The sequence below is a fragment of the Carcharodon carcharias genome, chromosome 6, assembly GCF_017639515.1.
Source record: "Carcharodon carcharias isolate sCarCar2 chromosome 6, sCarCar2.pri, whole genome shotgun sequence".
Classification (NCBI taxonomy): domain Eukaryota; kingdom Metazoa; phylum Chordata; class Chondrichthyes; order Lamniformes; family Lamnidae; genus Carcharodon; species Carcharodon carcharias.
Window position 1 is genome coordinate 140348207 of NC_054472.1, and position 144179 is coordinate 140492385.

The 144179-nt window shown below is 43.9% G+C and overlaps 1 protein-coding gene across 4 annotated transcripts; it reads right to left on the minus strand.

Annotated features, from left to right (window-relative positions):
• Positions 1-23650: 23650 nt before the first annotated feature.
• On the minus strand, positions 23651-57464 carry c6h8orf37 (chromosome 6 C8orf37 homolog). Of its 4 annotated transcripts, none has more exons than XM_041189142.1 (7): positions 57322-57457; positions 53322-53424; positions 49877-49941; positions 41569-41634; positions 40081-40176; positions 24784-24978; positions 23651-24542 (listed from the first exon to the last, which is right to left on the minus strand). In XM_041189142.1, the coding sequence occupies exons 1-6, from the start codon at positions 57441-57443 to the stop codon at positions 24825-24827; spliced, it is 606 nt and encodes a 201-aa protein (XP_041045076.1). In that variant the 5' UTR covers positions 57444-57457; the 3' UTR covers positions 23651-24542; positions 24784-24824. The 4 variants fall into 4 exon arrangements, with proteins under 4 accessions (XP_041045076.1, XP_041045077.1, XP_041045075.1 ...); XM_041189144.1 differs by lacking the exon at positions 23651-24542 and adding an exon at positions 28932-29001 and having other exon boundaries at positions 24818-24978; XM_041189143.1 differs by having other exon boundaries at positions 23651-24978; positions 57333-57464.
• Between the last annotated feature and the right edge of the window lie 86715 nt (positions 57465-144179).

The window sequence follows — 144179 nt, forward strand, 5'->3', positions numbered from 1 at the left end:
GGAGTAACTAAGCATTACTGGCCACCAAGCGGGATTGATTTTGGGCTTGCATGGGATGTGGGCATCACTAGCTAGGCTGGCATTTATTACCCTTTAGAAGGTGGTGGTGAACTGCCTTCTTGAACTGCTTCAGTTCATGTGGTGTAGGTACACCCTCTGCGGTTTTAGGGAGGGAATTTCAGGAATTTGATCCAGCGATAGTGAAGGAGTGGTTATATACTTCCAAATCAGGATGGTGTGTAGCTTGGAGGGTTTTATGTCATGGGTAAATGAGGTTGTTGGCTGGAGGCCTGGATGTATTTCTCACATTCACTTTGTGTGTTCTCACTGCAGTACCGTTGTTTTTCAATGGTCTGGAGCTAGAGAGCGTTTCCCGCCTTTCTGTGGAGTCCGAAGTTTTCCCGCCTTTTGTTGCCGGATTGCTCGACCAGATGGACGGCGCCATTTTGTGTATCCTGTATAACTTCGGAATTTCCAGCAGTACTCTCCATCGTGGTAGCTAATTCTAATGCCTTATTGAAGTCTAGACTAGTTTAAGCTAGCAAACACCTTTGGATGGTATCATCTCCAATCCTGCACATCAGCTGGTCTCTCAACACATCACTAATGGACGTTCCGAATTTGCAATGCTCAGTTATTACCTTTAAAACGGCCACATAGTCAGCTATTGTCTCCTCTGGAAGCCTGTTCCTTGAATTGAACTTGAAGCGCTGAATAGTAACTGAGGGCTTTGTTCTCAGGTGGCTGTGTACAATTTTTATTAACTCGTCGAAAGTCTTCGAGTCTGGGGCCTTTGGTGATGTAAGGCTGTGGATTAGCCCATATGTTTTGCTCCCGCATGAGGACAAAAGAATCGCCCTTTTCTTCTCCTCACCCGTGATGTTATTAATGGTAAAAAAGAACACTAGGCATTTGACATACTGAGACAATACCGAGATCATCTTAAATGGGGTCTAATGGATCAACACGTCCGAATTGCAGCATCGTGAATGACTGCATGAGGACTGCACTTCCAGTAGGCTTTCCAGGTAATGATGAATTTAGGTGTCTGGCTTACTTTGGAGTTGCACTGTTTCTGGGGTCTCTTATTATTTTCTGTCCATAGCCATTTTTCCTTTACATGTATTGCCACTTTAAGAGCAGTCACCTTTTCTTTTTAAACTCAGTCTCTGCAGCTGTTGACTTTTCTCTGCTGGGTTTCGCGCTCTTTTTGAGTTTTGGTGGGATCCCCTTGATCGCAATTCTACAAGGTTTTTAAAAAATTTTAAATTGCAACACTGCTTTCTGCTCCGATTGCCGGCTGTTGCCTATTTTACAAATTAAGTACAGATGCTCTTTCCAATGCTTTGCTCACTTGTCTTGAAATTTATTTTCTTTTGTCCTTTATCCTCATTGCCACTTTTATGCCTTGGGTAAATGAATTTGTTGGCCAACCGAATTCTAACTGCATGCCTTCTTGTGTTCTCTTCAATTGCTGTTTGCAATCAATAATAGGGAGAGACTGATGTAAGAATAAAAAATGTTGGTTTATTGAGACATAAGGTAGAGCACCACATCATATGTACTCACTCAGAAACCCCCGAAACTAGACTTACAGTTCACAGTTGTTCACGCTGTATAGTGATTTGTCAGTTCTGTCATATGATCAGTATACTTGCATTCTCTTAAAGGGACAGGGTACCTCAGTTTATCACAGAGGGGACTTGCAGGTGGTGGTGTTCCTATGCATCTGCTGCACTTGTCCTTCTAGGTGATAGAGGTCACAGGTTTGGGGGGTGCTGTTGAACCATTCTCATGAATCTTTTCTGCACTCTCTCCAAAGTCTTCACATCTTTCCTAAAGTGCAGCACTCAGAATTGGACTCAATACTCCAGTTGTGGCTGAACTCATGCCTTATACAAGTTCAACATAAGTTTGTTGCTCTTGTGCTCTACGCCCTATTAATAAATCCTAGGATGCTGTATGCTTTATTAACTGCTTTCTCAACCCGTCCTACCACATTCAATGACTTTTGCACATATACACGCAGGTCCATTTGCTCCTGCACCCCCTTTTAGAGTCAGTGCACTGCAATGCAGTCAGCTCCTTGGACATGTTTGGGAAGAGGGTCTTTGGCTCAGAATGGAGTTTCAATTCAATGTCAAAAAAGACTTCCAAAGCCATCTCCTCCCTAATATCAGAAAACATGCATATTTCTCCATAATGTAAGTTGCCAGTATATGTAGAACCTCATCAATAAGACCTTTCATTACTGCTGTTCAATAATAGTGCAGAAAGTTTCGTACCCTATAATTTTACAAATAAACTTTGTGGCATTTATACCAGTTAAGTGGCTTATTAGTTGATTGAGAAATTTTGATTATCTTTTATTACAGTTAAATCTTGATTTCTTGCTGGATTTTCATAACCTCAAAAGAAACCTCGTGCTCAGAAGGACACATTTCAAGGTTGCAATTTAGTTTGTGCTACACTACTTATGATGAGATATTGATTTTTCTCCCATTGTTTGATGAAGTAAGAATGTCAACTTTTGTGTCTCTCATGCTGGCAGTGGGTAACTGAGCCATGCAGACTAAAAAGTTACATGAGTGAGACATACCTAAGTTAGTTGACCTCACTCAGGAATCTAAAGTTTGCCTCAGTGTGGCTGGGCTATGATGAGGTTCCGGCTCTTGATTAATATCCAGTGCCTCTGCTGAAAGTTACATGTTCAATCTTTGGGTGAGGGACGGTAAAAGTTTGACCCTGGCTATGATTAATAGCCTATCTTTACACACCATCTAGTCTCATACATGGTGAGAGGTGAGGTACCAGCATGCCCATCAAACTTTACTTCACTAAAAGTCAACCACATTGTGTGAGGGTGGAAGTCAATTGAGAGAAGAGGAGAACATGAACCAAAAACAATGGGTGGAATCATCCCAGATTTGCACCAAGTGCGGTAATGGGCAGGAAAAAGGACATTTTACCCACTGGCCGCATTGGTGGCTTTTCAAGCCGTATCGCCCCATTCTTGCCTCATTCATTATGCATTCCTGGGAAACACACTGGGTCACTGGTGGAGCAGCTTCTGATTCACCTGCCCTGCTGTCACCTCAGGCCTTCAGTAAATTGGGTGCCATATTTATTGGCCACCCCTGCACAGAGCAAGCACTCTTTAAGAGATAGGAAGCTGTTAGGAACTGATGGCTGCCAAAGGGAGGAAACATGCTGCAACCTGATTTAATGACACCTCCCTCGAGTGCCTACTGGATGCAGTGGAGAGCTGCCGCAAAGTCCTCTACACTCACTCTGGGCACAGACCAGCAAGCATGGTCACCAAACCAGCAAGTGAGGCATTGGTCAGCGCTAACGCCCTTCAAGAAAGAACAGCCACACAGTGTATGAAGAGGATGAATGGTCTCATCTGTTCCACCAAGGTAAGTCACTCTTCTCATCACTCTCAACTCACTCACTCACAAACCCATCACACATCCACAGGGATCTCACACCTCAAGGGACAACACCATTAACTCCCACACACACCCTCACATCTCCATCAGACTCATATCCTCTGGAGCTCGCATCCTCACCCTGTCCATGTCTCCGCTCACCACGCAAACATTCCACGCAGTGCCATGTGTCCTGCTCACGCTCACTCCATGTTTTCATGCAGGGAGAAGCTGGCTCACAACAGCAGGGAGAGGTCCAAGACCGAGTGCAGAGTGGCCCACATTAGGCCCCTCACTCACTTTGAGGAGCATGCCATCGCGCTGACTGGTGAGGATGTGGACCGTGCCTGCGGCAATGATGAAGTCGGCAGTGAACACCCACGTGAGGATTCTACACCACATCATCACCCCCTCAATGCAACTGTGAGTGCTTTCTCTCCTGCTTTTGACTCTGCTGCCATGCACTAAATATCTCTACTTTGGTTCACAGGGAGCTCTGCCAAGCGACCAACACCCTCAGCCAGCCAGTCCCTCAGCTCCATCTATGTCCTCGCTTCCAGCCAAGAGGACACCTCCTTCATTGAAGAGCTGGAAAGAAGCACCTGGAAGACCCATCACAGCACTTACCCACACCGTCCACCAGTGCAGAGACACACACCTCGGTGGGACCTAGATCTAGAGCAGGCTCGGATTCACAATCTGGTGGTCACTGCATTGATATGCATCTGCAGCAGGAGGAGGCGCGTTCGTGCGAGCTCCCTGGCACTCAAAGGATTGCTGGGGAAGAGGAATCTGTGAGGTACCAGTCGGATGACAAGCTCCTGGATTTGGCCTCCCAACACATCATGGAGAGTCAGCAGAGCTGTCGGAAGCCCTCAACAGAGTGGCACACGAGTCAGAGGAGTGCATCCACCTGCTTTCTGGTGGCTACATGTGCATATATGGAGGTCTCCATGGGAAGAATGGCGGACCCTGGTCCAACAGAATATGCAGATGCGCGCAGACCTGCACTCCATCACGGCAGCCATGGGTGAGTTCCTGCAGTGGCAACGCGAGAGGGAAACAGGGCACCTCAACATCCCTCCAGGTGCTCCTTCCCCTCAAGGAGTCAGGCTGGCGCTTTCGGGCACCTGAAGGGAGGAGGAGAAGCAGCTGGACTCCCTTGGGTCATCCACTCAGGAATCTCAGGGGCTGTCTTCTCCCTCCGAGTCCCCTTTGCCTGTGACCCCCACAACCACGTCCTCTGTTACCGCAGAGGGAGCAACTAGCCCACATGGGGAAAGCCAAAGCAAGCCGGGGCCCTCAAGGCCTCAGCTCTCCAGAGGATGCACGCTGAAGTCATCGGAGGCAACAGGGTCAACCATTGCACAGGCTGTCTGCACCCCTGCTACAGATGTCAGAGCAGCAACTAAAAGAAGTGCTAGGCCTAGAAAAGTTAAGAATTTCTGATCACAAGTGGGTGCATGGGCGAACATATTTTGTCACTTTGCAATCTGAAAATACATTCAGTTTCACTGAATAATGTGTAATGTCATCTCTCAGCTTCATTTACAGGCTTCATGAGTTCTCCTCCTGCATCTTCCCCACCCCAAACTGAACTAGCAGTTCAGCTGCACGCAGCCAGCCCATGGGTGATTCTGGAGGGAGAAGCGTGTGTGCGTGTGTGTTTGTGTGGCAGGGCCTTTTGGAGCCTCATACAAATGCTCTCCCACACATGTGGAGTCTTCCTTCATCACACTTACCTCAATGTCCTGAGCATTTTCAATGCTGCCTGCTGGGGTCTCTTTCAGTTGTCCATCTGAGCCGACCTGTATCTCCGCCCACCCACAGGCCGCATTCCCATGCAGCACCTGTGCCCGTCCAACATGAGGCTCCTTTCACTTTCGAATTTAGAATCATGGTGGTTGTGAAGTGTGTTTTCAGTTCCGCTGTCCTTTCCCCTTCCCCAGTCACCCATGTCCTCATCCCCCATCACTGCTGAACCCTCTGGCATCACCTTCCACCTCCCCACCATCACCTACCAACCACAACCCTTTTCTTTTGGGGATGTTCAGATGAATGTGCATGTTCCTTATTTTCCTGAGAATCCCACCGCCATCTACGTTGATCTCCCCGACCTCCTCCTTCCCACCCCCAGGGTCCGTGTCTGCCTCTGAGTCCCCACCAACCACCCTCGCCATCCCTTCAACCGCTACTGTTGCACCCTTACCCTCCCACCCTAAGAGCTGACTCTGCGCTCTCTTCATACTCACCATTCTCTCCTACTATGCCGACCCTTAGCTCACTCCCCAGGACTCCACAGATCCCCTCTCGCGCAAGTTCACCTGGACATCCCCCCTTTACTCCTTCCTCCACCCTTATTCCTTCCCCGCTCTAAACTCCCTTCTCCGCTGGTACAGCTTCCTCTCCCACTCAAGCCTAGACTTTCCTCTCCCAGCCTCCGGTAAGCCTTCCTCTCCAAGTCAAACCCAAATTTTCCTCCCCACCACCTCCTTGATGATCATCCATAGCGGACAACGGCCAGGGTCCTGATGTCCTGAAGCAGATCCCAGACATCAATGGCGACCTTCCACATTCTGTGAGCTGCTTTGCTGAAGGAACCTGTTCATGAGGATCCACTCAGCACGTGATGCACCTTCCTCCAGGGTCCAGTAGCTGTAGGGTTCCAGCATCTTCTAATCCTTGGAATCTGCGATTGAGAAAGGCCCTAACGGTAAGGCCTGACTTCTGCATGTCACACATGTCAAGACGTGTTCTGGGCCTGTGTGTTTTCCTGCCGATGTGCCCAGATGATCTAGTGTGGGGGGGATGATTCCGGCGAGCGGGGCTTATAATTATATGCAGATGTATTAAAATGATGTTCCCAACATGTATGGCAGGATAGGCGGCCCACCATTGATGGGTGGAGTGGATGATCGCAAACTGGTTTCACGACATCATGAAACTGATTTTTGTCCGCTTACACTAGCCATGATGCCCGATGCAAAAGAGAATGGAAAATTCCAGCCACTGTCTTCAAAGCAACTTCCAACAATTCAATATGTTCTGCTTTTAACTCCACTCTTTTCGCAACAAATAATATACCTAAAATTTGAGGTTGGGCAGGAAACGGCCCTTAATTGGCCAATAATTGGCCACTTATGGGCCTCAACTGGGGCAAGAGCAGCCTTCCTGTCCGAGGCTTTGCCTGCCCCAGCGTAAAATGGCTGTGTGATCGGGGCGGACGCAAACCTGGAGTCCATCTACACCTCTTATGACACTCAATGTTGTGAGCTCTATGATGTTATCTCCACTCACCTGACTGCATAATTCATTGAGTCACTCCTGGCACGGCAACCATGTGTGCAGAATTAATCTTTGGCTGGTGACCTCCTCAGCGATCTCCAGTCTTGCCCTATTGGTCAGCCTTGCTGCCTATCTCCTACTGTTACTAGGGAAAATGACTTCCCTCCCTGCCACTGCAGCCTGGAGCACCATTTTCAGGGAGACATATCTAAACCTGGTTGCTACCTGTCCTTGGGATGCTGCCATCATATGAGCACAAACCTTGTCAGGCCTGCTCATCAGTATCTGCTGCCTTCCCAATGATCGCATTCTTTCCTTTAAATATGGCGCCTGCTTGTCGTGTCCTGGGTCCTATCTGCATGGCATTTTAGGCCAGCTTCCACGAGCTGCCTGCCGTTAATTGGACTCCCTCCTTGGCAGCAGAACCCTGGCTCTGGTCAGGTCATACCTGAAATACTGTGAGCAGTTCCGGGTAAATTCCCCACATTCATTGAATTATAGAATCACATTGCACAGAAGCAGGCCTTTCGGCCCATCCTAGCTGTGCTGCTTCTTTGAAAGAAATATCCAGTTAGTCCCACTCTCCTATTTTCTTGTGGCACTGCATATTTTTTCTTGTGTTACCCGCACGGAGATTCACCAATATGAACAAAAAAAGAATTGCATTTGTGTAACACTCTTTATGGTCACAGGACACCCCAAAGCCAATTAAGTACTTTTGAAGTGTAGCCACTGTTGTAATGTAGGAAACCCAGCAAACAATTTGTGCGTAGAAGCTCCCACAAACAGCAATGTGATAATGACTGGATAATCCGTTTTTGTGATGTTAATTGAGGGCTAAATATTGACCAGTTCACCGGGTAATACACCCCTGTTCTTTTTCAAAGTAGTGCCATGGGATCTTTTACATCCAATTGAAAGGGCAGGCAGGTTTAATGTCTCATCTAAACGATGGCACCTCCACCCTCAGTACTGCACTGAAACATCAGTCTTGATTTTTGTGCTCAAGTCCTGGAGCAGGACCTGAATTCGCAACCTTCTGACTCAGATTGAAGAGCACTACAACTCAGCTACAACAATGCAAATTGGAAAATTGTACTCATTTTAATTATTGATTCCCACCCTCTCTTCTGTCCTCGTGCCATCAGGCTTACTCTGTGTTTCAGTGCCTTCCTCCATGTTAAACTCCGGAGCTAGATTAGTTTATTTGTTTAAACCTCTTTTTACTTTTTTGAGTGAGCTGTTTTATTCCTCCAAGTTATTTTGTTTCTGACACACAGCGCCACCTTCTGCTGTGACTAATTTTAGCAGCTGATTAAAAAGTTGGTGAAGCAATTGCAGACACAAACATGACTGATTATACCAAAAACCTATTCAGATGGAACGATTTTATCCCTTCCCCCAATTATAAAGATATCCAACATTTATACAACATTGATGATATACCTAATAATGTTGAAGTGTCTCCGCAGTACATCCCATGAGATAAGCAGCTTGTTTTGATAATGCAGTACTTCTCAGCCGATGGATAACCTGTCAACGGAATTGTTTGTTACTTTAGAAAGTACATTTTCTGAGGTTTTGATCAATCTTGTACATCCTAATGGAATGTGGACATTGGTTAAAATAACAGTTTAGACTTGTATCTTATTGGCTCGGGCAAGAAAAAATTCCACAGAAGCGAGGTACTCATATAAAATCTAGTCAGTGTGTCATAACTATGTAAAGAGCAAATATATACCTGTAGTGTCAAATATGTTAGGAATTGTGATGATAAGCATGTAGACTCACACCCATTGGGAATAGGACTGAAACTGTAGGAGGCATTGACAACATTGTAAACTTGCTCTGAGTGAGACTGACTCTGGACTCTTTGGTCAATTGGGTTAGGAACCTGGCAGAATGTGCTTACATTGGAGTATTTTCTCTCAGGCTAGCAGCATATTTAAGGCCTCTCAAATGCCTGCATATGTGGTAGAAATAGTAGGGCTGGGGCAGGATACCAAGCAGCAGGTCTAACTCAGGATTTAGTTGCCATGAAACAGGGATTCACACACTAGTTTAGGAGATCATATTTACTAAGGAGAAGGATGCTGGAAAGGAACATTAGACACTCATAAAAAGTGTGGGTTTTCATTAAGATTATGGTTACACTAAAGTTACAGTGTGGGTAGTGATTGGTTTTGGCATGATTTGGAAATAGTGTTGACAAGTTGAAATGAATGGAGGCTCTTTGAACAATAGTCGCACGTGCGTGTTTGTTGTTGAAGGAATTTTGCGGTGGGAAGTGAGAATATGCAGGATTTTTCATACAATAGCTATATGTGGTAAACACATTAGCGATATTGGATGGGCTCAAAAGTGTATCTTGGCTATTTGTTTTATTTTATTCAGTCAGATGTCAATGAAATTTTGTACATCTAACTATTTTTCAAAGCACATTATATAGCCATCTGACATTTTCTATTTCTGTTAGTTTTTTTGAATCTTTAAGCAATTACATGCACACAACAACACTGATCCAGGCTTAACCCTGGAGGCCTGATGTAAGCATCAGCAGCTCTTCTGAAGCTGGTTATACTCATCTTGTCTTGAACCGTCAGCCCAGTCACATTCCAAAAGGCTACAGGAAGTGATCTCTGCAAGGGGTCAACTATGCTCATTGCATCGTTTAGATTGAATGGCTTTGGGCTGTACTGATTCCAAGAGCTTGATGTGGGGTCTGAAAACCCATCAGTTTGACATCTCAGCTGGGATATTTCCACCAAAGTTCGTGGGGGAAAGATCATCGCACTCAAAATGTCAATATTGGGCACTGACAGGGATCTGCCAGCTGAATGAGAATCCCAGGGGATTCTGGCCTCATTGGGGATCAGGGTGCTGGGATGTCATTGGAAATGTCTTCCCACTGATTCCCTTTATCAGAGGGCCAAGAAATCTTCAGCAATTTCCAGAATCTTCAGCAATCTTGGCTGTGTCGCATGTTTGGCCCCAATGCACTGCTGGATTGGTTGGAATGCAGAGGCTTAGTCAACATTCCAGCCTGCTACTCTTCTCCCATTTTTAGATGGATTTTTCAAGTCTTCAAAGGTCAATTTTTACACCAACATCTATGGTAAGTTGAATAAAATGTCAGCTTTTTACATTTGATGTGGTTTTCCACCACTCATTTATTATTTCTAAATTTCCTGCTGGGTCACAGTGGAAAAGCAGTACATTGAAATTCCGATTCCTATGATGAATCACTCTCCCTTGCAGAATTTGCAATGAGGATCATTATCTCCCTAGATCCTTGTTTTACCTGGTTGTATGTTGCCTGGTTTTTAATAGTGTACTTGGGATATTTCTCTTCCATGGATGCAGGGTAAAAACTAAGCTCTCATGAAGCATTTTTCTATCATGTTCTCTCTCCTCCTCACACAATATATCCATAACAGCTGTAACAACTGAGGCTAGGTGAAAATCTAGCTGAAAATACTGGCTTAGATCAAAGCAAAACTTCCAACAGGCCTTTCGAACATTAAATAAATAAATTTATGATTATTGTAATGATTTTATTCAGAATTCTTTCATTTTTTTTACTAAAAGCAGAGCATTATAATCTAAGTGGTATTATTTTTACGGGGATGTAAGGACAGAGGGACTGGGAGGTACATATTCACAAATCCTAGAAAGTGACAGAATAAGTTGATAAATACATGACAAAAGTGTATAGGATATATGGCTTTGTATATATGGGCATTGAATACAAAACAAAAAAGTCCTACTAAACTTTTACAAATCACTGATTAGGTTTCTGCTGGAGTATTGTGATCAGTTCTGTGCATCACGCTTTAAAGGAAGGCTGTCAAGTTCTTGGGCAGGATATAGTGGTTTACTAAGATGATATCATGGACGAGGGAGTTCAGTTATATACAGAGATTAGAGAAGCTGTGATTGTTTTCCTTGGAGTGGAGAAAGTTTAGGGGAGACCTTATAGAGGTATTTAAAATAATGAGGGAGTTTCGATATAGCAATCTCTGAGAGTTTTCTCTGGCAAGTGAGTCATTAACTAGAAGTTGTAAATTTAAAATAACTGGTAAAGAAGTAGAGGGGCAATTAGATCTTTTTTCCACACAGAGGGCTGTTAAGATCTGGAAGTGACTATCTGAAAGGATGATGGAATTAGATTCCACAAAATTTTTCCAAAACTTGTACTTGAGGACTAATTTTCTGGGTTATGGAAAAAAATATAGGGAATGGGGCAGCTCTTTCAAAGAGGTTGCACAGGTCTGATTGTAAATATGGCCTATTCCTGTCTGTGGATCTTGGGAGGGAGGTAGAAGTGGGCAGTTTGGAGTTGGAGGCCAAGAGTTTGGAAAACGTGGAGGGAAGATCTGCAGAGCAGGTGTTGTCAGTGTCAGTTCTTTAAACAATAGGAAACAATGTCTTGACGTTTGGTGGTGGGGTTATGGTCCTGGAAGAGATAGGAGGAAGTAGGGGAGAGTCGGTATTTGGCCTCTCCTAGGTAAAGGTTGGTGCACCAACCAACAACAGCCCTCATTAACAGCCCTCCTGAGGATGATGTGAGAGCTGGACCTGCGAGAATGGAGTTCAGCTAGAGCAAGGTTAGAGTGGAGTGAGGGGAGCAGAGAAATTGAGATGGCTGATGACACACCCGTAGTTCTCAATGAAAAGATCAAGAAAGGGTAAGAGGCTGGAGGAGGGGTCCAGGTGGTGGGAAAATACTGGAGACAGGTAAAAGGGTCTACTGTGCAGAGCAGGGCTCCTGGCTAAAGAAGAGGGCGCGGGGGCAAAGGTGATTGAAGAAGAACCCAATATTGTCTAAGCTCGAAATTCATTAAGGTTGCAGTATAAAGGGATAAAGCTGAGTCGTTTACTAAGGACAAGTCATTCAGGGTCAGAGGGGAAGTTGGTACATATCTTGAATACACAGCAACAAGTGACATTAGAAGAAGGGTTGGGATCAGAGGGAACTGAAGGGGCAGAAAGATCTGGAAGAATGTTGGCATCCATGTTTTTGGAACTTGCGATCCTTAACACTAGAAAGATAGAAAAAATGTTTGGTTAAGGCTTTGGATGAGACAAAGAATGAAACAGGACAGCTTTGAGATAGTTAGTTGGTGCTGCTGAAGAGAAGGTTTGAGAGTATACATGTGGCCATGCATAGCATTGAGTGTGAATCTCAAGATGATGATTCTGAGAGAAGGTCATCAACCTGAAATGTTAACTCTATCTCGCTCCACAAATGTTGCCTGATCTGCTGAGTATTTCCAGAATTATCTGTTTTTATTTCTAATTTCCAGCACCACCAGTAATTTGCTTTTGGCCTCTCCCTGTGCCACATTCTATGATTTATTATATAAAAGTTATTTCTAATTATACATGCTGACCTGAGTGAAGAAAATGAGCAGGCAAAAGCAATTTATACACCTTTAACACATGACCTCACTTCTAGAGAGATATCTCTGGCTGCTTTACAAAGTGGTGCATAATAACTGCACACCCAGTAGGAAGAGAAAGGGAAAAGAAGGGTTGGCGAGGTCAAGGTACATCAAAGGTAAGGATATGCAGGAAAATTTTGAAAGGAGCTGGGGAGGTGGCACAGTGAAGGTGCTGAGGAACTTTGCAGGTGCAAAGCAGCATTAGAATCAGCCACTGCTGGTGCAGAGGAGAGCAGGGAACTTTAATTAAGTTGGTGTCAGAGGGAAAAAGGGACATACAAATTTCTGACATCCATTGGTAGAGATGGCCCTTGCCCTTGAGGGAGTTGTGATGAAGAAGGATCTGGGATCTGTGATGTTTGGCAAGAGGTATGATTTTTAATCCAGGTGTGAACAAGGATTAAGTGGCACTAGGATGTGATGTAGATTTTGAAGAGTCGACGTAGATTGTCTGCAATGAAAATACTAGAAAAAACTAAACATCAAGGTGATAAAGGTATAGATGAGAATTTTAGCCGTAAAGGTAGGGGTGGAGGTGGGAAATGTTGCAGGGTGAAAGAAGGCATTCTTAGTAATGAATTAAATGAATGTGGCTTGGATTAAGCTGTAGCATGGAGCCAGTCATAGAGGAGACCCTTGAGATGGATGGAGAAACAGAATTAACGTTTCAAGTCCAGTATGATTCTTCTTCAGAACTCCAAAGTTTCTCTCTCCACAGCTGCTACCAGACTTGCTGAGTCTTTTTCTCAGCTCTTTCTGTTTTTATTTCAGATTTCCAACATCTGCAATATTTTGCTTTTGCTTGAGACAACTGCATTGGTTAACTGCCCTGTCACGAAGTTATAATAATTTTCACGCTATTACTGTGGTTTATTGTAAAGCAGGTTTATGGGTGTGAGTATGGATGATTCTGTCTGTGTGCAATTTAATTGAGTTGGAGTCAATGAGACGGCAAGTTTGAAATTATCAAAAGAAGTTAGGGTAAAAGGCATTTGAAATGTAAACATGGATGAGGTTTTAGCAGCTAAGGTGTGAAAAAAATTTACATTTTTAGATAAGTGAAAGAGTTGTTTGGGATGGTAGAATGTTTACAACTAACAACATCAACAGAGCAAGGCCAAGCAATGTGTTTATTTTCCACAAAGGAAAGAGGCCATATTGGCAACATGAAACTTTTTTATATTTTGGAGAAGGTAAATTTGCAAAGACATATGGAATAATGGAATTTACAGATTAAAGAGAGAGAAACATGTATAAAGGGGAATGAAAAATCATGTTGGGGGCCATGTAAGATCTAACAGTAGTGTGTGAAACAGCCTTGAAAAAGCCTTCAGCAATTTTTGTAAACGTCTGCTGTATCCAGTAACTAAAGTTGGAGAAAAGCCTTTGGAATTCCACTGTTGAGTGGGTGCTGTGGTAACTTGCTGGCTTGTTTTTTTAAAAAAATCTAAAATCTATTTTGGAATGTTTACTTAAAGTGGGTGTGTAGTTGGGATTCAGTTTAATTAGGAATTTTGGGTTTTGTTATAGTATTAAGGAACTCTAGTCTTATGTATATGCTTGAAATCTTTTCTTTTGTTAATAAATATTTAACTTAATTTTAAAAATGTCTAAAGGTATTAGTGGGCTAATTACTTCTGAATTCAGTGCCCAAATCTTTTCGTAATAAAAACAAATTGCAAAAGCATTGTGATAGCGTGGCCAAGTTCCCCTTGTGGATTTGGTTTACCTAGCACACATCCCCTGCCACATCATAACAAAACTGGGGGCTCTTTGCGAGATTTTTGAAATTCCCTGAAAGGTTTGGAGTTGGTGAATCATAAGGCTCTGAGTAAGAGAAGAACATTGAACTTAGGAGTTGGTGTGAGGAATTTTAGAGTGGTGAGACTGCAAAAATGGCTTTATCCATAGCTAAGACTTTTCTGGGAGTAGAAGATATAACTCTGATTGGTTTACAAAAAGTATTTAAGGGTAAATTAGCCAAATTGGGAGATAAGTTGCAGTTGAAGCTTAGTCACATCACTGTCATAACAGTGCAGAAATCAGCAGAAAGGTTGAGGAGGATAAGGAAGGGCAGAAAGCCACTGTGTGTTATACAGGATGCTATTGGTGATTTTGACCAGTGTGGTTTTGGTGTATTGATTGCTCAGGAGCCTAACCAGAGAACCTTATAGAGAAGTTTGATCAACAAAACTTGCACAGGGAGTATAATTGTAAAATGCTTCAGCAAGTTAGGAGGAAAGGGTAGTTTGGAGATAGATTATTAAATAATAAGGTTAGAACTATAAGCTTTTTAGGGAGCAGAGTTATGACAGAAATTTTGAAGCTCTTATGAACTATTCTGGAGGATAGATAAGTGGGGATATCTGCAAGCAGAAACATAAACAGAAAATGCTGGAAAAGCTCAGCAGGTCTAACAGCATCTGTGGAGAGAAAGACAGAGTTAATGTTTCGAGTCTGTATGACTCTTCTTCAGCTGTTGGGTATGGTCAGTACCTTGTTGCAAACAGCTGAAGGAACATGTTGTTTGATATAATCCACCAGTCTTTGGGATGTACAGCCTCCATACCTAGAAACACACTGGTACTGAAATTCATATATATTAATCATTTGTGTGGTAGGAAGAATGTCTTTTTGGCAGCATCTTGTTAATAGCGAACACCACTCGTGTTGCTACTGCATAGCAGCAGTGTGAAATAGCTAGCTTCGCCTGTTGCTCAAATTTTTGAGATACCTTGCCCTTCCAGGGTAACCTGAGGTAGACTGGGCACTTTTAGGGCTGAAAATGGCGGCCTTAGGCCCATTCATGAGTTTGCGCGATATATAGCGAGCAATGATCTGATCAGAGTAGCCATTATACCGGAGGATGGCTTTATGCGCCCTCATTGATGGTGATTTCAGATTTTCAACAGGCTCAATGCAATGTATTATACTTATTTATGAGAAAGGACTGCACTAAAATGGAGTTTCTCAGTACATTTAACTACTGAATGTAAAATAAAGCAGCTTATAAATTTGTGTGGCCTCATCCTACTGAAGTGTTAATGAGTCTGCTTTCCAGAAACTTCATGGGGGCCTTATAATACATTCCACAGGTTAGGCTATTGCAAGTCCAGATGCTTGGTAGTGAAACTGATAGTGAGAGATGCATGGGACTACCCAGTGATACTAAGGCAGAACTGAAATTTGTAATACCACCTTGATCAGGATACATTGAATGATGATCATTCTGACAGTGCAATGACAGAACAGTGGATTCTACTACTAGGCTGTTTGTTCACACACACATCCAGAAGCTCCACAACTCAATCCAAGCTGTTTACCATGGGAAAATGCTGACCATAGACTTAAAAGTATCCTCTCCCCTGAACAGGGAAACAGGAATAGAAAAGGCTGTTCAGCCATTGAGTCTATTTGAGCCTATTCCATCATTCTGTTAGGGGGAAATTAAAAATGCTAAAAGAGAATACAGTAAGAATTTACTGAAAAACCATTAAAATCTCCAGGCAGACATGGCTGCTAAACATATTAAGAGTTGAAGATTACCAGAGGTGTACTCCCCTCTCACATAGGGAAGGGGCAGATGGTTTTAGTTTAGATATGGGATACAATAGACAAAGAGGGGGCTTTGATGAAACACAAACAGACTTGAACTATGAGAACCAAGTTCTTTGCGTATGTGTTTTAATTTTGATTGGATAATATAATTAGGTGTACATCCTTTAGAATAATTGGTTAGCAAAATTACGTTTATGTACTCAATAGGATAGAATTAGCATGGGACCGGTGTGACGGTTACCGATTGGATGTATTGAAATGTACTCAAATATATTGTGATAAGAAAAAAGTACAAAAGTAATGAAATGTAATCAATCTGGGAGCTGGGTCTTCATTCTTAGGAATGATTGTGGCTCCCTTGCATATGCTTGAATAAAACCGGTTAAAAGGAAGCCTGAGTCTCTGTGGTTGTTGCAGGATTGGAGGGTGTAACTTCAATTCAATGAGATCATAACTGATTTGTACCCCATCACCACCCATCTGCATGGCACCATATCCCTCAATACTCTTGGCTAGCAAAAATCCAATGACCTCAGATTTAAAATTAATTGAGCTAGCATCTATTGCTGTTTGTTGAAGACAGTTCCACACTTTTACCATGCTGTGTGGTGAAGGGTTTCCTAAATTATCTCTTGAATGGCCTGGTTGTAATTTAAAGGTGTTCTAGACTGCCCTATCAATAGTAAAGATTTCTGTTTACTCTAACAATTCTTTTCAAATCCTAAAAAATTCAATCAATCACTCCTTATCATTCTGTATTGTAGGGAATTCAAGTCTACTTTATGCAATCTCTCGTAATTTAACCCTTGAAATACTGGTAATATTCCAGTTAATCTGTACTGTACTCCTTCCAAGGCTAATACGTCTTTTCTAAAATACTCCAGGTGTGGTCTGATCTGTGTCTTGTTATAAAGGCTAACATTCCATTAGCCTCGGATTATTTTTTGCACCTGACAATTATATTTTAGCAATTCGTACACATGGACCTCTAAATCTCTTGCTTTCTTGGAGTCTGATTTGAGATATTTCATGTGAAAAACCTAAATACATTATTCTACAATCCAAAATACATCATTTGTTGTGCTAGGCAAAGGACTATGGGGCCATTATGCCACATTTTCATGCAATGTTGCTAGTCCACTGCCTCACCACCACCTTAGGGAAGAGTTTGAAAGAGGTGGTGAAAAATAGTAAAGCAAATGTACAAATCTCTTGAGGTACGTAGGAGGAGAATGAATGAAGAACAACTGTTGTCTAACTAGATGCCAGTTGCTGTACATTCAAGCTGAATAATTATAACCTTTTCTCTAGCCAAACAGTTCTCTGAAGAATCCAGGTGAGGACCATCGTTAATTTTCTGACAAAATTCTCAATGCCGATGTTCACCTAAACATAAACAGTATCACAGGGAGAAAAGGGGAAGGGGAGGCAATGGGGAAAGGGAGGGTTGGGGTGATTGGGGTCAGTGTGAGATATGTGCTATTGTTTTGGCATGTGTTGAATAATTTTAAACTTTAGACAAATATATAAAGCCACAAGCAAAAACCAAACAATACATTGGGTAATTTAAAATGCTCACGTCAGGAACATCAATTTTTATATTATACACTCCAAAAAAAGACTCAGCTGATTAATGCATTGCTGGTTCACAAGATTCAACCTTGGTTTGCATTCAGTTAACTTAAACTATGGGTGACAGTAGTATAAATGGCACAAGCAAGTCTAGGGGGAAAGAGTAAATATACATCACCAGGGTTCCCAGCTCCTAATTGCTATCTAGTATCCAACCTCTTGTTAACGCAATATAGCCACCAATACCTGTCTGTGTATACACACTGGACTGTGCATGCACAGAAATCCAGTGACGTCACTGCTGGAGACTACAGCCTGGAACTCAGAGTGACAGAAGGGGAAAGAATGAGGAGAGACAATATAGTCTTAACACTCATAGCAACCTACAACCCACTTAGATTATTGAGATGGTGAGACAGAGGCCAAAATTTTCCACACCATTGGCGTCGGGTTTCATGGTGGGCATGAGCGAACAATATGGTGAGAAGGCCAAGGATTGGTATTACACTGTTGGGAAACCAGTTTGCAATCATCTGCTCTGTCCGTCAATAGCGGGTTGCCTTTCCTGTCGCCTAACATCGGGAACCTAATTTCAATGCATTTGCATCTCATCACCTTGCCTGATTGCCAGAATCATCCCCCTACAGTGAATTTACTGCCCTGGTCGGCAGGAAAACACATTGGCCCAGAACACGTCTTGATAAGTGCGACGTGCAGAAGTCAGGACTTACCATTAGGACCTTGCTCACATCACGGACATCTGAGGATCAGAAGATGCAGGAGCCTTAGAGCAATGGGACCGTGGAAGAACGGCCATTGCATGCTGGGTGGATTCTCATGGATATGGCTCTACCTTGAAGCAACTCACAGAAGTTGGGAGGTCTCTATTGATGGGGTCTACTTCAGGATGTCATGATCTTGGCCATGGGCTGCTATGGATAATCAGTGAGGCGGGGGAGAGGAAGGTCCAGTTCTGAATGGGAGAAGGTGTACCGGGATGGCAGTGGGGTGGGAGAAAGTTTAGGTTTTACTGGGGGGGTTGAGGTTGAGGGGAGTGGGGGGTGTAATGGGGAGGATGCAGCAACTGAGGAGGTAGGTGTAAGGGTGGAGGAAAGGTGTAAAGGCAAGAGTTCAGAGGGGAGATGTTCGGGGATAGGAAGGAGTTTGAAGCAGGGGAAAGGAGTCCAGGGAAAGGAAAGAGTTTAGAGGGGGGAAGGAGTCCAGAGGGAGTAAGGAGTCCAAAGGTAAGAAGGAGTCCGGGATGAGGAGGAAGAAAGGTTGGAGGACGGAGTAAGGGGAGGTGTCCAGGTGAACATGCAAAAGGAGGGGTCTGTGGAGCCAATGACTGGGGAGCAAACTGAGGGTGGGAACGGTAGAGGGAATGGTGAGTATGAGAGTGGCCAGAGTGAGCCAGAAGGGTGAGAGCATGAGGGTGCATGGTAGCGGTAGAAGGGACAGCAAGGGTGGTTGGTGGGGACTCGGAGACAGACATGAAACCTGGGGGTGGGAATGGGGAAGTTGAGTTGTTCAATGTGGATGGGGGTGGGATTCTCAGGAATATAGAGAACATTCATCTTCACCTGGACATCCTGGAAAGAAAAGGGTTGTGGTTGGTAGGTGATGGTGGAGAGATGGAAGGTGATGGTGGAGAGATGGAAGGTGATGGCAGAAGGGGTCAACAGTGATGGGGGAAAGGACATGGGTGACTGGAAGCTGAGAATAAACTTAACAACTACTATAGCAGTTGAAATGGAAAGTGGGCAGAGCCTCATGTTGGACGGGCACAGGTGCCACATGGGAGTGTGATCAGTGGATAGGTGGAGATGCAGGTCAGCTCAGATGGACAACAGGAATAGCAGGCAGCACTGAAAATGCTCAGGAGATTGAGATGAGTGTGATGGGGGAAGAGTCCGCATGTGTGGGATAATGCTTGCACAAAGCTCTGAAAGGCCCTGCCACGCACACCACACACACACTTCTCCCTCCAGAATCACTCATGGTCCAGCTGCATGCAACTGAACTGCAAGTGTGGGGTGAGGGGTTGGCAGTTGGGTTGGCGAGGATGCAGGGAGAGGACTCACGAAGCCTGTCAATGAAGCTGAAAGACACCATTACACATTATTCAGTGAAAGTGAATACATTTTCAGATTATAAAGTGACAAAATGTGTTCACGCACCCAACCACTGTGATCAGAAATTCTTAACTTTTCTAGGCCCACCACTTCTTCTAGGTGCTGCCCTGACATCCGCAGGAGGGGTGGAGACAGCTTGTGCAATGGTTGGCCCTGTTGTTTCTGATAACTTTGGCGTGCGTTCTCGAGAGAGCCGAGGTCTTGATTACTCTGGCTTGCTTTGGCTGTCCTCCTGTGGTCCTGCTGCTCCCTCTGCAATGGCAGAGAATCGGGTAGAGGAGGTCACAGGAAAAGGGAACTTGGAGTGAGAAGGCAGCCTCTGAGATTCCTGACTGGGTGACCCAGGGGTGTCCAGCTGCCGCTCCTCCTCCCTTCAGGTGCCCGAAGGCCCTGGCCTGATTCCTTAAGGGGACAGAGCACCTAGAGGGATGTCAAGGTGCCCCGTTTCCCCCTCGTATTGCCACTGCAGGAACTCACCCATGGCTACTACAACAGAGTGCAGGTCTGCGCATCTCAGTGTTCTGCTGGACCAGGATTTCCATGTGATCTGCCATCCTTCCCATGGAGACCTCCTTATGTGTGCATGTGGGCACCACTTCATTAGAGAGCAGGCAGATACGCTCTTCTAACCCTGTTGCAGGCTTCCAATAGCTCTGCGTGATGTTCCCATGCCTTCTGCTGACTCTCCACAATGAATTGGAAGGCCGAATCCAGAGACTTGTCGTTTGATTCAGATCTCAGATTTCTCTTCTCCAGCTGTCTACCGAGTGCAGGGGGACTCAGTTGAACCTGCCTCCTCCTACTGCGGACACATGCCCGTGCAGTGACCACCAGATTGTGAACCCGAGCCTGCTCTAGATCTAGGTCCCACTGAGGTGTGTGTCTCTGCAATGGTGGAAGTGTGGGTAAGCACTGTGATGGGTCTTCCTGGCTGCTTATTTCCACTTCTTCAATGGAGGAGTCCTCTTGGCTGGAGGTGAGAACCTGAATGGAACTGAGACTGGCTGGCTGAAGATGTTGGTTGCTTGGCAGAGCTCCCTGTTGGCACAGGCATGGTCCATGCCCTGACCAGTCAGTGCGATGGCACACTCCTCAAAGTGAGTGAGGGGTCTAATGTGGTCCACTCCACCCCTGGTCTGGGACATCTCCCTCCTGTTGTAAATCAGCTTCTCCCGCATAAAAACAGTAGGAGTGTGAACAGGATACATGGCACTGCATGGAATATTTGTGTGGTCACCGGAGCCATGGATAGGATGAGCTCCATAGGATATGAGCCTGATGGAGATGTGAGGGTTTATGTGTGTGTGTATTAGTGGTGTTCTCCCTTGAGGTGTGAGATCCTGTGGATGTGTGATGGGTTTGAGATGAAGTTGAGCGTGATGAGGTGCTTGACTTACCCTTGCTGAACAGATGAGAGCATTTATCCTCCGCCGGCACTGGATGGCTGACCTCCGCTGTTGCTGACCGCCGCTGTGATTGGTGACTCTGTCGCTTAAAGCAGTCCCGTTCTGAAGACATGAATTGGACATACGCTCTTTCTGCACTTTAAATATGGCACCCGGAGTGAGGAAGCACTGAGGTCAAGGCAAATCCGAGCCTGCCCGCCAACAAGTCAATGTTTCCTGTGAATACATGATTAGTGAGGTTAGATGCCCTGGGAATGGGCCAATAGGGCGCAAGAAGCCACTGTTGCTGCTAGCCAGTAAAATGTCCTTTTTCCCACCCTACTGCACTTTGTGCAAATCTGGGATGATTCCGCCCAGAGTTTAGAAACACTGTCCGTCATGACTGCAGTAAAATATCCCACAAAGAAATGATCTTACTTTCCCATCTGCAAATACTTCCTTTCTAACCCTGTAAAAGGAGTTTCTAAAATCTATCACCGTCAGTCCAGAATAGAAATTCACAACATTCTTTCCTCCTGCTGCCAGGAACAATGATGATCACAAATGAGCCCTGCACATTGTCCCCTATGAAGATGGTGGCCACTAACCTAGGTCTACCATCAGCATACAACTGTGCATGCACAATGTTGGCACCAAACAGAGCCTTGCAAGAAAGTGAAAACTGAGGATGAGCCGGTTTCGGCTAAGCTGATAAGCTAAACAAAGTCAAATAACATGATAACATTTACTGCCTGGGAACACATGGAGAATTTTGGAAATATTTAAACATCTATAACTTTGGAAAAATATTAATTGCTACCTGTGCCAATAAAATTGTAATTCAGCTTGAACTACTGACATCAGGAAAATGAGACCAAAGGGGAACTTAAAATGCTGGAAATCGACAATAAAATTGAACAATCAATTAGCATGTGAAAGATAGGTTAATGCTTGGTAGTATGCTTTATAGGAATAGAAAGAATCTCATATTTTGAAACCATTCCAAGCACACTGTAAAAATCTTAAGCAAAATGTTTGAGGCTCATTCACTGAGATCTATTGTACCACAATCTGTCCTTTCCACATTCTCCTGCTGTGAATTTTGCTCAAGTGAATAACAGATGGATTCCAAAGTTAAATTACCTACTTTTATACCAAATTCCCAGGAACATTAAGCAATACAGAAACTTAAGTTTGGTTCCCTTGTGAGAATGGATGTTTTAAAAAATATTTTGAGGTATATTGTGTTATCCTGTAAAGAAAGCTGGGTGTGTGTGTGTGTGAGATTCAATTAAGCTGGGCAAGAGTTTGATAGGAGTCAGGTGGTCTGGGGATTTGGAATCATGAAAAAGAGGTGTTAAGTTGAGGTACAAGTAAATAGGTTAGATCTAACATTTGCATTTTTAGATAAGTTGAGAGTTTATTTGAATATCAAAGGTGAGCCAGAAGTAACAAAGAAAATGTTTGCACCTTGCAGGAGTTCATAGGTAAACAAGCAGTGGGGATATATTTTATTGACCCAAAAGCAAAGACAAAATGGAAACAGGAAATATCATATATTTGGAAGGTTTTGGGTTTCAAAGTGGTCTGAGAACAATAGAAAGATGAAAGTGAAAGAAAGGTATATTAGAGTTACTGTGGATAGTTGTTGAGCTGGAGAGAGCCAGAGATGGCTTGACATAGCTGGAACTGTTGAGATAGCTGGAATGCTGGGCTCGAGGAGGATGCCATTTGAATCACCCAGCCAGTCTAGTCAGAAAAGTCTTGGGCTGTAGCAAGCAGGTTTATTCTTAAGTGAAATCCAGCGGAGTGGAAGAGGGTAAAGGTCATGTGGTACACCTTTATTGAAGCTACAGCAGTTTGCCTTGTGTAATATTACTGGAGTTTATATGTAAACATCTGTAAGAGAGTGTTGCCTGCAAGGTGTTTGCTTGTGGGTTTGACCAGGTGGAGTGTTTTGAGGGGAATGTTTTATAAGACTAACCTTAATTGTGTAATTGTAAACTTGTGTGCTTAAGTTTTATTTTATTTTATTTTTGTTAGTGAAACTTTTACTTTTTAAAATCCCAAAAGTGTTGCTGGGCCTCTTGCTGCTGAGATTGGTATGTTGTCTTCTCAGTTTCAGAATACAGAAAAAAGATTAGGGCCCATAAGCCATGTTTCCCTCTGGGGTTTGGTCTGAACAGCAATTAACACCAGCTGTGGTCATAACATCCTACATAAAATTTGTGAATCTTGAACATTGGAATAACTTCACATTTATGAACCAATTATAAAAAGTGTTAAAGAAGATCATAGGCAATTGATTCAGCAAACCATTTCATAATTTTATAGACAATGAAGTAACTTCTCTTAAAATGTGCCTTCAAAATTAATTTTACGGGGGTTTTATTTTTCCTAAAAGTATATCAAAACATTGGTATCACTCTTGACAAAAAAATTTCTCCCAGAAATCCACACTGTTGTGAATGTGGCAGAACAAGGTTCCAGAGTGGATTGCTCCGGAATTAAACCTGCTAGAAAATGCCCCTGAAAAATGACAATGCATTTCTGAAGCTTTTCCTTAGCCTAACTTGTTTTGGAATCGAGTGCAACAGACAGAAATATCAGAGAATTGGCCAGTAACATCTGATGGATTAAGATCAAATGTAATCTGGAGCACAAAAATAAAAGCATACTTTTTATTAGAATTTCAGCTAAGCTTGAAACTTTCATTATGGATAGATCTTTAAGAATGGAAGACAAAATTTGCAGTGCCTACCCAGTGAAGCTTGATGCACACAGTTACAAACTATTCAATTACACAGAAAAACATTCATATTAAATCACAACAATCACATAACAATATTCCAACATTTTATTTACATTTCTGACTTGTCACAGCAGTCAATGAATCTAAAAGTTTTAACATTTTATAAAGTCTTCTACAAAGCATAACAAACATGCATTGGAATGCCCAGGTGTAATTGGCCTTTATCTATCCAGTGTATAAGCCTCTTAATTTTAGAAATTCTAATGTAGATCATCTGATCAACTCAGTAGACTTCTTCCTGTCGGAAAGCATTGCGCGCACTAAGATTGCTTTAAAATTGTTTTTCCTTCTTCAATGGGGCACTTGCCATGTCAGAGGCCTGAGTATGCAAGTTTGAATCTCATTCCCAAAATTCACATGCATATTTAGGTTTTTGCTAGAATCTTCCATCATTCAGGACATTCAATGTATTTTCCAGCCGTGAGATATCCAAAGATTGAAGTCTTCAATCCATGAAAAAGGTGATCTTTGCATCAATCAAAACTTGTCAGAAAATAAGCTTTGCAGTAAACACAAGAGATTAACTCAAAAACCTGCTTCCCACGTAATTTTTTTTAACTCGAGTATTATTACCTTGTCATCTATGCAACACCATTTTCCACTTTATAGAAAATTACCTAATAGTTTCTTGAGCATGGTCAAAATCATCAGGAAGGACTAACACTGAAAATCCATGAAGAATGCAGTGACAAACTAAAGCGATGAAAGTAGAAAATAATGGATGCAACTTTAACAGAGGAAGGCAGGTTACAGAGTCCATTGGTAACTATCGAAAGAGATGAGCCATAGTGCCTAAAGCACTAACCCAATGGGAAAATCAGGCTGACACAGATCTTAAATATACTTTCTGAGTGGAATTTTATATCAAATTTGTTTGGTTCAGTTTTTTCTTGCCTAGTCAATATGCTTTTCAATCACAGAGCCTGCAAGGTAAAATCTATTGTTAGATTTATGTTCCACAATATCTGACCTTGAAAAAACTGAATTCTATTTAGTATTAATGACATACAACTATTAAACCACATTATTTAATTGGGACATTAAAAAGGAATGTTTTTCTCTGTAGAAAAATAATGAATTAAGTTACTACAGCTTGCCTTGTATTTAAAAAAAATTCTACAAGTCTGACATATCAGATAACACAGTGGACCAGCCCCACATTACCTCTCTAATGGTCACTGAGAGACACAAATATGCTTTCACCCTCAATGTTTCCCGCATACCCATCGAAGTGCCTGTTCTTCCCTGAGGTCAGTCAGGTTCTGGATAGACCTCCAGCTGCACTGGCAGGCATATGCTCGTGCACCTCTCCTACTTAACGTCTTCACTTTCAGTTTATTTAAGTCAGGCATGTTGTTTCTGTTGGTGAAAGCAAAAAAAAGTGAAGGTGTGCGCATATCTTAAACGTGGCACAACATTACATTCATTGATTGCAATTAAAGCTAACAGAATAATTTGGATTGGATTTACTTTAGAGGTGGTTCAGAGGAGGTTTACTAGATTGATACCTGGAGTGAGTGGGTTGTCTTATGAGGAAAGGTTGGTCAGATTGGGCTTGTTTCCACTAGAATTTAGAAGAGGGGTGATTTGATTGAAGTATACAAGATCCTGAACTGCCTTGACAAGGTGGACTTGGAAAGCATGTTTCCTCTTGTGGGTGTGTCCAGAACCAGGGGTCACTGTTTTAAAATTAGAGGTTGCCCTTTTAGTTCAGAGATTAGGAGAAATCTTTCCTTTCAAAGGGTTGTGTGACTTTGGTACTCTCTGCCTCAGAAAAATATTTTTAAGGCAGAGGTAGATTGATTCACTTGCCTAACAAGAATCTAAGGTTCTCGGGGGTAGATGGGAATGTGGAAATTGAAACACAAACAAATCAGCCATGTTCTTATTGAATGGGGGAGGAGGCTCAAGGGGCCGACTGGTCTACTTCTGTTCCTATTTCTTATGTCCTTTCATAGGTGCTTATGTTCCACTCGAGTCTCCTCCCATCTTACTTCTTCTAAATCTCCATCATAACCCTCTATCTCCTTCTCCCTCATAAGCTTGACAGCTTTCCCTTAAATAAATCTATATAAATGCTCAAACCACTCCGTGTTAGCGAATTCCACATTCTTACCAGTTTTTGCGTGAAGAAGGTTCTTCCGAATTCCCTATTGGATTTCTTGAAGATTATCTTATATTGATGGTGTTAGTTATGTTCTTCCCCACAAGAGGAAACATTCTGTCTGTCTCCAATCTATCAAAATCTTTCAGAACTTTAAGGACCTCCATTAGGTAAGTCCCTCAGCCACCTTTTTTTTGAGAGAAAAGAGATCTAGCCTGTCAATCCTCTCCTGATATGTATACAAACACATTTCTGGTATCATTCTTGTAAATCTTCTTTGGACCCTCTCCAGTGACTATGTTGTTTTTATAATATGGCCACCTGAATTGCATGCAATACTTGTGTGGTCTAACCAAGGCCGTGATTCCAGGTTTAGCATAACTTCCCTACTTTTCATATCTATTCCTCTAGAAATAAAACCTAGTACATGGTTTGTTTTCTTTAAATGGCATTGCTACCCTGTGGCACAGCTTTTAATGACTGATGTATTTGTGCTCTGGGACCTTTTTGTTCCTCATACTTGCACCTTCCAAGTAATAAGTGACCTCCCTAGTCTTCTTACCAAAATGTGTTGAACATTATTTTCCAATTATTTTCCCGTTCTGCAAGTTTATTAATGTCCTCCTGTAATTTGATGCAGTCCTCCTCAGTATTCACTAATCCCCCCACCAAATTTGGAGTCATCTACAAATTTATATATTTTTTAATTTATAAATTTGATTCCAAAGTCCAAGTCATTAATGTAAATTATGAACAGCAATGGTTTCAGCACTGATCACTGTGGAACACTATTTCCCACTTTCTGCCACTCTGCATAACAACCCGTTACTCCCACTCTCTGTTTTCTGTATTGAAGCCAGCTCACAATCCATTCTTCCATTTGTCATCTGCCTCCTGTCTGGATTTTATCTGGGGGTGCGGGGGGCAGGGGATAGATAAAACCTTTCTGCCATCTCTCTATTGTTACTTATGGTATTAACCTGTCTATCCCTTAATGATCCTATTCCCAACACAGCCTTCTTTTATTTTAATTTTTGTGCCTATAAAATATTTTACTATTTTATTTTATGTTCCTTTTTAATTTAATTTCATAGTTCCTCTTTGCCTTGCTAATTGTTTTTTGACTTCTCTCATAAACTCTTCACATTTTGTCTTACGCTGCCTCTCTGTCTATGTACTTAGTGTAGGTCTCTCTCCTAACCTTCAATTGTTTCCATATGTCTTTATTTATTCATGGTGTCCCCTTTATGTTTAGTTTGTTCTTTTCTTTTAGTGGAAAATATTTTTCCTGCAGTCTGTCGAACACCATTTTTAATGTTTCCCATTGTTCTACATCATTGTTTGCCAATGTTGTCACTCATTTTATTTTCCCAAGTTCTATTCTTAGCTTCTTAGAAATTCATTATTTTAATGCCAATTTTCTCCACTGCTTTCCTAAAAACTCTACCACCGATGATCAAACTTTGATAAATCATCAGATCAGCCTTAATTCATGTGTTAACTTTGTCTGTTACATCTTCCTGGTATGTTTTGGAAAACGATCTAGGAAAGGGCAATTGTGTTTGACAAATCTATTGGTAGTCATTTGGTAGTACGAAACTTGAGTATTGCTGAAAAAAAAACATCCGATGAGTGCAAGATGAAAAGCGTTTTTTTTCAGCAGTGCTCGAATCTATTGGTGCTTTTGAAGATGTAACTGTGTAGTTAATAAGCAACCAGTGATGTAGTATATTTGGATTTTCTGAGGGCATTCATTCAATAAGGTACCACACAAAAGGCTGATATACAAGATTGAGGCTCATTTGATTGGATGTAACTATTAGTATGGATTGAGGATTGGTTAACAAGAGAGAAGGAATAGACAGGTCTTTTTGGGGTGGCAGGGTGCAACTAGTATGCTGCAAGGCTTTAGCTATTTACAATATGTATCATTGACTTAGATGAGAGGACCAAGCACTAGTATATATTAGAATAAATGTTCAAAGACTTGGTCAAATATTTAGGTTTAAGGAGCATCTTAAAGGAGATAGGGGAGGAAGAGAGGTAGAAGGGTTCAGGGAGGGAATTCAAACTTATGACCTCGGCAGCTAATGGCACAGCCGCTGGTGTACCTATTAGAATCAGAGTTCTCAAGAAACCATAATTGGAGGAGTGCAGGTATTTTCTGTAGAGCTGGAGGAGATTACAGAGGTAGGGAGGGGTGAGGCCATGGAGAGATTTGGAAACAGGAATGAGAGTTTTAAAATAAAGATGTTGATTACCTAGGAACCAATGTGGGTCAACAAGTACAGGGGTGATGGGTGAACAGGCAGAAAGTGGAGGCCAACCAGGAGGAAAGCTAGGTGTGAAAGTAAGCTAAGGGGCAAACCAGAGGTTGCAAAAAGATGAGGTTAAGTGATTGGGCAAGAAGGTGGCAGATGTAATATAAAGTGGGGAAGTGTAAAATTATCCACTTTGGTAGAAAAATGGAAAAGCAGAATACTTTTTCCAAAACGGGAGACTAATAAGTGTTATGCAGAGAGATTTGGGGGTCCTTCTGCATAAATCAAAAAGTTAACAGCAAGTAATCAGGAAGACATATGATATGTTAGCCTTTATTGCAAGGGAGATGGAGTAAAAGAGTAAGACAGGTTGCAACTATGTAAGGTTTTAGTCAGGCCTGGAACATTGGTTCAGTTTTAGTCTCCTTTCCTAAGGGAGTATATATTGCCTTGGATGGGGTGCAAAGGAGATTCGCTAGCTTGATTTCTGAGATCAAAGGGCTGTCCTATGAGGAGGAATTGAGTGGAATGGGTCAAAATTTCCTAGCGAAAAATTGTCTATGAGGTGATTTTATTGAAATGCATAAAAGTTCCAGAAGGCTTTATAGGGTAGATTCTAAGAGGCTGTTTCCTTGGCTAGAGTCTACAACTAGGGATCATGGGCTCAGGTAAGAGGTTAGCCATTTAGAACTGGGATGAGGAGAAATTTCTTCACTCAGAAGGTCGCCAAACTTTGGATTTCTCTGCCCTAGAGCATGGATGCTTTGTCGGTATGTTCAGCATTGAGATCACATTTTTGGGCATTAAGGGATTCAAGGGATATGGGGGTAGAGTGGGAAGGTACAGTTTATGTAGAAATTCAGCCAAGATTTCTTGAATGGTGCAGAAGGCTCAAAGGGCTGTATAACCTATTCCTGCCGCTATTTCTTATGTTCTTACGTACTCACTGGAAAACTTGTAGTTTGCTGAGGGAGCTTTAGGCAATATTTTTTATAAGGAGGGTATTTCCCTGGAGATCTATGGAAAAAATACATTTTGCATTACACATCCTGTGTATTACTGACTCAGCAGATCTCAATTTTCTTTGGCTGAAACAATCACTGATCATAATGAAATTTGATTCATGAGTTAAGCCAATCTGCCTGACTATACTTTCCACAACTTGCCCCAACCAAACTGCCACAGGAGCGGTGATGCAGCCCTTATCACCAAGTTATACCCTGGCCTCTCCCACCAGTTTTTTTTCACCTTCTACCCCTTCACCCTGTTCCATTCTTCTCACTTGTCCTTTGAAATTCTTACTTTTGGCCTTCCTCAAAAGTTTCCACCAGAGTAATAATTCTTCCTTTCCTCCTCAGTCTCTGCACTGAGTGACTACTTATCTGAGGTGATTTCAGCTTCCCTTAGCTATATCTCAGAAAAACCTTCAAGAGCTCATCTTGATCAGTCCTGGCACAGCCCTTAACTTCACTCCAATCATCAGATCTGGCTGGTCAATATTAAGTGTTAATGCACCTTGTGCTTTTCCCCAAAAAGTCCAATACTGTAGAATTCTCCCTGCAAAGCAAGAAAAATGACAGGCTTTACTCCTCCATTACCACCTGCCTCCTTAAACCTCTCTCTCTTTTCACCTCCATCCTCACCACCACTAGAAGCTCAAGGATTTCTTCATTACCTAGAGACCATCTGTTCAGTTACCTCTGTTGCTTCCCCTCTTTTCCTTGCCTACAAGGTCAAGCTCCACTGTACTCCTAGGAGAAGGTGGTCTCCTTTACATTGGAAAGACCAAATGCAGACTGGGTGACTGCTTTACGAAACACTTCCATTCAGTCTGCAAGCATGACCCCGAACTTCCTGATGCTTGTCATTTCAACTCATGTTGCTCTCACTCTGGCCTTTCTGTCCTTGGCCTGCTAAAATGTTCCAATGAAGCTCAACACAAGCTCGAGGAACAGCACTCATCTTTCAACTCGACATTCTATAGCTTTGTGGACTCAACATTATTTTCAACTATTTTAGATCATAAGCTCTGTTTTCATCTTGTTTCATGATTTTTTTTTGATGGTTCATTTTTTTCCTGGTTTCTTCTTTATTCCTTTACTTTACACTTGGATGGCTGCTATCCAGCCATTCACTCTTCATCTAGACACATCTTTTGTTTTTTTCTTTACCTATTATCATTCGCTTTAGTTTTTGTACCATGAATTTTTTTTGTCATTTAATGTCTTCTGCCCTCCATCCCATCACAGAACTTCCCTTTTGTTCTTCCTTTTCCCCTCCCGCCTCTCACTTGCTCAAAACCTAATACATTTCTATCTTTCCTCAATTCTGATGAAGGGTCATCAACCCAAAACGTAACCCTGTTGCTCTCCACAGATGCTGCCTGACCTGCTGAGTATTTCCAGCACTTTGGTTTTATTTCAGATCTGCATCATCTGTAGAATGCTTTTTCATCTACTGTGCCCCTATCTTTTGCTCTCTCCTCTCCCCCCGCTGTTTCTTGCCCATCTCCCCCCATCCCTTTGTGAGTTCATCTTACCCATGAGTCCCAACTCTTGTTCTCTTTGCTTTATTTCATTAAACTGCTGACCAGCAAACTTCCCTTCCCAGCTTCTATTCTGAAATTATAAATGTTCTTTTTCTCAGGTGTTTTTTTCCCCTTTTCAAAATTGTTGTCACCCCTTTTGAAAAAAAATCCATCATTAACCTCTCCATCCTTGAACACTACCATCACAACTGCAATCACCATTTCCCTTTAAGCTCTTGAAATGTCGTCACCTCCTGGATCTGTGCCCATATTCACAGAATTCTCCACCTGAATTAATCTAATCCGGTTTCCATCCATCCTACAGCACCAAAATGACCCTGCCAAAAATGGCGAAAAATTCTCTATGACTATTGGGTACTATCTCTTTTTGAACTCTCTGCAGCTTTTGACATGGTCAAAAGCTTCATCTTCCTTGGCCTTCACCTCCGTAACCCTGCAAGTATCCAAACTTTGTCCCTTTTTCTCATGTGCATGTTGCCCCTTAGTAAAATAATAAGATATAGGACCTGCCTCTACATATATGCTGATAGCATCCAGCTCTACATTTCCCCAACTTCTGTGTTCTCATGCTGCTTATTGAATGTTGGATGATTTCCTTCCCCTCAACTCCATCCCTACCTGCAAATTGTTGAACAGCTTATCATTAAATTGTAGAACCAGAAATTATTGAAAAGGTCCAAAGCATAAATTGCATTTCAAAGAGCTGTTTACAATCTGCAAATTTAACGTTGCAGATAAATTAATATAGGTTCCAGCTTTTAATTTTTCATTGCCGAGGTACTGGCCATAATCTTCCAATCCTCCTGAGATACAGGGGTGGTGCCAGAGGACAGGAGATTTGCAAATGTTACATGCTTGTTCAAAAAAAAGATGCAAATCTAAACCCAGCAGCAGACCAGTAAGTTTAACTCCAGTGGAGGGAAAGCTTTTAGAAATGATAAACTGGGATGGTCACTAGGACAAGTGTGGATTAATTAAAGAAAGTCAGTGCAGATTTGTTAAAGGCAAATCGTGCTTAACTTGATGAGATAAGAGAGAGAGTTGATGAGGGTAATGCGATTGAGGTGGTGTTTATGGCTTCCAAAAGGTTTTTTATAATGTATTATAAAAAACAAAATACTGCAGATGCTGGAAATCTGAAATGAAAACAGGAATGTTAACAACCTGAAATGTTAACTTTGATTCTCTCTCTACCTGATCTATTGAGTACTTCATGCATTTTCTGTTTTTATGCCACATGATAAACTTGCCAGCAAAGTTGAAGCCCATGGAATAAAAGGGAAAGTGACAGCATGGATAAAAAGTTAGCGGAGTGCCAGGAAACAGAGAGTAGCAGCGAATGGTCGTTTTTTGGATTGGAGGAAGGAATGCAGTAGGGTTCACCAGGGCTTAGTACTATGATCACTGCTTTTCTTGATTAAAAATTAGACCCAAACTTGAGTGTGCAGAGTACAATTTTCAAATGACACAAACGACAAAATTTGGAAGTATTGTGAACTGTGAATAGGATATTAACCAAATTTTAAGAGGGCATAGATGGCTAGTGGAGTGAGCAGGTGAAATTTAGAGCAGAGAAGTGTGAAGTGATACATTTTGTTAGGAAGAGCAAAGAGAGACAACATAAAATAAATGGAATTATCTGGAAAAACTCAGCAGGTCTGGCAGCATCGGCGGAGAAGAAAAGAGTTGACATTTCGAGTCCTCATGACCCTTCGACAGAACTTCGAGTCCAAGAAAGAGTTGAAATATAAGCTGGTTTAAGGTGTGTGTGTGTGGGGGGCGGAGAGAGAGAGAAGTGGAGTGGGGGTGTGGTTGTAGGGACAAACAAGCAGTGATAGAAGCAGATCATCAAAAGATGTCAACAACAATAGAACAAAAGAACACATAGGTGTTAAAGTTAAAGTTGGTGATATTATCTAAACGAATGTGCTAATTAAGAATGGATGGTAGGGCACTCAAGGTATAGCTCTATTGGGGGTGGGGAGAGCATAAAAGATTTTAAAATTTTTTTTTTATAATGGAAATAGGTGGGAAAAGGAAAATCTATATAATTTATTGGAAAAAAAAGGAAGGGGGAAACAGAAAGGGGGTGGGGATGGGGGAGGGAGCTCACGACCTAAAGTTGTTGAATTCAATATTCAGTCCGGAAGGCTGTAAAGTGCCTAGTCGGAAGATGAGGTGTTGTCCCTCCAGTTTGCGTTGGGCTTCACTGGAACAATGCAGCAAGCCAAGGACAGACATGTGGGCAAGAGAGCAGGGTGGAGTGTTAAAAGCGACAGGGAGGTTTGGGTCATTCTTGCGGACAGACCGCAGGTGTTCTGCAAAGCGGTCGCCCACTTTACGTTTGGTCTCTCCAATGTAGAGGAGACCACATTGGGAGCAACGAATGCAGTAGACTAAGTTGGGGGAAATGCAAGTGAAATGCTGCTTCACTTGAAAGGAGTGTTTGGGTCCTTGGACGGTGAGGAGAGAGGAAGTGAAGGGGCAGGTGTTGCATCTTTTGCGTGGGCATGGGGTAGTGCCATAGGAGGGGGTTGAGGAGTAGGGGGTGATGGAGGAGTGGACCAGGGTGTCCCGGAGGGAGCGATCCCTACGGAATGCCGATGGGGGGGTGAAGGGAAGATGTGTTTGGTGGTGGCATCATGCTGGAGTTGGCGGAAATGGCGGAGGATGATCCTTTGAATGCGGAGGCTGGTGGGGTGATAAGTGAGGACAAGGGGGAGCCTATCATGTTTCTGGGAGGGAGGAGAAGGCGTGAGGGCGGATGCGCGGGAGATGGGCCGGACACGGTTGAGGGCCCTGTCAACAACCGTGGGTGGAAAACCTCGGTTAAGGAAGAAGGAGGACATGTCAGAGGAACTGATTTTGAAGGTAGATGCGACGGAGGCGAAGGAACTGAGAGAATGGGATGGAGTCCTTACAGGAAGCGGGGTGTGAGGAGCTGTAGTCGAGATAGCTGTGGAAGTCGGTGGGTTTGTATTGGATATTGGTGGACAGTCTATCACCAGAGATTGAGACAGAGAGGTCAAGGAAGGGAAGGGAAGTGTCAGAGATGGACCACGTGAAAATGATGGAGGGGTGGAGATTGGAAGCAAAATTAATAAATTTTTCCAAGTCCCGACGAGAGCATGAAGCGGCACCGAAGTGATCATCGATGTACCGGAGAAAGAGTTGTGGAAGGGGGCCGGAGTAGGACTGCAACAAGGAATGTTCCACATACCCCATAAAGAGACAGGCATAGCTGGGGCCCATGCGGGTACCCATAGCCATACCTTTTATTTGGAGGAAGTGAGAGGAGTTGAAGGAGAAATTATTCAGCGTGAGAACAAGTTCAGCCAGACGGAGGAGAGCAGTGGTGGATGGGGATTGTTCGGGCATCTGTTCGAGGAAGAAGCTAAGGGCCCTCAGACCATCCTGGTGGGGGATGGAGGTGTAGAGGGATTGGACGTCCATGGTGAAGAGGAAGCGGGTGGGGCCAGGGAACTGGAAATTGTTGATGTGACGTAAGATGTCAGAGGAATCACGGATGTAGGTGGGAAGGGACTGGACAAGAGGAGAGAGAAGGGAGTCAAGATAACGAGAAATGAGTTCTGTGGGGCAGGAGCAAGCTGAGACGATCGGTCTACCGGGGCAGTTCTGTTTGTGGATTTTGGGTAGGAGATAGAAGCGGGCCGTCCGAGGTTGGGTGACTATCAGGTTGGAAGCTGTGGGAGGGAGATCCCCAGAGGAGATGAGGTCAGTGACAGTCCTGGAAACAATGGCTTGATGTTCAGTGATGGGGTCATGGTCCAGGGAGAGGTAGGAGGAAGTGTCTGCGAGTTGACGCTCAGCCTCCGCGAGGTAGAGGTCAATGCGCCAGACAACAACAGCACCACCCTTGTCAGCGGGTTTGATGACAATGTCAGGGTTGGACCTGAGAGAATGGAGTGCAGTAAGTTCAGAGAGAGACAGGTTAGAATGGGTGAGAGGAGCAGAGAAATTGAGACGACTAATGTTGCGCCGACAGTTCTCAATGAAAAGATCAAGAAAAGGTAAGAATCCAGAGGGAGGGGTCCAGGTGGAGGGAGAATATTGGAGATGGGTAAAAGGATCCGTTGAACTGGGAGAGGACTCCTGCCCAAAGAAGTGAGCCCGGAGACGATTTCTCCTTCAACTCCTCTCACTTCCTCCAAATAAAAGGTGTGGCTATGGGTACCCGCATGGGCCCCAGCTATGCCTGTCTCTTTATGGGGTATGTGGAACATTCCTTGTTCCAGTCCTACTCCGGCCCCCTTCCACAACTCTTTCTCCGGTACATCGATGATTACTTCATGATGAGCTGCTTCATGCTCTCGTCGGGACTTGGAAAAATTTATTAATTTTGCTTCCAATCTCCACCCCTCCATCATTTTTACGTGGTCCATCTCTGACACTTCCCTTCCCTTCCTTGACCTCTCTGTCTCAATCTCTGGTGATAGACTGTCCACCAATATCCATTACAAACCCACCGACTCCCACAGCTATCTCGACTACAGCTCCTCACACCCCGCTTCCTGTAAGGACTCCATCCCATTCTCTCAGTTCCTTCGCCTCCGTCTCATCTGTTCCGATGATGCTACCTTCAAAAACAGTTCCTCTGACATGTCCTCCTTCTTCCTTAACCGAGGTTTTCCACCCACGGTTGTTGACAGGGCCCTCAACTGTGTCCGGCCCATCTCCCGCGCATCCGCCCTCACGCCTTCTCCTCCCTCCCAGAAACATGATAGGCTCCCCCTTGTCCTCACTTATCACCCCACCAGCCTCCGCATTCAAAGGATCATCCTCCGCCATTTCCGCCAACTCCAGCATGATGCCACCACCAAACACATCTTCCCTTCACCCCCCCTATCAGCATTCCGTAGGGATCGCTCCCTCCGGGACACCCTGGTCCACTCCTCCATCACCCCCTACTCCTCAACCCCCTCCTATGGCACCACCCCATGCCCACGCAAAAGATGCAACACCTGCCCCTTCACTTCCTCTCTCCTCACCGTCCAAGGACCCAAACACTCCTTTCAAGTGAAGCAGCGTTTCACTTGCATTTCCCCCAACTTAGTCTACTGCATTCGTTGCTCCCAATGTGGTCTCCTCTACATTGGAGAGACCAAACGTAAAGTGGGCGACCACTTTGCAGAACACCTGCGGTCTGTCCGCAAGAATGACCCAAACCTCCCTGTCGCTTTTAACACTCCACCCTGCTCTCTTGCCCACATGTCTGTCCTTGGCTTGCTGCATTGTTCCAGTGAAGCCCAACGCAAACTGGAGGAACAACACCTCATCTTCCGACTAGGCACTTTACAGCCTTCCGGACTGAATATTGAATTCAACAACTTTAGGTCGTGAGCTCCCTCCCCCATCCCCACCCCCTTTCTGTTTCCCCCTTCCTTTTTTTTCCAATAAATTATATAGATTTTCCTTTTCCCACCTATTTCCATTATAAAAAAAAAATTTTAAAATCTTTTATGCTCTCCCCACCCCCAATAGAGCTATACCTTGAGTGCCCTACCATCCGTTCTTAATTAGCAAATTCGTTTAGATAATATCACCAACTTTAACTTTAACACCTATGTGTTCTTTTGTTCTATTGTTGTTGACATCTTTTGATGATCTGCTTCTATCACTGCTTGTTTGTCCCTACAACCACACCCCCAATCCACTTCTCTCTCTCTCCGCCCCCCCCACACACACACCTTAAACCAGCTTATATTTCAACTCTTTCTTGGACTCGAACTCGAAGTTCTGTCGAAGGGTCATGAGGACTCGAAACGTCAACTCTTTTCTTCTCCGCCGATGCTGCCAGACCTGCTGAGTTTTTCCAGGTAATTCTGCTTTTGTTTTTGTTTTGGATTTCCAGCATCCGCAGTTTTTTTGTTTTTATTAAAATAAATGGACACAATTCTAAAGGGGATATAGGAATAAAGGCGCTTGGGTGTATATGTGCACAAATTGTTTAAGATGGCAAGGCAGGTTGAGAAGATGGTTAAAAGGCATATAGGGTCTTGGGCTTTATAAATGGAAGTAAAGAGTACAAAAGCAAGGAAGTGATGAGGAATCTTTATAAAACACTGGTTCAGCCTCAACTGGAGTACTGTGTTCAGTTCTGGGCACCACACTTTAGGAAAGATGTGAAGGCACTGGGGAGGGTGCAGAAAAGATTTATGAGAATTGTTCCAGGGATGAGGGACTAAAAGTGGGTGAGTTCAATTTCAAATTGGGTACACAAAGAGAAATAGAGAGGGAAAGAATGATTCTATTAAAAGATAGAGAAAAAGAAAGTTTTAAAATCTCCATCAACAATGAAAATCTGAAGGAATGAAACTCACATTTCTAACAGTTAATTTTCAGCCTCAGAGGGCCTGACTTACAGTCAATCACACTTATCCAATGTTAAAAGGGTACTTAGACTGGAATGGACAAAAATTAACTTTTTGCGGCGAGCTTAGTTCATATCTACCTTGCAACTGTACGCAATTCAGTGCATTTCACCAGTGAGTTGAACAGCCAGTTGCCGCTTTCACAACTCAGACGGCAGCTATTGGATAATTGAGTTCAGTGCAAATCTGTCACATGCCTGTACCATTTCTACATAAATAACAGCTAGTGCTATAATAGCATCAAATAACAGCTTGCCTCATCATTATTTTAACAGCAAAATCTGGGCCTATATAAAAGTGAAGTAAAAACATAACATTAGAGTCATAGAGGTCTACAGCACAGAAAAAGGCCCTTTGGCCCATTGAGTCTGCGCCGGTCAAACAAGTACCTCAACTATTCTAATCCCATTTTCCAGTACCAGGCCCATTGCCTTGTCTGCCGTGGCATCGCAAGTGCACATCCAAATACTTCTTAAATGTTATGAGGGTTTCTGCCTCTACCACCCTTTCAGGCAGTGAGTTCCAGATTCCCACTACCGTCTGGGTGAAAAAATTCCTCACATCCCCTCTAAACCTCCTGCCCCTTACCCTAAATCTATGCCCCTGGTTATTGATCCCTCCACCAAGGGGAAATGTTCCTTCCTATCTACTCTCTCTATGCCCCTCATAATTTTATACACCTCAATCATGTCCCCCCTCAATCTCCTCTAATCCAGAGAAAATAACCGCAGTCTATCCAATCTGTCCTCATAACTAAGACTCTTTAGCCCAGGCAACATCCTGGTAAATCTCCTCCGCACTCTCTCTAGTGCAATCACATCCTTCCTATAATGCGGGTTCCAGAACTGCACACAATACTCTAGCTGCGGGCTAACCAGCGTTTTAAACAGTTCCAGCATAACCTCCCTGCTCTTATATTCTATGCCTCGGCTAATAAAGGTAAGTATCCCATTTGCCTTCTGAACCACCTTATCTACCTGGCCCGCCACCTTAAGGGACCGGTGGACATGCACACCAAGGTCCCTCTGATCCTTGGTACTTCCCAGAGTCCTACCATTCATCGTGTATTCCTGTGCCTTGTTTGTCCTGCCCAAATGCACCATCTCCCACTTATTCGGATTAAATTCCATTTGCCACTGATCAGTCCATCTAACCAGTCCGTCTATATTCTCCTGTAATCTAAGGCTATCCTCCCACCCCACCAATTTTTGTGTCATCCGCGAACTTACTGATCAACCCTCCTGCATTCAAGTCTAAATCATTTGTATATATACCACAAACAGCAAGGGACCCAACACCGATCCCTGTGGACACAGGCATCCAGTCACAAAAACAACCCTCGATCATCACCCTCTGCTTCCTGCCACTCAGCTAATTCTGGATCCAATTTGCCAAATTGCATTGGATCACATGGGCTCTTACCTTCATTATCAGTCTCCTATATGGAACCTTATCAAAAGCCTTGCTGAAGTCCAAGGAGACTACGTCAAATGCATTGCCCTCATCTACACACCTGGTTCCATCTTCGAAAAATTCAAAGTGGTCAGATATGACCTCCCCTTAACAAAACCATGCTGACTGTCCTTGATTAATCCTTGCCTCTCCAAGTGTAGATTAATTCTGTCCCTCAGAATTGCTTCCAATAGTTTGCCCACCACTGAGGTTAGACTGACTGGCTTGTAGGACCCTGGTTTATCCCTTCCTCCCTCCTTGAATAACGGTACCACATTGGCTGTCCTCCAGTCCTCTGGCATCTCTCCTGTGGCCAGAGAGGTATTGAAAATTATTGCTAGCGCCCCTGCTATCTCCTCCCTTGCCTCACTCAGCAGCCTGGAATACATTTCATCTAGGTCTGTAGATTTATCTACTTTTAAGCCTGCCAGACCACTTAAAACCTCCTCCCTTTCTATGCTAATTCATTTAATTTTATCATAGTCCTTCTGCCTGATTTCTATACCCAACTCGTCCCTCTCACTTGTGAATACCAACACAAAGTATCTATTTAGAACCATACCTACGTCTTCCGGCTCTACAAACAAATTATCACTATGGTCCTTAATGGGTCCTACTCTTTCCCTAGTTATCCTCATACTCTTAATGGACTTGTAAAATAACTTTGGATTTTCCTTTATTTTACCTGCCAATGTTTCTTCAAGCCCCCTTTTTGCTCTCCTAATTTCCTTTTTAAGTTCCCCCCTACACATTCTTTACTCCTCCAGGGCTTCTGCTGTTTTGAACATCAGTATCTGCTATAAGCCTCCCTTTTTTTCTTTATACAATCTTGTATATCCCTCGGCATCCAGGGTTCCCTGGATTTGTTGGTCCCACCCTTTGTCTTTACTGGAATATGCTGGCCCTGTACTCTCCCTATTTCCTTCTTGAATGAGCCCCACTGCTCTGATGCAGATTTACCTAAAAGTAGCTGCGCCCAGTCCACTCTGGCCAAATCATATCTGATCTTATTAAAATCAGCCTTCCCCCAACTTAGAACTCTGATTTCTGGCCATCCATGTCCTTTTCCATAACAACCTTCAATCTAACGTAGTTATGATCACTATCTGCAAAATGCTCTCCCACTGATACCTCTACCACTTGCCCGGCTTTATTCCCTAAAATTAAGTCCAGGACCGCCCCTCTCTTGTAGGACCTTCTACGTACTGGCTTAAAAAGCTCTCCTGAATGCATTTTAAGAATTCCGCTCCCTCTAAATCTATCACACTATGACTAACCCAGTTAATGTTGGGGAAGTTCAAAGCCCCCACTATTACTACCCTATTAGTTTTACACTTCTCTGAAATTTGCCTATTTATCTGCCTTCTATTTCTCTGACTGTTTGGGGGTCTATAGTACACTCCCAACAATGTGATTGCTCCTTATTTGTTTTTCAGTTCTGCCTATATGGCTTCATTTGAGGAGCCTTCTAAGATGTCATTCTTCCTTACCGCTGTAATTGATTCCTTGATCAATATTGCGATACCCCCTCCTCTTTTACTTCCTTCCCTGTCTCGCATGAAGATCCTATATCCTGGAATATTAGTTCCAATCCTGCCCCTCTCTCAATCATGTCTCTGTGACAGCAAGAATTTGTTGAAATCTTTAAAATTTTTCTGTTCTATACTAGGCAGTCAGTCATATACCTGCATATATCAAACATACCTGAAAAAGAAGTAGTCGCATGACTTGTTCCATTCATAATCATCAAGTGTAATTACTCTAAAGTCACAGGTAGTACAACGGAGTTGATCACATGTCCTGTTTATAAAAAAAAGTCATCACAAAATATATTGTTCAAATAAAATTACTTTTATAAATAATCACAACAGAATGGCACAATCAGTAAGCCAAGCTATTAGTCTGACAACACTGTACAATAATTTTGTATGTTAGTGGATCTTTCTTTTCATAGCAAAATCAATTTAATTACGTCTTGGAAATTCCTGAGGCTCAACATTTGTCTCATAACTGTGAAACAGCTGTTTTCGGGTGCCTTGCTCACTGATTTTCAGGGTTTCCTTAAGGAGATATGGTCAGACATCATTCAACTCTTCTCAGTATTGTTCAGATTAGGAATCAATCAAGCAATGAGCTAGCAGTGCAAGGTATTATCTTTCAATCCTGGAGCACAAGCACATCAATCATATGACCTCTTTGTTAAAATAAGGAACATCATGTATAGGGGTCATCAAACACCACTGTAATGCTGACCAGAGATTACACTGCCATACAATGGCGCTCTGAACTATAGAGAAAACCTGGGGAAAATAGATGGTCACATTGAAAATTACAAAGACAATATTCCAAACGTGTGCTCGCTGTGTAGAGCTTGGCCCACTGCAAGTGGATGCTTGGGAGCTGATCTTTAGTGTCAGTTAGGTTCAGTTATTACTATGATTGTCAGAGGTTGTAGGTTCAAGCATTACTCCAGGATTTGAGATGCATTGTTGAAGATACTGCTCTGGGGATGAGAGGTGTCTGTGTTAGTGGCTCAAGGTGAGCTTAAAAGGTCCATGGTACTCAAATGATGATGGTGTTATATAAATGCAAGTCTCTATCAAATAAACTTAGGGCTGAGAGCGTTCAAGCCACAAGGAGAATCAGAGGGGATTGTAGTGACTTTTGCATTTATACTAGAGTGAACACAGTGATATTCCAGGACAAAGCTACCTAATTAGGAGGCAGAACAGTTGAAGTGCACTCCAATTGATTTGCTCTAGATATGGATTTCTCATTCTGAATTTACTCTGGCAAAAACAATCACTCCAGCTTTATCAAACATACAAGGACACTAAAAAGTGTTTCATATGAAGAATTTTCTATAATGTACTAGCAGTGAGTAGAAGCGAAGACAAGAAAGCTGCTGTATCAAATGGGACAGTTTCAGCAGCCTTTATAAGGGAAATACAAGAGTGTAACCTGGATATGAGGAAATGTATAGATCGCACTATAACCTAATGTAGTTATCATCATTGTTTTGTCCAGTTGGATCTGGATATAAACGCTAAAAAAAGACATTTTTAATATTTTGACATTTGCACAATGATAAACAAACAAGTAGGTGCATCAAATCCATTCTCTTTTGCTCCCAAAATTCTGTCGGACACGGACTACAATTAGGGGTTAATAAAAGAAATCTGAAAAAAGTACCTCTGAGAAGTATTTGTTCCCAATCCTAGAGGTGCAGAACTACCACCGAGATAAACAGGACAACACCTAAAAACAAAGCATTCAATATAGCTCTCTCAGATGCAGTATGCACTCAATGTATTTAAAATGCTCCCTCCCTCATTCTTCTAGCATGTTGACACAGTCCAGCAACAAGCCACCCCCCTTCCATCTTTATCTCCCACTAGCCATATCAAAACACACACACACCCCAACAGGACACTAAAGGAGGGATAATAGGAAAAATAAAAGGCAATATGTGACACAGAGGCTCCGATATTAATTGGTGACCCTGGGCAGGGGCAGGAAAGCCCAGTAATGAGTGAAGAACCCAGCAAAGCGAGGGACCTAGAGGTCCTGCTACTCTTAATGGCTGGTCCTCCATTAAATAATTTTGGGCAGGCTCCAGCCCAACAGACTGCCTGGCTGGTGGGCAAAGCAACAAGCAGCAAAAGGAAGTCACAACAAAAAAAATAGCTGGAAAAACTCAGTAGGTCTGACAGCATCTTGGAGAGGAACACAGTTAATGTTTCAAGTCCATATGACTCTTCATCAGAACTAAGAAATATAGAAATGAGGTGGAATATAAGCTGGTTGAGGGGGGTGGGACAGGTAGAGCTGGATAGAGGGCCAGTGATAGGTGGAGGCAAAGAAGAGATTGCCAAAGATGTTGTAGACAAAAGGACAAAGGGTTGTTGACGGTGGTGACATTAGCTGAGGAATGTGCTAATGATGACATTAAGTGTAAAAAGCAGGACAAGCAGGTGACAGATAGCCCTAGTGGGGGTGGGGTGGGGGGAAGGGATCGAAATAGGCTAAAAGGTAGAGATAAAACAATGGATGGAAATACATTTAAAAATAATGGAAATAGATGGGAAAAGAAAAATATATATAAAATAAAAAATTATAAATTATTGGAAAAGGGGGGATCAGAAAAGGGCTGGGGATGGAGAGAGTTCATGATCTGAAGTTGTTGAACTCAATATTAAGTCCGGAAGGCTATAAAGTGCCTAGTTGGAAGATGAGATGCTGCTCCTCCAATTTGCGTTGAGCTTTGCTGGAACATTGCAGCAGGCCAAGGACGGACATGTGGGCATGAGAGCAGGGTGGTGTGTTGAAATGGCAAGCGACAGGGAGGTCTGGGTCATGCTTGCGGACAGACCAAAGGTGTTCTGCAAAGTGGTCATCAAGTCTGCGTTTGGTCTCTCCGAAGTAGAGGAGACCCGCATTGGGAGCAGCAAATGCAGTAGACTAAATTGAAGGAAGTGCAAGTGAAATGCTGCTTCACTTGAAAGCAGTGTTTGGGCCCTTGGATAGTGAGGAGGGGGGAAGTAAAGGGGCAGGTGTTGCACCTTCTACGGTTGCATGGGAAGGTGGCGTGGGAGCGGGTTGAGGTTTAGGGGGTGATGGAGGAGTGGACCAGGGTGTCCTGGAGGGAGCGATCCCTGCGGAATGCTGCCTGGTGGTGGTGGTGGCGTCTGTGTGTGTGTGTGTGTGTGTGTGTGTGGGGGGGGGGGGCGCGAAAGGAAGATGTGTTTGGTGGTGGCATCATGCTGGAGTTGGCGGAAATGATGGAGGATGATCCTTTGAATGCGGAGGCTGGTGGGGTGATAAGTGAGGACAAGGGGGACCCTACCATGGTTCTGGGAGGGAGAGGAAGGAAGTCACAGTAAGGGACTCACAGGATGGATCCAGTCAGTCAGTGGGGTTGATCGTTCTGGTCCATGACTGAGGGAGGTAGTTGATCAAGGATCCCCAGATCGGGGTTGTGATTGGGGTGGCAGAAGATGTGGGCAACAATTGAGGATGGGTGGGACCAAAGACTTCCTCCTTGTGATCACTTCTGTTCTTCCTGGCCCATAAGGAGTGCTAAAAGAAGCTGATCTTCTCATGAATTCTCTCCTGATGTTATTTTTAAATGCAAATGGACCAAATAACCAAGAGCAGGCTAGGCACCCAATTTGAGTGCCTCCAGGAGGCAGGAGCTGTCTGTTTAGTTCCAATGGCAAAGGCAGGTGGCAGCCATGTGGAAAAAGAACATACAAGTATAATGGATGTTGTCTACAGGTCTCCTGTTTGCAGCAATGAAGTGGCAGAATGTATTCACCTTAGGCATTTACTGACAGCTTTGGCTTCCCACTGACCTACACTTAAATTTAAGTTATGACCTTGATGATGCAATTGGACCGTAACTTTTCAATGTTAGATCATACCCTTTACAGGAGCCACGTTGATGGCCTATTTGGGATTTTAAATAATTTAACGATGATAATATGTCAGGTTGCTCAATCTCAATATTTTAACACAAACCCCTATGCCCTTCCTGTTGTCCGGGCAGGGTTAAAATCAGGGTTAAAGAGTGTGTGAAGAGCTAAAGGTGAGAGATAGAAATGGTAACATGAAAGACTGGCAAGACAGACTAGGCTCCAGGGCCTAGAAATCGAGTGGAAGAACAAAAGCAAGTGAACATTTGCACATGGAGCACCAAGCCAGTAGGTGTTGAATCAATATCTTTACGAATGTGTTGCCGTAAGACCATGCCTTCCAACTTCCAAATCAATTTCAGATGCTATTCCTTCTATCCCTCTACCTTTCATTGCCAGTGGCATTTGCTCTTAGCAGGTAAAGTCTAGTACAAAACTATTTTCAGATGCTTAGCACAAACAAAACAATTTGGTTCTTGAAATTGCATTAAAGGTACCAGACAGCCCTGCTCTATGTTACTGCAAGGCTAAAACTAAATAGTAATGACAATGGAAGCAAAAATAGAAAGGAATTTGAGACAGGCAGGGTGGAAATGGGAATGAAGGTGTGATGTAGAACTTTTGGCCATGTAAGTGGATATACACTGGAGGGATAGGTGAAAACATCTTATATACAGGGAATTGTGGGATCATTATCAAATTAGTTAATAATTTTTCAGTAGTTCTTAGAAATAGCTAATGACATGACTGACGTGCAAACCTAATTATTTTATGAAGGATAGCCAACCATAAAGTGTCCATTAATCATCAATAACTTACTTAAAATTCTTTTTCACAGACATGGGTGTTGCTGGCTAGGCCAGCAATTTCATTGCCCATCCCTAATTGCCCTCAAGAAGATGGTGAGGAGCCACCTTCTTAAACCACTGCAGTCCATGTAGCATAGGTACACCCACAGAGCTGTTAGGGAGAGTGTTCCAGGATTTTGACCCAGCAACACTGAAAGAATGAGATATAGTTCCAAGTCAGGATGGTTTTTGGCAGGAAGGGGATCTTGCAGGTATTGGTGTTCCCATGCATCTGCTGCCCTTGTCCTTCTAGATGGTAGAGGTCACAGGTTTGGAAGGTGCTGTTGAAGAAGCATTGATGTGTTGCTGCAGTGCATCACCTTGTAAATGCAAATGGACTAATTGACCAAGGGCGAGCTTGGCACCCAATGTGAGTGCCTCCAGGAGGCAGGAGCTGTCTGTCTAGAGCCAACAGCAAAGGAAGGCTGCAGCCACATAGAAAAATAAAGAATGTACAAGTATAGATGGCACACACTGCTGCCACTGTGCATTGGTGGTGGAGGGAGTGGATGGGGTGCCAATCAACTGCTTTGTCTTGAATGGTGTTGAGCTTCTTGAGTATTGTTGGAGCTGCAGTCATCCAGGCAAGTAGAGAGTATTCCATCACATTCCTGAATTGTGCCTTGTAGGTGGCGGACAGGCTTGGGGTTCAGGAGGTGAGTTACTCTCCGCAGAATTCCGAGTCCCTGACTTGCTCTTGTCAGCACAGTATTTTTATGGCTGCTCCAGCTCAGTTTCTGGTCAATGGTAATCCCCAGGATGTTGATAGTGGGGGATTCAACCATATTAATGCCACTGAATGTCAAAGGCAGATGGTTGGATTTTCTGTTGTTGGAGATGGTCATTGCTTGGCACTGGCGTGGTGCGAATGTTACTTGCCACTTGTCAACCCAAGCCTGGATATTGTCCAGGTCTTGCTGCATATGGACACGCACTGCTTCAGTATCTGAGGAGTTGCGAATGGTGAACATTGTGCAATCATCCACAAACATCCCCACTCCTGACCTTATGATAGAAGGCAGGTCATTGATAGAACAGCTGAAGATGGCTGGGCTTAAGTCACTACCCTGAGGAACTCCTGTAGAGATGTCCCAGGACTGAGATGATTAACTTCCAACAACCACTGCCATCTTCCTTTGTGCTAGGTATGACTCCAAGCAGCAGGGAGCATCCCCTAGATTCCCACTGACTCCAGTTTTGCTAGGGCTCCTTGATGTCATGCTCGGTCAAAAGTTGCCTTGATGTCAAGGGCATTTATTCTCATCTCACCTCACCTCTTGAGTTCAGCTCTTTTGTTGTTTGGACCAAGGCTATAATGAGCTCAGGAGCTGAGTGAACTTGGCGGAACCCAAACTGAACATCAGTGAGCGGGTTATTGTTGAGTAAGTGCCACCTGATAGCACTGTCAATGACATTTTCCATCACTTTGCTGATGATCGAGAGTAGACTGATGGAGCGGTAACTGGCTGTTGAATTTGTCCTGATGTTTTGTGGACAGGGTATGTATGGGCAGTTTTCCATATTGTCAGGTAGATGCCAATGTTGCAGCTGTACTGGAACAGCTTGGCTAAGGGCACAGCTAGTTCTGGAACACAAATCTTCAGTACTAATGCTGGAATGTCGTCAGTGCCTATAGCTTTTGCAGTATCTAGTGCCATCAGCCATTTCTTGATTTCAAGTGGAGCGAATCAAATTGGCTGAAGAATGGTATCCATGATGCTGGGGACCTCAGGAGCAGGCCAAGATGAATCATCTGCTCGGCACTTCTGGTTGAAGGTGGTTGCAAATGCTTCAGCCTTGTTTGTTGCACTGATGTGCTGGGCTCCCTCTTTATTGAGGATGGAGATATTTGTGGATCCTTCTCCTCCAATAAGTTGTATAAATGTCCACCACCATTCACGATTGGATGTGGCAGGACTGCAGAGCTTAGATCTGATCCGGTGTTGTGGGATTACTTAGCTCTATCAGATGTTTGGCATGCAAAAGCCCTGTGTTCTAGCTTCACAACTCATTTTTAGGTATGCCTGGTGCTACTTCTGGCAATGCCTTGCATTCTACATTGAACCAGGGTTGATTCCTCATTTGATAGCCATGATAGAGTGGGGGATATACCAGGCCATGAGGTTACAGATTGTGGATGTATACAATTCTGCTACTGCAGATGGTCCACAGCGCTTTCATGGAGACTGCCCAGTTTTGAGTTGCTAGATCTGTTTGGAATCTATCCCATTTAGCATGGTAGTACACAACACGATGGAGGGTATCCTCAATATGAAGATGGGACTTCATCTCCACAAGGACTGTGCAGTGGTCACTCCTACCGATACTGTCATGGACAGATGCATCTGTGCCAGGTAGATTGATTAGGACGAGGCCATTAGGTTTCTCCCTCTTGTTGGTTCCCTCAATACCTGCCACAGGCCCTGTTTAGTAGCTATGTCCTTTAGGTCTCTACCAGCTTGGTCAGTGGCGATGCTACTCAGAGTACATTCTGTGCCCCAGCGCTTCCTCCAAGTGGTATTCAACATAGAGGAGTAGGTGGTAATCAGCAGGAGGTTTCCTTGCCCATGTTTGACCTGATGCCAATGGACTTCATGGGGTCCAGAGTCGATGTTGAGAACTCCCAGGGAAACACCCTCCTAACTGTATACCATTGTACTGCCAACTCTGCTGATGATGGTGGTGTCTGCGACATTGTCTCTTAGGTATGATTCCGTGAGTATGACTATGTTAGGCTGTTGCATGGCCAGTAGGACAGCTCTCCCAATTTTGGCATAAGCCCCCAGGTGTTTGTAAGGAGGACTTTGCACGATTAACAGGGCTGAGTTTGCTGTTGTCATTTCCGGTTCCTTGGTCGATGCTGGGTGATCCATCCAGTTTCATTCCTTTTTGTAGACTTTGTAGCAGTTTTGTACAACCAAGTGGCTTGCCAGGCCATTTTAGAGGACATTTAAGGGTCAAGCACATTTTTGTGGTCTGAAATCACACGTAGGCATATTTTCTTCTCTAAAGAACATTAACGAACCAGATAGGTTTTCATGACAATCGACAATGGCTTCATGGTTACTATTATTTTTTAAATTCCATATTCATTAACTGAATTTTAATTCCACCAGCTGCCTTGGTGGGATTCGAACTTGCGTCCCCAGAACATTAGCCTGGGGCTCTAGATTACTAGTTCGGTAACATTACCACTATGCCGCTGCCTCCCCTTTGGCACAGACCTTTCCATTAGTACCCTTCCACTCTGTGGGAATTTGTAGACAGTGAGACTGTCCTAAATTGGCACTTCTGCAGGAAATGCCATAAGACACTCCAACTCAGAGACCTTGACCTGGAGTGCGAGTTAGAGACAGTCTGACACATAAGGGAGGGGGAAGAACTTCTGCGTAACTTACTCAACAGTATCTCAGAGGAAAGCACAGATACAAAAAGGCAAGAGCAGGACTACCTGTCAACAGGATAGGGAGAAATCAGGGGAGACAGAGGAGGTCACACAGGCACTGGTCCGATTAAACAAGTACAACATACTTTAAATCAATTAGAATAAGAAGAAAGGATGCTGACCTAGGTACCATGGAACAGAAGGTTGTCTAAAAGTAGGAGATGCAGATTAGAATCATAGGAGATTAAATAATTTAGGGATAAATAACACAATCAAGAGATCTGAAGTGTGTGTTACTTACTTATTACCAGGTTAAGGAATATTTCAATGTGGCTGGAAAGGGAGGAGGACTATCCGGGTGGCATGGTTCATTTTGGGACCAATGATAAACGGAAGGAAAGGGAGGAAGTCCTGTTGAGGGAGTATCAGGAGTTCGGAGCTAAATTAAGAAACAGGACCTCAAGGATGGTAATCTCTTGATTATTATCAGTCATGTGCTAATCAGCATAGTAACAAACAAATCAGCAAGGTGAACACGTGGCTGGAGGAGTGGTGTAAAGAGCGTTTCTATTTCATGGGAGGCTGGTACCCAACTGGGATAGGAGGGAGCTGAACCTGAACTTGGCTGGAACCAAGGTCTTAGTGGAAATGATAAACAGAATCATAAAAATGACTTTTAACTCAAAAATGGGTGTTACGGGGCTTGGTTCTTAATTGCACAAAATATCATATAAAGATAAAAAAAACAGGATAAGGACAAGGTTCAGGTCACAAATAGTAATGTGGATACTCCAGGTGAAGGCAGCTCTATAATAACTGAAATACTTATAGCAGGAGTGACAAACAAAAAAGGTGATAAGTCAAATAGGCTGGATTTTCAAAGCGGAGTTGAGAACCTGACACCCATACGAATTCTCTTTCGATGTTATTTTTGAATACAACTAGCTGAATTGCCACAAGATGAGTTTGGTGCTGAATTAGAAGCATGGAGCACCTGCAGGAGATGGGAGCTTCCTGTTTGGCGCCAATGCCAAAGGCAGGCAGCAGCCATGTTGGGAGGACATATCAATTTGAAGATTAGAGAGGCTTGTAGCACAAGCAAAGTTGTTTTCATGGGAAATTTAAATTTTTATTTAGATTGGGAAGAACTGAGTAGCTCAAGACAGTAAGCAAGAAAAATATTGGCATAAAGGAGTAGCAAATCCCCTGGAAGATGTTAGTTTCGATCCCAGGGTTTTAAAGTAAGTTGGTGAGGAAATTGCAGGTTTTTTAGCCATTACTTTCCAAAGCTCTCTTGATTCAGGGATTGTCCCTCTAGATTGGAAAATTCCAATGTAACTTCATTATTTAAGAAATGTAAGGGAAAGAAACCAGGAAATCATAAAACTACTCGACTCTGCTGTGTAAAAGTTACTAGAGTCTGTAATTAAGGACTGAATGACAGAGAACTTGAAATTTGAGCTAATTAGGGACTGCCAATATTGATTATGGGGTCATTGAATACATTCAAGGCCAAGTTAAATAGATTTTGATCGACAAGAGTGTCAAGGGTTATGGAGGGCAGACAACTAAGTGTAGATGAGGCCACAATCATATCAGCCATGATCTTACTGAATGATGGAGCAGGCTTGAGGTGCCAAAAGGCTTACTCCTGCTAATTTTTGTGTTCTTGTGTAAAACAGGTTCAAACGAGTTAGAGTGCTTTAAATTTATCATTTTATTCAATGTAACAGAACCTTAACAACTTCACAGATGAAAACTAAGTAAAACTTCACATCAAGATGAATTTCAGTTATAGCCAACTGTAGTTATTAACCTCAAAATTCTATAAAGAGCATATTTCTTGAACTTACTTTCTCCCTTTGGTCTGAGGAGGTCTGTGACCTGAACAATTTGTTATTGCGCCTGGGCTTGACTTCTATAACAAAAAGGCATTGAGTGGCATTTCAAACACTGGAAATAGAACTTTCAAATACAATATCATTCAATTTCACCTTTATAGCATTCGGTTTAAAGATAGGTTTAAATATAGAACATTAGTAAGCTAGCACGTCCCCACATACAACAGGATGTCCAGGCAGGTGAATGTTTGGTATTTAGCAATGTAATGAATTCTACAGATATGGCCCATTGAATATATTTTTGTTACAATTATTATTTTTATTACAGAGAGTAGGCATAAATGGATCATTTTAGGGTTGGCAAGACGCAAAGACTTGAGTTCCACAGGGATCAGTGCTGGGTCCTCAACTATTTACAATCTATATCAATGACTTGGATGAAGAGACCGAATGTATAGTTGCTAAATTTGTTGCTAACATGAAGGAGAGGTAGGAGAGTTGTGAAGAGGACATAAGAAAGCTCCAAAAGAATATAGATAGATTAAATGAGTGGGCTAAAGTTTGGCAGATGGGGTATAATGTGGGAAAATGTGAACTTGTCCACTTTGGCAGGAAGAATAGAAAAGCAGCATATTATCTAAATGGAGAGAGATTGGAAAACTAAGGCACAGAGGAGTATCTGGGTGTCCTGTTACATGAATGACAACAAGTTACAGGTACAGCAACTGATTAGGAAGGCAAATGGAGTGTTGTCATTTATTGTAAGGGGAATGGAATACAAAAGTAGGAATGTTTTGCTACAGTTCTGCAGGGTGTTGGTAAGACCACAACCAGAGTACTGTGTACAGTTTGATCTCCTTATTTAAGAAAGGACATAATTGCATTAGAAGCAGTTCAGAGAAGGTTCACTCGACTGATTCCTGGGATGAAGGGGTTACCTTATGAGGGAAGGTTGGACAAGAAGAATCTATATCCACTGGAATTTAGAAGAGAGGTGACCTTATTGAAACATATAAAATCCTGAGGGGACTTGACAGAGTAGATGTTGAAGGATATTTCCCCTCAAGGAAGAGACCAGAACTAGGGGACACAGTTTAAAAATAAAGGGGCGCACATTTAAGACGCAGATGAGGAGAAATTTTTTCTCTCAGGTGGTTGTGATTCTCTGGAACTCTCTTTCTCCGTGAATGGTAGAGACAGAGTCATTGAATATTTTTAAGGCAGACATAGATAGATTCTTGAGTAACAAAGAAGTCAAGAGATATAGCTGGTTGGCTGGAGAGTGGCATTGAGGCTACAAACAGGTCAGCCATGAATGGTGAAGGAGGCTCGAGGTGCTGAATGACTATTCCTGTACCTAATGTGTAAATTCATATGTATATATGTATGTTTGTATGTAACCACCTGCTGCATGAAGCAAAAAAAGATCAATAGTGCTCAACATTTTTATGCACTGAGGAATGGGTTAAATTTCAGCTTACAAAAACATTTTGCTGTGCATACATTCTGCTATTGTACCTCAGTGCTTGATTACATGAACCAGTCTGCACTTTTAGCAAGGTCTTCTAAATCTTGCTAGGCCATGGTCCACGCAATAAACAATTTAGCGAAGTACTGTACTATTGCATGACATGAATTCCCTTAGCTGCATGACCCCTTCTCAGGCCAGCACACTGAAATCCTGTGCCACTGCAATTTTTCTTTATCTACCTAGCTGTTAATTTGCAATAGCACAACAGGAATAGAACAGTGCATAGTATATTAATTACATAGAATGTACAGCATAGAAACAGGCCAGTTGGCCCTTGTCAGTGTTTATGCTTGACACAAGCCTCCTTCCTCCCCTCTTCATTTAATCATATCAGCAAGATCTTCTATTTCTTTCTCCTTTCTCTATATACCTAACTTCCCCTTAAGTGCATCTGAACTTCCTCTTAAATCCATCATTCATATGAAGATGAGTTGGTGATAATCAATCAAGCGGTTATTTCAACACAAAATTTCATGCTAGTGAAACTGAATGTGGTAGCATGCTACATTTTACTTTGTAACTAAGGTAACTTTGTTGAAAGGAAAATTGTAATGTTGTCAAGCTTTCCCATGAAAAGGGCACCCTGTTGGACTGGATATTACAAAACTAATTATATTTCCAACAAGAGAGTAAGTATAAATTGTGCTGAATTATCCAACTTGCATAGCATTGTGAATTAGGTTTGGCTAGGAGAAGAATGTGCCATGTGACATCTTGGTGTGAAATTGCTAATTAATGCTGTGGATCCATATCCACTATGAACTGATTTGAAGCTGCCCAAATTCACTTCATGCTTAACCTTGACAGCCAGCAGATAGAAAAAGATTACATTCTGTCTGGTCTGAGCTCAAAGTAAACATTGCCCTGAATTTTCTAAGCAGCGGCAATGATGGTCAGATTGCTGCTGCCCTCGAAGATTCCTCCGAGGTGACGTGGCTGTCAAAGAAACGTGCAACATCCCCCTGGGAACTCCACTGGAGCAGAGTCGGGTGAAGACACTGGAGTGGAGTAGAATTGGAGGAAGAAAGGACATGTCCACTTTTTACGGTGTTAGCTGCTGTGTGGCAAATTTAAAGGTCCAAACTTTGAATGTTAGTGAATGGATGAGTGAATGGGCAGATGGGTATGAGGCTAGGGTAGGTGAGTGAAGTGGGCAAGTAGGAAGACATGTGGGATGGGTGAGGTGGATGAGTGGGTAGTCAGGCTGAGGGCTAGTCGGGGTGGTACTCTGGTTGGGGGGTGGGGGGTGTGGGGAGGAGTTAGGTGGTCGATGGGTTAGTCGGGGGGTTGTGGGGGTAGATCAGGTGAGTAGTCAGGGGATCGGGGCAGTTGGGGGAAAAATCTGGCGGATCGGGGTATAGTCTGAGGCGGTCGGGGCGGGGTGGTTTGAGAGGTAGTTGGGTTATCGGCGACGTGATTGGGACGTCAGTTGTAGAGTTATGTAGATATTAGACAAGGTTTTAAACTGTCTAACATTTTCCTTGGTAACTATCCAGTTAAGTACAATGGCAATGTACAAAGTCTCTGACCCCAGCTCAGAGTTGGAAACATTCGTGGAGGGCCCCAGGCAGCAGGGGAATTGCCCTTTGGAAGTTTAATCCTCTTGGACATTTCCCACGTAGGTCTGTGTGCCAGGACCGCCTTGGGGTCCGGTTGCGCATCTTCAGTTGTACATCCAGTCTCAGCGCAACAGGAGACTGGAAGATTTGTCCCCTTGTATATCAGAAACCAGTGTAAATCGAGGCATGGTTTAGGTTTAGGCTGGGGTAACATAGGAGATTATAAAATAACCACCGTACAATATATATTCAAACTGACAGGAAGGTTGTTTCTTACACAGATCTACAAGATCATTTAAACACATACAAGATAGTGCTAAAGTGTTTCTTGTGTATTACTATAAATGGGTTTTCACAAAACACTTACAGAAAGATCAGATATGCTTGGATCATCATGAAAAATATCTTCAATAAGATCACTTAAATCGTCTTCCTCTTTGGAAGTTTCTTTAGGTGGGACAGAAGGTGCACTGAAAAATGAAACACAACATGTTTCCTAGCAGGAAAGACAGTGGAACAGCAATGGCAGGAGTTTCTAGGAATAATTTGGGAGACACAGCAAAAATTCATCCCTAGGAAGAAGGGAGGACGAGGCAACCATGGCCGACAAGGGAAGTCAGGGACAGCATAAAAGCTAAAGAGAAAGCATACAATGTGGCGAAGAGCAGTGGGAAACCAACAGATTGGGAAGCCTACAAAGACCAACAGAGGACGACTAAAAAAGAAATAAGGAGGGAGAAGATTAAATTTGAGGGTAAACTAGCCAGTAATATAAAAGAAGATTGCAAGAGTTTTTTAGATATATAAAGGGTAAGAGAAAGGCAAAAGTGGACATTGGGCCGCTGGAAAATGACGCTGGAGAAGTAGTAGTGGGGAACAAAGAAATGGCAGAGGAACTGAATAGGTACTTTGTGTCAGTCTTCACAGTGGAAGACACGAGTGACATCCCCAAAGTTCAAGAGAGTCAGGGGGCAGAGGTGAGTATGGTGGCCATTACCAAGGAGAAGGTGCTAGGAAAACTGAAAGGTCTGAAGGTGGATAAATCACCTGGACCAGATGGATTACACCCCAGAGTTCTGAAGGAGATAGCTGAAGAGATAGTGGAGAGGTTAGTGGTGATCTTTCAGGAATCACTGGAGTCAGGGAGGGTCCCAGAGGACTGGAAAATCACTAATGTAACCTCCCTGTTTAAGAAGGGAGTGAGGCAAAAGACGGGAAATTACAGGCCGATTAGCCTGACCTCAGTTGTTGGTAAGATTTTAAAGCACATTATTAAGGATGAGATTTCAGAATACTTGGAAGTGCATGGTAAAATAGGGCAAAGTCAACATGGTTTCATCAAGGGGAGGTCAGGCCTGACAAATCGGTTAGAATTCTTTGAAGAGGTAATGAGTAGGTTAGACAAAGGAGAGCCAATGGATGTTATCTACTTGGACTTCCAGAAGGCCTTTGACAAGGTGCCGCACAGGAGGCTGCTCAGTAAGATAACAGCTCATGGTGTTAGAGGCAAGGTACTAGCATGGATAGAAGATTGGCTGTCCGCCAGGAGGCAGAGAGTGGGGATAAGGGGGTCCTTCTCAGGATAGCGGCCGGTGACTACTGGAGTTCCACATGGGTCAGTGTTGGGACCACAACTTTTCACTTTATACATTAATGATCCAGATGAAGGAACTGAGGGCATCCTGGTTAATTTTGCAGATGATACAAAGATAGGTGGAGGGACAGGTAGTATTGAGGAGGCACGGAGGTTGCAGAAGGATTTGAACAGATTAGGAGAAGGGGCAAAGAAGTGGCAAATGGAATACAACGTGGGGAAGTGTGAGATTATGCACCTTGGTAGGAAGAATAGAGGCATAGATTATTTTCTAAATGGGGAGAGAATTCAGAAATCTGGAGTGCAAAGGGATTTGGGAGTCCTAGTCCAGGATTCTCTTAAGGTTAACTTGCAGGTTGATGTGGAAGTTAGGCAGGTAAATGCAATGTTGGCATTTATTTTGAGAGGACTAGAATATAAAAGCAGGGATGTGCTGCTTTATAAGGCTCTGCTCAGACCACATTTAGAATATTGTGAGCAATTTTGGGCCCCATATCCCAGGAAGGTTGTGCTGGCCCTGGAGAGGGTCCAGAGGAGGTTCATGAGAATACCAGGAATGAAAGGCTTAACATATGAGGAACGTTTGAGGACTCTGGATCTATACTCGATGTAGTTTAGAAGGATGAGGGGGGATCTGATTGAAACTTACAGAATACTGAAAGGCCTGGATAGAGTGGACGTGGGGAAGATGTTTCCATTAGTAGGAGAGACTAGGACCCGAGGGCACAGCCTCAGAGTAAAGGGAAGACCTTTTAGAACAGAGATGAGGTGAAACTTCTTTAGCCAGAGTGGTGAATCTATGGAATTCATTGCCACAGAAGGCTGTGGAGGCCAGGTCATTGAATGTATTTAAGACTGAGATAGATAGATTCTTGATTGATAAGGGGATCAAAGGTTACGTTGAGAAGGTGGAAGAATGGGGTTGAGAAAGTATCAGCCATGATTGAATGGCGGAGTAGACTCGATGGGCCGAATGGCCTAATTTCTGCTCCTATGTCTTATGGTCTTATGTTACTCTTTACCGAATCTTTGTATCTGTGTAAGAGAAGGGTACATTGATAAACCTGCAGCTCCAATTGTTTCACATTAGGATCACATTAGGAATGGAAAGGAAAACTGCAAACACCTTAAATCTGATTTAAAAACAGAAAACATTGGAAATACACAGAAGGCTAGTCAGCACCTGTAAACAGAAAACATACAATTGTGACATTTTGGAAGTCAGTTGGATTGTCATATCTTTAAGAGAAAATGAAGAAGCTACATTGTGAAAGTTCGTGCCCAAGACAAAATTGCAACTGCTCTAAGGAAATTTACTATAGCGGTCAACATGATAGCCAAGAGCCAGAAGCATTGTGGGAGAGGATTAAAGACATAGAAAGAATAGAGAAGGAGATGTAGTAACCCTGATAATAAAGGACAGTAGTGAGAAAGGATCTTGACTCAGGAGTTCAGGAGGTAGAATCAGTACAAGTGGAGATTAGGAATAACAAAGATCAGAAAATGATGACAGGAATAGTTGATAGGTCTGTAACAGTTGTCAGTCCATTGGACAGAACATTGAGCAAGAAATACCTGATGCTTCTAGCAAAAGCAATGTAATAATTATGGGGACTTTAATCTTCATAAAGACTGGACAAATCAAATGGCAAAGGTAGTCTGGAAGATGATTTTGTAGAAGACTTTTGTGACAGCTTCCTAGAATATTACATTGTGGAATCAACTAGGGATAAAGCTATTTTAGATCTAGTATTGTAAAATGAGACAAGGTTAATTAGTAATCTCATAATAAAAGATCCTCTGTGAGCAACTGATTATACAGTTGAATTCCAGACTGAGTTTGAAAGTGACATACTCCAGTCCTAAACAAGAATCTTAAATTTAAACAAAGCCAATTACCTAGACACAAGAGGAGAGCTGGTTAAGGTTAACTGGGTAAACAGATTAACAGATTAACAAGTATAGTGATAACTAAACGGTGGGAAACATTTAAAGAAATCATTCAAAATGTTCATTAAAATGCACTCCATCAAAAAAAAACAAGAATTCAGCAAGAAAGGTCAATTTATTAGCGTGATTTATTAGAGAAGTTGAGATTAGTACTAGATTAAAAGAAGTTTCTAATGATGCAAAGAATAGTAAACCCGATGATTGTGAATTTTAGGAGCCAAATAGCCACCAAAAAATTGACCAAAAGGGGGAAAATGAGAGTAAACTAACCAGGATTTTAACTAGCCACTGCTTTGCTAAAAAAAATTAACACAGGCTCAAATGCCAACACAAAATTTTTCCAGCCTAAGTCGTTCACTGAATAAATCCTGTGAAGAGCCCATAACTGGGTATTAAACTGTACAGCAAACTCGCTATATGACGGAGCACTATGTTGGTGAAAAAGTGAAAATTACTGAAAATAAGGTTTTATCCGTGATGAATAATTGGGAAGTAAATGGCAAACCTTTTATAAAGTCCCCTACATTATAAAAGTTACTGTACTACATCTCAAAAGTACTTTATCGACCCTGACGTGCAAGTCGCTAATGCAAGCTCATTTCTTCCTCAACCAGGGAGTCCAGAAATAACTGGCTCAGAACCAAAACACAAGCTGCCCGGCCACTGGTGACCAACGGCCAGTCAGTCCTGCTCCGGATTAACATCCCACTGAACCCGATTAACCAGCTGCGATGGGAAAGCGCAGCTGCTCACAAGTGCGGCAGACTCACTGTCCCCCAAACAGACCGCTGCAGCTCAGAGAAACAAATTACTGGGATTTAACCTGATTTTCACCTCCTTGTCCGATCCCCCAACCCCGGCCATTCCCTCACGACTAGTCGCCGACCCGTCCCTGCAGAACCGCAACTCCACTTCATCCAGGAGCTCATCCAGGTCGTCCGCCATGACAGCAGCGCCGGTTGCTTGGAGCCGGCGAGGACGCGCACGCTTAGACGCACGGTGCCGCGGATGTACGCACATTGCGCACTGTGCCTGACCCGAAGCGCGCCTGTGAGTGCGTGGGAACACGCGCGTGGAGCAGACTCAGGCAGGGAAGCGAGCGAGAAATGCGAGAGAGCGAGACGGGAGGGTGTCAGAGACTCAGCGCTTCTACAATTCTCCATGCAGGAGGATGGTGTACTTACTCTCATTTGGAGCAAATAAACGCAACACAAAGTGAAAAGGATTCTAAAAATCTAAAATAAGCACACAATTTTCAAAATGTAGATCAGCATGTAAAAAATAGGCTAACCTTCAGGCGGGAATCCTCCATATTTACTTCAATCATTATTCTTGATAAAATGATTATATGTGAATTTGGAACACACTGCTTATATCGTGTAAGAGCTGAAAATGGCATTACAGAGGATCAACTATTATCCATACACATTATTACATATTGCCAACCTAGATCTTGTTCGTCCTTTGAGATGAAGATGAGAATGTTCATCTGGGGTGTTTGGTTGGATTCTAGCGGGTATTTAGGTGACTGCTAAGGCTGATCTGCGCCTGGAATGTTCTGCAAATAAGACAGGATATTGCGGGTGATTGAGTTTAGGAGGAGTTGCTGGCCTGGGATTCCCTCTCCTTGTGTTTTCTCTCTGCCTCTACACTTGCTTTCAAAGGAGGCCACTCTTTATTTGGCTGTGCCAGGTGCAGTGATCCTGAGTGAGCTTCCCCCAGTTAATATCAAATTTAATTTTCAAAGTTAATATCAAAACTCCTAAGTGAAGCCTTGAGAGTCTCCTTGCAGTACTTCGTCTGACTGCCATGAAAGTTCACCCCAGACTCAAACTCTTCACAGAAGATTTGCTTTGATAAGCAAGTGTCAAGCATTCTGGCTACAGGACAAGCGCAACTCAGCTGTGACTGTCTCAATATTGTGTGGATGCCAGCTTGGGAGAAAACTTCCATGTCTGGTATTCTGTCATGCCACCTAAGCAGAAGGCAGCTCAAGTGAAAGTGATTTGAGCTTCTTGACATGACACCGGTACGCAGTCCAAGGGTGGAGGTGGTGGTATTGTCACTGGACTAGTAATCCAGGGACCCAGGATAATATTCTGGGGACCTGGTTCGAATGGGTGTACAGTTGGGAGGGAGTTGTCCTGGGAGTCCTCAATATCAACTCGGACCCCATGAAGTCTCATGGCATCAGGTCAAATGTGGGCAAGGAAACCTCCCGCTGATTGTCACCCACTGCAACACCTCTCACCCCACCTCCCATCCTCAGCTGATGAAACAGTGCTTCTTCATGTTGAACACTACTTGGAGAAGCACTGAGGGTGGCAAGGGTACAGAATGGACTCTGGGTGGGGGACTTCAATGTCCATCACCAAGAGTGGCTCGGTAGCCCCAGTACCAAATGAGCTGGCCAAGTCCTAAAGGACATAGCTGCTAGACTGGATTTGCAACAGATGGTGAGAGAACCAACAAGAGGAAAAAACATACTTGACCTTATCTTCACCAACCTGTTTGCCACAGACGCATCTGTCCATGACAGTATTGGTAGGAGTGACCACCTCACAGTCATTGTGGAGATGAAGTCCCACCTTTACACTGAGGATTCTCTCTATTGTGTTGTGTGGCACTACCACCATCTAAATGGGGTTGACTTCAAACAGATATGACAACTCAAGAGTGGGCCACCATGAGGCGCTGTGGGCCATCAGCAGCAGTAGAATTGTACTCAACCACAATCTGTAACCTCACGGCCCAGTACATACCCCAATCTACCATTACCACCAAGCCAGGGGATCTACCCTGGTTCAATGAAAAGTGCAAGAGGGCATGCCAGGAACAGCACCAGGCATACCTAAAAATAAGCTGTCAACTAGTGAAGCTACAACACAGGACTACTTGTGTACCAAACAGCATAAACAGCAAGCGATAGACAGAGCTAAGCAATTCTGCAACCAATGGATCAGACCTAAGCTCTGCAGTCCTGCCACATCCAGTTGTGAATGGTGGTGGACAATTAAACAACTCACTGGAGGAGAGGCTCCACAAATATCCCCATCCTCAATGATGGGGGAGCCCAGCACATCAATGAAAAATAAAAGGCTGAAGCATTTGCAACAATCTTCAGCCAGAATTGCTGAGTGGATGATTATCTCAGTCTCCTCCTGAGCTCCCCAGTATCACAGATACCTGTCTTTAGCCAATTCAATTCACTCCATGTGATATCAAGAAATGGCTGAAGGCACTGGATACTGCAAAGTCTTTGGTCTCTGACAATATTCCGGCAACAGTACTGAAGACTTGTGTTCCAGATCTTGTCGTGCCCCTAACTAATCCAGTCCAGTGCAACTACAACACTGGCATCTACCCAACCATGTGGAAATTGCTCAGCTATGTCCTGTACACAAAAAATAAGACAAATCCAACTCTGCCAATTACTGCCCCATATCTACTCTTGATCATAAGTAAAGTGATGGAAGGGGTCATTAACAGTGTTGTTAAGTGGCACTTGCTTAGCAATAACCTGCTCACTGATGCCCAGTTTGGGTTCTGCCAGGGTCACTTAGCTCCTGAGATCATTACAGCCTTGGTTCAAACATGGACAAAAGAGCAGAACTCGAGGCGAGAGTAAACACCCTTGACATCAGGCAGCATTTGATCGAGAGTGGCATCAAGGACCCCTAGCAAAACTGGAACCAATGGGAATCAGGGGGAAAACTCTCTGCTTGTTGGAGTCATACCTAACACAAATGAAGATGGTTGATATCACCACCATCAACTCCTTTTGTCCTTTTGTCTATGACATCTTTGGCAATCTCTTCTTTGCCTCCATCTACCACTGGCCCCCTATCCAGCTCTACCTGTCCCACCCCCCTCTACCAGCTTATATTTCACCTCATTTCTCTATTTCCTTAGTTCTGATGAAGAGTCATACGGACTCAAAGCGTCAACTGTATTCCTCTCTGCAGGTGCTCTCAGACCTGCTGAGGTTTTCCCGGTATTTATGTTTTTGTTGTTGAAGATGGTTGTGGTTGTTGGAGGTCAATCATCTCAGTTCCAGGACATCGCTGCAGGAGTTCCTCAGGCCCAGCCATCTTCTGCTACTTCATCAATGACCTTTCTTCCATCATAAGGTCAGAAGTGGAGTATCTAAAAGGCGCTCGATACAGAGTCAGCTTAGGTAAAGAAAGTAACAGTTTTATTCAGTACAACTTTGCTTACAGGGGAAATGCTGTCTTAGAAGCTCTAAGAGGCAATTTTGAAGTTTCACAGTTTCTGTTGGTTATATATACCATTTTTGGGTTAACTTACCATTAACTTGCAATTTTCTTAACTTGTATGTCTAATTCTTACATCCTTAATTACAATTCAGTTTACAACATAAACACGGAATGAGCTGTTCATCACCTCTGTAATTACGGACGAATTTGTAAAACAATCACATAATGACCTGCCCTTTAGAACAAACGATGTTCACAGTTATTTCCAAAACATAAACTTTGCTTATCTATCCTGATATTTTTCTGCTGTGCCAAGTTATCTGCATATCTCAGCTTGACTCTGAGGTTAAACCATCCAGTTTATTACAGTATAACTCATAGACCATTCATCAACTTATTTTATCCTGACCCAAAGGTCACATTCCTTTAGCTTTACCATGGATTGACCCATAGGTTAGTTCAATGACTTGGATGAAGGGACAGATGGTATGGGTGCTAAATTTCCTGATTACACAAAGATAGGTAGGAAAGTAAGTTGTGAAGAGGACATAGGGAGGCTACAAAGTGACATAGATAGGTTAAATAAGTGGGAAAAGATCTGGCAAATGGAATATAATGTGGGCAAGTGTGAAATTGTCCATTTTGGCAGGAAGAATAAAATATGAGTATATTATTTAAATGGTGAGAGATTGCAGAGATCCGAGATCCAGAGGGATCTGGGTGTCCTAGTGCATGAATCACAAAAGGCTAGTATGCGGGTACATCAAGTAATTAGGAAAGCTAATAGAATGTCATTGTTTATTGTGAGGGGAATTGAATAAAATTAGAGAGTATGCTTCAGTTGTACAGGGCACTGGTGAGACCGCATCTGGAGTTCTGTGCACAGTATTGGTCTCCTTATTTAAGGAAAGATGTAAATGCATTAGAAGCAGTTCATGGAAGGTTTACTAGAACCTCAGTGAAAAACAATGGGCTGTATTTTTCATTTGGGGTTGGGACACCAACATTGAGACCAAATGTGGGTCCTGACCCTGCACTGTTTCTGGAACAGTCACCTGACATGTTTTTGGTGATTTTGCCAATGAATGGCAAAAGAGCATGCTTGCTGTCCAATAATGGATGGCAGACAGGCTTCCGAGGCACAATAGGTGGCTCTCCAGTGACACCACATCAGCAGCCCCACCATCTGAGGTGGGAATGACACCTGGGCCCGAACCAATTTCAGGACCATAGCCTTTATTAAAGAATAGTGTCAATGAAGGAGACATAGTTTATATCAAATGAATATCAGCAGGAAATTTGATTCCATTGCCATTTAAACATTCGACATTGCTAGACTATTCACCAATGTTCCACTTAAGGAACCCATAGATATTTGCACTGTGCCACCATATCATGGCGATCCAGACCAGCCACCATTGTGTGAATCAATATTCACAGAGCTTATGAACTTGACAACACATGCAGTTGAGTTCAGTTTTAATTACACCATGTGTGCCCAAATAGATGGTGTTGCTCTGGGATCCCTTCTAGGCCCAGATCTCATAAGCATCTTTGTTAGGTTCCATGAGAAACGTGTCTTCGATGAATGACACCTAACCTCCTATCCCTTGCATAAATGTGGATGATGCATTTGCTATGTTTAAATCCGCAGCTGCATGTAATAATTTCCAACCTGTACTCAAAGTCACCTTTGAAATGGAACAGTCAAATGAACTCCCTTTCCTTGAACGTACTAGTTGAGAAATCTGCCAGTGGGTTTTTTACCATGGTCTACCGCAAACCTACCTTCACTGGTCAATATACGTGTTCAGATTCTTACAGTTCCATGTGCTATAAGATTGGCTTTATCGGAAACCCCAAAAATAAGGCCTGAGCCACTTTCTGTCCATGCAAGCTTGATGCTGAAATAGGGCACGTCAAAGACATCCTGTTGGATAATAGCTACCCTGATCAGATCATTTCACACTGTGTATCACGTAAACTCATGGAAAGGCCAAGACTGTCACATGCGGCCCTGAAAAGTGCCTGGTCTACCTCAGATTACTTTGGAAGGGCAAGGTACCTCAAAAATTTGAGCAACAGGTGAAGCTAGCTGTTTCACACTGCTATTACGCAGCAGCAACAGGAGTGGTATTCATCACTAACAGGATGCTGCTACCAAGCCAAAAAGATGTTCTGCTCATCACACAAATGAGTAATGTGGTATATGAATTTCAGTGCTAATGTGATGTTGGGAATGGAGGTTGTATGTTCCAAAGACTGGTGGATCATATCAAACAACATGTCCCTTCCCGTGTTTGTAATGGGCAAGGTGCAGACCGTACCCAACCAGCACGTGCTTGTAAAACTCAAAACACAGTGTCCCACATTAGATGTGATTCCGCGATTGGACAACATTTGCTAAATAATCCTCAGTGTGCTAAGAATTATGCTGACAACCGATTTAAGGTTTAAGGCACATTTGCGTGTACTGGATGCTACAAATATTAATACACAGGGCCCTGTTCTTTGCAGACAAGAAGAACATGTACACACATTGTGCCTGTTTCAGCTAAACTAAATAAGTAACAACCATTTGTTTGTTCATCCCTCAGGGCAATGTCTTGACCAATCAGAGTGAAGCTTTGTGGTTTAAATATCAAAGAATGCTTGGCAATTAACTGTCAGTCACCATCATTTGGTACATTCTCCATGGCAACGCCTCTACCAATCAGAGTCCACTTGCCAACCAATCAGAACTCTCTTCTCATATAGTATAAATATGCTGTTCCCCGACATTGTTATTTTCTTGCGAATTGTCCTGATGAGTTCAAGCTAAAACACTCCAACAAAAAAATCTCTTTTTCCAGTAATACTTAAGTTCTGTACTACAAAATGACAATTTGCCATTTAAAACTTTGACTATTTTAAAAACATTTCTTACAACTTTGCTCCTATCTACCTACAGTGAGAATAGATATTAAAACCAATTGGTTTGAAGAAAGCAAACCAAAATTCTCCACCTGTCCCTGATCTGTATTCTAGGCGTATAATACCTACAGGACAAATGATTGTAGTTAGATAGCTTAAAGCTTCCAGAATTGTTCAGAATTTAGGTTCACTTTACTCCCCCAACTGTGGAGTGATATCATTTTTGTGAGGTCAGGTGATGTGATCCATCAGAGTGTTATCAGAGGGTCTGTGCCTTTCACTGAGTTTCTCTGTCTCCGTTACATCTGTTTGGATGATGCAACCTTCCATACTAGTGGTTCTGATATGTCTTCCTTTATCCTGAACTGAGAATTCCTTTCCACTGTGGTTGACAGGGCCCTTTCAATTCATGTCCATTTCAATTCATGCCGTTTTGCTGATATCTCCTCCTCTCCCCCCCGCCCCCGGATAACCATGATACAGTTTTGAAGAAAAGTCACAATGAACTCAAAATGTTAACTCTGTTTCTCTTGCCACAGATGCTGCCAGACCTGCTGAGTTTTTCCAGCACTTTGTTTTTACTTCAGATCTCCAGCATCTGCTGCATTTTGCTTTTATTATCATGATATGTTTTCCCTTGTCCCCAACTTTCACCCCACCAGCCTCCATATTCAAAGGACATTCCTCCGCCAACTTTGCTACCTCTATCATGGTGCTACCACCAAAAGCATCTTCCTCTGCCCTCCCTTTCAGCATTTCAAAGCGACTGTTCCCTCCACGACACCCTGGTCCACCCCTCAGTCTCCCCCAACACCCCCTTGTGTTCCTACGGCACCTTTCCATGCAAGCGCAGGAGATGCAACAGCTCCTCTCTTTTCACTATCCAAGCTCCTAAACACTCCTTCCAAATGAAATAGTGTTTTACTTGTACTCCTTTCAATTTAGTATACTGTATTTGCTGCTCATGTTGTAGTCTCTTCTATGTTGGAGAGACCAAGTGTAGATTGGTGAAACCCTTATTAACTCCACAAGCATGACTCAGAGCTTCCTGTCGCCTGTCACTTCAATTCTCCACCTTGCTCCCACTTTGACCTTTCTGTCCTTGGCCTGCTACAGTGTTCCAATGAAGCTCAAAGCAAATTCGAGGAACAGCACCACATCTTTCGACTTGGCATTCTGAACTCAACACTAAGTTCAACAACTCTAGACCATAACCCCGACCCAATTTTGTTTCACTTTTTGCTGGTTCCTTTTATTTCTTGTCTCTTTCTTAATCCTTTTACCCTGCATTTGAATGGCTGCTATCACATTTGCAACTCATCTAGACACATCTTTTATTTCTTTACTTATCACATTACTACTCACTTTGGCTTTGCACCATGAAACCATTTACTATTTACTCTCTTTTGCTATCAACCCTATCACAGACCTTCCCTTTTGATCTTCTTTCCACTCTCCCTCCTTTCACCTGCTCAAAACCTATGACATTTCTAATTTTTGTCTGCTCTGTTGAAACATTAACTCTGTTTCTTTCTCCACCAATGCTTCCAGATCTACTGAGTATTTACAATATTATGTGAATTGAATATCAATTGTGTTTAATTATATGCCAGTAGAGAAGGCCAAAATTGGTTGAATGCTGTTGTGAAACCAGCTTGTAATTGTCCGCTCTATCGCATTTCCCACCGGGCACAGAAGAGAGGATTCAGATGGGCTGGATGCTCCTGGAGTAACCTAGGTGGATGGTCCCGGAGCGTGCACTTGCTGATCCTCCTTCCCATGGCTGCCCAAGGGCTCTTGGCTGACTCCTTGAGGAGAAGGGGAAGCTGGAGTGAGATTGAGCTGCCTCACACCCATCTCACATTGAGACTTTTGGAGGCCATCTATGGTGTCAGCAATGGAGTTCAACCTGCGCAGCAGTGCAGGGCCGATGTGCTGGACCAAGGTCTCCATGGCGGCCACCAGCCTAGCTGCAGTGTTGGCTTCAGCATTGGCATGCCGGTGCTATCACCTCAGCCTGAAGGCAGACTGACTCCTCCATCGTGCCCTGCAATCTGGGGAGGGCAGCAGACATCCCTTCCTGGTGTTCCTGAGCTTGCCTTTACAGGGCCAGCAACTGAGGTATGACCGAGTCCAGAGGCTCCTCATCTGACTTGGACTTAGTGGATTTCTGGCCTCCAGCAGTCCTCAGGGTGCCAGAAATGTAGGAATTCCCTGCTGCCACCTGCTGTGGATCAGACAGTGCGATGTGCTCACCACATTGTGACCACAAGGCTACTTTAGAACTAGGTCCCACCGAGGTGTGTGTCTTTGCGCTGGTGGAGGATATGGGTGAGTGCTGTGGGACTTCAATTAGGGTGTCTATTTTCAAAGTCCTTGAGGACCTTGATGTCAGGCATTCCTCCACCACTCTATACCTCTCCCTTTGTGTGTCAGCTTGACCTGCAGGAAGACAGATGGAGAGATGTAAGCGGGACGCTGGGGGGGTGGGGGTAGTGAGTTGTCAGATAAGGACACGATTCATAGTGCAGATGAAGGTGTGTGTGAGAGAGTGAATGGTGATGTCCCTTGAACTGGCAATGAGTGAGATCCCTGTGGATGTGTGATGGGTTTGTGAGTGTTTGAGTTGAGAATGATGAGAAGAATGACTTTCTCTGGTGAAACGGAAGAGATCATTCATCTTCTTTCAGCACTGGGAGGCTGTCCTCTTTTGCAGGGCATTGGTGCTGACCACCGCTGCCACAACCTCCCATGCTGGATTGGTGACCTTGCTTGCTGCTCTTCACCCAGAGTAGGTTTGGAGGGCTTTGCAGTGGGCTTGTCCTGCATCCAGTCATGACTTTGTAACAGCTTCCGATGCCTTAGAGAGAGCTAGCTCTGTGCAGGGGCACCCTGATGATGGGTAGACGATAGGCACATTTCCAACTACAGGCCTCAAATATAATTCTGGTATATGCATGTCTGTGTGCAGGAGGTGCAAATCATTTAGCCAATATTTTCCTTTAACTATATAATTTGAGAACATGGGTGCTGCAAAACCTGCTGGGTTGTCTGGGGTTAGTGTCACATTTCTATTTGACCATTTACCCATGGAAAAAATTTGTAAAAAAAAATAATTACTTCAAATGCTATGGAATGATTCTTTTAGCACTTGCTGTCTGGCAGTAGCTGGACAGGTGCATAGTTAGATCATCAGGTTACTTAAATGCCTTTAAATCACTACAAGCTCACCTTTTTTAATCTGCTTCACAAAGTAGGCATCACGGATATTTGCCCAATAGCTGCAGGGTCCTTTCTAATATGTTGGATCCCAACAACGTCATTAGAACCCAACTGTAATTTATACTTGGAGGCCTGAGCAAGAAATGCCAGTCAACTCCGCAAAGAAGTGGATCGGAACCAGAAGAGGCCTAGAGAGGTAAGTTTTAATTTTTTAAAACATTTCTTGTGTGGCCAACAGGAGTGGGAGCGCTCTTCTATGCATCACAAAGATTTTTAGCTCTCCATCCTTCTAATCTCTTCAACCCCAAATAGATATAGGGCATGGTGGGTCAATTCTCATAAAAATAAGATGCTTAGACATCTTATGCGAGCACTACTGAAAGTATCTGGAAGGATCTCCAATTTTATGAACAGAAAGATAGCCTGGTCAAAGAGTTAATTTTGTATGAATATTGTGCAACTATTTATTAGGGTGTATTAGAAGGGTATTTCTCCTAATTATGTACATGTTTATTTAATAATCTTTTATTTTATTATTCTTTCACGTTACTGACTAAGCCAGTATTTTTATAACCTATCCCTAATTGCCTGTGAGAAGGCATTCAAGAGCTGCCTTCTTGATAGTCCATGTGGTGTAAGTGCACTCACAGTGCTGTTAGGGAGGGAGTTCCAGGGTTAAAAAATCTCAGAAAGCAGCTTCTATTTCAAGGTCCTTGAAAAGACTAATGCCTTCATAACGTGCTTATACATATGATATTTGACAACAAAGTGTCATAAAATCTTGCAATTCTCAAGAGGTTGCTTCCATGGTATAGGCCATGGTATTTGGCACATTTGAATTGAGCTCAAGTTAATTGTACAGCTATAAAAAAAAAACTAAGGATATTGATATTGATCAGTAGATATTGTGGTGTGATGATAGTAATTTGGCTATTAACATTATCCTGAAATTTCAGATGCATTTTTATATATCTAAAAAGAACTGAAGGAAAGATTCATTCCAGTTCCTCTGTCGGGAGCACCATCTTGGAACAATGCCAGCTCAGCTGTGCATTGCTGCTCCTCTGCAGTCTGACCCTATTTCCCTCAGAACGTGTGTACAGCAATAGACGCAATAGGCTCCCCATTGCTTTCATCGTATCTAACACTCCAGTATTTCCGATCAATCTAGTGAAAGAGCACGCCAGAGACATGAACATTAAATGCAAAAAATAAATTTTAAAGGGATGACCTCAATGGAATGAGAACAAGTACAATTTGTCTTTCTGTAAACACTATTAAACAGGACAAGTGCTTTAATGGTCAGATATGATATTAGACAACACATTTCAAATCAGATGGAACATCTAATCACAGAACATGTGTGAGAATATATAAATATGCATTTCCGCTGCAGGGTCAGTAAAATTAGGATTTATTTATATTGAGAGAATATATTTTAAAAAATCTTTTAGAATTACTCTTAATTTGATAGCAGCTTTTGCTTTAACTGAGAATGTGCAGTTTATCTGCACATTCTCTATTAGCTATAAGAGCTATTAATGAGTATAATTTGCTATTGGCACATTGATTGATTACAATGATCCTTTTTTATCACACTTTCTAGAACTCAACCACTTAAGTCACTGCAAATTCATAAAGCAAGAATACAAAAATGCTGAGGGAGAACTGAGTACTGAATAGGGGATAACATTGCACTGAGACATTCATTAACCCCTTCTTTGGGCAGATAGTGTTATGATGCTTAGTAGTGCTGATTTGTTTTCTGCCTCATGCCTATTTTCCAGTTGTTTGGGAGTTTCTGCCCTGTTTGCACATGACATGTATTTCTAGTCATGGGTTGGGAGGGGTCAAAGAGATTGCAAAATAAAGGCACTGAGATTTAAGTTATATTTAAAGGAAGTAGAAGTGACATTCAAATGGCTTCCATATCGATTACTTCCCATAATGCTCATTGCAGGTCATGTGTTTCACCATCCACCTTTGTAATATCGCCCATCTCCATCCCTGCCTCAGCAGTTCTGCTGCTGATGCCCTCATAGGTGCCTTTATTACCTCCAAAGTTTATTATTCCAATGCTTTCCTGCTCAGCCATCTTGATACCACCCTGTGTAAATTTGAGTTCATTCAAAATTCTGCTGCTTATGCGCTAACTCACACCAAGCCCTATTCACCACCACCTGTCTACTTGCTGACTTATTCGTGCCTGATTCAGGAACCTTTCAGAAATTCTGTTCCTCCATTCTGGCTTCTCATGCCTCCCTAATTTCCTTATACCCACTGCTGACACCTCTGGCTTCAGCTATCTAGGCCTCAAGCGTTGGAATTACTCCCCTAAACCTCATTGCCTTTCTACCATTCTCTCCTTTAAGGCATTTCTTAAATCCAACCTCTTTGATAAAGTTTCTATTCACTTGTCCTAATATCCTCTTATGTGGCATGGTATCAACTTTTGTTTGATAATAATCCTGTGAGGCACTTTGGGACCATTTACTATGTTACAAGTGCTGGTTTCCCAAAAGAATTGTACCTTTGTAGTTCAAGGCACTAATTCTGCTATCAGAGTAGCAATAGCGATTTTTTGTTTCAATAGCCATGTTGGAAGGGCAATAACAAACTGCAGAGGACCATTGAAGGATTCATCAGAACAGATTCAGAGGAACTCCCAGATGGGCTGGTAAAATGGGCAGAGCAGTGGCAAATTGAATTTAATCCTGATATGTGTGAGATGATGCATTTTGGGAGGACTAACACAGCAAGGGAGTACACAATGAATGGTAGGACCCTAGGAAATAAAAAGGATCAAAGGGACCTCGGTGTACATGCCCATAGATCCCTGAAGGCAGCAGCATGGGTAGATAAGGTGGTTAAGAAGGCATATGGGATACTTGCCTTTATTAGCTGAGGCATAGCATATAAGAGCAGGGAGGTTATGTTGGAGCTGTATAAAATGCTAGTTAGGCCACAGCTGGAGTACTGTGTGCAGTTCTGGTCGCAACACTATAGGAAGGATGTGATTGCACTAGAGAGGGTGCAGAGGAGATTCACTAGGATGTTACTTCTGCTAGAGTGTTTCAGCTATGAAGAGAGATGGATAGGCTGGGGTTGTTTTCCTTAGAGCAGAGAAGGCTGAGGGTGGAGACTTGATAGAGGAATACAAAATTATGAGGGGCATAAGTAGGGTAGATAGGATGAAACTTTTCTCCTTAGTGGAAGTGTTAATAACCAGAGGGCATAGATTTAATGTGAGGGGCCGAAGGTTTAGAGGGGATTTGAGGAAATTTTTTTCACCCTGAGGGTGGTGGAATCTGGAACACACTGCCTGAGGGTGTGGTAGAGGCAGGAACCCTCACAACATTTAAGAAATATTTAGATGAGCACTGGAAATGCCATAGCATACAGGGCTATGGGCCAAGTGCTGGAAAATGGGATTAGAATAGATAGGTACTTGATGGTCAGCATGGACATAATGGGCTGAAGGGCCTGTTTCTGTGCTGTATAACTCTATGACTCTATGACATAGCATGTTTCACCAACATTGGAATTTCTTGATGAGGTAACTAGGAGCAAGCTGACTCACTCAAAACAGCATACTCAGATGTAGTGTCTCTCAATAGGTTACTTTTTAAACTAGATAACACTTTGCATTCTCATGTGCACAGAGCTGTTTTTGATAGTACTGGTTTTGTGTGAAGATTGATTACTGTAAGAGTAAATCAAGGGATGAAAGTGAGAGAGGAACTTAAAAAATTACAATCACCAGGGAAAAGCGTACTGAGAAAGTTATTAGAACTAAAGGCTGACAAGTCACCAGGACCTGATGGACTTCATCCTCTGACCCCCCCAAAAAAAAATAGCTGCTGATGTAGTAGATGCACTGGTTTTAATTTTCTGAAATCCCCTTGATTCTGGAAAGGTCCCATCAGATTAGAAAATAGCAAATATGTGTGCAAGAAAGGAAGGAGATGGAAAGCAGTTGACTACAGGCCAGTTAGCCTAACATCTGTCATAGGAAAATGGTAGAATCTATTATTAAGGAGGTTAAAGCAGCACACTTAGAAAATCTCAATGCAAGTAGGTGGAGCCAACATGGTTTTGTGAAAGGAAAATTGTGTTTAACTAACTTATAGGAATTCTTTGAGGAAGTAACAAGCAATGTGAATAAAGGGGAACCTGTAGATACCACATCTACCATATACTTGGATTTTCAAAAGACATTTGATAAGGTACCACATCAAAGGTTACTATAGATGATAAGAGCACAAGGTGTAGGGGGGGTAACATAATAGCAAGGTTGAGGATTGATTAGCTAACAGGAAGCAGAGATAGGGAAAAATAGGTCAGTTTGGGTAGGCTAGCCGAAACCAGTGAAATTTCACAAGTGTCAGTGGCGAGGGCCTCAACCATTTTACAACCTATATAAATTACTTGGACGAGGCGAATGAATATATGGTTGATAAATTTGTGGATGACACAAAGATATATAGGAAAGTAAATTGTGAGGACAGAAAGAGTTTACAAAGGGATTTAGATTGGTTAAGTGAGTGGGAAAAAAATGGCATATGGAGTATAATGCCACTTTGGCAGGAAGAATAGAAAAACAATATATTCTTTAAATGGAGAAAGATTGCAAACCTTGGTGGTACAAAGTCCTGGTACATGAATCATAAAAGTTAGAATGTAGGTACAGCAAGTGATTAAGAAGGCAAATAGAATGTTGGTGTTTATTGCAAGGGCAATGAATTATAAAAGTAGGGAAGTTTTGCTACAATTGTATAGGCTTTGATGAGACCAACTGGAGTACTATGCACAGTTTTGCTCCTTTTATTTGAGAATGGATATAATAGCATTAGAAGCAGTTCAAGGAAGGTTCATTCGACTGATTCCTAGGATGAGGGCGTTTCCATATGAGGAAAGATTGGGCAAGTTGGACCTGTATCCATTTGAGTTTAGAAGAATGAAAGGTGATCTTATTGGAACATATAAGATCCTGAGGGAAACTGACAGGGCGGATGCTGAGGGGATGTTTCCCCTTATGGGAGAGACTAGAACTAGTGGACACAGTTTTAAAAATAAATGGTTCCCCATTTAAGATGGAGATGAAGAGAAATTTTTTTGTCTTACAAGTTCATTTGTAGAATTCTCTTTACCAGACACCAGTTGAAGGAGGCTCAATGAATATTTTTAAGGCTGAGTTAGATAGATTCTTGATTGACAAATGGAGTCAAAGGGTATAGAGCAGTCTTGACCAACTCTGCCCGCAGGTCAGATTGCAGTCCCCAAGTCTTCCGGATTCAGCCCCACAAACTTGTTGGACAGACAACTGACTAATGTTTGAAAAGTGCTGTAAAGCTGCTCAGCCAATCATAGGCTGGCTTCTTCCTGCATTGCTGTTGATAGGATCAGCAGCAAATGTGGGAGAAACCAGGCTGTGATTGGACAAGCAGCAAATAATGGGAAGCTAAGTTTGCAAAGTCAGTTCCAGGGCCTGGAGTGAGAACCGGTGGGGAGGGCCCGGGGAAAGAGAGAGAGAGAGCAGGGCCTGGGGCAAGAGTCAGATGCCTGGGTACCCAGAGTGAGAACTGAGCACCTGAGGGCCCAGAGCGAGATCGAGAGTGAGAGTGCAGCTAGGGCCCGGAGCAAGAAAGAGAGGTGGGAGGGCCCGAGATGACAACAGCGGGGTGGGGTGGGGGGAGGGGCTGGGGGCCCAGGGTGAAAGCAGGGGGCCTAGGGGCCCGGAGCAAGAATGGGGCCACAGGTGTGTGAGAATGAGGGGAGAGTGTGAGTGTTTGAGAGGAGAGAGTGTTTGAGAGAGTAGAGTGTGAGGCGGTATGTGTGTGCGTGTGTGTGTGTGTGATGGAAGAGTGTGAGTGAGTGTATGTGAGAGGGAGAGTGAGGGCTGAATTTTGTGGCTCCTCCTGCTGGCAGGAATTTTTAGTAAGACTAATTTTAACTGTGTAACTGTAATCCTCTGTGCTTAAGTTTTATTTTCTTCTTGTTAATAAAGCTTTTACTTTCAATTTTTAAAATCCCAAGTGTATCATTGGGCTTCTTGATGCTGAGATCAGTACATTTTATTCTCGTTTTCAGAATTCAAAAAAATGGGTATGGCCCATAAGCCAATTTTCCCTCTGGGCTTTGGTTTGCACAGCAATTAACATCTGCTGTAGTCTTAACAGTGTGTGTTTGTGCGTGTGAGAGAGGAGAGCGTGAGTGTATGTGTGAAAGGGGAAAATGTGAATGTGTGTGTGTGAGAGGGGAGAGTGTGAGTATATGTGTGAGAGAGGGGGCAGAATGTGCACGTGTGTGTGAGAGGGGAGAGTGTGAGTATATGTGTGAGAGAGGGGGCAGAATATGCACGTGTGTGTGAGAGGGGAAAGTGTGCATGTTTGTGAGAAGGGAGAGTGTGTGTGTACTTGTGAATATATGGGTGAGAGGTGAGAGTGTGAGTGTATGTGTAAGAGGAGAGAGTGTGAATGTGTGTGAGGGGAGAGTGTTTGTGTGTGTGAGATAGAAGAGAGTGTGTGTGTTTGAGAAAGAGAGAAGGGAGACAGAGAGTGTGAGTGTGTGTGAGAGAATGAGAGAAGGGAGAGTGTGTGTCTGGCTTACTCCCAGTCTCAGGGTTCTCATCCACCCTCACCACTACACACCAACACGCACTCTCACTCATTCTGAGTGGATGAGGGTAAGTGAGTGAGCCTGCTGGACACATCCACTCTCACCCTCTCACACTCTAATGGTCATTTATATTTATTACTCATTTCTTTAAATTATTAATTTATTGCTTTGACATTGTGGTTTTGCTCAGCAAGTTGATTATTTTCATACGTCCGATTTCACTTTTTGAAATTCACGCTTATTGTTGTTCCAAACCTCATCTTTCTGAAACTTGCTCATTGGTCTTTTGAGTGAGAAAAAAATTGAAATGTGCTTCCCCACCTCCTCCTCCAAGCAAAAAGGTTGGACAAGGCTGGTATAGAGGCTAGGCAGGAAAGTAGAGCTGAGGCCACAATCAGGTCAGCCATGATCTTATCAAATGGTGGAGCAGAATTGAGGGGCTGAATGGCCTACTCCCGCTTTTAATTCATACTTGTATGTTCGTTTGAGTCCCAGAGAAATTGGTGTTCGGACTGTTTCCCCTCACTATCTCAGAGTTTTGTTGAGTAACAGAAGTTGTAAAGACAATTCAATTGTGTCACTGTAATTCAGATCAATATCTGAGCCTATTGTAAATTCTTATGCCTATTTTAAGAGTAAGCATATGTGCAACTGTCTACAAGTTTGAAACTAATATAAAGTTTTGTGCTACTGTTAGAATCTTGAGTTTGATTCAAGTGGGATGGGGGAATGGGCCTGCATATGGCAGTGGTCAATTAATGTAAATTAACGTAAGGTTAGGTATCTTGACAGAGATAATGGCAATTATAGATTGAAAGTTTACACTTTCAGTGATAGCAATGCTTTCAGAGCTGAAATGACCTTGTTCTTTTAAGCAATGTGGTCAAGTTGATCTTTGCCTTCTCTGGGATAATGGTGTTAGTTTCTGGAATGTCGAGTCAAAGAGCCCTTTCAGTGGGATGATTTTCTGTTCCACTTGGGCACTCTCTGTAGCACAAGTTACTCTATCTGAACTGGTTGGTTTAACTCTCAGCCTCCTTGTCTCAGGCAAGTGGTACAATTGAGTGGTACACTTAGCTTTGCCTGCACCTGGTTGGTATAGCCAAGCAATTTGACTGTGATAACGTCTTACATTCTGCCATGAATATACATGTACTTGCTTGTAGTACCTTTCTACTTCCACTAGGCAAGATTAATTTACAGAAGTATAGACAAGGTGAAGCAGCTTCTCACTGTCAGAGAACATACGTCCAATGAAGACAAAGAAGGTGGAATCGTCCGCTCCTGTTTGTGACGGGTGTCATAGCATGTAGGAGCTGAAAGTATCAGGAGATCACTAAAATCAGCTTCATGTTGTTATAAAACCAGTTGGTGATGATCTGCTCCACACGTCAATGGTGGGCTGCGTTTCCCACCACTGCATGTCGGGAACCTAATTTCAATACTTTAGCATCTCATTATAAGCCCTGCTCGCCGGAATCATCCACTCACACTAGATCATCCAGGCACATGGCGACATGTTTCACAACTGTACATAAGCGATGTGCACGTGGCGAGCTGCACTTCGCTTGGGACTTCGAGGCTTGTTTCCCTGCCTCACTTCGGACAGCACTTGCGGTCATCGGTGCCAGGCTTCACAGGCAGCATCACATCACTTTTAGGTGACCCATGGGAAAGTCTCTACCTACCAGACCAGCCGTAAGGCAGGGGTGACTTTTCAACGGCTGCAGGGCTGGGGCTTGCTTGGGAAAGAGGCAGAAGTGGCCTCAGGCAAGGGAAGAGGCTGCAGCGCTAGGGCATTACTGGGGAAGGGGCATATCCCAGGCTGTGTGTGGAGGCAAATGTTGATCTGTGCAAGTGGTCTTAAGATGTTGAGGGCTGAGGAGGCAGTCTTCAGACAAGATGAGGCCAGATGGAGATGTGAGGGTGTGTGTGAGAGAGTCCCTTGAGCTGACAGTGAGTGAGATGCCAGTGAATATGTGATGGCCTTGTGCGTGTGTGAGTTTAGAGTGATGAGATGGTTGCCTTACCCTGGCAGTATGAATGAGATCATTCATCCTTTTTCTGCACTGGAAGGCCAACCCCTTCTGTGCAGCATTGGCACTGACCACCACTGCCACCACTTCTCAAGCCAGAGTGGTGAGATTGCTGGACCTCCTGCAGCCAGAGAGAGGGTAGAAGACATCATGGTGGGCCTCCAAAAGGCATTCCAGTGATGGGTCACTGAAGTCTTCTTGGCTTTCAGGGCCATGTTTTCACTGGAGCAGTCCTGGGCTGCAAGCTTTGAGAACTGTGTGCATGGCTGCAGTTTAGCTATGGCACCCGGAGTGAGGAAAAGGTGAGGCAATGGTATAGTGGGCGATTCAGAGGCCGCCCGCCAGCGAGATGATGTGTTTCCTGTGGCTGCATAATTAATAAGGCAGGAAGTGCGAAGTATGGCGCGAAAACCGGCCTTTGTGGCTGGTGGGTAAAACACCTTTTCTCAAGCCTGGTACCATGCTTAGTGCAATTCAGGGATGATTTCGCCCAGTGAGTCTGCTGAAAAACGTTACAAGTGTCCTCTTATATACTTTGAAATTAAGAGAAACATTCCATTGAATAAGCCAATCTGGGTGACACATAGGGCAGAATTTCCCCCCTCCTCCTCCACTGTCGGGGAGGAAGTTGAAGAGCGGGCACATGGAGGCCCGCCTCCAATCAACGCCCCCAATTGGGGGCGTGCCACCATTTTAAGTGGGCGGGCCAATTAAGGCCTGCCCAGCGTGACGTCCGCATGGAAGTGCTATGTGCTCCCTGTGCAGGCGGTGAGGAATCCCTAAACCCAAGAGTGCGCTTGTGCTTGTGCACATGCACGAAAGAGCACACTCATCTCCCTGAGGCAAAGTGCTGCCTCAGGGAGGTTGGCTCTATTGTAACAAATATTAAAAATAGAAAAAAAAAATTCCCTGACAAGTCCCCTCATGTGACACTGTCGCATGAATTGGGACATGTCCATAACCTGTGGATGAGGTTTCATGCTTTTTCTAATGCCCGCCAGGGCTCCTGGCCTGCTCACCAACCTTAAGATTGGACGGGCAGGTCCATTAATTACTTTAATTACTCTGTTAATGGCCTCAATTTTACGCACCCCCCGCTCGCAGACAGGAGAACCCTGGCCATAGATCTGAAGGGATTACCTCCTGTTTGATGTCAATCATTTTTAATGGTTTTGTAAGTATTCTGGAAGTTGTTAAAGTTGTTGAGGCATGGATATATAGGCATACCAAGCTCCATTTTACTTTCCCAATGTTTTTCAATCTAGAAGTCTATACTTGCCTTAGAGGCAGTACAGTGATGATTCACTAGATTGGTTCCTGGGATGAGAGGGTTGTCCTACGATGAGAGGCTGCATAACTTGGATCCATATTCTCTGGAGTTTAGAAGAATGAGAGGTGACTTAATCGAAACATACAAGATTCTGAATAGACTTTGACAGGGTAGATACTGAGAGGTTATTTCCCCTGTCTGGGGAATTGAAAATATGGGGGCACAGTTTGAGGATAAGGGGCCAATCTTTAAGGACTGAGATGAGGAGAAATTTCTTCACACAGGGGGTTGTGAATCCTTGGAATTCTCTACACCAGAGGGTTGTGGAAGTTCCATTATTGAATACATTTAAGGCTGAGATGGACAGATTTTTGATTCGTCAAGGAATTAAGGATATGGGATGCGAGCAAGAAAGTGGACTTGAGGCAGAAGATCAGCCATGATTGGATTGAATGGTGGAACAGGCTCAAGGGGCCGTATGGCTTAGTCCTGCCCCTTCTTATAAGGCATAGCATATTTATGTCCCACTAACAAGCTATTCATGAGCTCAATCCTTATTGCTAGTTGTCTCATCACATAGAAACATAGAAACTAGGAGCAGGTGTAGGTCATGTGGCCCTTTGAGCCTGCTCCATCATTCAATATGATCATGGCTGATCCTCTATCTCAATGCCATATTCCCGGTTTCTTTCCATACCCCTTGATGCCTCTAATATCCAAAAATTTATCAATTTCTCTCTTGAATATACTCAGTGACATGGCCCCCATAGCCTTCTGTGGTAGAGAATTCCACAGGTTAACCACCCTCTGTGTGAAGAAATTTTTCCTCATCTCAGTCCTAAATGGCCTGCCCTGTATCCTGAGACTGTGGCTCCTGGTCCTAGACTCCCCAACCAGGGGAAACGTCCTCCCTGCATCCAGTCTGTCTAGCCCTGTTAGAATTTTATACGTTTCAATCAATTTCCCTCTCAGTCTTCTAAACTCTAGTGAATACAGGTCCAGTCAAACCAATCTCTCCTCATATGACAGTCCTGCCATCCCCAGTATCAGCCTAGTTAACCTTCGCTGCTCTCCCTCTGTGGTAAGTATATCCTTTCTTTGGTGGGGAGACCAAAACTGCATGCAATACTCCAGGTGTGGTCTCACCAAGGCCCTGTACAACTACAGCAAGACATCCCTCCTTCTGAACTCAAATCCTCTTGCAATGAAGGCCAACATACAATTTGCCTTCCTAATTGTTTGCTGCACCTGCCTATTTACTTTCATTGACTGGTTTACAAGGACATCCAGATCCCTTTGTACATCCACATTTCCCAATATACCACCATTTAAATATTACTCTGCCTTTCTGTTTTTCACACTGAAGCGTATAATTTCACATTTATCCATGTTATACCGCATCTGCCATGTGTTTACCAACACCCACAACTTGTCTAAATCACCCTGAAGCCTCCTTGCATCCTCCTCACAACTCACAACCCTGCCCAGTTTTGTGTGGTCAGCAAACTTGGAAATATTGCATTTGGTCCCTCATCCAAGTAATTTATATATATTGTGAATAGCTGGGGCCCAAGCACTGATCCCTGCAGTAAACCACTTGTCTCTGCCTGCCAACCGGAAAAGACCCATTTATTCCCACTGGCTGTTTCCAGTCTGTCAACCAATGCTCATGCCAGTATATTAACCCAATGCCACGTGCTTTAATTTTGGCCACTAGCTTCTCATGTGGGATCTTATCAAAAGCATTCTTGAATTCCAAGTACACCACATTCACTGGTTCTCCCTTATCTATTCTACTAGTTACATACCAAAAAACTCATTAGATTAGTTAAGCATGATTTCCCTTTCATAAACCCATGCTGACTTTGTCTAATCCCGCTAATGCTTTCCAAGTGTTTTGTTACCACACCTTTTATAATAGATTCTAGCATTTTCCCCACCACTGATGTTAGGCTAACCGGTCTGTAATTCTCTATTTTTTCTCTCCCTCCTTTTTTAAATAGTGGTGTTACATTTACCACCCTCTAATCTGTAGGAACTGCTCCAGATTCTATAGAATTTTGGAAGATGACCACCAATGCATCCAATATTTCCAGGGCCACTTCCTTTAGTGCTCTGGGATGTAGATTATCAGGCCCTGGGGAGTTTTCAGCCTTTATGCCCATTAATTTCTCTAGCACCATTTTTTTTACTAATACTGATTTTCTTCAATTCCTCCCTCTCGCTATACCCTTGGTTCCCCAGCATTTCTGGAAAATTATTTGTGTCCTCTTTTGTGAAGAAAGAACCAAAATATTCTTCCTCTGCTATTTCTTTGTTTCCCCATTATAATTTCCCCCATTTCTGACTGTAAGGGAGATACGTTTGTCCTTGTTAATCTTTTTCTCTTCACATATTTATAGAAGCTTTTACAGTCAGTTTTTATGTTCCTTGCAAGTTTACTCTCATACTCCATTTTCCCCTTCTTGATCAGTCTTTTTGTCCACTTTTGCTGAATTCTAAACTGCTCCCAATCCTCAGGCTTGCTGCTTTTTCTGGCAATTTTATATGTCTCCTCTTTGGATCTAATACTATCCCTAATTTCTTTTGTAATCCATGGTTGAGCCACCTTTCCTGTTTTCTTTTTGTGCCAGATAGGAATGAGCAATTGTTGTAATTCATGCATATATTTCTTGCATATTAGCTATTGCCTATCCACTGTCAACCCTTCTAGTAAGGTTCCCCAATCCACCATTGCCAACTTGCACCTCATGCCCTCATAGTTCTCTTTATTTAGAATCAGGACCCTAGTTTCAGATTCAACTTCTTCACCCTCCATCCTAATGAACAATTCTATCATCTTATGGTCGCTCTTCCCCAATGAACCCCGCATGACAAGATTGTTAATGAATCCTTTCTCATTGCACAATATCCTGTATAGGAAAGCCTGCTCCCTAGTTGGTTCCTCTATGTAATGGTCTAAAAAACCATCACATACACACTCCAGGAAATCCTCCTCCACAGTATTATTGCTATAGATTATTTTGTCCAATCTATATGTAGATTTGAGTCATCCTTGATTACAGTTGTACCCTTATTGCATGTGTCTCTAAATTCCTGCTTAATGCCTTCCCTTACATCTCCACTACTTTTTGGGGGCCTATAGATAACCCCCACCAATCTTTTCTGCCCCTTGATGTGTCTTATCTCCACCCAAACAGATTCCACATCATGATTTTCTGAGCCAATATCCTTTCTCAGCTATTGCATTGATTTCCTCCTTTACTGAAAATAATGCCCCACCTCCTTTCCCTATTTGTCTGTCCTTTATAAATATTGAAAACCCCTGGATGTTCAGTTCCCATCCTTGGTCACCCTGCAGCCATGTCTCTGAATTGCAACTATATGATAACCATTTATATCTATTTGCGCTGTTGATTCATCTACCTTATTGTGAATGCTCCGCACATTAAGATACAATGCTTGTCTTTTTAACCTTGTTAATCATCTTAGCTTTATTTTGCACTATGACTCCATTTATTTTTCACCCTTGTTTTTTCTGCCTTCCACTTTTGCATCTTACTTTTCTGTCTTTTGTTTCTATCCTTGTTTCCCTCTTCTCTGTCTCCCTGCTCAGGTTCCCATCCCCCTGCCATTCTAGTTTAAACCCTCCCCAACCTCACTAGCAAACACCCCTCCGAGGACATTGGTCCCAGCCCTGCCCAGATGCAACCCAGGACATTCGTACTGGTCCCACCTTCCCCAGGACCGGTCCCAATGTCCCAAGAATCTGAATTCTCTCCCCACCCGCCCCCACACTATTTCTATGTAGATGTGTATGTAAAGTTTGTTTAAGTAAAGTTCTTCACAGTTTTGATTAGTTTTGACCTCCTAGCCATTTCCCAAGATTTGTTTTAACTGTTGACTCCATAGTGTGGAGAGCTGTATGCCAAAACCCCATTTGATGACACATTCCAGACAATTTTCAGAATATTTTCCTACATCAGCGTGGTGTATTATTAATAATATTTGATTTGATTACATTTACTATTTTATGATTCATTCCATTGTGATGTTTGTTATTCTAATTATGATAATAGTGACTGATATTTAATTGGAATCTAAATCACTTAAATGCGTTATTAAATGTCAATATAAGTATTACAATATCTTAGCATTAATTGGGTTTCATCTAATAATAGGATAACAGAGTAACATTCAATCTTGAAACTTACAATTCAGTCATGTTAAAGTTCACACTCTATCATAAGGTGACACTGGTAGCCTTTCAGTGTTTGGTATGTTCTTTTGGGTAACTTTAGTGTAACATTGTACAACCTCTTTCCTTAGGCAGCAGGTTGGATTTGATGGTGCATAATTCCATCTTCCTCTTCAACATTCTGGTTTCACCCTCTAAGGTATATCTTCAGCAAGTTGTCACTATTTCCTTTGGCCATCTTCTGCTTTTCCTGATCTTTAAGGTAACCTTAAAGTTGCCATTAAACAAAAATCAAAAGATCTGTGGATGTTGGATTTCTGAAATAAAACATGATGAATAGTGAAAAATACCTGACACATTAACACTTCTGTCTCTCTCCACAGATGCCTGGATTGTTACCAGAATTTTTTTGTTTTTATTTCTTGCATTTATTACTCTTATACTCTGTATACTTTTGAAATCTAATAGCACAATTTTAAGCCAAATGAAAATCAACATAATTTGCACATATGAACAAGCAGTAGTCCAAAGGCAATAGATAATAGTTCTAAAGCATGTCAAGAAGATATAATAATGTCTACAATGTTATTGGAAATTATTTTAAAATAGAGTTCTAGTGGCGTCTGTGTGTGTGTGTGTGTGTTGTGTGTGTGTGTGTCTTAATTGGATTAAAGCCAGCTGGTCTAGAGGCTTTGATATATAGAAGAGAAGTAGGTTTGAAAGGTTAATGAGGTAAATTACAAGGTGAAGTGTAAAGGGGGAAAATTGTACTTTTAAATAAACCACTCAAAAGAATGAGTGAAATATCACACCTAGCCAGAAGAAGCTAAACAATGTGTTTACTTTTTCCAAAGCTTACTAATAAAACTGGTGTTATGAAACAGTTTTATTGTTAGAAGAGGTAAAGTTCAAAAAAACCTAGTTATACAATGAGAATTTGCAGTCAAAGTGGAAAATATGCATAAAGGAAGAGAAGGCTGTAGATAAAAGGTAGAGGGATTCTAAGATCTAAAGCCTCCAGCCTGTTAGCCTCAAGCCACTGTCTGCAAGGACCCACAGCTGAAAGAAACTCATTTTGAATGCGACTGTCCAGACTGTGCATTGGCAGGGCTCTGTTTAAACCTATGTGTTTTACTGTTGCCTTAACAGACGTGTAACTGAGAGTCAGATTAATTAGGGGATTTTTTAGAAGTTATTATTGTAGTAATTTGTAGACATATGATGTGCTTATAATATTTTAATTAATCAATGTTTAATTCAGTTTCATAAAAACCTCTTGAGACTCAGTGGTCTTATTATAACTGAATTCAAAGCCAGCATCTTGAAACATACAAGTGCAAAAAATTGGTTATGACAGCTTTTTCGAGTTTCCCTCTGGGATTTGAACAACTCAGCATTTACCATCAGCTGTGTCATAATAAGCAACAAGTTTAGAAAAGTATTTTCAAGGAATCCCTGTCCTGACATATACAGCTACAAACCAGAAGTTGTCATTTGTCCTTGTTTAACTGCACAATTACAATTCACACATAAGTAACAATTGGATTTGTAGTGTAGTTGGATTCACTTCAGGATCAATAGGAGCCAGGTCGGAATGGGCTAGATTGGGCTTGCCAGCGGGCACTAGTTCAGGGCAACTGTTGAATGTCAGCTTGCGGCTGACTGCATGAATAAAGTTAATTTGTTGGATGTGGCCAAATCCCTCCTAAATCTGCTAGCAATTAATTCTAAAGAATAAGCACCAGCTGCAGTAATAGCTCCAAATCTGTCTTGTACTGTCAGACTAATTCTGAAAGTGAATTCAGAATTTAATTGTCATGTTTATTCCTCTGGTCAATTTTATAATAGTTAACCTTCAACATTGCTTTGCAATCATTAAGAAACCCTCGCAAACTGTTTTGATTTTATTCAGCCTCCAGTAATTTTCTTGCACTCATTTTAGATAGTAGGCAAGATTCTAAGTAATAAAGTCCCTTGCTGCATTTCATTGATGCTATTCAACTTGGTTTTCATGTCTATTTTTTAAAATAAACTAACATCCAGAACAGTTATATTCATCTTAAAATGTTCTGATCTTTCTTCTACTGAAGAGTGATCTGGATTTCCCTATCTGTAACCAATGTTGCATATTAGGTGAATGAAAATGGGGCAGGGGGATGTTGCCCCCAAAAACTACCCATCAATATTTTACACTGGTGAAACTGACAGTGACTTTGACTACAAGCTCTTAGCTCAATTCACTGTGTGTAAATGCTGGTAGGTGTTTGTATCCATGGTCCCTGTTATTTGTGCAGTGTGTGTGCAAGGTACAAGAACATTGTGATATTTCACAGTAACATTCATTCTGTTAATGATACTGTGATAGGACGGTGAGTATGAAGATACGTCACTCATCTAACAGTGTTTCAAGATGTGCAGGAGTTTGCCCATTCACTATTGTGGCCAACTATTTTCTCCCCTGTGCGGTAGTCTTTGAGATATCGGAGATGGCACTGGCTGACTAAGTCACTTCCAAGTCTACATAATTCTCTTTTGTGCCTTCTTTCTTGAGTCCTGGGGGGATGATCTCTCTTTTCATTTATATCTAAGCCAAAAGGACTTCTACTGAGATGTCAGAGAATCTGTAGGTTTTTGACACAGCAGCAATAGATAATGTTAGCTCCTCCTCCTGCCATTTCTGCCCTCTGCTGGCTAGCTCTTGGTCCTGCTTCTGTCTTTTTAAGCAGCTACAGCCTTTTAAATCACAGCTGCAGCAATTTCCCTCTCTTTAACTGGTGGTAAGCTGATCAGGAGTGAGAAGAGCATTGCTCAGCATGTTCATTGAGATGCCCTGCCAGATAAATACACAGGTTTGTTGCCATGGTCCAAAGGTCCCACAGCAGTCACAATTTTAGCAGTCAGGGTATAGTCCAGCCCAGTGCCTCATTGAAGTAGAGCACTACAGGAATCAAGCCCTCTTCCAGTCCTCCTGTGTAACTGCCCTTCATGTATGAGCTTGGATGGTGAACACTGATGAGACAATTGATCATAGATTGTATCATGGCTGAGTTCAGTTCTGTCTCCCTTTACTACTGATTATTAAGAAAATATAATTGCATTTATAGTTATGGATGTTCAGAGACCAGACGTACCTTGGACCCCCATGGAACCCCTTGGGAGTCCCAATGCAAGGATTCTGCTGGAATCAACCAGGAAGTTTCAACTTCCGATGGGCAATTCTCCTGCATCTGGAACCCTCCGAAAAAGGTCTCCAACTCTGAGTCAGAGCTGGAGACTTTGGAAGATTCTGACTCACTTACATGAATAGCTATCCACGACAGGGCAAAAAACCATGTTTAACTCCTGGCTAACTATACAACTGATCCCCTGACTCCCCACTGACAGCACCCCCCCGCCAAACTCACCCTCGACCCTTTCACCTCCTCCTGACTCTCTGACTCTTTCTGCCTGACACTCGGACTCCCCTGAACCCTCTTACTCCCCACTCAACATCCGACACTTTGTGACCATCCAGCTGTCCCGACCCGACCTGAACCAATCTCACCATCCTACCCACCCTTGCACCTGGCACCCTGCCACCATATTACCCTTCCCACTTACCCACTTACCTCACTCACATTCACTAACACGCTGAAAAGCTACGTAAATGTCCCAAAGTTTTAAAGTATGTTAGTGACTGAAGACTTGGGCAATAAGACCTGGACTTGGGCTTGGACTGATGAGTGGCAAGAAACATTTAGGCCACACAAATGCCAGGCAATGACCATCTCCAACAAGAGAGCAACCAGCCATCTTCCATTGATATTCAATGGCATTACCATCACTGAATCCCCCACTATCAACATTCTGTGGGTTACCATTGACCAGAAACTGAACTGGACTGGCCATATAACTACTGTGGCCACAAGGGCAGGTCAGAGGTTGGAAATTCTGCAGAGAGTATTGATAGAGTTGATCCCCAGACACTTCTTGGATGGAAACACTTCTTGGGTGGAAACATAAAGTTTATTTACAAGGCACTCAGCAGCATCTACATGTGTGCTTTCAACTCCAACTCTATCTCTACACTACTAACTCTGAGGTAGCCTGCGCTACTCTCCTATTGGTTACTACAGATCATATGATCTTCCTAAACAAGTATTATTCTTAAAGGTATATTACACACTATATAAAACCATAATTACTACATTCCTTTCCCCTTAACTCCGCTATACATGTTATATTTTCAAAATATTTAAGACAACAAAATATTTACACTGTTAAATAATTTACAAATTCAGTCTTTCTGGGGCATTCCTCAGGCATATACAATGTCTCAGCTCCACAACTTCAGATGCTATGTCAGGAACCTCCTTTTCTCGTGTTGCCTGAACATCAGTGCTTCTGTGAACACCTGCAGTTCTGAATCCTCAACTCTTAGGGGAGTGTATATGGGATGTTTTTCTGGACCAGTACATTGAGGAACCAACGAGAGAACAGGCCATCCTCGACTGGGTATTGTATAATGAGAAAGAGGTTGAGCGACCATAATGTGATAGAATTCTTCATCAAGATGGAAAGTGACGTGGTTGATTCTGAGACTTGGGTCCTGAATCTTAATAAAGGAAACTACGATGGTATGAGGTGCAAGTTGGCTATGATGGATTGGGAAATGTTACTTAAAGGGATGACTGTGGATAGGCAATGGCAAACATTCAAAGAGCGCATGGGTGAACTGTAACAATTGTTTATTCCTGTCTGGCGCAAAAGTAAAACAGGAAAGTTGGCCAAACCATGGCTTACAAGGGAAATTAGGATAGTATTAGATGCAAGGAGGAGGCATACAAATTGGCCAGAAAAAACAACAGACCTGAGGATTGGGAGCAGTTTAGAATTCAGCAAAGGGGGACCAAGGGATTGATTAAGAAGGGGAAAATAGAAAATGAGAGTAAGCTTACAGGGAACATAAAAACTGACTGTAAAAGTTTCTATATGTATGTGAAGAGGAAAAGATTGGTGAAGACAAATGTAGGTCCTTTACAGTCAGAAACAGGGGAATTTATAATGGGGAACAAATAAATGGCTGACCAACTAAATACATACTTTGGTTTTGTCTTCACAAATGACACAAATAACGTACCAGAAATGTTGGGGAATTCAGGGTTTAGTGAGAGGGAGGAACTGAAAGAAATCAATATTAGCAGGGAAATGGTATTAGGGAAATTGAGGGGATTGAAGGCCAATAAATCCCCAGGGCCTGATAATCTACATCCCAGAGTAATTAAGGAAGTGGCCCTAGAAATAGTGGATGCATTGGTGGTCATCTTCCGAGATTCTATAGACCCTGGAACAGTTCCTACAGATTGGAGGGTAGCTGATGTAACCCCACTATTTAAAAAGGGAGGTAGAGAGAATACAGGGAATTATAGACCAGTCAGCCTGATGTCGGTAATGGGGAAAATTTTAGAGTTCATTATAAAAGATTTAATAGCTGAGCACGTGGAAAACAGTAGCAGAATCGGACAGAGTCAGCACGGATTTATGAAAGGGAAATCATGCTTGACAAATCTACTGGAATTTTTCGAGGATGTAACTGGTAGAGTTGGTGAGGGGGAGCTAGTGGTTTGGTTTATTTGGACTTTCAGAAGGCTTTCGACAAAGTCCCACATAAGAGAATGGCGTGTAAAATTAAAGCGCATGGGATTGAGGGTAATGTATTGAGATGGATAGAAAACTGTTTGGCAGACAGGAAACAAAGATTAGGAATAAACAGGTCTTTTTCCGAATGGCAGGCAGTGACTAGTGGGGTACCGCAGGGATCGGTGATTCACAATATATATTAATAATTAGATGAGGGAATTAAATGTTATATCTCCAAATTTGCAGATGACACAAAGCTGGGTGGGAGGGTGAGCTGTGCGGAGGATGTAGAGATGCTTCAGTGTAATTTGAACAAGCTGAGTGAGTGGGAAAATGCATGGCAGATGCAGTATAATGTGGATAAATGTGAGGTTATCCATTTTGGTAGCAAAAACAGGAAGGCAGATTATTATCTGAATGGCTATAAACTGAGAGAGGGGAATGTGCAACAAGACCTAGCTGTCCTTATACACCAGTCATTGAAGGTAAGCATGCAGGTCCAGCAGGTGGTAAAGAAGGCAAATGATATGTTGGCCTTCATAGCCAGAGGATTCGAATACAGGAACAGGGATGCCTTGCTGCAATTATACAAGGCCTTGGTGAGACCACTCCTGGAATATTGTGTGCAGTTTTGGTCTCCTTATCTGAGGAAGGATGTATTTGCTATAGAGGGAGTGCAGCGAAGGTTTACCCGACTGAATCTTGGGATAGCGGGACTGACATATGAGGAGAGATTGAGTCGATTAGGATTATATTCGCTGGAGTTCAGAAGAATGGGGGGGAGATCTCATAGAAACCTATAAAATTCTAACAGGACCAGACAGGGTAGATGCAGGAAGGATGTTCCTGATGGTGAGGGAGTCCAGAACCAGGGGTCACAGTCTGAGGATATGGGGTAGACCATTTAGGACTGAGATGAGGAGAAATTTCTTCACCAGAGAGTGGTGAGCCTGTGGAATTCATTACCACAGAAAGTAGTTGAGACCAAAACATTGTCTGTTTTCAAGAAGGAGTTAGATATAGCTCTTGGGGGCGAAAGGGTTCAAAGGGTATGGGGAGAAACTGGAAGCAGGCTATCGAGTTGGATGATCAGCCATGAACATAATGAATGGCGGAGCAGACTCAAAGGGCTGAATGGCCTATTCCTGCTCCTAGTTTCCATGTTTCTATGTCTGTCCTGGGTTGAGTACTCTCAATGGGAAATGTTGACCTGGTCGTGATCACTGGTGGAACCAATTCTTGGTGATTTGTCTCTCTCTTCCTTAAATGGTCCACATATTTCCATATGACTCAGCCTTCTACCTCCATGTGGTAAGATAGAGGTCCAGTCACTGCACTTATTTCACCTGGAAGTCACTTTGGCCCTTCCCTGAAGCTTTTCTAGTATGCCGTCTCTCCCACGGTAAATTTCCTCTCACGACTATGCCAGTCATGTCTAGTTTTCTGACTTCCCTGACTCCTTTCCGAGGTGCAATGTCAAAGGAGGCTCTGCCTCTCCAGGGAGACTGTCACCTCCATTTGCCAGATGATTGGGCCTGAGATTTGCTCCAACTGTGTGGTGGACACCCCATGCCAGTGGCTCTGAAGGTCACTGTGGCCCTCAACTCCTATGCCTCCGACTTGTTCCAGGGGTCAGTGGGGGATCTGCGTTGAGTCTCCCAATCAGCTGTCTGCAGTTGTGTCAAACTGGTGACAGAAGCTCTATTCAGTTGGGTAATGCCATTTATTCATTTCTGTATGGACCAGGCCAGCCAGGTTGAGTGATCCAAAGGGTTTGCAGATATTGCTGGGGTGTCTCTGCATCCAGGCTGCAATTGACTGCACACATGTGGCCATTAAGGCGCCATCGGGTCAGCTGGGTGCCTTCAATAGGAAGAGCTTCCACTCCATGTACGTGCAGATAGCGTGTGATCACAGGATGCAGATTCTACAAGTGTGTACAAGATGCCCTGGCAGCTCCCATGATACATCCTGAGACATTCCCAGGTGCTGAGGCTCTTCAGTGCTCCAGCCTGACTGGATGGATGGCTGCTGGGTGACAAGGGCTATCCATTGAAGAGGTGGCTCATGACGCCTCTCTGCCACCCAAGAACAGAGGCAGAGAAGCGTTACAATGGAGTCATGGCTCCACAAGGGTGGTGATAGAGAGGACCATAGGTCTTCTCAAGATGCAGTTCTGATGCCTGGACCATTCAGGGGTACACTACAATACCCCCCAAAGCGTTTGTCACTGATAGCTGTTGCTTGCTGCACCCTCCACAATCAGGTACTGGCAAGGGGGGATCTACTGGAGGAATGGTATCTTGATGCAGCTTTACGGGCCACAGATAATGAGTCCAGTGGTGAGTCCGAAGATGAACATGATAAGGAGAATGCTGAGGGCATGCAGCTAGTCATTGGTAACCTCCAGGGAGGCAGGGACACCAGGGATGCCTTGATCCAATGCTCCTTCAGCTAGGCTACCAAAGATCAACTTCAAATGTATGCCAGGGCTGCCTCCTTCATCCCAGATATCTGACAGGACCTTTTCATTTGAACACAAAGAACACTCAGTGCCTGTGGAAAAAAGTTCAGAGTTACTTTCATCCAGCGTTACATACTAGTGTTCCCCGAACCAATGCAATAAAAAAGTGAAGCTTCGCAGGCCATGATGACAAAACCAGATTAATATCATTTTGACAAGTATAGACTATTTACATTAACCTCTGTGGTCTTAAGTCTCAGACCAGTATACATTAAGTAAACATAAATGAACATACAATCACCTGTGACCTGTCCCTCTTGTGCTCATGGTGCCATTAACTTACGCTTGCGAGTGCTGTGCCTAGATGCTCCACCCTTGCTGGCACCAGCATTGGAGACAGCCTGCTGACTCTGCTGTCTTGTTGGTATTAATGACCTTGGAGGTTGTCCTCTGGCCAGTGGAGCTCATCCTGGACCTGCCTGGGAGGAAGCAGCCACCGGCACAGCTGACATCTTCCCAGTCATTGCAGCCTCATCAGATGCCACGGTCACTGGTGGAAGGGCAGAGCAACTGCTGCCATCATCCTGAGCGCCCTGAGAGGAGCCCACAGAGACAACAGGCAGCTCATGCGCAAACGTAAGGTCGCTGTGGACCTCCCTGCACACCATTGATGGACGGGCACCTAGCTGGGGTTCTGGGTGCCCCATCCATTTCCCACACTGACACCTGAGGCCAGTGCCTGTGTGAGGGCCTGCAAGTCCAAGCGCAACCCCAGGCACCCCTGATTCTGTCCCTGGAGCTGCCTCTCCCTGAGAGTTACCACTCTTTCAATGGAGGAGGCAGTGCGCTTGGCCATGAGGGTCAACACATTTCTCAAACTCCGCATGGACTCCTCCATCATGGAGACCATGGCACGCATACCCTCATGGATCTCTGGAAGATCCTCCAGCACATCTCGCTGGACATCCAGCATCTGCTTCCTAATGGATGACTCCAGAGGCTCATCATCAGCCTTCAAATGAGCATCATCCTGGTCCCCAACAGTCCTCTGATTGCTGGTGCCCTGGGCACACTCTGCCTCTGCCTGCGCCTCAAGTGAGTGTGAAGTGCCCTCACCAATGTGCACCGAGATAATAGCCAGCGAACTAATGCCCACCGAGGTGCTGGTATCTGCGCTGGTGCCTACTTCAGAGAGCGGGTGTGACGCAGGTGCAGCTGAAGCCCGGTGGTCCTCCGGTGTCAAGATTGGACCTTCGGGGTCTGCAGATTGGATACCTGTTGGTGAACCAAAAAGGGAGAACAAGGACATGTCATTAGTTAAAGTCATCACACTGTCACTATGCATGCCAGGCACCTTGGTGAGACAATGGAGATCTGCATCATGGTGCCCTCATTTTCCAACAATCAATGGGGACACTAGGTTCGAAGCTCACATCAATGAAAAGACCTTACTAGAATGGTTGCACAATCCGAATGTCTCACCTCTGTGCACCGTGCTCTTACCTTCATCTGGCACCCCCGCCTCCCCATGCCCAGTAGCACGTGGAGCATGCTGGCTCTCCAGCCCAAAGGTGTCCTGTTTGAACCGGGAAAGCAGCAATAGGATGGGCAGGCCTCCGCCTGTATGTAACCTTTCTGATTGGTTATGGCTTGTCTTCTCCTGAAAGGACAGAGGAGCATTGGTTAGTCCACTCTCTACCTGCAGCGCCATTGCAGCCTGGCCAATCCCAGCTGAGGAGTACCTTGCAGGACACATCAGAGTTGTGGCCCTTGAGCCGCGAGGCACTCAGTCCAAGCAGGCAGTGTTCACCCCCTTGGCTAGCTCTGTCGTCACTGACAGTTGGTGCTCAGGCTTTAGCACTGTTGAGGTCCTCAGGGGGGATGGCTACACCTTAACATATCTGCATACTGACCCATGTCAACACGGTACTCACCCCTCCTGAGTGGAGCAGGTCATTGAAGCACTTCCGGCACTGCACCGCACCGCTCACCTGGGCTGCCACTTCCTCCCATGCCCTCATGGTGAGGTGCGGTGGCCTCCTCCTCCCATCTCTGGGGACATGAGTGCCCCTCCTCCAGTGGGATGGCGAGGCACTCATTGGAAACGCGGGGGGGGCCGAATGCCCACCAGACCTGCCCTCCCACCTGACGTTTGCTGCCACACTCGAGTGCATTGGCCGAAAGGCCGCCAGACGTCCTTTCCTGGCAGTCTTTCTGGGCCTAGTTGGGCCTTCTTTATACTGTCCAATGGCAACCTGGTGGCTAATAGGCACCCCCCACCCCTGCATAGCCCTTCCTGGCCAGTGACAAGCCAGATTTCACGCTAGGTGGGCCTTAATTAGCCTGCTAGTGTGAAATCGCGGTCGAGCCCAATCGTGGATGATGGTTGGTTTTGTGGCTGCTCCTGGGCCCCATCACTGCACTCATCTGACGGGGGCAAAATTCAGCCCATTGTCCCCAGGAAAGGTCCCACATAGTCAATATGTAACCGCATTCAGGGTCCACCTGGCCACACCCATGGGTGTAATGGAGCTGTCACTGGCAACTTTTGCAGTTGTTGACATTGCCCACAATTCTTCAATAAATTCTGTATTTCGCCATCCATCCCAGGCCACCATAGATAGCTGAGTGCTAGGGTCTTCATTTGGGAAATTCCTGGATGGGTACCGTGTCGTTCAATTAAAAGTGGCTCCCTTCCCTTTGGAGGAACTATCACTCATGCTCCCCACAATAAGATGCCATCCTGACTGGTTATTTAATGTCTTCTGTTGAAGTACAGTTTCATTTCATCAGATACAGGTTCCTGCGACCAACATGTAGCACTTGTTCTCATACTTGAGATCGGACTGGTTCCTGACTTGTCCAGTCTCTGATCTGTCGAGTGCATGCTGGCGAGGAATCTAAGAAATTTAACAGTAAAGCAAGCTCCTGTGGAACTGGGACATGCTCATCATTTTCTTGTAAAGGCAAACAACTAAGGGCATTGGCATTTGCGATTTGATTGCCAGGACTATGTATGAAAGTGTATTTGTATGCTGTCAGGATTAAAGCCCTATTAGTATTTCTGTGTCTTCTTTCTATCTGCCTTTTTCTTTCTACCGCAGACTTTAATCTTGGCCTTCTTTTTGGCTACACTGTTTGTTAGACTTCTCTCAGAGGCAAGCTCAATTTGTCTGAGCTCAGTGGCCGAGTCTCCCAAAATTTCATTATCTGTCTGGTTGTTGGAAAATTCTGTGATTTTTTCTTCCAAAGCCTCTTTGGCTTCATTTAGTTGATTCTTCAACTCTTCCAACCTTTTTTTGTATTTGTTTGCTCCCTCCTGGAAAATTGAGCATTGTTGTGTCATCTCAGCCAACTCATTCTTCAGTTCGTTCAGAAAGGTGCTGAATTCTTTCTGTTTCTCTTCATATTTTTCCAGAGGTACAAACTTTGACCTGAGGGAATCTTGTAGTGCATGAAGGTTTTTCAACAGGTTTACTTTTTCCCTGCGAACGTTGCTCATCTCGTCTTGAACTCTGTCATCAAGCAGGGTTTCTTCAAGTTCCTTCTGCCGTTCTACCAGGTTTTGGCTTAAGACAGCCTGCATTTCTTCAGGTTGTTAGTCCTTACACACCCCTTTTCCAAAACAGGAACACTTCCAGCTTCATTTTGGAATCCCAGTGGCTATGGGAAATCAGCCTTGAGGGCTCAATGTCACCCTAGAAGGCTTGGTGCTCTGCCTGTCAATACCAACACTGAAAGCTTTGCTGATTGTCTTCCATAATGGACAGTTATTCTGCTTATGCCTTTGACTTGAATGTCTTCATCCGCTTGGTAGCTGTTTCTTCTAAACTTAGTTAATGTTCACCATTATCTGGAAGTATGTTCCCCAATTACTCCAGTGGAAGATCCTGTGTCCATTTCTATTCTAACAGGTCTTCCATTTACTTTTACTGTGACAAATATTGGTTCTGTCTTTCTAACTTTCAGATTAACCAATGAGTAAATGTCTGAATTTGGCATTTCAGGCTCTTCTACATTGAAGATTTCATTGGGCTTCTTTTTTGGTTTACAAGCCAGCTTGAATCTTTCCTTGCACTGTCTCATTTTATGCCCTTTTCCGTGATAATAGTAGCATTCGATTTTTTTAAACTGCCAATTGTTAAAAGACTGCTTGTTTCCACCTCTATTGAAATTATTCTTTGATTTCACTGCTAAGGTAATCTTCTTTATTCTTTGGCCAGCGGGGGCTGTTTCCCACTTCTCGGCAGAGTCTTTCATTTTCACGCCCTTTTCGGCTGGGGTTTCCCACCCGATGTGGAGGGCAGTGTCATTTTGTGCAACTTGTATTGCTTTTCAATCTCTTACTGGGCTTTCCATGGCCATAGGAAGCTCCAGCACCTTCTTGAAATCCAAATTTACTTGGACAATAATTTTTTCTGAATTGTGTCCTCATTCACACCACACACTAAACGGTCACTGAGCGTGTCGTTTAGAGACGTACTGAACTCACAATGCTCTGTTAGCTGCTTTAAACTTGCCACATAGTGTGCAACTGTCTCACCCAGGGCTCTATTTCATTAATTAAGCCTGAACCTCTGCATCGGGACTGAGGGCTTGAGTTGAAAGTGACCCTTCACGAGGTCCACCAAAATTTTTCAAATCTGGGGCACTGGGTGCTGTCAAACTTCAACTCAAACTGTAGGTTTTATTCCCATATGTACTTAAGAGGATTGCTCGCCTCTTCCCTTCCCCCATAACCTCGTTTGTTTGAAAAAAGAATGTGAGGCATTCTATGTAATGAGACCAATCGTCCATGGCTGGATCGAAAGAATCAATTCTCCTGAATTGTGGCATTTTGAGATGGATATCTTCTTCAATTCTAGTGGAGCTTTCTACTTACAATCACTGGGTAAGATACAGTGCTGATTTCTTTTCAGCTTGATTTCTTCTGTTCAATCCTGTTTTATCCTAGTTGCCAGTTTGTTGTGAGGGTGGCTGAGTTGGTACTAATGATAGAGTTGATCCGCAGACACTTCTTGGATGAAAACATTAAGTTGATTTACAAGGTACTCAGCAACAACTACATGTTTGCTTTCTGTTAACACAGATAATGTGATCTTCCTTAACAAGTATTATTCTTAAAGGTATATTATACAGTAAATAAAACCATAATTACTATATAAGGCCTAAATGACAAAGCACTGGGATGCAATAACATAGGCAAGGTCGACAGTAATTTCCAAGAATAACACCAATACCTTCCTTTAGAATTTCATTCTTTACAAGGTGATAACAGGATTATTAGGTCAAAAATGGATATTCCTGAATATATAAAGCCACATTATGGCATTGAAACATACTGCTGCAGCTTCTGTTTTTATTTCAGCTTTCCAGCATCTGCAATATTTTACTCTTATGCTACAGTAGTATTGCACTTCAGATAATGGTCTTTTTGTTCATTATATAACATAGGAACAGGAATGGGAATAGGCCATTCAGCCTTTCGAGTCTATTCCACCATTCAGTTAGATCATGGCTTATCTTTAGCCTGGATTTTCACGGATTTGGAATAACTCCAGAGCCATTTCAAAATGGTGAATGGGACCTGATTGCAGGATACCTGCCTCTATTCCCGGTGCCCTCAATTTTCATTAACATGGGATAAGGGTGCAGATATCGAGCCCATACCCTGCATTCCCGACTGGGCTTGCTCCATTGTGGGGGTAGGCATCTCTTGCAATTTTCATGGAGCCAGGCAAGCTTGTGCATAACTTGTGGTTCCCTGTCCCTGAGAGGAGTCATGAACCCTAGTCTGAATTTGATAATCTTGTGAAAGATAAGTTCAAAAGGTCTTTCTCCTGCTCCCATGCCTCTTCCATATCTCCTCCATGCCAACTCAATGCCAATTCATGCCCCCACTCACTCCCCCATAGCCTCTTATAGATTCCATGCCAACTCCATGCCAACTCAATGCCACCCAACCACCCGATGGCCCCTTATACTCTCCATTACCAGTTCAATGCCAACTCTTGTCTCCAGCCACTCCCCACTGACCCTTATTCTGGTCCTTGCCAACTCAATGCTAACTCATGCCCCTTTCATGCCCATATGTGATTAACCAATGAGCAATATAATAACAATTCCATGTAGAATGCTGACAGGGAAAAAAATACACATTCTTCTTTAAAAAAATCTGCTGTTCCTATGACCAAAGAAAAATTTAATTAAAGTATTCAAAAGCAAGTTTTCAGACACTTCAGACCTCTTGATCTTATCCAAATAAATATTGAGACTTTAACAAAAGAGATGTCAGAAAGAAGAACTTATTATAACCACTTAAGGATGTAAATCAAACAAAGTCAACAATTCAAAACAGAACCCTTGAGCTAATGGTTTTATTGGTTTGGGCTCACAGCCAAGGTCTAATGGGTGTTTTTGTACCCCTCAGTAGTTCAACATTTGCCATTGTTATTGTATGGCTCGTTTGTTTTGTACATAGTGCATATGGGGTAAATGGGCATGGAAGGGGCATCAGTTGGCATTGAGTTGACATGGACAGGAGGAGGGACCATGGGGAGTTGCTGGGATGCATGAGTTGGCATTGTGTTGGCATGGAGGGCATGGGGCACCATGTTGGCATGAATTAGCTTGGATTGTCATGGAATGTAGGAGGGGACATTGAGGTGGTTGGTGGGAGTAGGGAGTGTGAGGGGTGAGGGCTAGAGGACCTAAAATCTTCTAAGACAACTGGGCCTTCTAACCAACCCACCTTGGTTCTTGCCCACTCTTGTGGCCACCAACCCTCTGCTTCCAGCATCTGCAGGCCCGACTCCATCCCACATGTTGTCCCCCAACTCTCTGCAGGAGCAAATATTGTGTGTATGGGGCACTTTTTAACCGAGGCAGATCTGGCGATTTGGAAAATTTCCCGACTTGAGCTACCCGCCTCAATGGTCAAAATCCAGTCCTGTAACTCCATTCCATTCACCCACCATGGTTACCCTTTCCTAACAAAATATATCAATCACACTTTTGAAACTTTTAATCGACCTACTGTTGACAACTTTTTAGAAAGGAGATTTCCAGATTTCCACTACCCTTTATGTGAAGAAGTGCTCCCTAAGATCACCCCAGAACTGCTTAGATCGAACTTTAAAATAATTCCACCCCTCCCACCCTTGCATTGAACTACCTCCCTACCAGAAGAAAAGTTTCTCTTTACCTTATCAAGTCTATTAATGATTTTAAACACATTAATTAGATCACCCCATATTCCTCAGTGTTCAAAAAATTATTAGCCCAGTCCGTGCAAACTGCTGTCACAATTGAACTCTTTTGGCCCTGGTGTCATTCTGGTGAATCTGCGTTTCACCCCCTCCAAGGCTAATATATTCTTTCTGAGGTATGGAGCCCTACGTATTCTTTCTTCCTAGTGGAGGATAGCCATTGCATAATTATTCTAGGCTTCTCAGTTTTTGTAAAGGATAACTATCTTGATTCAATTTGTTCTGTAACTTAGAGTAAGTACATGCACTAATAATGGAATAGGAAGCAGTAAATTTGAAAATTGCTATGAATTGAGCTGGCATTAATTTTTGTCCAAGTTCACAGGAGTAAATATTTCTAGTACAATTAAGGCAATAACTCACTTTTTAGAGCTTTCTCTTCCACTTGTTAATCAGCAATTACTGAGGAACACGCAAATACTCCATTCTTGCAGTGTGCTAATTTCTCGTAGTTAAAGCTGGCATTAAAGCACTGGAGGGAGCCAGCAGCTCAGAGATACTGGATAAGGCTAGAATCTTTCAGTGAAGTCTGTGGCATGACTGTTGCACTAGGTCTGTCACTGTTACTTTGAGATGAACCTGCCTAGAACCACAGTCCAAAGGTGGCTGATGACATCTCTGTGGAATCTGAGTCTCCTCCGGCAAAGAGCTGCATTGATACACAAAAATACAACAGATCAAATCTTTGGCCTGAAGCAAAGATTCTGGTGTTTGGACTGTTCTTTTGATGCCTTGTTCTATGAATCAGAATGAGCTGGATGAATAACTGCTGTATAATGCACAGTATTGTTATTGAAAAATATTTACATATGCTTGCTGATAAAGAATAGGAGCAACACAAATTACAAAAAGATGAGAGCAAACATTGTAATACAGCAGTCAGCACCTAAAAATATGAATGATTTATTTTTTCCCCCTTGGCTCTTTTTGGAAACAACAGCAGAATTCAGAGCCCAGATTTAAATCCCTGGTAGGAGTTGTGTGGTTGGGATGCCGAGGCTGAAGTAAGCTGCCTGTTCCTTCATGGCAGGAGGCCCTGTTAGTCTGTATGCCCTAACTTGGCTGGAACTGCAAGCTGGCTGGTGGGAGGGAGTGGTATTTTCTTGACTGTTAGAACTGTTTACAAAAGGTGACAAGCTAAGAGCTGTCTCCATGCTTGCTGGTACACACGGCTCTGTCCAACACTAGACTGAACCCTAGATGTGGGCAATGTGCTCTCTTACATCACTATGTGGATAGTACTGTACTCAGTCCCACATTAACCCTATATGTGCCAGACCCTTATACTACATCTCCCCCCCAAGTCTTTATCCAACGTGTTTTAAGTGATTATAGTTTACCTTATGTCTTACATTGTTTAGTTAGTCTGGAGGCCTTATAACCCTTCCACATCTCGTTCACACTGCTGTTGGAGGAATGGCAAGCTCTATCGCTGCTGGTTCTTCCTGTAGGTTTGAGATTGTTCTGGCATGCTTTCATCCTTTTCTTCCATTCTTTTGTATTGAATCGCTCTTGATTGGTCCAGCTGTTGCGCTGATTGGTGGTTGCTGCTCTAACTTGTTTCTTGCGGGGTGGACAAACACTGTGCTTGTCATTTCTTTTGCTCTTCCATTGTTGTGTAGGTCTTTGCAACATATGTGGAAGTTTACTTTTCAAAAATGGAACCCCTGTTCCCACTTGTTTCACAATTTTACCCAAATCTTTGAGTACTTTCTTCTTTTCCAGTTGTTTTTTTGAGCTGTAAGTTGAATTATCTTTGTTCCAGAGTTGTCTAAAGAACTCTTATATAAGTTTGACTTCAGTTTAGCATTCAGTTCTGTTTGGAATCTTTCTTCCATGGTTACTGACTGCTTTTTGGACACTTTCAATTCACTCATTAGATCGTCAGTCTGTTTCATAGAATTTCTCTTATCTGCTTTCAAAGTGTGGATTTGCTTTTCCATATTACGTATCTCAATCTTCATGTTGTTCAGATTGGACCAAAGTTCAAGAAGGTCATCAATTTTGGTTGCTAATTCTGCTTTCAAGCATCTGTTCTGGTGCATCAGCAACTTACTTACTGTTCCAGCATTTTGCACGATGCTTACTAGAGATTTCAGATGCTTGAAGTTCATCAAGTTTTAATGAAGATCCACCTTTGTTGAACTTGCTCCTGCAAGTTTGTCATTTCAGCATTTCAAATCTTCTTTCAGGTGTTCTACTTCCTGTGAGTGACATTCCAGTGTTCTAATCAGTTCTCGTTTTTCCTTTACAAACTCATCTTTTATACGTGAAAGTTGATTCTCTACAATGATCGGTTTGTTTTTAGCAGAGCCTAATTCCTCTGTGCTATCGCTCAAGCTCACATCCTGTAATCTGAGACTCTTCACACTCTTGTGAGAAGTTCTACCTGCTCTTGCCATTCTAGGTTCTTAATTTTCATCTCTTTACACATATCTTTGGAAATGTAATGTTTTCCCAAGGTCTCTTTCACATGTCAACCATTTTCTTCAGCTCTGCAGTCTCTTTCTTGTACCTCTTGGCTTTCTTGTGGAATGTAGAACATTCCTGAGTCTTCCCTGCCAACTGGTTCTTCAGTATTTTCAAGGCCACAAACTCTTTGAGTGCATTTCCTGCCTACCGTTGTGCCTGGCTGTATTTCTGGTTGAGTTTTCCCAACTCCTGCTTTAATTTGCCAACAATGGAATCCAGAGTTGTTACATCCTCCTGGTTCTTTGTGAGACCTCAGAAATTTATTCAGACCTCTGACAGTTTGGTTCATTGAAGACTTTACTTTATCATTCATTTTCAAAGGTACATACTCAACTTGAATTTTCTGTTTCAAATCTTTCAATTTAGCTTTGATGTGAACAATTTCCAACTTTATTTTATTTTCCTTTTGCAGGGTTTGTGTAGTTTGTACATCATCATTTAGCTTTCCTTCATTCACAATCAGCTGCTTCCACCACAGTGCCACTTGCTGTTGCAGTTCAGGTAATGTGTTGGGGTTTTCAAAAGATATATTTTTGAATGTTCCAGAAAGTTCTTTGCTTCTCTGGCGCTGCTGTATGGCTTACTTGGGTAATGTCTTTTTCCTTTCGTAGCTTTACTGGGAGATTTCTAACCCTCTTTTTAAGTTCTGTGCGCTCCACAACTTGAAGATTAAAGTAGTCATCAAAGGCTGTTAATATTTCATGAAGCTGGTTGAGGATTCTGCATTGGGATTACTTCAGCCCCAAGTTCATCAAACCAGTATAAAAAGGTATTATTCTGGACTTTTTATGAGGCCTGATGTACTCTGATAGTTTAGAACTTCTCTTCCCAAAGATGCCAAATTTTCCATTAGCTTTGGCCCTTGGATAAATCCAAATTGTTGTGGTTGAGTGAAATTCTGATCTATGGTCAAATTTATAAAGGTATAGGTTCCTCTTTAAGATAATTTCAAGATGGCAACGCCGTTCACTTGGAGGCAAAGGGAGTTTCTGTGCTTGCCAGTTTTGGCAGGCTCTGCTACAATGTTGATCATGTTTAGCTTGAAAAAAAATTCACCAATGGCTTTCTGGATTGACTGCCTGCAGAGTTCTCTTACTCAGTGTTTTACTTTAAAGTCTCGAATTTGTCAAATCCTTGCTTTTGCTTTCCCTCAGTTGAATTTAGAAGTCGTGATTCTCCCAGATTATTTCATTAATTATTTTCCATTTCTGAGCGAGCTCAGGAATTGGGTTTTAGCAACTGCTTTTTTCAAACTGCACTCCTGACTCTGAATTATTTAAGATTTCTCAGAACTTGCTGTAGCCTGGAGCTTTAAAAGATTTAGTTCACCCCTGCTAGGTCTCAATGGATATTTAGGCTGCAGTAGGGAATTTTAAATTTCTGCCCTTACCTTCCAAGCCTTTCTTTTGATCTTTTTCCTGGTGATTTTTCCTCTGCGCCTCTGATTCTGGAGCTTCTTTTCAAGACAGAATGCTTTGATGATTTTTTTTTCTCAGTCTCCCAGCATTTTATTTTTTTTCTGCATTTTCTGAGAGATCTTGGGTTTTTCCACAAGCTTCCGCTGTGTTATAGGGTGTTGGTTACAGCTTGGTAGGTCTGAGGAAGCTTTCATAGTCATACGTACTATGAGTCTTTATTGGCTCTTAGAACTATTCATAAAGATACAATAAAGGATACAAGCTATGAGTTGCCTCCATGCTTGCTGGTATTCACAGCTCTGTCCGACACTAGATTGACCCCTAGATGGAGGTCATGTGCTCTCTTACATCACTATTTGGGTGGTACTATACTCAGTCCCACATTGATCCTACATATACACCAGATCCTTATACTACAGTGAAGACAGGGGCAGGGTAAATCAAAGGTATCTTTATGTGTTTCAGCGGAGCACTCTCTGACTCATACATGATTTACACTTTGCAGATGACTATAGTGTCATTGTCCAGTTGCATCACATTTGCAGCCACTCTTGATCTCTTCAATTCAGCCAGTCCTTGAATGTTACCAAAATCAACACTACCATCCATAAGGGCAAGGGCAGCAGACACATGGGAACACCACCAACTGGAAATTTCCCTCCAAGCCATTCACCATCCTGACTTGGAAATATATTGCCGTTCTTTCATTATCACTGGGTCAAAATTCTGGAACTCCCTCCCTAAAAGCACCTACACCACATGGACTGCAGAAATTCAAGGAGCGGCTCACCACCACCTTCTCAAGGGCAATTAGGGATGGGCAATAAATGCTGACCTAGCCAGTGGTGCTCACATCCCATGAATAAGTAAGTAAAAAATCCTTATATCAAAACACACCTGCTCAGCCAAATATTCCACATGCCATATATGCTGAAGGAGAGACTCTGGAAAAGTTGATCACTTCCCATTCCATGGCAGCCACTTCTCTCAAAAGGCTATGATTGACAAAGAGAATCTAACACCAGATCAGCTGCACCAGTTTGACAACAAAGACCTCTGCAAGTCAATGATAGTCCCAGTGAACAGACCAATTGGCATCACCACACTCCTATACTGCAGTGAGACCTAGACTGTGCATCAGTGCACATAAGAATGCTAGAGAAACATCAGCAATGCCTCTGCTGCCTTCAGATTTAATGGGGAAACCATTGAACAAATACTAGTGTTCTTTTTGAAGGCATCTCCACAAGCATTCAGGCAAAACTGCTGCAAAATGAACTTCAAAAGATGTCGTGTATCCAGATAGCCAAAAAGTGTCTCCCCTGCCAAGTCCTGTTTTCTCTACTCTCAAATGGCCAAAGTTCCAGGGGAGGATAAAGAGAGCACTTCAAAGACATTCTGAAGCTCTCCTTGAAGTACGGCAGCATTGACATTCACGACTGGAAGAAGCTTGCTCCCAATCATTCAAAGTGCGGACAACTTGCCCATCAAGCTGCATCATGCTTTGAGTCCCAACATCTGAATAATGAGGCAGAGAAGGAAAGAAATGGAAGCAAATGCTGTGCTCTGGACCTTACCGCTCTGTGGGATGTCCTGCAGGATGTGTTCAAAGGTCTGCGGGTCGAGAATTGTCTTGATTGTTCATATGAAGATCCATGGAAGAAACTCGCAATCATGAGTAGACAACATCCTCAAATCAAGGGGCAGCCAGTGAAGATGACAGACTGAAGATTTTCTAGACGCAGGCTTAACCATTGACAGGGGCCAGCACTCATAATTTGGCAGAAATGAGCATGGTTGCAGTAACAGTACTACATAACAGTTAAGGAACTAAACAGATAAAGAGGTTTTGTGAACATCTCAATGTTAAGTAGGAGAGCGATATATTCAAATACACATCGAATTCTGCTGGATAGGTTGGGAGATAAATGGCTTTGGCGTGAACACCTTGTAGGTCTCAGCAGGGAAGGGTAAATGCTAAAGCAGTGACCTCAGAGCAGTGAGTGTTAAGCTTGCTGAAATCAGGCCAAGTTAATCTCATGGGATTTCCTGAAGTTGGTCCTATTTGTGATTCATGGCAAGCTCCCAGCCTGAATTAAGTTGATTTGTAGCAGCTCGTTGTCAGCAGGAGGCAGGAAATGGTATGTGGCTACAGCTCTTAAAGGCTGCAGCTGCTATTTAAAGCAGCTGCTTCTGTTGCTTGGAACAAAAAGAGAAATGCAATGATCACCTGTCATTTCTGAGGCCTGTTTGGAAGTGCTTGTGGAAGAAGTGCAGTAAAGGCATTCTTCCCAGAGAAAGTAAGAGGAGGCAGTCAGAGGCAATGCAGCCACAAACATCTGGCAGGCATAGGAGCTAATGAGGACAAAGGCTGGGGCATGCTTGATGGGCCAGCTGGTCTTTTTCTCTTGATTGTTTTTGTTTATTTGTTGATAGCCTCAGGAAGCCTGCCATGTAAGGCTAGGTATCATTACACTACATTGAGATGATTGATTAAGTTTATAAGAAAAGTTCTGATGCAGGGTAGATAACTGAAATATCAGTAAAGTAATGGATGTGAGCTGGCAGCTCAGTCCATTAAGCATCCCTCATCCATAAATCACAAACAATCAACATATGAAGGACTCTACCACACTTCTGTAAACCCCCGAGGGAAAGTTCTTTATAAAAACTTTTGATTATAAGGTTAGCAAAGAATCTGGTCCAATAGCTTGCTCTATTGTTCTTAAGCAGGGAAATTCTAATCCAAAAATTAGCCTGCAAGAGTAGGATGTCTCAAAAGTAACAAGTGAAGAAGGCTGTTTCACGCTGCTGCTATGTAGTAGCAACAGAAGTGGGTATTCTCCACTAACAAGTTTGTTCCTGTTAAGCCAAAAGGACATTCTGCCTATCACGCAAATGAGTAATGTGTTATATGAATTTCAGTGATGATGTGACACCAAGAATATAAGCTGTATGTCCCAACAACCGGTGGATTGTATCAAACAGCACATCCCTTCAGCTGTTTGTAAAAGGCAGAGCACTGACTGTACTCAACCAGCGCATGCATGACAGAACATAGTGGCCAACATTAGATCTGATTCTGTGATTGGACAGCTCTTGCTGAACAATTCCACATGTGCTAAGAATTACACTAACAACCAATTTAAGATTATCAACTGGGCTTGCAAGGTGGCTCACTTAGACTTCCTAGAAGCTACATATATTCATGCGCAGGGACCCGTCCTCTGCAAACCAAATAAATATATCTAGGCATTACACCTTTCTCAATTAAACAAAAGTATGGGGGACAATTGTTCCTTGGTACATTCTCTGTGACAATGCCTCGACCATTCAGAGTTGACTAGTCTTTTTGAATTTAAACAAAAGCTTGGGGGATGACTGTTCCCTGCTGCATTCTCCATGGCAACACCTCAACCCACTTGCCAACCAATCAGCACCCTTCTCTCATGCTTTATAAATTGTTGTTCTATTTGAAATTTGGTATTCTTGCATCTGCCCTGATGAGTGCAAGATGAAAAGCTTCAACAGCAATGTCTCTTTTCTCCAGCAATACAAAAAATGTACCAAAAAAATTAACAGAAATTTATAATATAACAAGTCACTTAGCTGATAAAATGTTCACCTTTAGTGTTCCTAGTTCACAGTCATCTGGCAGTTCATAGCAAAAATGTTAACATCGCCTTGGATGGAAAATCAACATCCCATGAATTGACCAAACTCCCAAATTCCCAATATGCACACTTAGTGCATGAAACCCTGAGCTGTGCAGGCTAGAGATGAAAACCGACAGCTGGGGATGATTAGGAAGAAGGGAGATCAACACCATTTTCATTGTTCAATGCTGTTTCGAAGTTGACATGTACTTTGCAAGCTATAAAAATAAATTTGAAAAATTAAAATCTTTAATGCTCTTTGAAAAGCATTTTGTGTAATTATGACAGTATTTATGCTAACTTAAATACTTTAGCAATTGGAAGTAAGTATTGAAATACAGGCATATTTAACTTCACTTCGACTTGCTCAACTTTGGTTTCTATGTGCCTTTAGTTTTCCTGTCAAATATATTTACTAAGATTATAATTTCACATAAATAAATTGAAAACAAATGAATTTGCGAACTGCAACAGCAATTCAAACGCCTGGTTTTATTCTAAGAGACTCTTAGCTTGGTGCTAGGAAAAGCCAAGATTGAAATACAATGGAGTTAATTGACCTGCAACATGAAAGATGGTTAATTACCTTGTAACAACAATTTAATTCATTCACGATGTAACTCTACACAAACACTTCTTATATGCTATGGATGTTATACATGCTGAGTAACAAGAGCATGGTGGGCAAATCACACAATGATTTAATGATGTGTAAATTCCACTGTACAAGATCTGTTCTTATACTTTTCCTTAGGGTATAAATGACCATGTTACTTAATCAGAGGCCATCTGGGTTTGTTTGCGAACTAAGATTTCAGTTATTGTGCAGTGCAAATAATAATTTAAATAAGAACCGCAAACACTTGACAAATATTATTTTCCACTACCATCAAAACACATGAGTCATAGGTCATTGAAAGAATGTTCTGTCAGTCAGCCAATGCTCTGTGACCAATTTTCTTGTCACTAATAAATGAAATGGCTTTGAAAGTATGTTGGCTTTGTTAATTTTACCAATTAAAATAAGCCCCACAGGCATAAATCTGGTTATACTAAAGGAAAGAGATTAATATAAGTAATTAATGAGATAGTCTCTTTTCTTGTGGTTCCTGCCAGGAAGTGGTCTACCTACTGCTGGCATTGGGTTCCATGGGAACGGGCAATGTAAATCTGGTCTGAAAGCTTACTTCAGGTAACTGCGCTACTGAGCGATGTTAATCAGTGCATGACCCACTTTCCACATTGCACAGTAGCAGAAATGCGATTTTAGTCAGCCCAAAGAGAATTTGGCCACCAGTACTGAAAAAATGGAGAATTTTCACCAACCGCTGAAACTATGGAATTCTCCCCACAACTCCATCAAGTATCAATTTAGAAAGCTTGGATTGCTGCTTAGTAGAATGAGAAGATTGGTGGAATGGGCTCTTGTGCTTTAAACACCTCAAGGGACAAAAGAGAGCTTTGGTTTAACTTTTCTGTGGGCAATGAGAGTTAAGACTAATAGATCACAAATCCAATTCTCAAATGTCTTGCATCTAAAATAAGTCTGTCAAACTTCAGAAATTACACTTTAAAATATTAAAAGAGAGAAAGAGCCAATTATTTGCTGTTGGCTTTTCTGACTTTGACAAACTGCCGAAATTTACAAGCAGCTGAGAACCTTGTGAGCACCAATTACCTTCTAATTGACTTCAAGATGTGATTGACCTCTACTTGACTGCAAGATGTACCTATTTACAGCAATTAGACCCCATGGCCTTAAAGCTCAGACATAATACAGACAGCTTTACCACAAAAGCAGAATAACACATTATGTATTACGTGATACAATGCTCCTGTTATAAAAAAGAGCATCCTTGGGTTTACATTGAGCATTGCCACAGGATATTAGTTAGTAGGTAAAAATAGATCTCAGTAGAAAAAACACATAGACAGCAGGGTCCTAGCTCCAAAACTGTCAACTACGATCAGATATTGTAACCGTCTACTACAAGACAGATGATCTAATTTTGGTCTGATGAAGGGTAAGCACACAAATTTGCCAAAGTCTTTTATCTGTACAGATGCTGACTGATCTGCTGTATATTGAAGCATTGTCCATTTTTATGTTCGTTTTCTAGCTTTTGCAGTTTTTCTTTGTGGGAAATCAACTTATCCTCCTTAGCTGCAAATTTTCTGAACACAAAATCTATTTCTTGCCTTAACCTGCTCTTTCAGCCCTTCCAGAATATCTTAAACTTATGCTTATTTATTTCCATTTTGAATTATGCTATTTTTCTTGAATCCAATATCATCATAATTTCCTGCTCCTTTACCTGCTGTTAACTGATGCACCTTATTGCAATTATGAACCATAGATATTTGGAGCACAGAAGGACATTATATAAGGGGAAGTGATGGTAGTGTAGTAGTAATGTCACTGGCCTAATAATCCAGAAGCCCAGGCTAATACTCTGGGGACACAGGTTCAAATCCTACGATAACAGCTAGTGGAATTTAAAAAAAAATCAGGAATTGGAAAGCAAATCTAGGGAAGGAAATCTGCCATCCTTGCCTGGTCTGGCCTACATATGACTTCAGACCTCTTACAGCAATGTGGTTAACTCTTAAATGGCTGAGAAAGCAACTCAGCTGCATCAAACTGCTTATGAAGCTAAAAGGAATGAAATTGGATGGACCACCCAGCATTGTCCTAAGCACTGGGAATGACAATGGCACACCCAGCCTTATTGACCCTACAAAGTCCTAATGTGTGGGGCTTGTGCCAAAATTGGGAGACTGTCCCACAGGCTAGTCATGCCACAGCTTGACAGTTGTACTCACAAAATCATACCTTACATAATGTCCCAGACATCACCATTCCTGGATATGTCCTATCCTACCAGAGGGTCTGGCACAGTAGTATACAGTCAGGAGGGAGGGAGTCGCCCTGGGCGAGAGATGTAGTGTGCATTTGAGGAAGAACATTTTTACACAGCAATGTGGGAAGCCTGAAAACCAAGCCCTGTCGGGGTTGCCTCTGGGCTCTCAGGGGGTCCTTCATTCAAAGGCACTTAGTGTCTAATCGAGGGGCTCAGCATTGAGAAGTGGGCACATTGAAAGCCGCTCCCCTGCTGCTGCCCTTCCCCCTCCACCCCTCTCCCCCCTCCTCCCCCCCTCCTCTCCCCCTCCCCTCCCCCACACCATCCCCCCTCCCACCTCTCTCCCCACTCCTCTCCCCCCGGTGGAGAATTTTCTCCCCGTTGGGTGGGCGGGCGCAGAGTCAATTGCCGCTCTTGATTGGCTGCGCACTGGCATTTTATATGGGCGGGCCAATTACGGCCTGTCCAACGTGACATGCACCTGGAGGTGCTCAGCGCTACCTGTGCGGGCGGGGGAGGAGGGCATGTGAAAGAACGCAGGAATCTTCCTGAGGCAGCTCCCTGCCTCAGGGGGATTAAGTTCAGTTCAAAAGATTTTTAAAATAAGGAAATACAATTATTCAGACATGTCTCCTCATGTGACAGTGTCACATGAGCTGGGACTTGTTTATAAACTTTAATAAAAATTTTTATTTAATTTATAAACCCTTCATGAAACCTCATCCCACCCTTGGATGAGGTTTCATGAGAAATGCGAAGGCCACCTGGGCAATCCTGACAATCACTTCAGTTGCATAATTAATGGCCTTAACAAGCCTTTGACAGTTTGGTGGGAATGCAGCCAACTCTGGTGCACACCTGCCAAACTGGAAATCAGAATGGTGCGTGGTGATGTCAGGACGCATGCCCGACATCACTGCGCATCATTTTATGCCCACCCCTGCATGCCGAACGGAAGATTCTGGCCTTGCATTCAAAAGGGAAAATATGTATAAATGAGAGAAGGTTGTGTTTAAGGGCAGGAATTCTAAGATCTACAAGTGTGAAAAGGCATCTAAGCCTCAAGCTGCTGTCTACAAGGAACTGAAGCTGAGAAAACTCACTTTGAATTCGACTGTCCAGGGTGTGTGCCTTGCCTGGGTCTGTTTAAATCTATGTGTTTTATTGTTGCCTTAATGAAAGTGGAACTAGGAGTTAGATTAACTAGGGGATTTAGAAGATTTCATAGTAGTAATTTGTAGTTCTATGTATGTGCTTAAAATAATTCCTTCTATGAATAAAGGTTTAATTTAGTTTTGTAAGAAACCTGTAAGACGTGGCTTTATTACTGCTGAATTCAAGGCACGCATCTTCAAATTTATATATTTTACAAATTGCAGTTGTGGCAGCTGTTTCAAGTTTCCCTTTGTAATTTGAGCAGCTCAGCATTTACTATCAACTGTGCCATAACAGAGTCTGTCTGTTATTCTGAATCTTTTGCTGTCTTTTTCACTATTTGCCAAACTTTGTGTCATCATCAAATTTTGAGGTGGCGTTCTCTACACCCAAGCCCTGTTCATCTTATAGATATGCTAACTCACTGTTTGTACTCTCTGCTCACCAATCAATTGTGTGGCCAAGCTGCTACATCTACACTAATGGTAAATGTTCTAATAAAGCTTTTGTAAAACACCTTACCAAATACATTCTGAAAATGTATAGGTACTACCTTTACTGTTAATTAGATGTTAATTAACAGAAACCCACAAAATATTTGTTGTGCAATTAGTATTATTACCGCAACAGTATTTCATTAAATCCCTAACCCATAACATTCCATCTTTTCCATGCCATCCCTCTCATGCTATACCCATCCCATTCCTTTTATCCCTCTCATATCATCCCTATTCCTCCCTTTCTTCCTAACCCATCCCCATTCCATCCCTCCCATTCCCCATTTCATACCATTTCAGACAGAAAACAAAGTTCTAGTAGCCATTGTGGAAAATGGGCAGAAAGCATGTATAAATTATCAAGGTATGATTACTCTTGATGTTCTCAGTGTCTGACCATATAACCAGTGGAAGAATTAAATAGATCTGTGGACAAGAGTTACATACCTACCAAAGAGGAAACAAGTTGTGGCCTTGTGCTTCCTACGAGTAAAATCAGAAGTAAAGTATTTTGTGAGCTGGATGCCTGTCAGTTGGATAGCGATGAAAGTTTGGACCTTCTGTTAAAGTTCTTGGATGAAATTTACAAGAAAGATGATGTGTTAAATCCCTATGAGCCATGGCCAGTCTTGAATAGATTTCTGAAAACAGATGGTCATTCCATGGAGGAATATATCATGAACTTTAACAGATTGTGTAAAAGATTGATGAAATTCAATTTGATCATCCCTGGATCAGTACTAGTATTTAAATTGCCGGATTGTGCTAAGGTGTCACATATGACAGACTCCTGGTTCTAAATTTTGTTCAGTTCTCAAAGAGGGAGACACTGTTGGATCAGATATCTGCTGGCTTGAAAAAGTTCCTGGGGAACAGTTATTTCCATCAGCCTTCTTGGAACAAATGGGCTATTCCTCAGTGACACAAAGAATACAGGACTCAATAATTGTCAGACTTTGAAATGGTCCAGATATTGGTCACAGGCATCAATATAACAGAAGGTTAAAGATAGGCAGAACGAGGATGAAAGCACCTTTAGCAGATCTGGTAGAATTGGAACAGCAATAATAGGCAAATGAACCCCAGAAATGTCCAAGGAACAGTTAGTTGGTGCTTCAGGTGCGACTCGAAGTATCATTATGCAATGAATTGCCCAAAGTGGAGAGGCAGGGTCCTCAAAGTGACACTGGGCACAGGCAATTCTGAGGAAGAGGATAAAGATACTGATGAATCTGAGCAAATTATACTGGTTACCAGGTGTTTTAGTCCTGTGTTAAGAATGTATTTTTATTTTCTTGACTGTGGCCTCAAGATTGGACAGTGGCTTTAAAAACTACCATGGCTGCAGTTTAAAAGAGATGTTCACTAGAGCAGGAAGATGAAAATCTACAATGTTGCTGTATCCTAGAACAGTGTGTGCCAGGTTGGACAGAATAGCTGGAACGGAGACCTGGGGTGGAATTTTCTGTGCCCATTGGCAGCAGGCGTCATAGGTGGCTTGCATGGACAATATGACACGATCTATTTCACAACGGTGGGAAGGCAGGTTGCAATTGTGCATTCAGCCCGTTGATGGGGAGCGCATTGTAATACATCAGTATATCATTGAAAGGCCAACCTGCCAGGCTCTTGGACCCCTGCTGGATTATCCATCCACGTCAGCCGGAAAGCATGTCAACATGTTTCACAACAGCACCCAGGCAACGTGAACTTGGCGGCCTTCACTGTGGGAGAACTGGAAGTGAGTGGACAGCATCGTTGTGCAGAGCTCGCCAGGGTTGCCTGTTGCTTTGCAGGCTTCAGGGGCGCCAGGAGGTCGGGGTTAAGTGCCGTCCTGCCTCAGAGGTGACTGTTGTCAGGGCGGTGTCCGGGGGCAACTGCTGCCCAGCCTTGGAGGCGACTGTTGTCGGGGGGCTGGGGAGTGTCCAGGGGCAACTGCTGCCTCACCTCAGAGACAATTGTTGTCAGAGTGGGTGGGGGCGCAATTGCGGCCCTGGCATTGGATTCTGCACAGAATAAATCGAGGTGGTGGGGGCAGGGTAGGCAAGGGAAGTGGCCAGGCAGTAGGGACGCCTGAATAAACTGACCATTCCTCTGCAACTGAGACAGTTCAGGCACAGACACAGTGGTATGATTGGGGTTAGGCTCCTAGCCTGCCTGCCCATGCAAGCAACACAAAGGCACTAAAGGGCCACCAAGCGATCCAGGCCTTACCCCCCACTCCAATACCATCCACCCCCCACCCAACCCCCAGCACAGACTGCAAGTCCGCGACCACTTGACTAGACTGCAGAACAGTTGGACTGCGCATGTTGTACAATCTCCTCACCAATGTTGGTCATGTAGCAGTCACTGCTGGAGACTCTCACAGCCCCTTGCAATGTCAACATCCTGGTTAGGATCAGTCTCCCCCATGTCACAGGTTGACAGGGCAGCCATGCAGCGCATTGATCTGTGGCCATCCAAAGGGTGACCAACACTCTCCGGAAGCACTAAGAGGCGGTCACACAGGGCCAGGAAAGGTGCTAAGTGCACCCATTCTAACCATGTCTCTCTCTCTCTCTTTCATGCTGCAGGAGGACCACATCAGGAGCATGGATGCTGGTGACCGAGCTGTATGCCTGATAGCTTAAAGAGAGTGACTGAGGCACCTGGCCATGCAAAGGCAGGAGCAGCAACCTCATGAAAAAGGGGCAGCAGGAGCTCCCACACATGCTGCCCAGGAGTGACAGTGAGCTGTGGCTGGTCAGGGCCTAGCGACACCCAAGGTCTATAGATGCCACCTGTCATTCCTGCAGATGACCGAGAACTAGTGTCGCTGATGACTGCGCATGTCTAGGGACCAGGCGGCTCACATCTGCCATTTACTGCAGGACTTGGTGCCAAGGGGACATGGAGGGAATCCACTGCCAATGGCTGTGAAAGTGACCACGATGCTTAATTTCTATGCCACAAGCTCCTTCCAGGGCTCCACATGTGACCTCTGTGGGATATCACAAGCCTCTACCCACAAGGTCATGGATGTCATTTTCTCCATGGCACACAACTTTGTGCCTTTTGCCTGGGACTGGGACAGCCAGGTTGCAAGGGCCTTTGGATTCTCCTGGATCTCAGGAGTCCCACAGGTACAGGGTGTGATTGACTGCGTCCATGTGGCACTCAGGTCTCCGCCGCTACACTGGGTGGACTTCATCAACTCACTGAACGTGCAGCTGGTATGCGACCACCAGAAATGCAACCTACAGGTGTGCGCACAGTTTTCAGGGAGTGTGCACGATATCTACATCCTCAGTTGCTTGCAGATCCCTCCAGTCTTCCATGGTCCACAGAAGCTGTAGGAATGGCTCCTTGGGGACAAGGGCTACCCGCAGAGGCCATGGCCGATGGCACCTGTGTGGCGGCTTCAGACTGCAGCAGAGTTCAGTGAGGCTCATGTTGCAGCTCGCAACTTGGTGCAGCAGACCATCGGGATGCTGAAGATGAGGTTCCGGTGCCTGAACCGGTCTGGTGGAGCCCTGCAATATAGTCCGCAGAGGGTGTCACGCATCGTCATTGCCTGCTGCGCCCTTTACAACCTGGCACTGCAACAGGGAGATGAGCTGGCTGAGGGAGAGATGGAGGAACTGTACGTCTCCTCCGATGAGGAGGATGCCGATGAGGATGAGTAGGTCCTCAAAGGCGATGATGATGGGGATGAAGCTCCCGTGCTGGCTAGACAAGGCAGGTGTGTTCAGGAGGCCCTCATAGCTGTTAGATTTTTGGAGGATGATGAAGACATGCAGTGAGGTGTCCCTGTAGATCCTCACATCGCAATTGTGAATGTTTGTCTCCAGTCTGGCTTAAGGCAGTGGGAATACCCTCTGTGAGAATGCTCCTGCCATGGAGATGCTGTGGAGGCCCTAATAGCCGCTCGATTGCAGGAGGATGATGACAACATGCAGCGAGGACACTCCATAGATCTTCACACAGCCTCTGAGAATGTTTAACTCCTGTCTGGCAGAGGGCAGCTTGCTTGTGCCCCGTGATCAGGGTCATATCATAGAGACATAGCCATGAAACTTGCGAAGCATTTGATTCTTGTCCGCCTTCAGTACCTAAGCCTTCAGGAGCTGGAGCACAGCATCAGTGGTCACAGATGCTGGAGAGATGAGGGCCAGGCCATCTTAAAGGTGCTTAAAGCCCCACCTTAAAGAGAGCACATCGAGAGAATGGGAGAACTCTGCGGTGCCTTCTCACTACATTCTGGCAGCAATGACAAGAACCGTTGAGGTGCAGGCATCAGTAATATTTCCAGGGACCATCATTGTGGTCTGAAGGCTGCATAGAGCCCAGGGAAGAGTCCCTGGACTGAGACGCATGACTTTTATCTTATGCAGAAAGGTTTCACATCTGAGTGACACAAACACTGCTCATCAGAACAAGGAGCCATAGGCAGGGAGACATTCTTGGGAGTTTATTGACAATTGTGAACATTATGTACAAGTGATTAACACCTGTGCGCAGGCTGTGCAACTACATCTTCTTAATTTTCCTAACGCTGCCGCCACATATTGTTGCTCCTTGGACATGCACAGTGGAGGTGGAGGCAGCCTGTCTGTGATGACCTTGGTGGGTATCCTCTGGAGGGCTGAGAATTGGAGGGCCCTGGCCTGCTTTCGGTGTCCTGCTGTGTGGCAGTGGCACCCTCCTCGGCCTGTGGAGCTGAGGTTGTTGAGGTCATAGGAAGAGTGGAGTCAGATTGGCCAGACACTCTTGGAGTCACCTGGATGGATGGGCCCGGAGGGTACACCGCTGATCCTCCTCCCTATGGGTGCTCAGGGGTCCCAGGCTGTCTCCTTGAGGAGAAGAGGTAGCTCTAGTGAGATTGAGCTGCCCAGCACCCCTCTTGCGTACACACTGTTGGAGGCCAACTATGGCATCGGCGATGGAGTTGAGCCCGCGCAGCAGTGCAGGAGCGGTCTCCTGGACCAAGATCTCCATGGTGGCCACCACCCTACCAGTGTTGACCTTGGTGCGTTGGCATGCCGGCGCTTTTGCCTCAGACTGAAGGTGGACGGACTCCTCCATCATGGTTTGCAACCTGAAGAGTGCAGCGGATATCCCTTCCTGATGTTCCTGAACTTACCTTTGCAACTCCAGCAACTGTGAAATGACAGATTCCAGAGTCTTGTCAGCTGACTCAGACTCAGCAACTTTCTGGCCTCCAGCAGTCCTTTGAGTGCTGCATAACTTGGAAGTCCCTGCCTCTGCCTGCTGTGGGTCAGACAGTGTGATGTGCCCACCAGATTGTGATTCCAGGGCCACTATAAAGCTAGGTCCCACTGAGGTATGTGTTTCTGCGCTGGTGGAGGGTGTGGGTGAGGGCTGTGACGGACCTCAGGGACGGTGCCTTCAGATTCCTCTCCAGAGGTTTCTTCGTGGTTTGATTGGAGACCCTGGGCCATGAGCTCTGTCGGCTGTTTGGCAGGTGTGCTTGCAAAAGCAAGGAGAGATAATTAGTACATGGCAGTGGCCTGTGAATGAGGACACATCACTGACAGCATGGTTATCTGATGGATGTTGCTGGATCCTCACTTGGCAGAGCAGCACCGACCTCACCGTCAGCACAGGACTGGTCCCGGTCATCGCTGGCTAGCTGGATGGCTTTGTTTTCAAAATGCATGAGAACCTTAATTTCGGGCATTCTGCTAACAGTCTGCGACCCCTCTTGCTGTGTACCAGCTTGTCCTGCATGGATAGAGATGAAGAAAATGTAAGCAGGATGCCTACCAGGCCAGATGCTAAGTAAGCCTGGCCTGCGTGGGTGGTGAGTGGTCCCATGGGTGGGATGAGGACAGTGACGGTGAGTGGTGATATCCCTTGAACTGGCAGTGAGTGAGGGCCCTGTGGATGTGTGATGGGTTTGTGAGTATGTGAGTTGAGAGTAATGAGAAGAGTGACTTACCCTGGTGTAACAGAGGAGATCATCCTCTTGCGGCACTGGGTGGCTGTCCTCCTCTGCAGGGCATTGGAACTGTTGCCACTGTCTCCCAAGCTGGATTGGTCACATTGCTACACATCCTGTGGCCAGAGTGGGGGTACAGGGCATCCTGGCGGGCCTCCACAGCATCCAACAGTTGATCAAGGGACCTGTCATTGAAGGGGGGGGGGGGGTTCTGTAGTCTTTTTTCCTTTGCTGGCCATGTCTCCCGGGCAGCGGTGGTGAGTTGGTGGCAATAAGTGCTTTTCTGGCGGCTACCTTTTAAACATGGCAGCCAGAGTAATGCAACAGACCACCCGCCATGGAAACAGCATGTTTCCTGGGAATGCATAATGCTTGGGATGCTACGTCGTGAAAACTTGCCATCGCATCAATGGTGGATTGCCATTTTGTCAGCCTGCTACTGCACTTAGTGCAAACTTGGAAAAATTCCACCCCTGGTCTAAGAGGGAGCTGCTTAGCAACGGCGTTTTGATAGGTTCCTGACCAAGTGGCCAGGTTCTGTGTGAGGATAGTGCAGTACATCAGCTCCTAGACTTAAAAGAGGAAAGACCTGAAACCTCTCTCTCCTGTGTTTTGTAAGACTCCAGTAATCCTGCCATTGTAGCTAGCTGGCTATTCCTCACATCGCTGTACCTGCTTTCTTTGAGAAACCCCTGTCAGGAGGAAAAGGGGAAAAATCACCAGTAGAGATGTTAAAAGCAAGTTTCAACCAAAGAACCACAGACTGCAGGTGTTGGGAGGCCACCTCATGTCAGTCACAACAAACTGCAAGAAATTTGCAAGAAAGCAATCAAAGTCAATCCATCTAATCCTGAACCCCAGATTGGTGCTATTGAACTGTTTTATCTCACCCTTAAAATCCATGTTGTGTGTGTGTGGGTGTGTTTTCATTCATTCACGGGATGTGGGCTTCGCTGGCTGGGCCAGCATTTATTGCCCATTTCTAGTTGCCCTTGAGAAGGTGGTGGTGAGCTGTCTTCTTGAACCGCTGCAGCCCATGTGGTGTAGGTACACCCACAATGCTGTTAGGAAGGGAGTTCGGGATTTTGACTCATTGACAGTGAAGGAACGGTGATATATTTCCAAGTCAGGATGGTGAGTTGGAATGGAACATCCAGGTTGTTCCAGGTTGTTCCCATTTATCTGCTGCCCTTGTCTTTCTAGATAGTAGTGGTTGTGGGTTTGGAAGGTGTGTTGAAGGAGCCTTGATGAGTTCCTGCAGTGCATCTTTTAGATGGTACACATTGCTGCTACTGTGCGTTGATGGTGGAGGGATTGAATATTTGTGGATGTGGTGCCAATCAAGTGGGCTGCTTTGTCCTGGACCATGTCCAGCTTCCTGAGTGTTGTGGGAGCTGCACTCATCCAGGCAAGTGGGGAGTATTCCATCACACTCATGAATTGTACCTTGTAGATGGTGGACAGGCTTTGGGGAGTGAGGAGGTGAGTTACTCATCGTACAATTCCTAGCCTCTGACCTGCTCTTGTAGCCACAGTACTTATATGGCTAGTCCAGTTCAGATTCTGGTCAATCGTAACCCCAGAATGTTGATAGTGGGGAATTCAGTGATGGTAATGCCATTGAACATCAAGGGGCAGTGGTTGGATTCTCTCTTGTTGGAGATGGTCATTGCTTGACAATTGTGTTGTGTGAATGTTACTTGCCACTTGTCAGCCCAAGCCGGGATATTGTCCAGGTCTTGCTGCATTTGGATAGGGACTGCTTCAGCACCTGAGCAGTTGTGAATGGTGCTGAACATTGTGCAATCATCAGCGAACATCCCCACTTCTGACCTTATGATGGAAGAAAGATCATTGATGAAACAGCTGAAGATGATTGGGATGAGGACACTACCCTGAAGAACTCCTGCAGTGATGTCCTGGAGCTGAGGTAACTGACCTCCAACAACCATAACCATATTCCTTTGTGCTAGATATGACTCCAACCAGCGGAGAGTTTTCTCCCTGATTCCCATTGACTCCAGTTTTGCTAGGGCTCCTTGATGCCACACTTGGTGAAATGAGGCCTTAATGTCAAGGGCAGTCACTCTCACCTCACCTCGGGAGTTCAGCCCTTTTGCCCATGTTTGAACCAAGGCTGTAATGAGGTCAGGAACTGAGTGGCCCTGGCGGAACCCAAACTGGGTGTCAGTGAGCAGGTTATTGCTAAGCAAGTGCCGCTAGATAGCACAGTTGATGACCCCTTCTATTACTTTACTGATGATTGAGGGTAGACTAATGGGGCGGTAATTGGCTGGGTTGGATTTGTCCTGTTTTCTGTGTACAGAATATACCTGGGCAATTTTCCACATAGCCAGGTAGATGCCAATGGTTGTAGCTGTACTGGAACAGCTTGGCCAGAGGCGCGTAAGTTCTGGAGCACAAGTCTTCAGTATTATTGCCGGAATATTGTCAAGACCCATAACCTTTGCAGTATCCAGTGCCTTCAGCTGCTTCTTGATTTCATGTGGAGTGAATCGAATTGGCTGAGGACTGGCATCTGTAATGCTGGGGGCCTCCAGAGAGGCCGAGATGGATCATCCACTCAGCACTTCTAGCTGAAAATTGTTGTGAATGCTTCAGCCTTATCTTTTGCACTGATGTGCTGGGCTCCACCATGATTTAGGATGGGGATATTTGTGGAGCCTCCTCCTCCAGTGAGTTGTTTAATTGTTCACTACCATTCATGAGTGGAAATGGCAGGACTGCGGAACTTAGATCTGATCCATTGGTTGTGGAATTGCTTAGCTCTGTCTATCACTTGCTGCTTATGCTGTTTGGCACACAAATAGCCCTGTGTTATTGCTTCACCAGGTTGACACCTCATTTTTAGGTATGTCTGGTGCTGCTCCTGGCATGCCTTCCTGCACTCTTAATTGAACCAGGATTGATCCCTTGGCTTGATGGTAAAGGTAGAGTGGTGGATATGCCAGGCCATGTGGTTACAGATTGTGGTTAAGTACAATTCTGCTGCTGCTGATGGCCCACAGCGCCTCATGGATGCCCAGACTTGAGTTGCTAGATCTGTTCGAAATCTATCCCATTTAGCACGGTGGTAGTGCCACACAACACGATGGAGGGTATCCTCAATAATCCTCAATTAGTCTCCACAATGACTGGGCGGTGGTCACTCCTACTGACACTGTCATGGACAGAGGCATCTGCTGCAGGCAGATTGGTGAGGATGAGGTCAAGTATGTATTTCCCTCATGTTGGTTCCCTCACCACCTGCCGCAGACCCAGTCCAGCAACTATGTCATTTTGGATTCGACCAGCTCAGTAAGTAGTGGTGCTACCGAGCCACTCTTGGTGGTGGACTTTGAAGTCCCCCACCCAGAGTACATTCTGTGCCCTTGCCACCCTTAGTTCTTCCTCCAAGTGATGTTTAACATGCAGGAGCACTGATTCATCAGCTGAGGGACGGTGGTACGTGTTTTTGAGTACATTAATTTGAATAAATGGATACACCAGCACTAGTAGCTAGATGGACTTGATAAAGGCCTCGAGAACGAGATAATACTGACTCATTTTAGACCGAGAGCAGGCCGAGCAGAAAATAAAGTGGTGCCTCAAGAGGAACCTCTGTACTTGTACTCACCAGGAGGTTTCCTTGCCCATGTTTGGCCTGATGCCATGAGACTTCATGTGGTCCGGAGTTGATGTTGAAGACTCCCAGGGCAACTCCCTCCTGACTGTGGCGCCACCTCTGCTGGGTCTGTCCTGTGGGCATTATCTATAAGATATGATTCTGTGAGGATGACTATGTCAGGCTGTTGCTTGACTAGTCTGTGAGACAGCTCTCTCAATTTTGGCACTGGCCGAAATGTTTGTAAGGAGGACTTTGCAGGGTTGACAGGGCTGCGATTGCCGTTGTTGTTTCTGGTCCTTAGGTCCCTGGGTGGTCTGTCAGGTTTCATTCATTTTTTCTGATTTCATAGCGGTTTGATACAGCTGAGTGGCTTGCTCGGCCATTTCAGAGGGAATTTAAGAGTCTTCAAACACATTGCTATGGGTCTGGAATCACATGTAGTCCAGGACGACAGATTTCCTTCCATAAATGACATTACTGAACCAGTTGGGTTTTTAGAGAGAGAGAGAGAGAGAGATTAATGTTACATTAATTCACTAAGTAGTGTGGATTAATACAGGGTTAAAGAATATAAAAATATTGCCTGCTTTGGATTTGCTAATGCCAGCACCTTAAGGCCACTAAAGAGATAGTTGTATGTCCATGTAAAATAGCTGGAATAAGCTACTGATGTAGTCTCTAGTGAGATATCAATGCTGTTGAGTAAACCTTCTATGAAAAAGGCACAAATAAAACTTGCAGCATAATAAGGCAATTAACTTTGAAAAGCCAATGGATATGCAATGAGGACATTATTGCATTGTGACATAACCTCATGTTTCTCTTTAGAGCGTGTGACAAGTATTAATGGCACCAGGTGATAAGAATCAGAGAGAAGAAAAGCAAATTGCCTTAAAAGTTACATAGGCAACTTGCTCACTCGACTTGTCAGAGGTTGAAATTTCCGCTAAAAGATGCAGGTGTGCCTGATGAAAACTATACGAGGTGAATAAAAGAAATTAATGAGAAACATGAAATCTAGAAAATAAAATATTGGATGGCACTATCTCATCCTATTGTAAGCCTTACACTGGCATTAAACTTTAGCTGGTTGCCAAGAATCTGAAAGTAGGGGATAAAGGCAGAAATATTTTCATTCCAGTTTTTGTAGACCTGGCAACAGGTTTAGTCTTTCTACAATTAGTAAGGACAAATGGTTATTATAGACAAATTCATGGAGAAATGGATAGGGACCAGTATTGACGCAGCATGTTTTTTGATTCATAATGAAAGGGAACTTTCCAATGAAAACATCATGATCATAAATATCAAAGTTGAATGTCCTGAAAGTGTTGGATGAAATACTGCATAAATTTTGAGCTGATCAACTAGACTGCTAATTGACAATTTCCCTGGAATGGGTGGTTCATGTAAATAATTCACTCCAGATAGCTGGAAGGTATAGTCTCTATCAATTAATATATGGATGAAATCCAAAATTGCCTTCCATGATTTATTATAGAGCTCCTAATTGTATGTAGGTGGTGGGCATTAACTAAGGATTCACTTGAGCGTTTATAAGTTGACACAGAGTGAAACTGTGAATTAGGAGGTCCATCCTGGTAACATGTAATTCTGTAAATAAATATAATAATATGTGAAGATTGACTCTAATTATATCCTACATTAACAGGCCAGCTGGATTAGAACATCCATGTGCATAGGACCATGTTCCTGCTGCTGACCCCTTCTTCTGCCTTCTCCATATTACTGTTTTTTTCCCATTGGGATATGGTGTTCCCAGACAACTTCTTCCTACCATTATTCGGAAGCAGTATATCCTCTAGGTCATCAGAGCCTCTAGCAGCACATCCAGGAATATGTCACTGAAGAGGGCACAACCTTTGACCATTTGCCTTCTATGACAGATCATGTTTCTCTCTACGTCCCACCCACAACTTTTAACCTTATATAGTGGAGTTGAAATAATTTCATGTGTCTTGTCATCATGACTGTTGACACTAATTTGTCTGGAAACATGGAAATTATATTTTAATGCAGTTGGTGGGCTAAAAAGCCAGTGACAGATGCACTGCCCTTCTGAGTTTCTCACATGCCACAAACTTAATGGGCAGAATTTTCTGCCTGTCGGGCGGGCAGGTCTCTGGCAGGCGGGGAGCCAATCCCCAGCAGCGAAGTGGGGCGCACCGCAATTTTACGTGGGCGGGCCAGTTAAGGCCCGCCCAGGGTGACGTCCAGCAGGAAGTGCTATGCGCTTCCTGTACGGGAGGGCGAATCCCTCAAAGCGAGGGTGGGCTCTTTCGTGCATGCGCATGAAAGAGTGCACATCTACCTGAGGCTAAGTGCAGCCTCAGGGAGATCGCTTCCACTTTGAAAAATATTAAAAATAGAAAGAAAATTCCCTAACACGTCCCCCTCATGTCACATGAGTTGGGACATGTTCGTAATTTACGGAAAAACTTTATTAAAATTTCTAAAACCTTGCATGAAACCTCATCCCACCACTGGATGAGGTTTCATGTTTTATCTAGTTGCCGCCGGGGCTCCTGGCCTGCCCACCAACCTTAAGGTTGGACAGGCAGGTCCTTTAATTGTATAATTGATCCTAATGAGCAATAATCTCCATAATATTCAATGGAAATGCTATCTTCAATACTTTACTTGAACAGAATCTCACTTGAAATATTTGATAAATATAATGTCATTTCCACTGCCTCCTCAAGAGCCAGTATTCCAGCAGATAAATTACTTTTAATAATGTTTTTATTTCCTTGGCTTCCCAAGCTATATGGCCACATTTCTCACTTTAGAGTCATTGGGCAGAATTTTATGGCTGATGCGCAGGTGGTGGAGCCCACACGTCAGCAATTAAAATGCCGCGCACTGACATCGCGATATTTAAGTGGGCGGGCCTGCTATGAAGCGCAATGCACGCCTGCCATTAATTAAAGGCCTTGTTAAGGCCCTTAACTCGGCAACTGAGGCCGATTTTGAGGAGCCCGTGCGATCTTCACCTCGGCGCATGGGCCCAATGGGCAAGCGGGTAACTGATTTATTAACAAATCTCATCCACGGGCGGGATATGTGGGCTCAGAGGGGTTGTTCATGTTTTTTCTGAAGTATTTAATGCAGAAAATGTTTTAAACTTGCCTGTGTTAGCAGTTCAGATCAATTTCCAATAGCTTTCTCTGTACTTTGAAGATTCAGCTCAGCAGTCTGCAGACGGTAATCTTTATCAGGCCTGCAGCTTTCTGGACGCTTCCATTTAGCCTGGTTATGGGTTCTGACATCTCCACTGGAGGCAGCTCCTCTGAGGAGGAAGGGAGGGATAGAATAAGGAGGAGGCCAGGAGCAGACAATCAGCCTCCCGGGAAGCCACCTTTGGGAGGCCAGGCGCAGGCACAAGGGGTGCAGGGTCAAGAGGTTGTCCAAGGTGGAAGGAACTGCAGAAGACGCCACTATCCTGCTGCCAGGGTACACAAGTGGCGAATCAGCTACCTCAATATGACTGAGGTGCAGTGCCGAAGGAGGCTTCATCCCTCAAGGGAGACAGTCAACCAAATCTGTCAGATGATTGGCCCTGAGATCTCCCCTAACAGTGTGGGTGGACACCCCATGCCAGCGGCTCTGAAGGTCACAGTTACCCTCCATTTCTATGCATCTGGCTCCTTCCAGGGGTCGGTGGGTGATCTTTGCGGTGTCTCCCAATCAGCTGTCCACACTTGTGTCAAGCAGGTTACAAAAGCTCTGTTCAGACGGGCATTGACCTTCATCCACTTCTGCTGTGATCAGGCAAGTCAAACACAGCGAGCCAGAGGCTTTGCGGCCTTTGCTGGCTTCCCCCAAGTCCAGGGTGCAATAGACTGTACACATGTGGCCATCAAGTTGCCAGCAGGTGAGCCCGGTGCCTTCGTCAACAGGAAGGGATTCCACCCAATGAATGTGCAGATAGTGTGTGACCACAGGATGCAGATTCTGCAAGTTTGTGCCAGGTACCCAGGCAGCTCCCAAGACGCCTACATCCTCAGTCACTCCCAGGTGCCGGTGCTCTTCAGTGCTCCAGCTCAGCTGGATGCTTGGCTGATGGGTGATAAGGGATATCCTCCTCAGAAGGTGGCTCATGACGCCTCTCCGCCATCCAAGAACAGAAGCTGAGCACAATAGGAGCCACACCTCCACAAGGGCTGTGGTGGAGAGAACCATCAGTCTTCTCAAGATGCGCTTCCGTTGCTTGGACTGCTCAGGGGGCACAGTCCAGTATCCCACAGACCGCGTTTCTGTGATTTTGCACATTCTTGCACTGGAAAGGGGGGGATGCAGTTGATGATGAAGACCTTGACACAGTGAATGAGGCTGCACATGATGAATCCAGCAGTGGCTCAGAGGATGAGGAAGCACAGGGCAATGATGAGGGGCAGCACACCGACCCGCTACTACAGCAAGGAGGCAGGGACACCCGGGACACTTTAATCCAATGAGTCTTTCGCTAGCTCCATGCATATGGATCAGCAGGACCAGCATTGCCTGACGCTTCCACACATGGCACTTAGGTGCTACATCTTCCATGTCATCAGCTGCAACTAAAGGCTTAGAACAGAAACATCAATGTCCACTCAAACACTCATGAGATGTCTGTGAAACATACAAATGCAGCACAAAGGAAACACCCTCAGCCATGGTCAGAAAAGTGGACTTTATTCCCACCAAAATAAAGCACAAATGTCGCTCAGACGTATATAATTATATATTCCCTAACCTAGGGCCAACACAGAATCACCAGTAACAAACCCGTGGAGTGCCTAATGTGCCTTATGCTTACGTTTGCAGGTGCTACGTCTAGGTGCTGCTCCATCGCTCGGAGTGGCTTGTGAGGCAGCCTGCTGACTCTGCTGCCCTGTTGGCCTTGATGACCTTGGCATGTGTCCTCTGGCCTGTGGAGCCTATGATGGCCCCACCTGGGAGGGGGTGGCCAGAACCGGCACCTCCCCAGTCGTTGCAGCCTCAACGGATGCAACAGTCACTGGCAGAGGGGCGGAGGAGCTGCCGCCCTCATCCGGAGCGCCCTGAGAGGAGCTCGCAGCGATGACAGGCAGCTGCTGCGCCGACGTGAAGTCACATTGGACCTCCCTGCTCACCGCAGATGGATAGGCACCGAGCACATTGGGAATGACCACCTGTGGCCATTAGCACTGTGAGCGCTTGCAGGTCAGAGCGTAACCCAATCAGAAGATTCTCAATCTGATTGAAGCCCCTCTCCATGAGAGTCGCCAATCTCTCAATGGAGGAAGCCTGAAGCTCTGTCCTGAGGTTCATGCCATCACTGACACTGCCTGGACTCCTCCACCACAGAGACCAACTGAAGCACACCCTCATGCAACCCTGCCAGATGCTCCCACGCACCCTACCGTTTGTCCTGCTGCTCCATCATGGCTGACATCTCCAGAGGCACATAATCACTGCTGGACTCAGCATATGCCTGGTCCTCTGCAGTCCTCCAGCTGTTGACGCCATCGGCACTCTCTGTCTGTGCCATCTCCTCCAGTGATTGTGAAGTGCCCTCTCCACTGTGCCCCGGGACACTAGCCGACGTCATAATCCCCACTGAAGTGTTTGTCGCTGCGCTGGTGCCTGGCTCGCTGAAAGGATGTGACGCAAGTTGCAAGTCTTGGCCCTCAAGTGTGGAGGGGGGGCTCTGGACCTGCTGGTGGGGGCCATGCGGTGGTGATGTTGAAATTAATAACAAGGACAGTGCATCAGGTAGCGTTTAGTCAGTAACACCTTTCAACCCTTTGCCCCCCAGCCTCATAAGTAGCTCACCCTTCAAGAAACTAAGGAGACGAACATTGGTTGGGTGATAAGTAGTCAAGAGGAGGCCCAAACATTACACACACATACAAACAGGCTGGTCAGATGGCCTAAGGAATACCGCATGGAATGTTATGTGGATAAGTGTTTGGTTAAGCACTTGGGCAAGACGAGCAAGGTCCGGGAATACATGGTAGGACGTGGGAACTCACGACGATTACGGAGACCTTGCTGGGCAGACCCATTAAGGTAGCAGACCAGGAACATAAGGTGTTTAACAAGGTTGAAGCCAGACTTGCCTTTATTAGCCGTGGAATAGAATATAGGAAAAGGGAGGTCATGTTGCAAGTGCAGAAAACGCCTTCGAGACCACATCTACACTTCTGCATTCAGTTGTGACCTGTGCTTCATGGGAGGGATGGCATTGGAGTGGGGAGAGTGCAGAGGTTCCTGACCTGGATGCATGCTGGCCTGGAGAGTTGGAGTGATGAGGAAACATTGCAAACACTTGCGACATTTGCAGTGGAGCACAGGAGATTGACCTTCATACTGTTAGGAGGGGCATAGAACGGGTGTACAGAAGGCAACATTTCCCCTTGGCACAAGGATGAGTAATGTGGTGAGCATTTATTTAATTTGAGTGCCATAAGGTTGACAGGTGAGGTGCTGAGGACCTTTTGGACAGAGTAATGTGGGACACACTGGCTGAAAGGGTGGTGGAAGTACAAACCCTCCTAAGATGCAATAAGTCTTTGGATGTGCAGCAGCGATGCCATAGCATGTTAGGCCATGGGGATAGTGGTCACAAATGGGATAAGGCAACTTTGGATGGTGCTAGAGATGCGCATCCTCAAGGGGCCGAGGGACCTTTGTGTGTGACCCACACGTCTGACTGTATCAGTCTGTGAATGAGCAGTGTTGCTGCATTAACAATTGCAGCAACCATCAGTGATTTGGATGGTGGGAGACAGAGTGGATGGGACTGTGACCCTGAAATACCTGGCCGCTGCACCCCAGCCTCGCCGACACCTGCTGACCTGGCTGCCTGCCTCCTCCCCAGCGCCATGGCCTGCTCCTCATACATGGTGAGGCACTGTAGCATGGCGTGCCCACCACCAGTCCACTGACACTCCCTCATATTGCTCTGTTTTTGCCTGCAGTACATAGAAGAGCATTTATTGGGGCTGATCGCTCATGTACTCTGCACGCACACGCCACACCCCAATCACAATGGACCATCTGAGGCCTCCAGCGGCTCCTGTCCGCACTACTGGTGATCAGTCCCCAGATGATAGTACGGCTGGTCCCAAACCCCTCCCCCTCCCCCTCCCCCAACGAACACCTTGGACACATTTGGTGTCCATCACTTTGAATAACACACAGGTCTTAGCGCCCATGGCAAGGAGGAGCAACTAGGTGCGGTGCCAAGGCCAGCAGATGGCTCTTGGCCATGACATCTTGAGGCTTCCCTTCCACCATCTCATCACCATCAATAAGAGATGTGTTGGAGTTCTGAGTATGTGTCTAGCTGCCTCCCCTTCAGGTTGCCCCCAGATTACTCAATGCGACAAACACAAACATATGCTGCGGGGAGAACCCATCTTCTCCTCAACCACTAAGGCTGATGTAAGCATGGTTACTATCTGTTTCCCAGCGTGCGCCAAATGCCCAATGTAGTAACAACACTAAGATGTGTGGAGGGGCCTCAAAGGCTAAGGCTACCTGCTGTGTCAAATGGCCAAGGCTGACATGGTATTCACCCTTCCAGAGCGCAGCAAATCATTGAAACACTCGTGGTACTGTGTACCTGTGGGCCGCACAGCATCATGAGAGCTAACAGCCTCCACCACCTCCTGCCACGCCTGCCTGTTGACATGGGGGGGCCCTCCTCCTCCCATTCTCCAGAAACAAGACCTCCCGATGGTTGGACACCTCTTCGAGGAGGACAGCAAGGCAGGCATCTGAGAACCGAGGGGCACAGTGGACCCCCGTTGGCCTAGCCTACAGCCTGCCCCCCTCCTCCTCCTCTGCCCTCATCTCTTGTGCTGCCCGCTGATTGGCCATGGTCAACAGCCTAAAGGAAGTTGCCTGGCCGTTCTTTATACAGACTGTTGGTTCCCCATTGGAACCGGCGGTCTGAACACACCTGCCGCCGATTTAATTTTCCCGATGAACACGGGAGCCGGAACCCGCTGGAAGGCCCGCCTGCGCAAAATGGCAGCGCGGCCCGGTTTGGCGGTGGGGATCGGCTGCCCGCCGGCCGCTGAGTCGGTCGGGCCCACCTGCCCGTCAAGTTCAAAATTCTGCCCATAAAGTCTTTTCAGCGCAGAAGGAGGCCATTCATACCATCAAATCCATGCCAGCTCTCTGTAGAGCAATCCAGGTAGTCCCACTGCACTGTTCTATTGCTGTAGCCCTGCAAGTTTATTTCCTTCAAGTGCCCATCCAATTTCTTTTTGAAATCATTGATCATTTCCATTTCCACCACCCCTGTAGGCTACAAATTTTGGGTCAACTCAGCGGATTAAAGAAAGGTCTTTCTCACATCCCCACAGTATCTCTTGGCCAAAACCTTAAATCTGTGTCTATTAGTCCTTATACCATCAGAGTTATCTAATTTATCTCAAACCATCATTGTACGTCTTTATCACATCTCCCTTCAACTTCCTAGAATCTGAGCAATGTCATGTATGAATTCCAGGGCCAGTGTGATGCCAGGTACATAGGCCTTCCATCCCAACAATTGACTGATTGAATCAAACAGCATGTTCCTTCAGTTGTTGGTTATAGGCAGACTACAGACTGTACTCAACCATCTCGTGATTGCAAAACCCAAAACAAAACATCTGCTGTTACATGTAATTCTATGATTGGGCATCACTTACTGAACAATCTTGAGGGTTGCAATAGGTACACTAACAACCAATTTAAGATAATCAGTCAAGCTCATAATGTGGCTCATTTACGCTTGCTGGAAACAATATATATGCAAACATAGGGACCTGTTCTCTGCAAACAAAAGGAATATGTTGAATTTTATATGTTGTTGGCTCTTTTAAATTATCTGGAAGCTTGGGGAGCCTATAATTCCCCATTGTGTTCTCCATGGCAATGCCCTGGCCAATCAGAGCTGACTTGCCAACAATTAACTTCCGTTTGTCCTGAAATATAAATTGTGATCATTTGAAATTTGATATTCTTGTGTTTGTCCTGATGAGTGCAATACAATAAGCTTCAACAACATCTCCCTTTTCTGCACTATTCAAGTTCTGTATTCTCAAGCAACAATTCTCCATACCCTCAAAAACTGCCTCGCCCACAGCGACTGGCTGCTCAGAACAGAAAACATTGGAAAAACTCAGCAGGCCTAACAGCATCTTGGAGCAAATGACAGAGTTAACGTTTCGAGTCTGTATGACTCTTCTTCAGAACTGCTGTTAACAATCCCAGCTGCATGTGAACTACCAGGACTGGGACCCACCCTCCACCATTAATTGGATGGCTCCCTTGCTGGCAGCCCCTTAATTGGCTGCTGATAGTAAAATACAAGGGCAAGTCCCACCGTCCACCCGTGCATGCTGGCACCAAGCATTTCAGGACCTCTAGTCTAATGGCAAAATCCTGGCCAATGACTCAACCCTTAGTTAACGCCCAACACCTACAGACAATTGAACACAATTAATGTACAATTTATATTAGATACAAGGCAGGAAGTGGTTCAATGGCCTAAGAAGGGCAGGAAAATTGAGATTAAAGGCATAAAATGTGCATCACTCCATCTGGTACACTTTGCCTTCTCCATCTCATGGCACCTCACACCAGCTTAACTTGCACTACAAGTTGCACCCTTTCTGTCTACGCACTTGCTTAGCTTTTTTTCATTCATTCATGGGTGTGGGCTTCGCTGGCTGGGCCAACATTTATTGCAAATCCTTAGTTGCCCTTGAGAAGGTGGTGGTGAGCTGCCTTCTTGAACCACTGCAGTCCATGTGGAGTAGGTACATTCACAGTGCTGTTAGGAAGGGAGTTCCAGGATTTTAACCCAGCGACAGTGAAGGGACGGCGATATATTTCCAAGTCAGGGTGGTGAATGACATAGAGGGGAACTTCCAGGTGGTGATGTTCCCATCTATCTGCTGCCCTTGTCCTTCTAGATAGTAGTGATCGTGGGTTTGGAAGGTGCTGTCGAAGGAGCCTTGGCGAATTCTTGCAGTGCATCTTGTAGATGGTACACACTGCTGCTACTGTGCGTCGGTGGTGGAGGAAATGACAGTTTGTGGATGTGGTGTCAATCAAGTGGGCTGCTTTGTCCCGGACGGTGTCAAGCTTCTTGAGTGCAGCTCTCACTCATCCAGGCAAGTGGGGTGTATTCCATCACACTCCTGACTTGTGCATTGTAGATGTTGGACAGACTTTGGGGGGCCAGGAGGTGAGTTACTCATCACACAATTCCTAGCCTCTGACTGCTCTTGTAGCCATAGTATTTATATGGCTAGTCTAGTTCAGATTCTGGTCAATCTTAACCCCAAGATGTTGATAGTGGGGGATTCAGTGATGGTAACGCCATTGAACATCAAGGGGTGATGGTTGGATTCTCTCTTGTTGGAGATGGTCATTGCTTGACACTTGTGTGGCGTGAATGTTACTTGCCACTTGTCAGTCCAAGCCTGGATATTGTCCAGGTCTTGCTGCATTTGGACATGGACTGCTTCAGTATCTGAGAAGTTGTGAATGGTGCTGAATATAGTGCAATCATCAGCGAACATCCCCACTTCTGACCTTATGATGGAAGGAAGGTCATTGACGAAACAGCTGAGGACGCTACCCTGAGGAATCCTGCAGTGATGTCCTGGAGCTGAGATAACTGACCTCCAACAACCACAACCATATTCCTTCATACTAGGTATGATTCCAACCAGTGGAGAGTTTTCTCCCTGATTCCCAAAGACTCCAGTTTTGCTAGGGCTCCTTGATGTCACACTTGGTCAAATGCTGTCTTGATGTCAAGGGCAGTCACTCTCACCTCACTTCGGGAATTCAGCTCTTTTGTCCATGTTTGAACCAAGGCTGTAGTGAGGTCAGGAGCTGAGTGGCCCTGGCAGTATCCAAAGTGGGCATCAGTGAGCAGGTTATTGCTAAACAAATGCTGCTTGATAGCACTGTTGATGACCCCTTCCATCAGTTTACTGATTATTGAGAGTTGAATGATGGGGTAGTAATTGGCTGGGTTGTATTTGTCCTGCTTTTTGGGCAATTTTCCACATAGCTGGGTAGATGCCAGTGTTGTAGCTGTGCAAGAAAAGCTTGGCTAGGTGTGCAGCAAGTTCTGGAGAACCTTAAGATAGCCTTAAGCACTATTGCCGGAATATTACCATAATTTCTCTCACCCTACTTTAATTCATCAATCACACTCATCATCAACCTTAAGCCCTAGTGTCACACCTCCCACTCACAATCACCCTGAATAAGTGCTCTCCACCCATCCAACCCACACATGCCACTATTTTCATTCAGAGGCCTCTTCTTTCCCTCCTTGATGTGATGCCCATTTTCCAAATTTCAGCCACTCAGGTTCATTCAAGATTGCATGTTACTTACAAAGGATCAAGTGTTTAGCTGAAAGGTGGAGCCTGCACCAACATTATTTGAAGGACCAGCCATCTAACTTTCAGATAAGGTCATTTTGATGAACTCCTGCTATTTCAAAATCTCTGGAAGTACTCTGGGATGATTTTGGAGGTGTTGTGGTGAGTCCCTGGATTTGGCAGGGAGCAGAGCTGCATTCCCTACAGGCAGAAGGGGATTTGAACTGTCCACATAAATGCTGCAACAGGTAAGGGGGCTGCCGTTTTAATGTCTTGCCCTGCCCCACAGCCAGGGCCTGCCTGACTGTCTCTGATGAGGCTGCCCCACTTACTTTGAACTCTGGCCTCCAACGACGCTGTTGCTTGGGGATGACCGCATTCCCAGCAGTGGCCATCGCTCATACAGTCATAAAGTCATAGAGTTTTACAGCACAGATGGAGGCCCTATAGCCCATCGTGTGCACACCAGTCATCAAGCCTCCATTTTCCAGCACTTGTTCCGTAGTGTTGTGTGCTATGGCATTTCATGTGTTCATCTAAATGCTTCTTAAATGTTGTGAGGGACCCAGCACCGAACCCTGTGTTATGCCACTAGTCACAGGCTTCCAGTCACAAATACAACCTTTGACCATCACCCTCTGCCTCCCGCCACTAAGCCAATTTTGGATCCAATTTGCTTTGGATCCCATGGGCTGTTACCTTCTTGACCAGTCTCCCACGTGAAACCTGGTCAAAAGCCTTACAGAAGTCCATGTACACTACATCAACTGCACAGCCCTCATCTACACACCTAGTCACCTCCTTGGAAATATCAATCAAGTTTGTTAGACATGATCTGCCCCGACAAAACCATGCTGACTATCCTTGATTAATCCTTGCCTCTCCAAGTGGTCATTAATTCTGCCCCTCAGATTTTTTTCCAGAAGCTTCCCTACCACTGATGTTAGGCTCACTGGACTATAGTTCCCTGGTTTATCCCTACCACCCTTCTTGAATAACGGTACCACATTGGCTGCCCCCCAGTCCTCTGGCACCTGTCCTGTCACCAGGGAGGATGTGAAAATTAACTCCAGGGCCCCTGCAATCTCCTCCCTTGCTTCCCACAGCAGCCTGGGATACATCTCATCTGGGCTTGGGGATTTATCCACTTTTAAGCCTGCTAAAACCACTAATACCACCTTCCTCTCAATGCTAATTTGTTCAAGTATATAGCAGTCCCCCTCCCTGATTTCTATACATACATTGTCCTTCTCTATAGTGAATTCAAATGAAAAGTACTCATTTAAAATCTCACCTATGTCTTCCAGCTCCTCACACAGATTGCCAAAATGGTCCCAAATGGGCCCTACTCTTTCCCTGGTTATCCTCTTGCCCTAGTATACTTAAAAAACACCTTTGGATTATCCTTTATTTTACCCACCAGTGCTTTCTCATACACCCTCTTCACTCTCCTAATTTCTTTTTTAAGTAACCACCACCCCCACACTTTCTATACTCTTCTAGAGCTTCCGCTATTTTGAGCCCTTGATATTTCCCATAAACTTCCCTTTTTTTTCCTTATCCAACCCTGTACATTCCTCTACATCTATGGTTCACTGGATTGTTGGTCCCACTCTTCACCTTTATGGGAACATGTTGGCCCTGCACTCTCACTATTTCCTTTTTGAACGACTCCCGCTGCTCTGACGTAGATGTTCCTACAAGTAGTTGCTCCCAGTCCACTTTGGCCAGATCCTGTATTCTCATATTAAAATCAGCCTTCCACCAATTCAGTTCCTTTATTTCCAGTCCATCTTTGTCCTTTTCCATAACTACCTTAAATGCTACTGAGTTATGGTCACTATCACTGAAATGCTGCTCCACTGACACTTCTACCACTTGCCCAGCTTCGTTCCCTAAAACTAGATGCAGCACCATCCCCTCTCTTGTAGGACATTCTACATGTAGGCTTTAAAAAGCTCTCCTGGATACATTTTAAGAATTCTGCCCCCTCTAAGCCTTTCACGCTTTGTCTATCCCAGTCTGTTGAAGGGTGGCCAAGTTGTGCTATTAATGATATAGTTGATCTGCAGGCACTTGTTGGGTGGAAACATTAAGTTTATTTACAATATACTCAGCAGCAACTACACGTGTGCTTTCAACTCCAACTTTATCTCTACACTGTCTGCTGAGGCAGCCTGCGCTACTCTCCTAATGGTTACTACAGTTCATTCCTTAACAAGTATTATTCTTAAAGGAACATTGCACACTAAATAAAACCATAATTGCGACACAGTTAATACTGAGGATGTTGAAATCCCCCACTATCATTACCCTAGTTGACATCCCCTACTATTATTACCCTGGCAGCACCGCTGGGACTGGACAGTTGTTGGCCCTCTGACTGATAAGCAGCTCTTTTTTAAACTTTCATGGGATGTGGGCATCACTGGCAAGGTCAGCATTTGTTGCCCATCCATAATTGCCCTTGAACTGAGTGGCTTGCTAGGCCATTTCAGAGGCCAATTAAGAGTCAACCACATTGATATGGGTTTGGAATCAGATGCAGGCTAGAATAGGTAAAGATGGCAGATTTCCTTCCTAAAGGACATTAGTGAACCAGAAATAAAAGCAGAAAGTGCTGGAAAAACCTCAGCCAGTCTGGCAGCATCTGTGGGGAGAGGAACAGAATTAACATTTTGAGTCCAATATGACTCCTCCTTGGATGTGTTTTTACAACAAACAATGATAGTTTCATAGTCACCATTGCTGGGACAAGCTTTCAATTTGAGTTTTATCAACTGAATTTAAATTCCACCAGCTGTCCTGGTGAGGTTTGAACCTGTTTCCCAAGGGCATTAGACTGGGCCTCTGGATTACTAGTCCAATAACATTTGCACTAGGCCATAATCTATTCCTTGGAGCTGGGATATCCTCCATCATGGGGGCAGAATTCACGACTTCAGACAATTAACTGCTTGAGTCGCATTAAATTGCATCATGGCTTCCTGGGGTGGCTGAGGCAGACTCGCCCCTGACTTTCCAGCCAGTGGGTGGGACCACCACTTTTCGTGTAAAATTCAGCCCCCTGTGTGCAGCGAAACCCCCCAGATTTCTACAGCAACTCGCTATGGTGCTCCCACAAACTCTGCCTTAGCAAAAGCAAGACAAAAGCACCTCAGATGCAATTTCAGAAACAGAAATACCTGGAAAAACTCAGCAGGTCTGGCAGCATCTGTGGAGAGGAGTACAGTTGATGTTTCGAGTCCTCATGACCCTTCAACGGAACTAAGTAAAAATAGGAAAGGGGTGAAATATAAGCTGGTTTAAGGGGGTGGGGGGGTGGCTGGTGTTGTTGGGACAAGCAGCCAGTGATAGCTGGAGATAACCAAAAGATGTCACAGACAAAAGGACAAAAAGGTGTTGAAGGTGGTGATATTATCTAAAGGAATGTGCTAATTAAGAGTGGAAAGCAAGACAGATAAGGTGAAAAACCTCGGTTAAGAAAGAAGGAAGACGTCAGAGGAACTGTTTTTGCAAGTGGCATCATCAGAACAGATGCGACGGAGGTGAAGGGACTGAGAGAATGGGATGGAGTCCTTGCAGGAAACGGGGTGTGAGGAGCTGTAGTCGAGGTAGCTGTGGGAGTTGGTAGGCTTGTAATGGATATTGGTGGACAATTTATCACCAGAAATTGAGACAGAGAGGTCAAGGAAGGGAAGGGAAGTGTCAGAGATGGACCATGTGAAAATGATGGAGCGGTGAAAATTGAAAGCAAAGTTAATAAATTTTTCCAGGTCCCGACGAGAGCATGAAGTAGCACCGAATTAATCATCGATGTACCGGAGAAAGAGTTGTGGGAGGGGGCCGGAGTTGGACTGGAACAAGGAATGTTCCACATACCCCATAAAGAGACAGGCATATCTGGGGCCCATGCGGGTACCCATAGCCACATCTTTTATTTGGAGGAAGTGAGAGGAGTTAAAGGACAAATTGTTCAGTGTGAGAACAAGTTCAGTCAGATGGAAGAGAGTAGTGGTGGATGGGGATTGTATGGGCCTCTGTTCAAGGAAGAAGTGGAGAGCCGCCATACCATCCTGGTGGGGGATGGAGGTGTAGAGGGATTGGACGTCCAAGGTGAAGAGGAAGCGGTTGGGGCCAGGGAACTGGAAATTATTGATGTGACATAAGGCGTCAGAGGAATCACGGATGTAGGTGGGAAGGGACTGGACAAGGGGAGAGAGAAGGGAGTCAAGATAGCGAGAAATGAGTTCTGTGGAGCAGGAACAGGCTGGCACGATCAGTCTGCCAGGACAGTCCTGTTTGTGGATTTTGGGTAGGAAGTTGAAGCAGGCCGTCTGAGGTTGGGCGACTATCAGGTTGGAAGCTGTGGAAGGAAGATGTCCAGAGGAGATGAGGTCAGTAACAGTCCTGGAAACAATGTCTTGATGTTCAGTGGTGGGGTCATGGTCCAGGGAGAGGTAGGAGGAAGTGTCTGCGAGTTGTTGCTCAGCCTCCGCGAGGTAGAGGTCAGTGCGCCAGACAACAGTTTTTTGCTTTTATCAGATGCAAATTGTTGAATGGTCTTTTAGACAGGGTCGCAGGAATGATTAATGAAAATGCTGCCTGCCCATGCATTAACCAAATATGGTATCCTGGCATTGCATCAGTTGGTTTGGGTTATTGGCATCATGATTGCAGACATTCGTGGCCTTCTGGAAAATGCAATGTGGAGGTGGCGCTGTGCAACAGTATCTCCCACCTGTAATGCTTTGCACACACTTGTGCATACATATGCATGGTGGTGTTTGTAATGGAAATGCAGAATCTGAGCAAAAGTAAACAGATAGTTTGTTAGCCTCAAACAAATCCATTAGACACAGTTCCAGCTCTTAAAGTAAATATAATGACAGCATGAGAACGATTGCCAATTTAGCACCACTTTGCTGTAGTTTTTGTTTTGATGGATCGAAGCCCAACAGGAACTGGGGTAATAATTTCCAAAGTTACTTCAGATAGCATTCTGACAGCCAACAGATAGAGGTAAATTCATTCCATCAGTCTGGACTGTATTTGACAAAGGTTCCAGAGGTAAAATAATGTCCAAAACTAATGCACCACCCTATCATTAACCAGGTTCATGGCTTAATGTGAAAGAAGATTAATAGTTACAACCTATAAATTAAGACCATAAATTTGTAGTTAAGATAGCATCACACCAGCCTGCAAATAAAAGTTGACTATATTGTAAAATAAATCTACTCCAATTCGTGATTAGCTTTAAAATGTTCTAAAAATTGGCAATGGAAAGACTTTCAGATCTGACTGAAATGATAGGCTGGCAATAAATTTTTAGGTGATTGTTATTTCAAATGTCTAGGTTAAAAAAGAATTCGAACAGAAAGTCACATTGGCTTTCTTACGCCATACTTCCATCCTTCGTAATGCACATTCTGACCTTACTATGGGCAAAATGGTGATTAATACAGTGCTGTAAACAGCAAGCCCAGGCATGCAAATCGTGAACAAGGATGCATGAACCTCTTGCCCCACTTAATGCTATTTCTGTTGTACACAAGATTATGTATTAGTGGATAATAGTGAAGCCTCTCCCAGGAGATTATAAGGCTGTTGGCAGTTCGGGATCATCACTCATGCTGCTTCAGGCATTATGAGCAGGATTTTTCAGTCGGTGTGCCGGGGCGGGTGCGACATGCCAATGGCCTATTAGGGCCATTATGAAATTAATTGAAGTGCTTGTTAACGCTGCCCGTCCAACCTTACGGTTGGCAGGCAGGCGAAAAGGTCAAGTGGCCTTCGTGTTTTTTTGGAAACCTCATCCACGAGTGAGATGAGGTTTCCTAAAGCTTTTATTTAATAAATACAAATTTCTCATAAATATAAAAACATGTCCCATCTCATGTGACGCAGTCACACAAGGGGACATGTTTAAATACATTTATAAATCTTTTATTTAATAATTTCAAAGGCCCTTCAATCTCCCTGAGGCAGCTCTGTGCCTCAGGGAGATTGAAGTGCTCTTACACGCACATGCACAGGTAGCGCTGAGCGCCACTGGTTCATGTCTTATACTGGGCGGGCCTTAATTGGCCCACCCACGTAAAATGGCGGTGCAGAGTTGATCACAGGTGGTGCTCGGCTTCATGACTGCTCCCGCCTGCTCCTGCCGAGGTCGCCCACCACCTTAAAAATTCAGGCCCATGACTGTGTGGCACAGGCTTTGTGTGCCAGGGGGTCTTTTCCTGCCTGTCATTATCACATGCTTTATATTGCGTGTTTGTTGACTAAACCAGTTGCAGTTTGGTTCTGCAGTCTGAGTTTCAGTGTTAATGCATCAAATGAAATTTCTCTGTCTGCTTTCTTAACAATGGTATTAGCCCTTTGCCACTGTCCCTGAGTTCTGTATTCACAGCACGATTGAACACAATTTCCTCACATGACCCAGTGTTCAATCTGAATAAGTGTAGAAAAATGAACGTCTATAAATTATTTAAATCCTCTATGGTGTTTTTTGGTGTAAGTGAGCATCTATTAGCAATGCAGGTAATGAGAAATTTGTCATAGAGAGCCTGCTATTGCTAATAGTGGTATCTTATGCTCAGTGGTAGACTGCAGTGAAGACAATGGTCTGTATTTTCCATCTTTGAGGTGGATGCATAAATGGGGGAAGGTAGCCGCCGAGCTGGGCAGGTGAAAAGGCCCACCTCTGTTCGCTGGGGCATTGGTCCAGATCTGTACAAGAGTGTTAGGCACTCTACCTCTCCTTTCCTGTCACCTCCTCATTCCCCTCACTTACAACAGCAACCTACGCCTCCTCCATAACCAAATGCCACCTCCATAACCTCATGCCTGCCCATATTACCCATGTCCCCCATATCCCCCCTGCCATTCACCCAATATCTACTCTTGAGCACTATTATAATATTGGGAAGTCTTTGAGATGCTCATAGAACAGTCAAAATAAACAATACTCATTCAAGATCCACCTGAAAAAAAAATTCCATAACCTTCTTAGGAGCTCATAAAACTGTTATACACACAGCCATTTAACTCCACTTGAAGAAAATTTAATCCTATTAAATTGTCATAAAACTGTCAAAACAAACAAACAATGATTCAAAAACCTCTTAAAGACATAATCTTCTTAGGCGAACATGAAATTGTCATTCAAAACAAAGCTCACAGCCCCCTTGACTTTCTTTTTGCTCCACATGCCCCTTTCTCTTTTTCAACAGCATAAAGCCTATCATCTTCCTACTTCTCTTCGGAATAGTCACATTGGACTTGAAACCTTAATTCTGTTTTTCTCTCCAGAAAAGCTACCAGATATGCTAAAGTTTTCCAGAATTTTCAGTTTTGATCTCACAGATCCCTTGACAGCTGTATCATCAGTCCCCTGCTGAGCTGAATCCATAATGAGGTTTGGAGCCCAGCCAAGCATTCACTATGAGATTCCATTGCACAACTATGTCAACAAATGCTTCAGAGCTGAATACATTAAAACCTTTGAAAAAATTGAACAGCTGGAAATCTGTTGCTGAACAGATGGCTAACCTATCAATCAAAAAACTCAGCTATCTGTTGCACTGTTTCAAAAGCTGAACAGATGGTTAATCTACAAAGTAATGAAAAGATCTATGTACAGGGTGTAATTGATTCAGTAAAATCTGAATCTTAACACTGCCTAATGCGGAAGAGCACTTTATCCAGTGGATAATGTATTATAATGAATCTGATTACTTTTCCACTTTCACAATGCTGGCCAATTTAAGATTACTTACCTTCTCTAAACAAGACACTATCAAAATCATGGTATTAAGAGCATACTTAACTTATCATATTTTATTACGTTATGACATGAGAAGTTAGCAACACTTCTTGAACTTACCTGCCAGAAAGTTCCTGACTCCAGATTAGGGCTCTCCCATGGCTCACAGTTCCTCTCAGATGCCATGAACCATTTTGCCTACTAAAGCTGGTGCGTGAAAATAGTAGGAATTCTGAAATGTCTACGATGAAGTTGGCAATGTTAGGATTGTTGTGTGGGGTTCACTACTTGCACCCCTATCCCAAACTAAAAATAGTTAGCAATTGGAATGGTGGGGGAGGAATCCTGGAACTGGGTCATGCCTGCCATTTTTAAAGCCCACTCACCTCCATTCTAACATAGACGGAGGGATGAAAATCCAGCCAAATATGCCAGAATTAGCTGTAAAAGTAAAGGGAGGCTAACTGCTGTTACTGTTGAACACTGTGAAGCTGCTGTATTCACATTGTAGATACAGGCTAAGTTCAACATTGAAAATGAGGGCTTGTCCATTTCAATATAAATACACCTTTTAATGGCGAGAGAAGTGTTAATTATTGCCAAACAGCCTGCCTGTCACTGAAAATAATCTTTTGCAAATATGGGGCTGAATTTTCCCACAGAGGCAGGAAACAGGAGTTAGGGTTGTTTTCAGATCCTGAATCTGCTTCTGGTGTGAAACTGATTAAAGCCAAGATTTCCATCTGGGTGAAGCCTTTGTTGGCACGGAGACAATTTCCTGTCTAATTATGGGCAGCGAGCGATCTCTCGATGCTGGGGATCCAATCAGAGGCCTTCCAGCTTCAGAGAAGCACCTGGCTGCAGTATAAGGTTACTAACTGGGAAGGTGCTTCGACAGGAAGGTGCTTTCTTAGTCGCCTTTTAAAGGTCTTAAATAAAAAAACACAAAAAGCAGCCGGGCAAGCAATGTGAGGCGGTGGTGGGGGAGAATCTCTCTACAGGACGATCTTTGCCATAGCTCCACCCAGGCTGGCATGGAAGGCCTGTAGGTCTGTCAGGAGTGCTGGCACCCTACCCTGCTGCTGGCGTGCCCAGCTCCAAGCAGTTGATCTGATCCCTGTCGCATTGGGAAACTGGAGGGCGAGACTAGAAAATCCTAGTCAGCCTTGTAAATCCTTGCTTAACAAGGCTCTTAATGAGCCTATTGGTCGGCCCATTTTATGGTGTGGGTGGCCTTCCCAGGCCCTGAACCTACATCAGCCAAAAGAGCTGACATTGGTAATGGAACATACGGATATATGAATTAGGAGCAGGAGTAGGCCATTCGGCTCCTTTGAGTCTGCTCTGCTATTCAATAAGGTCATTGCTGATCAGATTGTGGCCTCAACACACTATCCTGCTGGAGACAAGAAGCAAGTAATTTTTGGGCCCTCTCCACATCTGTGACCGATGACAGCGCGGCCTAAAATTTCTAAAAATGTAGTCTCATTTTTCAGCATTTACTTATTTTGGAGATATACAAAAACATTTAAATAAAAATATGACTTGATTTATTTTTCCCTAAAGAACCAATATTCTTTTCAGGTCTCCACAAACTTTGGCGGAGGGTAAATGACCAAAATGCCGAGGCCAAGATGGTAAGTGAATCAAGCTGGTCCCATCTCGTAAACTATTAGATACCAATGGACAAGAGCGTTCCATGGTGATTTATCTTTTAATTTACTTACCTTTCTTGCAGGAAGGCATTCCCTCCTGACAGACTGATCACCATCAGTGATTCATCTTTTTAAATTTTCTCTTGTAAAACATTTAGTTTCTTCCACCAGTTATCCCCTGCTCTCCGAACAGGGTTAAACGAAAGAAAGATTCACATTTATATAGCACTTTTCAGGACCTCAGGATGCCAAAGTGCTTTACAGCCAATGGAGTACTTTTGATAAAAGCAAACTTCTGCAGATGCTGGAAATCTGAAATAAAACAGAAAGTGCTGGAAATATTCGGCAGATCTGGCAGCAACTGTGGTGAGAGAAACAGAGTTAATGTTTCGAATCAAATATGACTCTTCATCAGAACTGATGGGTTTTACGTTGTTGAAAGAGGGGAGGAGAGGAAGAGCAACAGGGAAGACGTGGGATAGGGTAGAGGGCGGGATAGTCTAAATGACAAAGGTGTCATGGAACAAAAGGCAAAGGAAGTGGTAATGGTTGTAAAGAAGAATTAAAAAAATAGTCCAGAGTGAGTGTGAATGGCAGAATAATGAACTGATCTATCGAAAAACAAAAACATGAAAATCACAATTGAGGCCGGAACATGGCAAAAAAAAGAATCAAAGTGGGGGGCAGAGTTTACGATCTGAAGTTGTTGAACTCAGTGTTGAGTTCAGAAGGCTGTAAAGTACCTAATTGGAAGATGAGGTGCTGTTCTTCAAAATTGCATTGAGCTTGACTGGAACATTGCAGCGGGCCAAGGACAGAAATGTGAGTGAAAGCAATGTGGTGAATTAAAATAGCAAGCAACCGGAGGATTGGGGTCAAGCTTACAGACTGAGTGGAGGTGTTCTGCAAAGCAGTCACCTAATCTGTGTTTGGTCTTCCCAGTGTAGAGGAGACCACATCCTGAACAGTGAATGCAACATACTTAATTGGAAGCAGTGCAAGTAAATCGCCGCTTCACCTGGATGGAATGCTTGCGGTCTTGGACAATGAGGAGAGAGGAGGTAAAAGGACAGGTGTTACACCACCTGCGATTGCGTGGGAAGGTGAGTGGAAAAGGGAAGAAGTGTTGAGGGTGATAGAAGAGTGGACCAGGGTGTCACGGAGGGAATGGTCCCTTCAGAATGCTGTCAGGGAAGGGTAGGGAAGATATGTTTGGTGGGGCATTAAGCTGGAGGTGGCAGAAATGTTGGAGGATGATCCTTTGAATGTGGAGGTTGATGGGATGGAAACTGAAGACAAGGGGTACCCTAATGCGGTTTTGGGATGGTGTGGAAGGGATGAGAGCAAAATTGCTAGAAATGCATCGGACATGGCTCAGGGCCCTGGGAACCACAATGGGGGGACTTCTTGGTTGAGGAAAAAGAAAGACATGCCAGTAGCAGTGCTGTGGAAAGCAGCATCATCAGAAAAGATGTGATGGAAATGGAGAAACTAGGTGAATGGAATGGAGTCCTCACAGGAGGCAGGATGTGAGGAAGTGTAGTCGAGGTAGCCATGGGAGTCACTGGGCTTGCAATGAATATTAGTAGACAGCCCATCCCCAGAAATGTAGACAGAGAAATCAAGGAAGGGAAGTGGGATGGATCATGTGAAGGTGAGAAAAGGGTGGATATTGGAAGCAAAGTTGTTGACGTCTTCCAATACTGGGTGAGACCAGGAAACAACATCGATAGATTCATCAAATTATCAGAAAAAGAGTTGGGGGAGGGGGCCTGAGAAGGACTTGAACAAGGAATATTCCACATACCCCACAAAAGGACAGGAATAACTAGGGCCCCTGCAGATACTCATTGCAATACCTTTAATTTGGAGGAAATGAGACAAGTTGAGATGAGTCAAATGAGACAAATGACACAATGTACATTTTGATCCTTTGAATCAAGATCATTTCTCACTACTGTTGATCTCATCCTTTATTAACAGAGCTACTCCACCTCCTTTTCCTTTCTTCCTGTCTCTCTTTCAATATCGTTGAATATTCAGGTCCCTGTCATAGTCCCTTTGCAGCCAAATCTCTGTAATGGCTATGATATCATATCATATATTATATTATTACCCTCATCGCTGCCCTCCACTATTGCTTTGTCCTCTCCCTTTAACTTTCCAAATTTCCCCACATGTGAATGCTCCCCCCCTTCCCCACACTTTACTCCTCACACTTTTTAGTTTAAAGCCCTCTCTGGAGCCCTGGTTATGTGATTTGTAGGACACTGATCCCTGCAGGGTTCAGGTGAAGGCCATCCCAATGGTACCAGTCCCTCTTTCCCCAGTACTGGTTCCAGTGCCCCATGAATTGAAAATCTATTTCTCCCACACCAATTTATGAAGAACACAGTCAACTCCTTGATCTTATTTGCCCTATAGCAATTTGCTCACAGATCTGCTTGCTATCCAGAGATGATTACCTTTATGGTTTTGCTTTTTAATTTAGTCCCTGTTCATACACCCTCAGCAGAACTTCTTTCTTCGTACTTCTTACATTGTTGGTACTCATGTGGATCACAACAGCTGGATCCTTCCCCTTCTACTCCACATTCCTCTCCAGTCCTGAGGAGATGTCCTTAACTCTGAAACCGGCAGATAACAAAGCCTTTGGGATTTGCTCTCAGCTGCAGAGAACAGTATCTATCCCCCTAACTATACTGCCCTCTACTACAACTATATTCCCTTTAACATCCCCACCCCCAACTTGAATGGCTCCCTGCACCAAACTGTGGTCAGTTTGCTCATTCTCCTACAATCCCTGAATAATCTGAACTGGATCCAAAAGTTTTCTTTTTTGTCTTTACCTGCTGGTTTGCAAGCTGATGATGTGGATTGCATGACCTTTATAGAATCTGCCTGGGGTTTTATTCTGTGAATTATGTTTGTTGAAAGGTGAGGTATTGCACAATCTGTAAAGACATGGCATCCAGGGTTAAACTCTAGATTCTGCTGTTGACCTTTTGGTGAACAACATCACAGTTGCACCGGGGTCATATCTGGACAGAAAGCTGGTAAGTCTAGTACCATGGATGGGAGGGCACTCCAGTCACAGTGAAAGACTCTTGTCCTGCACCACCATTACTACACACCCAGATCACCTTGTGGGAATTCACCTGCTTCCATCAGACCATCAAAAACAACAGTAGCCGTAATCTGGTAGTAGCCAGTTTTACAGCAATATGACAATATTGTGTAATACTATACATCCTGGTTGAGGATGTAGTTAGAACAGATTGCCTAATCCTTTACTCACTTATCACAGCAGTTAAAACTGATAACCCTTGTCCATCTGGAAAATCCTTTGGTTCTCTGAAGACCGATATGTGGGTTGTGAGGCAACATATAGTGCTAGAAAATGGATCAAAATCTAATTTTAGGGTTAAGTAATGTTTGTTCATTTGCTGCTTGTTTGGTTCCTTTCTATTACATTGTCCGAACAACATTCTGTCATTTATTTCTTAATTTCGCACATGTTTTTAAAATAGTCAACAGAAGGGTAATTTTTTTATGTGTGGTGTTAAGCTTTATGTGACAGGAACACATATCAAGAATTTGATTAGTGTTACTAGTCTACGGTATAGCAGGAATGAGCCTTAGCTCAGCATTAGAATTCCTGCCTCTGAGCTGGAAGGATATAAGTTCAAATCCCACACTAAACACCCCTAGCAGTTAGAGATGTGACTTTTGGTTTCTCAATTCTGGGTTTACATCCAGCAGGGTTCTTGTGTTTGACTGGGTTGGAGTGGCGAATCCCCATTGTATATAACCAGATCTCCTGGTCAGGAGTTGTGAGTGTGATTAATGACTGTCCCATGGAAGAGGATCTTTGTTCCTGAAATAACCCAGAGCAAGATCTGCTGAATATAAAGCTGTGAACACAATTGGGTGTCTAATGCGCTGTTGGGCATGGAAGAGAAGAAGATGTTGTTAAGTTGAAGGACTGGGATAAAGGGTGACGGATGGAATTCAATGCAATAATTGAGCTTTGGATGAGAGGAAATCAAAACACAAGAACACCCAAGAGATAGGTGTGGGAGTAGACCATACAGCCCATCAAGCCTGCTCCACCATACGATCATGACTGATCTTGGTCTTGAACTTCATTTTCCTGCTCGCTCCCCATATCCCTTGATTCTTTGAGAGACCAAAAATCTGTCTACCCCAGTCATAAATATAATCAGTGATGGCTTATCTACAATCCTCTGGTGTAGAGAATTCCAAATATTCACAACCTTTTGAGTGAAGAAATTTATTTGTATCTCAGTCCTAAATAATCAACCTCTTATCCTGAGATAGTGCCTCCCATATTCTAGATTTCCCAGGCAGCAGTAATAACTTCTCTGTGTCTACCCTTTCAAACCCCCTCAGAATTTTGTAAGTTTCAATGAGATTACCTCTGATTCTTCTAAACTCCAAAGAGTTTGCTCAGCCCAATTTACTCAGCCTCTCATCATAGGACAATCCTCTCATCCCGAGGACCAATCTAGTGAACATTCACTGTACTGCCTCCAATGCAAGTATATCTTTCCTTAATGTGGAGGCCAAAACTGCACAGGGTATTCTAGGTGTGGTCTCACCAAAGCCCTGTACAATTGTAGCAAGACTTCACTATTCCTGTACTCCAATCCCTTTGCAATAAAAGCCAACATGTCATTTGCCTTCCTAATTGCTTGCTGTACCAGCATGCTAACTTTCTGAGTTTCTTTTTTGAGTACACCCAACTCTCTCTGAACATCAATGTTTACAAGTTTCACACCTTTTAAAAAATATTCTGCATTTCTATTTTTATGGCCAAAGTGAATAACTCACACTTCCCTTGATTATACTCCAACTGCTACCTTGTTGCCCACTCACTTAACCAGTCTAAATCTCTTTATAATCTCTCTGTGTTTTCCTCACAACTTATATTTCTACCTAGATTTGTAAATACATTCCTCCCTGATTCTTTGGCTAAATCATTAATATGGACTGTAAATAGCTGAAGCCCCATCGCTGAGTCAGAGCCTGCCAACTTAAGAATGCCTCTTTTTTACCTGCTCTCTGCTTCCCGTTTGTTAACCAATCCTCCATCCATGCTAATATATTATTCCCAATTCCATGAGCCTTCATCTTGTCTATTAACCTTTTGCATCGCACATTATCAAATGCCTTTTGGAAATCAAGGTATATAGCATCTACCGGTTCTCGCTAGTTACAGCCTCAAAAAACACCATTAAACTTGGCAAATGATTTTCCTTTTATAAAACCATGATCTCTGATCATACTATGATTTTCCAAGTGCATTGTTAAGACTTTCGTAATAATAGATTCCAACACTTTCTTGATGACTAATGTCAGGCTAAATAGCCTGTAGTTCCACGTTTTTGA

Excerpts from the sequence above, each read along its gene's own strand:
- c6h8orf37 (XM_041189142.1), bottom strand. The coding sequence starts at position 57,443 with ATGGCGGACGACCTGGATGAGCTCCTGGATGAAGTGGAGTTGCGGTTC. Across the intron at positions 49,942-53,321 it reads CAAGCATATCTGATCTTTCT|AAGTCAAGCCCAGGCGCAAT; the intron begins GTAAGTGTTTTG and ends TTTTTGTTATAG. Across the intron at positions 41,635-49,876 it reads CCTCAGACCAAAGGGAGAAA|GTGTTGTCCTGTTTATCTCG; the intron begins GTAAGTTCAAGA and ends CTTTGTTTTTAG.